This window comes from Moschus berezovskii, chromosome 1 (assembly GCF_049115385.1).
Source record: "Moschus berezovskii isolate FMDL1 chromosome 1, NW_MosBer_1.0, whole genome shotgun sequence".
NCBI lineage: Eukaryota > Metazoa > Chordata > Mammalia > Artiodactyla > Moschidae > Moschus > Moschus berezovskii.
The window spans coordinates 45,871,584-46,015,762 of NC_142460.1; the positions used below are offsets into that span (position 1 = coordinate 45,871,584).

The window sequence follows — 144,179 nt, forward strand, 5'->3', positions numbered from 1 at the left end:
GGAGTCCTATTGCAAGATATAAATAATTTTCAAAATGCTATATACACATATATGTGTGTTTGTATATACATGTGTCTGCCAAGTTGCTTCAGTTGTGTCCAACTCTTCGCAATCCTACAGACTGTAGCCCACCAGGCTCCTTTGTCTATGGCATTCTCCAGGCAAGAATACTGGAGTGGGTTGCTATGTCCTCCTCCAAGGGATCGAACTCTCTTTTCTTATGTCTCATGCATTGGCAGGTAGGTTTTTTTCACCACTATTGCCATCTGGGAAGCCATATATATACACATAGCTAAAGAATAAACATTACTAAACTCATTTTAAGACGAAAGGCAAAACTCCCAAGTAGATTGATAAAGGACACACACTAAGTTAAATAGCAGATCAGTGATTACGGCTGACTCCATTGACATGAGTAAACTAGAAATGTGTTAAAGTAGACCTTTCAAGTATGAGTTTGATCGATAGTTCTTTTCTGAATTTTAACAGTTTTAACAGCCTTTTTTAAACTTATATGGAAATGAATATTAACTCTAATATTCTAATGAATTTAAATTTATTTCTAAGTTATGAACAGAAGTGAATATTAAATTCTAAATTATGTTTTAAAATTTGTGTCTTTAAAAATGTCTGCATCATGAATGTACAATTATATTAACATCTGCTGATTGTTACTAGAGGACATATTTTACATTTGATATAGTGCAAACAACAGATTAAGCCGATTTTCCACGAAAGCTTGACAAATTTGTACAGGGCTGCTGAGGCTGCTGAAGTAACTGCTTCCTATACAGCTTTATATGCAGACTGCAGGGTCTCCACTAGAGGGAGATGATTAGGAAATGCAGTGACATTTTCCTATACACCAGTGAAAAACAGAATTAGAAATCTCCTTTTCATAGAATCAGGCTTTCCCTCACTCCTTACTAATATAAGTTCGTAAGCGGAAAGAAGCAATTTTTGATTTTTCTGCTCACGTATCTCAAAACATATTTAATTTAAGAATAAGTTCTTAGGTAACTTCTTCTTGAAATATTTCTCTACTTTTCACAGGAACGTTTTTGGGAAGTAGTGTTCAAATACACTTCCTATAGATTTTAAAAAGGCATGTGTTGATTAATTCACTAAAATTATTGAACATTTTCATGTCTACCTTTAATAATCTCTGTAGCTGCTAGTAACATTATTAAGAAATGATAAAATAATCATATTTAGATACTGTGTATGAGCATTCATGAAAAGTATAGTTAACCATCTTAAGGGCCGGAAGAGTTGAACTATATAAAGGTATATATTGAATTCCACACATTTTTCTGTGTCAGAAATCAATCAGAAATACAATTCTTTTTTAAAAAATTAAAAAATGAATAGTCAGTTAAAAAAAGGCAGTAGAAATATTTCTTTTAATTTTAAGCATATCTTTCATTTTAGAAATTATGTTTCAATGTAAACCTAACATTCATTGGTTTAATATAAATAGCAGTGTTTCTAGGTACTTTAAAAGTGTTAATTTTTAATTACCAGATGTGGGTTTCTAAATGCTTAATGATGTGTTATTAAAATATAATGAGTCTAACCAATTCCTTTATTTTCTCTTAAGTGACAAGAAGTCCTTGAACATGCTCCTTCTTCCTTTTCCTCCCTCCCTTCCTTTCTTTATCCTTCCACACTCCTTTCTTTTCTTTCATTGTTTCATTTCTCTAATAATCTAGCAGAAATGGGCCTTAAGGTAAAAATCTTGACTTTCCAAATTTGAATGACTAATGACAAAAACAGGGTAAAGTAAGGGAAAATTTTATAGAAACATGTATCTTTATTTGATTAAAAAAAAAGAGAGTAATAAAGAGATTTTGAGTAACCCGAGTCATTTTAATCTACCTCAGACAGTGAAGATAACTATGTTTATCAAGAGTTAAAATACTGCTTTAAACATGTCTTTTTAAAGACTTGTTAATTAAGTGGACATTTTTGTGATTTCTGGATACCAAGGGAACCCCCATTTACATATGTTTAAAACATATTTGATGTGATTGTTGGTGGGAGTTCAACGATTTTGGAAAGGAAAAAGGTTCTTTCTGTCGCCTTCTGTCATGGTGAACAATAGCATTACAATACTAAACTCAACTAGTGTTCATGACTGTTGTGTTCAATTTCACACTAAATTTGGTTCCTTTCTCATGGGGGTAAGACTTTAATTCTGCTGGTTATTTGATATGGGAAAGCAGTCTGTCACAATAATATCTGCTATGTGATCAATGGATAACAGAATGACTTTAACATTGATTTAGAATTATTCATTATAAACATCCACTATCTTGTTAAATGGGATTAATTTTTCTCATAGAAATTATTCAGAACTTAAACTACTGTCTTAAAGGCCGTAACAGACTGTAAATTTGGTCAGAGAAAATATTAGAATGTAGAATGACTTTAAGAAATGTTATTTTATATAATAAGCCATGGTGTGTATTGATAGTTCTTTGTGTTCACATTTTTTAATATACATAAATTTTTAGAAATGTGAGAATAATACAAATTGAAGTTGTGTACTCTGGTTTGCGGGCTTTAATTACTTTTTAAGTGAATAAAGTGAGCACATTATAGAGGAAAAAGTAAGGAGGAAAAGTAAGACGCATGCCTTTAACTCCAATTAATTTGATTTACTTATGCAAGAGGATTTTTCTTTTGCCATTAGCAAAACACTCAATATTTTGAGAACAGTTAGTAATATTTTTAGTGCTTGTAAAATTTATCTTCATTCCTTTGCGGATAAAAATGATTTGGGTTATAATAACAACAACCAATTGTTGCTGAAAACTAGTCATACTGCGGGCTTCCTTTTTGGGTGAATGCTTGTGATTGAAAAATAACATTTTGATTCCTTTGGATTAATGTGTGTGTACTTGTAATGATTTACACACTTGCTAAACTTTAAGCAGAAGAAAATCAAGAATTCAGTTTGGTAAGTTTATCAGGAAAAAATTGCAGAGAAATAATTTATTGTACAACTGAATGTAAACTATAGTATGACTTATTTATTTTCCAAAATAAAACTCTAGGAAAATTCTAAAATAACATTTTTCTAGGGAAATCATTTTATTTTTTAATATATTTAGTTTCTTTTATAAAAGGGAAACTCTATTAATTATCAGTTAGCAAAAGAGAAATGAAGAACTAATGAAGAAATCTAAACCGCATCTAAATTCTCTTTTAAATTTTTCTACAAAATGTTACTTAAATCATGCATCAGAGGTTATCTATACAGAAATTCAATCAATACAAAAATTATAATACATAAATAAAGCTGTCACTGAAAATTTCTAATTCCAATGATCAATACTAATAGTTTTAGGTGAACAACTACTTATCTTACTTTTATTCTCTCTAAAAAATGACAGAAGCAGAATATATTAAGAAGAGGTGGCAAGAATACACAGAAGAACTATACAAAAAATATCATCATAACCCAGATAACCACGATGGTGTGATCACTCACCTAGAGCCAGACATCCTGGAATACGAAGTCAAGTGGGCCTTAGGAAGCATCACTACGAACAAAGCTAGTGGAGCTGATGGAATTCCAGTTGAGTTATTTCAAATCCTAAAAGATGATGCTGTGAAAGTGCTGCACTCAATATGCCAGCAAATTGGGAAAACTCAGCAGTGGCCACAGGACTGGAAAAGGTCAGTTTTCATTCCAATCCCAAAGAAAAGCAATGCCAAAGAATGCTCAAACTACCACACAACTGGACTCATCTCACACACTAGCAACTAATGCTCAAAATTCTCCAAGCCAGGCTTCAACAGTATGTGAACCGTGAACTTCCAGATGTTCAAACTGGATTTAGAAAAGGCAGAGGAACCAGAGATCAAATTGCCAACATCCGTTGGATCATGGATAAAACAAGAGAGTTCCAGAAAAACATGTACTTCTGCCTATTGACTATGCCAAAACCTTTGTGTGGATCGCAACAAACTGTGGAAAATTCTTCAACAGATGGGAACACCAGACCAACTGATCTGCCTCCTGAGAAATCTGTATGCAGGTCAAGAAGCAGCAGTTAGAACTAGACATGGAACAATAGACTGGTTCATAATTGGGAAAGGAGTACGTCAAGGCTGTATATTGTTACCCTGCTTATTTAACTTATATGCAGAGTACATCATGAAAAATGCTGGGCTAGATGAAGCACAAGCTGGAATCAAGATTTCTGGGAGAAATATCAATAACCTCAGATATGCAGCTGACACCACCCTTATGGCAGAAAGTGAAGAAGAACTAAAGAGCCTCTTGTTGAAAGTGAAAGAGAATGGTGAAAAAGTTGGCTAAAAGTTCAACATTCAGAAAACTAATATCATGGCATCCAGTCCCATCACTTCATGGCAAATAGATGGGGAAACAATGGAAACAGTGACAGACTTTATTTTTTGGGGCTCCAAAATCACTGAAGGCAGTGACTGCAGCCATAAAATTAAAAGATGCTTGCTCCTTGGAAGAAAAGTTATGACCAAACTGCTGCTGCTGCTGCTAAGTCACTTCAGTCGTGTCCAACTCTGTGCGACCCCATAGACGGCAGCCCACCAGGCTCCCCCGTCCCTGGGATTCTCCAGGCAAGAACACTGGAGTGGGTTGCCATTTCCTTTTCCAATGTGAGAAAGTGAAAAGTGAAAGTTAAGTTGCTCAGTCGTGTCTGACCCTTAGCGACCCCACGGACTGCAGCCTACCAGGCTCCTCCATCCATGGGATTCTCCAGGCAAGAACACTGGAGTGGCTTGCCATTGCCTTCTCCATATGACCAAACTAGACAGCGTATTAAAAAGCAAAGACATTACTTTGCCAACAAAGTTCTGTCTGGCCAAAGCTATGGTTTTTCCAGCAGTCATGTATGGATGTGAGAGTTGGACCGTAAAGAAGGCTGAGCACAAAGAATTGATGCTTTTGAACTGTGGTGTTGGAGAAGGCTCTTGAGAGTCCCTTGGACTGCAGGGAGATCCAACCAGTCCATCCTAAATGAAATCAGTTCTGAATATGCATTGGAAGGACTGATGCTGAAGCCGAAAATCCAATACTTTGGCCACCTGTTGCGAAGAACTGACTCATCATAAAAATCCTGATACTGGGAATGATTGAAGGCAGGAGGAGAAGGGGACGACAGAGGTTGAGATGGTTGGATGGCATCACCGCCTCGATGACATCAGTTTGAGTAAGCTCTGTGAGTTAGTGATGGACTGGGAAGCTTGGTGTGCTGCTGTTGATGGGGCTTCAAAGAGTTGGACACGACTGAGCAACTGAACAGAACTAAAAAAATGACACTTTCTATGTCAGTAAATAAAAATGTATACCAGTCTTTTCAATAGCCAACTAATCTATTTAACTGATATACCATTATTTATATTAAGAAGGGGCTTCAATTGTGACTCAGATGGCAAAGAATTTGCCTTCAATGTGGGAGACCCGGGTTCCATCCCTGGGTTAGGAAGATATCCTGGAGACAGGAATGGCAACCTACTTCAGTATTCTTGCCTGGAGAATCCTATGGGCAGAGAACCCTGGTGCACTACAGTCAATAGGGTCGCAAAGAATCAGAAGTGATTGAGTGACAGAGCATGCACTTAATCATGGAAATTTAGTTTGTTTGTATTTTTAAATTATAAATGATATTCCAAAGAGCAATGTTGTATACATTTTTTGCACTGAACTATAATTTTGTTGAGATTGGGCTTCCCTGATAGCTCAGTTGGTAAAGAATTTGCCTGCAGTGCAGGAGACCCCAGTTCAATTCCTGGGTCCAGGAGATCCGCTGGTGAATGGATAGGCTACCCCTTCCAGTATTCTTGGGTTTCCCTTGTTGATCAGCTGGTCAAGGATTCGCCTGCAATGAAGAAGACCTGAGTTGAATCCCTGGGTTGGGAAGATCCCCTGGAGAAGAGAAAGGCTACCCACTCTAGTATTCTGCCCTGGAGAATTCCATGGACTGTATAGTCCATGGGGTTGCAAAGAGTCGGACAGGACTGAGAGACTTGCACTTTCACTTTTCATTTGAGATTAGACTCTAGAAATGAAATTTGTTGAATCAAAGGAAACACACAATCAACAACTTGGTAATTATTACCAGTCTGTTTATTTAAGAAAAGACTCTAATTCGTATTCTAACAGTTTTCACATTCTCAACACGACTCATGCTTTAAATCATCATGGTATTTGCCAACATAGAAAATAAATGTATTGATTATTTTTTCATATTTATTGATTGCAAATAAAGATGAGTGTATTAGTATATTTATTTTATTTTTTTTTAACTTTTAATTTTATATTGGCATATAACCAGTTAACAATTTTGTGATAGTTTCAGGTGGACAGCAAAAGGACTCAGTCATGAATATACAGGTATCCATTCTCCCTCAAACTCCCCTTCCATCCAGGCTGCCACATTACATTGAGCAGAGTTCCCTGTCCTATACAATAGGACCTTGTTGGTTTTCCATTTTAAATATATAATAGCAGTGTCTACACGTGGATCCCAAACTCCTTAACTATCTCTTCCTATTAGACAAAGTTGTTTTTTCTTTTGTGAATTTTGTGTTCAAGCCTATTTATCTATTGGTGTTTTGCATCCTTTTACTAATCAATTTATAAGACTTTGTTGCATATTTGGGGAACTAAAGTTTTTCTAGATACCTTTCTGTGTTTTTTTAAAAAAAAAGTCTTTGGGGATATCTCAAGTCAGTTCATCTTTCTCTTTATTGATTTTTGGATAACATATCATAATTAGAAACATTTTTAGATTCTAATTTTTTTAAGGGCAGTATCTAAATATTTTTCCAGTACTTTCTTTGATTTGGATATTAACTTCTTTGGGGGATGCCTAAGAAATGAGGACAATATTCCAGAAGTATAAATGTACTTCCCAAATGATCAGAGAGGCTTTGGATTCTGACATGTCTTTTCAAATCTTGTTTATTCCACTCATTGTGGCTGTGATTTTGGGATTGATCTCTTTGTACCTCTACTATCTCAGTTATTATACATAGTTCACTTGCTTGTTGAGATGGTAGAATGAAGCACAGTGATGGACCTATTGTAACCACTTAATAAATGATGGTTTCAGTTATGGGAAGCAATAGTGTTGACAGACAATGCCATTTTTCTAACAGAAATGCTCTTCCCTATTGAGTCACAATGTTAGCTTTAAAATATATATAAAATGTTGATTTATAATTGATTTTATTTCTGGGTTCTCATATATTTTATCTCTGTCTTTGTCTATTACAAAAAGAATAACACATGGTTTTAATAAGTATAATTTATGCCAAATTTAGATTTCTGAAAGATGGAGCACCTCTTTTAGTTTTCTATTTAAGAAATAATCTGTAACTTATCTTATATTAATTTTAGGTAAAATAATAGTGCTATATCTTCACTGAATTCATACTTATAACCACTAAATATAGGTATATGCATACTTACTATACCAGACAATAATCAAGGTCTGGGCAGTGAGCAAGTAAACAGAACCGAAAATAATTCTAACTTTATGAATCTCTAATTTTAGTAGAGGAGACAAAAATAAAGAAATAAAACTATACACAGTGATAAGGAACATAGAAACAATAAAATAGGAAGGTAGTTTAATTAGAACTCAGCCAAGACCTGACAACCCGAGGCAACAATCCATGTGAACCTGAGGGAAGAACATTCTGGACAAAGGAATTTGCAATCTGAGGTTCTCAGGAGGGTGTATTTCTGAGTGATTTAAATACATTAGAAATTTCACTGTGACTCAACCTGAGTGAATGAGGGAAAGAATAATATTAGAAGAGGTCAGAAAGATAGAGCAGAACAGGTCAGTACTTATGTAAACCCAGGGCGAATTCATGTCAATGTATGGCAAAACCAACCAATATAATATTGTAAAATAATTTGCCTCCAATAAAAAATAAATTAATTCCCCCCCCAAAAAAAAAATAAATAAATAGGAAAAAAAAAAAAACATCCTGTCAATCCCATAGGGTGGGTAAGCTGAGAAGCCATTGCAGAACTTTGGGCGAAGAAGTGACCTAACCTGACTTAACCTGAAAGAAGTCAGCTTGTTTGGTGGGTTGAGAATAAATTGTAAGGAAGCAAATATGAATAAAAGGAAAACAGTCATGAGCTAACTGCAACGACCTACCTGAGAGATGATGATGACTTGAATTAATGTGACAGAGATGGGAAAAGTATTGAAATTCTTAATATACAAATTTGAAGAATTTATTTTTTGATTGGATGTTGGGAATAAGGATGAGATTGGAGTCAAAGATGATGCCAGAGATATCATCCTGAGCACCAGAAAGGACTTCCCAGATAGCACCGTTGGTAAGGAATCTGTCTGCCAATTCAGAAGATGCAAGAGAGGTGGTTTTGGTCGCTGGGTGGGGAAGATCCCATGAAGTAGGAAATGGCAACCCACTCCAGTATTCCTGCCTGGGAAATTCCATGGACAGAGGAGTCTGATGGGCTATTGTCCATGGGGTCACAAAGGGTCAGACACGACAGAGCACACGTGCACACACCAGAAAGGATGAGTTACTATTTATGGAGATGCAGGAATACCTTTAGAAGAGCAGGTTTGTTGGGGACTGGAAGTTCAAAAATGTTTTTGTTTGTTTGTTTTTTTTTTTTTTTACTAGACATTTGTTTATTTTTGACTGAAAAATACTGTTTTAATTTAGGGGAGGATGTAGGAGGAGCAGAGGTGGGAGAAGTCCCTTTTTTTAAATATAATTTTTCTTTTATACCTGAGGATTATTGCTTCAAAATACTGTGGCAGTTTCAGTTGTACAACAAAGTGATTCAGTTACACAGATGTTGTTTGTTGTTTAGTCGCTAAGTTGTGTCTGAGTCTTTTTGCAACTCCATGGACTGTATGTAACCTGCCAGTCTCCTCTGTCCATGGACAAGCATACTGGAATGGGTTGTTATTTCCTTCTCCAGGGGATCTTCTAGACCCAGGGATCGAATCTGCCTCTCCTGCATTGGCAGGCAGATTCTTTACCACTGAGCCACCAGAGAAGCCCACATATACATATATTGAACATTTAATTTTGAGAATCCCTTCAGACATTCAGGTGGAGATGCTTACTTAACAGGGGGATATATTGGGCTGGAGAGGTCTGGAACAGAGATATAAAACTGGGCGTTGCAAGATATAGATGCTAGGTAAGGAACTTCGGCATTGTTTATTATTCAAATACATAAAATTTCTCTGAAGCACAACAGGGTTTTGCAATTATCTTACACCAGGAGTTTTAATCCAACCCCATTTAAAATATCTTCCTATTATAAATTCCTTCTGTTTAAAAGCCCTTAATAATAATAGTGTCCCACAATTGCATAGCACTTGTTTTATGCTAGGGACAGAGAAGTTGAGAAAATAACATAAATAAAAATTAAGAAAATTAAGATGGTTTGGATGAGGGAGGTAGTTGTGCAGAGGCAGAAATCAATGATCAGTGCCTATTCAGCATAACTGAAATCCAGGGTGGATCACTTTTTAATACCATACTCCACAATGTGACAAAATTATGTTGGCATAATTATGATAATCAGTAGTTATTATTATTTTCCAGGTTTATTCTTTAGCTGTTAAACAAAACTTAATTATTAAAAAGGATTAATTTCAACATTAAGAAGTGAATCAAATTCAGTGAAATATTTCTTATGTAAACTAAAATTTACTCTTACCAATTACATTACACTTTAATCTCCTTTTCTGTTTTAAAATTTAAGCACATACACACACATATTCAAATTCAAGTGGATCACAAAAAATGGAAATAGAAGTAGCTCAAGCTCTGTTTCTTTGTTTTCAATATCAGTATACTCCTAATGATTATTCTAAATTTATACTTAAGTTCAAGAATATATGATACCACAGGGTTTGGAGATATAAAAAGAAAGCTCTTCCTAAAAGAGAGTTTAAATGATTCTGAACCTTAAGAATTTTCTCTGGAAATGCACATGTGTGACTGAATCCACATGTGCCAACAGTGGATGGAATACCTTGGAAGTTCTTGATTAATTTTCATATAAAACAAACTGTTCAGTAAAATATAGGTAATACATACATGTTGATTTTATTAAAACTGGATATTAAGCACGATTATTTAGAGTTTGTACTAACAAAAATTTAGAGGAAAAATATTACTGACATTGTTTAGAATTGACAATAATGGAAATAAAATTGATTTAAAATCAGTTTCATCATTGTTTAAACATTGTCGACAATGTATCCCTTAATTTTTTTCCCACAGGACAGACCGTTTTACTATTATGACCTTTGAAAACCACTCTCAAGGATGACATATATGGTTCTATTTTCAGGTCATTGTCTTTGTAACATTGCCTTCAAAAAAAATAAATACAGAAACTGAAATGGTTAATGGAATGTACATGTTCAAATGTTTCCCAGATGAATCCTATGCACAATAAAGGTTTGAAACCTACTAGAGCTAAGAATGGAAAAGAGAAAGCCAAGAAGGAAGGTTCAGAGGGATATCAGGAGAACTAGAAGAATCCCGGGAAAATATCATACACCCTACCCCATCAAAATTCTGCTTGACTGTCTGATTTGCTTTGGCTGATAGACGTAAATACAAGTGACATGGGTTACTTTGGGGCAGTAGGTTTAAAAGTAGGATATATGTCATCAAATTCTGTTTTCCTCCATCATAGTGACTGGTAACACAATACGGGTTGTTCCATCAGCCTGGTTTCTGAATTGTGATGATGTAGAGAGAAGGCAATGGCAAGCCACTCCAGGACTGTTGCTAGAAAATCCCATGGACAGAGGAGCCTGGTTGCGCTACAGTCCATGGGGTCGCTACTAGTCAGACAAGACTGAGCGACTTAACTTTCACTTTCACACATTGGAGAAGGAAATGGCAACCCACTCCAGTGTTCTTGCCTGGAGACTCCCAGGGATGGCAGAGCCTGGTGGGCTGCCATCTATGGGGTCGCACAGAGTCGGACACGACTGTAGCGACCTAGCAGCAGAGAGGAACCTGCTTTTGTATGTGATGACCAAATAACCCTATTACGTGAAGTGGGGGTTGTTCATTACTGCAGCATAAACCAACACTTTTTGATTGATATAAATTATTTTAAGAAGAATAGAGTAAGAAAAAAATTTCACTTGTAGAATAAAGTTCAAATAAGGTAAAAAAGATGGAAGACTGTCTAATGAATTTGTCGGTGAGAAGGTCAATGGTGTGTTAGCAAGAACAGTTTCAGTAGAGTGATGGGAGGACAAGTCAGGAAGATTAATTGTCCTGCAAATCATCAGTGCCCCGTGGACATTCTTTGACATGCAAACAGAAAAGCACATCCAGGTCTCATCTTGCTCATTTCACATGGCAGTTCAAATTAGAAGTATATGAATTTGAATTACAAAGCTACATCTTCCAGAGAAAATTAAAAGATAATGATATTGCTAAAAACATTGTTAAGTGCTCAAACACCATCAGTTTTTATTTTTATCAACTTTATGAAAAAAAACTTAGCTTTACATAATAATGTCCTTTAAATAAATGTTTACCTCAGAATTTTTTAAACTGTGAATCTGATGCTGGGGAGGGAGAGGAGAGGGATTTCAGACTTAGCAAATATGAAGAAACAGATGACTAAATGAATTGGCAAAGTATTCCTGAGATGGCAAAATTTACTGAAGTCATCGTGTGACTGCTCCTTTCCTCTTGCTATTCAGTATCTAACTATTCAATTTAATACTCATTGCATTCTGATTTCTGTCATCTCTCTGGAATTATTCTTGGTTATTCCTTGTGAATAAACTTAACTAACCACAAGATTCACGACAGATACTGTTTCTTAGAGAATAGCCCAAATCTCAAAAATTATCAGCCTTATTTTGAGCCTGATACAATTTCAGCTATCAAGCTTGCCCATAATCATGGTGCTAGGACACAACAAACACCTTTAGCAGAAAAGATATTTTATCAAGAGCTGGGAAAACAGTTGAGAAGTTATTCCAGTAATCGAAGAGAGACATGATGGTGGCTTAGATCAGGGAGTAGTGGAAATAGTAAGTGGTTGACTTATGCATTTATTCTGAAGATAAAACCACATTTGTTAATGCATTGGATGAGGAAGGGAGAGAGACAGAGAAATACACACATGCACACAAACACACACACAGAGTCAAAAATAAATTCAAAATTTTGGTTATCATTTTCATTTTTGGTTTGTTCATTTTGCTTTACATTTTGTTCTTTTGAGTCATTGGAAGACAGACATTGATGTTTAACAAGTTGAGGAAGATTTTCTATAATCTCACAGTCTATGAATTCATCTGTATGTACATGATTGTGTTCTATTTTTTACACTAATTGTATCATGAAAAAACCATATTCTGGATCATACTTTTTTTTCTAAGTGTATCTTGGAATCTCCCCCGAATTATTGTGTATAGTTATTACACTCATTTTACTGGTTGTACAGACTTAGTCATAAGCTATTGATATAATTTATGTATTCATCATGCTTTATCCTAGAGTTTTAACTATTTTCCTTAATTGCACTTTTTGGATTTCTTTCTTTCTTTTTTTTTAACTAATATAAAAAGTGCTAAGGTGACATTCATGTACAGATATCTTGACATACATGGAGAAAGCATCTGTAGGATAAACCCTTAGCATCAGAAATTCTAGGTCGAAGTTCTGTTAATTTAAAATTTGGATAAGTATTGCACTTTGAGTTTGTTAATTTACACCCCAAGAAGCAATGTGAAAGATTCTTTCTCATGCCTTTCTCAAGATGCCATCACTTCCCTTTAAATATATACTGTGTGTCTCATTCTGATTTGCGCAGACATATAATCTCAGATTGAGTAGATGATCTAAGAAAGATCTCTAGTTCATATCTCCTAATTTCTGAAGAAGAATAAAAGACTACAGAAAATATAAATTTGGGACACAGTAAAAGAATAGAAATAACAAGTGAGAAATAGATATGCAGGACTGACAGCTATTGTGCACAGTCTGAAAAACATATATGAATATGCATTTCAATTGTGCATCCTGTCATCATTTATGGGTAGCACTAGTGGCAAAGAACCCACTTGCCAATGCAGGAGATGCAAGAGACCTGGGTTTGATCCCTGGGTCAGGAAGATCCCCTGGAGGAAATGCCACTCCAATCCAGTATTATTGCCTGGAAAATTCCATGTACAGAGGAGCCTGGTGGGCTAGTCCATGGGGTCACGAAGAGTCGGACATGACAGAGCACCAGCATCTCTTATCATCACCACTTATCTAAATATGTGATCAAATAGAATAATTCAGCATGTAAACTTCGTATTTTTCAATATTTTATATTGGTGTATAGTTGATTAACACTGCTGTGTTAGTTTCAGGTGTACAGGAAAGTGATTCAGTTATGCATATATTTATGTATCTCTTCTTTTTCACATTCTTTTCCCATTTAGATCGTTACATAATATTGAGTAGAATTCCCTGTGCTAAACAGTAGGTCCTTGTTGGTTATTCATTTTAAATACAGCAGTGTGTACATGTCAATCCCAAACTCTCCAACTGTTGTACTCTTGCAAAAGAATTATCACTTTCATTTCAGGCCCCCAGAGAAATGCATTTTGAGTATTTTCCTTCTAAAGGCTCCACAAACTCCCTACCTTCAGAGTATGATATATAGCTAAAATTTAACATACTTGAGACGAATTTAGAGACATTTGTACATTTTTGGCAGTTGGAAGAATTCATTCAAAATAGTCTGTCTATTCTGGCTTGATTCATTCTTACTGAGGTGGCTTATTTCACTTCTTGGAATGAGAGGCAGCTAAATTAGACAAGAAGGAGTTTTCTTATGAATGTAAATCTAGTGCTTTATACTTTTAGGAGTGCAATACAGCCTAAAACCAAAACCATATTAAATATTCCCATCTGTATTATAGATCACATATTAACTATAGAAATAAATTAATAAAATGTGTTAACTGTTATAAAGCGATTATGAAATGTCTTATAAGGTGATAGGTGAAAAATGTTCTCACTTCCCTTTCACCTAATTTCAAGATGTCTTATTGATCTCAGTTTACACTTGAACTCTTAAGATATTTATAAAACATTTAAATCTATGATATATTTATTAAATAGAAATTGTTAAAACGCAGGTCTCCTGCATTACAGGCAGATTCTTTACTAGCTGAGCCACAGGGGAATGCCAAGAATACTGGAATGGGTAGCCTATCCCTTCTTCAGTAGATCTCCCCGACCCAGGAATCGAACCGGGGTCTCCTGCATTGCAGATGGATTCTTTACCAACTGAGCTATCAGGGAAGCCCTAAATCTAGGTTATATTTATTAAATAGAAATTGTTAAAGGCATTTGAAAATAGCTATTCTCACTAAGAGAAATAGAAAATTTATTTTTCTCTTGATGACTGAATACCTAGAATCTAATAAAATGTATTTTCAATCTTAGATCATCATCAAAAGGAAAGCTGATGCTATTTAGGCTAGTTATACATGTAGACATTATTAGTAATCTACAAATTTAAAATATCACACTTGGTGCTTTATGTAAGTAGGACAGAGGAGTAATGAAATACTGCCTTGGTCTCAAAGATCTTACATTTATTTTGGAGAAGTAAAGATTAACATTAAGAAGAGCGTGTGTGTATGCTCAGTTGTATCTACCCCTTTGTGACCCTGTGGACTGTAGCCCACCAGGCTCCTCTGTCCATGGGTCTCTCCAGGCAAGAATAATGCAATGGGTTGCCAATTCCTACTCCAGGGTTTCTCCCCAACCCAGGGTCACGCCTACCTCTCTTGCATCTCCTGCATTGCCAGGCAGATTCTTTACCAACTGCACCACTTGAGAAGTCCAGAGATGGAATTCATTGCTTTACTCTGTAGCATAGGCGCATCAATGGATTGGAATTCATGAATCCTTTTCAGAAGCCTTACCCAGTAGATCTCTGAGCTAGCTGTTACCAATGTATTCCTGTTTTCATGCCATTCTCAGGTTTGGCAGTGGACTGTAGCCCACTAGGGCATTCTCAGGTTTGGTCTAGACTCTCCATGGAAAAGGAGAGATTGTCTTCAAAGACACTGATTTATCCCCTGCTCCTGCCTACAACTTCTTAGCAGGGTTTACACTCTAGTTAATTTTAAGGCTTTGGGGAAGGTGAACATGGACTTTCCCTAAAAGAAAACTGGACAATCTTAATATAAAAGTATGCTTGAATCCAGACAGTCTGAAAAACACTGGGGGCCAGAACGGAAAAGAAACACTTGTCCAGGAAAAAAAAGACAAGGTTTGACTCTCACACTGTAGAATGGGAAAGGACTTATAGCAGAAGGCATGTGATTCAGATTGTTTTGTTCCCTTGTGTGTGTGTGTGTGTGTGTGTGTATAAGTCTCTTCAGTCATGTTTGACTCTTTGCAACCCTATGAACAGTTGCCCACTAGGCTCTCCTGTTCATGGAATTCTTCAGGTAAGATACTGAAGTGGATTGCCATGCCCTCCTCCAGGAGATCTTTCCTATCCAGGGACTAAATCTGTATCTCTTATGTCTCCTACATTGGCAGGCAGGTTCTTTACCCCCAGTGCCACCTGGGCAACCTGATTTGCTCCCTTATTTCTTTTCAAAATACAACTTAGATATAGACATATTTTATTTTGGTTTGAAAGATCAAGGTTAATTTTCCAGAATTAGCCTTTGAAAACTGATCTCAATTTAACAAATCTTACTTTAAAGAGCTGAAATATGGATGTAATAGACATTAATAAAAAGATAGGCACATTCAATAATGAAAGCATGGCATAAGTAGAAATCTGTGGTCAAAGCCTACGGAAAGGCATATTTATAAACTCCAATACTTTGGCCACGTGATGTGAAATTTCTAAATTGCTTATTTAATTTTAGAGAGAGACATTTCATTTACACAGTATGAGCATCATCTAAATAGAAAATCTGGATTCTTCATGGATTTGAATTTCAAAAACAATTTCTGATTTGAAAAATGGGACTAGTACTAGATTTTCCATTGAGAGGTGAAAGTGGGCTTTGTTTTAAGTAACACAATTCATGTGTTCATTAAAAACAAAACAAAACACGAGTGCTGAACACAAACCTTTGACATAATTGTGTGGCATGTGGGTTCTGTTTATGGAAAACTAACCCATTTCCACTTGCAGTTTTAGTACTGTATAATTAGATTAATCATTTGCCAAGTCAGTTTAAAACTACATCTTAAAGACCAATGTGTTGATTCACTAAGCTATATATCATTTAATACTAACCATGATGTCAGTGAATGTTTTCATTGTTGGCTATAAAAGCATTGCTTAAAACTTACAAGCAAAAAGACTATTAAACAAGAATGTACCTGTAAATCTATTCCTAACTCATTTTTAGATATTTTCTTTCTCACATCCATCTAAATCCTTACATTCTGTTACACATGTCATTATATAGCCATCAGTTTTAGAAAAAGATAAACTATTTATATTAAGATTTTTCTTTATCCTGATCAGTCTGTGGGAAAAAGAATAGTTTTAATTTACATGAAACTATCATAATAAAATATTTTTGCTGTTTTCACATAGGAGTTAGTGATAAAGCATGGCAAATTAATTTGCACACTATCCAGACAGCAGAGGCCAGTTGTCTTCCTCTCAATATACTAGAGGAGTTACTCACTAAAAAGAGAAGATAATAAATTGGGAAGAAAATGTTTTGATGACCAAGAACTAAAAAGGATGTCTGTTCATTCTCATATTCTTTTGTGACAACATAGATGAGATTTATAGGCTGACGAATGACCCATGTGTCAGCTTACTTTCCAATCTTACAGGCTTCTACAATTGTGGACAGGTCAATATGTAAATTCCTTACTTTTTGTTGTCCTTCTGTTGAACTGGGTTGCCTGATATGGCTTTATTAGAGACAATAATCCTTGTATGGAATTTTAATAGATAGAGAATATTGTCAAATTCTAAGAAATTTTAGGAGCAATACTTTCAACACTGGGTTCTTATTGCCATTGTCTTTCTGTGACCACACTGATGACATGATATATTAGGCATGCTGAAAAAGAACCATGATATTGACATATGGGAGGAATATTCTCAGGGGCTGTCTGTCTCAGTGTAGATTATTTACCCTTAAAGCAAAACACACATGGTCCTGGCCTATGCCTGTTAAGCATTTACTGAATCTAGACGACAAAGGTTACACCCAGTGGGAATAAATTTCTAAACTATGTAGCATGACTATATATAAGAAACAGATGAAATATTTTATGTGGTCTTGGAACAGATTACACAGTGTTCTATATAGTTGTTAATATATTGTAAAGTAGAAATATAGTACATTAGAAAGAATAACTTTGTTTTTAGGAAGCATGCTGCAGAAGAGTCCTTGGCTTCCTTTTGAATTAACTAATTAATCATTCCATATTTATTTCTCCATGTTTCATACTTTTTTTCATATCGCCACTGTCCAAAATGGCAGCTAAAGATGAACAAAGGTAAAATAAAATGTCTTACAATTTTTGCCTCCATGCTGCTGCTGCTGCTAAGTCACTTCAGTCGTGTCCGACTCTGTGTGACCCCATAGACGGAAGCCCACCAGGCTCCCCTGTCCCTGGGATTCTCCAGGCAAGAACACTGGAGTGGGTTGCCATTTCCTTCTCCATAAATGTTCCTTAAAAGTCACTATGAAATTTTTCCACAGTGATGGACAGTCTACTACATTTTCTCCACATAGATGATTATTCATAAGAAAACAATTAAGAAATTTCCTTATATGTGGCTAATTCTTCTTTTATATGACAGAAAGAAAACATAAACGCTTGACAATTCTTGCTTTTGCTTTCAAGCACTAATCTTTCTCTTAACTTTAAAAAAGTTTACTTGACATTTTCATTAAAAATGCTCTCGTGCTACAAATACTAAAGAAACATACTTTTTCTCTCTCTAAATAGTTTCATTCTTTTCAAGGCATACTTGCATTTTTAAAATTTGTTGTTTATTCAATTTAATAATTGAAACACTCAGTACCAAACACTGCTTTATGTGTTGGACAGACCAAAAAAATGAATAAGACCAAGCTTTATCCCAGAGGTGCAACAATTTAGGGAGTGGAAAATAGACAGGTAAATTAACAATTATGTGATCTGTATTATAAACGAGAAGTACCTAAATTCCTTGTATGAGGCAACTCAAGATTTGTTGGAGCAAGTCAGGTAATCTCTCAGATTAGGTGACATTGAGATAGATTTGAAATGAAAGGCTATTTTCAATCAGAAACCAGAGGAGAGAAGGAACAGAAGTTTGAAAATGTATATTGAGTATCTGCCTTGGTTTTTGGAGAAGGAAATGGCAACCCACTCCAGTATTCTTGCCTGGGAAATCCCATGGACAGAGAAGCTTGGGGGACTATAGTTCATGGGGTCACAAGAGTCAGACATAACGACTAAACCACTACTACCACTACATTATAAACACTTTTGAAGACTGTGGTATGTTTCATTATTTAAACATGAGAACTCGTAATTTTTATCATCAGATGTTATGCACATATTTCATACAGTGAAATATAATTTATGGAGATAATATTAGGGTAGGTGTTGGCAGACTGAATATAAACATTTGTGTATGAGTGTGTGTGTGTGTATATATATATATATATCAATTGGCTATTCATGATCCTAAAACTCAATTATTTTGTGTGATACTATGATTTACAAAAAGTATATATATTTGTTTATTCTGATAGCCAGATTTTTATATCTATATATCTCACATGTATTCATATATATTTGATATTTTATCCATAGTTCCTTGCTCACAGCTCCCAAAATCCTTGAAATTTCCTAAGTATGGAGAGTGGTAAGGGTGTTTTATTCTGTTAATGAGGTGAATTTTGGAAAGCACCTAAGGATAGTTGGTGGTTGTTAGGAAAATAAACTTTGTGATTAGAAGGCTGGAATGTTCAGTCCTACCACCTAATTTCTGGTGAAGAGAGAAGGGCTTGAGTTAAATCAATTCCCATTGGTCAAAGATTTAGTCAGTCATGACTATGCAATGAAACCTGTATAAAAAAATGGAAAAGAGCAGCTTATTGGACCCTTCTTGGAGTGCTTCCTCTTCAGGCAACCAGAACGCTTGGGAGCAGACTTCCTGAGGACAGAAGTTCCTTTCTTCAGGACCTTGCCCTATATACCTCTTCATCTGGCTGTTGATTCATATCATGTAACATTCTTTTATAATTAAGCAGCAATCTAGTGAGTAAATGCCCTGAATTCTGTGAGCCATTCTAGTAATTAATCAAACTCCAGAAGTGAGTCAGGCAGATGCACAGGTAACAGCCAAGCTTGCAACTGGCATCTGGAGTTCAGGGTTTTCTTGAGGGGCTGAGCACATTACCTGTGGCATCTGAATCTATTTCCAGGTAAATAGTGTCAGAATTGAGTTGAATTCTTGGATACCCTGGTGGCATCCTAGAACTGCTTATTCGTATGGAAAAGCTTATACACACACACACACACACACTTTTACACACATGTTTGAATTGGATCCAGGTACCCTTTGGACTACTCTAACTCCAAAAAGATTTCTTGAATATTTTTCCAAACGGGCATCATATTCTGGAGGTGGAGAGGGGAAATAACTCAGTTGCATGCATTTTTAAATCTCTCCCAGCAGAAGATGGGAATGAATTAGAAAGAGATAAGTAAATTCGATGGCAGGTGTAGTAAGCCTAAGATTTACTGAATGCCTATTAACTGTCAGGCACTGTACTAGATACTTTATGATTTCAGTTAATGTTCACAATTTTTGAGACATTTTTCCCTTTCATAGAGAAGTTAAGTGATTTTCCCAGAGTCACTCACTGACAGTATAATCCATTTAAACAGAAGTCTGTTTCATCCAAATTTTATTCTTTCCTAAACCACATTTCTACTTTTTTTCTGCATAGTTTTCAACAGGACAGAAAGAAGAGTGAACAGCTTAAAAAACTGAATTTAGCTGGCCCCAAAGCACAAGAATCAATAACAAAAGTGCAAACAATGAACAAATCTCCTTCAGAGGAATAATAGTATGAATTTTCACATGATCCTATCTAAATTAAGTCTAACTTTTGCATCGTAGCTGAAATAACTGATATTAAGTGACAATATGTGTACACTAATTCTTCAAACATCCATCTGAAATCATGTTATAGGGATTTGGGGCTTTTGTGGTCATCTGATCCTTATGCATTCTGGGAAGGTCTGTAATAAAGATACTTCCTTGATTTAAGCAGAAGGGCCATCTGAAGGGAAGACTTGGAGATAAGACGACTGTTTGAACTCTTAATTAACAGATGGGTCCTTTTGAAAAGAAGCTCTGGGCACCACTGTTTTGTTCTTAAACAGAAGAAGGATTTCTTCTAGAATAATCCACAATTTACAAGATTTTGAGAGCTGTTTGGATAAATGGAAGGCTATTAGCACCTTTGGCAAAGAAGCAGGGGGTGGGGGCGGGGGGGTCCTCTTTTTGTAATCAGGCACCATGCCAGTCTAGCAGATGGTTAGAGGTATATATAGAAGATGCTTGTGTATTAGGCCGATTGAGTGGCTTCCAGGCGCAATGGAATAAACAGCCTCACCGTGATTGGAAATCAGAACTCATTTTTAAAATGCAGATATAGCTACTCTGGCACCTGAGAACACTGGAGAATTGAGATCAATACAGCACATAAGAAAGAGGCCTAATGACATTCATGAGTTAAAAGACAAATTTGTTGGCTAAGCCATGTTTGGGAACAAATGTAGCAGCAAATGGGTTCTGCCAAATCCCTTGAGTAGACAGTGCAAACTCTGTTAGCAATTCATGACTCAGGACCCATGTTTTCATGGGAGTCATTGTAAATAAAATTTTACATTTGTAAAGATGATGTTCTATAATGATAATTTGAGGAAGTTACTGCACAATTAGATTTAACTGAATTAATAATGAATCTGCCACCTGCCTAGAGGTTGCCTCTCCTCCCAGAGTCTCTGAGTTCCTCCCTGTTTTGTTTTGTTTTTTCTGCCCAGGAGCTCCATGTTACTCTGCTTGCTTCTGCTTAAGGCCCTGATCCTCACAGTTCTTTAGGGTTTTACTCTTGGCAAAGCCCTGCTAATCTGAGAATCACAAGACTCTGAAAGAAGAGAAAAAGCTTCAGTGTGTGTATATTTTAAAGTTGGAGATCTACAAATGGTGTAAGATCAAGAATGGTAAGCAGTCCCATAATGTCTAGGCTGTACTGACACCAAAAATACTTAGGGAATTCAGTTTAGCAAGATTTCTGAGTAATGTTTATTTGCTTGAATCTAAACATTTTAGAGGAGTGCAGATAGTCATGTCAGGATGATTGGATGAAATGTCAATAAATGAGAATGAGTTTTGTAAAACAAGTTTCATGTGAACCAATATATTGCTCGGCTCACAGAGTCTGCATTTAATTGAGGTTGATCTCATTATACTCTAGGGGATGTAGTCAGAGCTTTGACCTACTAACTTCAATATAATTATTGAATCTTTTTTCAGTACTAAAGTTGATCTGTGTGTGCGTGTGTGTATGCATATGTATACATGTTTATATTCTAATTGTCTACAAAAGAAATAAATATACAATAGATAATATTTTAACATTTACTTCTCAGAAATTAGTACTTTTCATATGACAGTGTATAATGTCAATTAAAAAAAATAGATACCATTTCAGATGCAATGCATGGAAGATTTTGTAATATAGGTAACTTTCTTGTCTTTTAATTATTTCCAAAGTTACCAATTTTCAGCTTAGAGAATGTATTTTACCTGTTGTGACTTAAAACAGTGTCAGGCTTATGTGATACATCCACAGCTCAAATTATCAGCAGGAAGCTCCAAAAGTCAAAGATTTTCAACATAAGAGTGTAATAAAGCTGATTAAATATCCTAAATTGCAGCCATAAAACACATAGACAAGGAAAATATATTATTTAGTACTACGAGACGCAATCACTAGATTTCCCAAATACTCTGCTTGCCAATTTTTATGAATCACTTTCATTTGTAACTCTTATAAGAATAAAAAATATTGAAATTACAGTTACAAATCAGTGGCAATGGTTGGTTGACAAAATTAAATTTCAAACAAGGAGTTGGCAGGCCCTTAGCAAATTTTTTTTTTTTTTTTGCCTCACTTTGATAAAACTACTATCCTTAGGACTTATTACTGAAAAAAATGTCACTAACACGATATGTGTATGCAAAGAGACAAGCCTATTAAAGTTACTGGTACTGTTTTGCTTTTATAAATTGTTAGAGAGTTTTCATTATTTATGTTTTATTTTCTGGTTTTCTTTCAAGGAGCTTTTTATAATTCTTCTAATTAATAATGGTTAACTATATCTATGTATAAAATTAGTAGCTGTAAATTCCTAGTGACATGCGATGCATTTGATGATAAATCAAGAAGAAATGAGAAAGTAAATTATCAAAGAGTTTGAAGAGGTTATCCTAACATTAATTCAAAACCAGAAGATAGTGAGAGATTCAGCCAAATTATTTGATATGTAATGAAAAAAATGCACATGTTTGAGTGAATTTAACTAAAATCAAACAAATCTAATTAAATCTAATTATATTGGTGCATCAGTTCAGTTCAGTTCAGTCACTCAGTCTAGTCGGACTTTAGCGATCTCATGGACTGCAGCAGGCCAGGCCTCCCTGTCCATCACCAACACATGAAGCTTACTCAAACTCATGTCCATTGATTCAGTGATGACATCCAATCATTTTGTCCTGTGTCATCCCCTTTTCTTCTTGCCTTCAATCTTTCCCAACATCAGGGTCTTTCGAATGAGTCACGTTTTCACATCAGGTGGCCAAAGTATTGGAGATTCAGCTTCAGCATCAGTCTTTCCAATGAATATTCAGGACTGATTTACTTTAGGATGAACTGGTTGGATCTCCTTGCAGTCTAAGGGACTTTCAAGAGTCTTCTCCAACACCACAGTTCAAAAGCATCAGTTCTTCAGCGTTATTTATGGTCCAACTCTCACATCCATACATGACTGCTGGAAAAACCATAGCTTTGACTAGATGGACCTTTGTTAGCAAAGTAATGTCTCTGCTTTTTAGTATGCTGTCTAGACTGGTCATAGCTTTTCTTCCAAGGAACAAGCGTCTTTTAATTTCACTGCTGCAGTCACCATCTACAATGATTTTGGAGCCCCCCAAAATAAAGTATGTCACTGTTTCCGTTGTTCCCCATCTATTTGCCATGAAGTGATGGGACTGGGTGCCATGATCTTTGTTTTTTGAATGTTGAGCTTTAAGCTAATGTTTTCACTCTCTTCTCTCACCTTCATCAAGAGGCTCTTTAGTTCTTCTTTGCTTTCTACCATAAGGGTGGTGCCATCTGCATATATGAGCTTATCGATTTTTCTCCCAGCAATCTTGATTCCAGCTTGTGCTTCATCCAGCCTGGCATTTTACATGATGTACTCTGCATGTAAGTTAAATAAGCAGCATGACAATATACAGCCTTGATGTACTCCTTTCCCGATTTGGGACCGGTCTGTTGCTCCATGTTCAGTTCTAACTGTTGCTTCTTGACCTGGATGCAGATTCCTCAGGAAAAACTGACCACACAGGTCAATTTACCTGATATTCCCATCTCTTGAAGAATTTTCTACAGTCTGTTGTGATCCACACAGTCAAAGGCTTTGGTATAGTCAATAAAGCAGAAGTAGATATTTTTCTGGAACTCTTGCTTCTTTGATGATCCAATGGATATTGGCAATTTGATCTCTGGTTCCTCTGCCTTTTCTAAATCCAGCTTGAACATCTGGAATTTCACGGTTCACATACTGTTGAAACCTGGCTTGGAAGATTTTGAGCATTACTTTGATAGCGTGTGAGATGAGTGCAATTGTGCAGTAGTTTGAGCATTCTTTGGCGTTGCCTTTTTTTGAGATTGGAATGAAAACTGAACTTTTCCAGTTCAGTGGCCACTGCTGAGTTTTCCCAATTTGCTGGCATACTGAGTGCAGCACTTTCACAGCATCATCTTTTAGGATTTGAAATAGCTCAACTGGAATTCCATCACCTCCACTAGCTTTGTTTGTAGTGATGCTTCCTAAGGCCCACTTGACTTCACACTCCAGGATGTCTGGCTCTAGGTAAGTGATCACACCATCATCATAGTTATCTTGCCACCTCTTCTTAATATCTTCTGCTTCTTTTAGGTCCATACTCTTTGCCCTTCATTGTGCCCATCTTGGCATGAAATTTTCACTTGGTATCTCTAATTTTCTTGAAGAGATCTCTAGTATTTCCCATTCTATTGTTTTCCTCTTTTTCTTTGCATTGTTTACTGTGGAATGCTTTCTTATCTCTCGGTGCTATTCTTAAGAACTCTGCATTCAAATGACTATATCTTTCTTTTTCTCCTTTGCCTTTAGCTTCTCTTCTTTTTACAGCTATTTGTAAGACCTCCTCCGGAGAAGGCAATGGCAAGCCACTCCAGTACTATTGCCTAGAAAATCCCATGGATGGAGGAGCCTGGTAGGCTGCAGTCCGTGGGGTCGCTAAGGGTCGGACACGACTGAGCGACTTCACTTTCACTTTTCACTTTCCACTTTCACACATTGGAGAAGGAAATGGCAACCCACTCCGGTGTTCTTGCCTGGAGAATCCCAGGGACGGGGGAGCCTGGTGGGCTTCCGTCTATGGGGTCACACAGAGTTGGACACGACTGAAGTGACTTAGCAGCAGCAGCAGTAAGACCTCCTCAGACAACCATTCTGTCTTTTTGCATTTCTTTTTCTTGGGGATGGTCTTGATCCCTGTCTCCTGTACAATGTCACGAACCTCTGTCCATAGCTCTTCTGGCACTATGTCTTAGATCTAATCCCTTGAATCTATTTGTCATTTCCATTGTATAATCATAATGGATTTAATCTAATTATATTTGTGCATGGTTTGCATATACTAGTAGCAGTTTATTAGACTTAACAATGTTAAGCTTTCATATTTGAGTATAAACAAAATTGAACATCAGAAGATAAAGAAAGGTGACACAGCTAAAAAAATAAATATGGACTAATGAGCAAACATGAATGAACTACTAGTATTAATATGTTCATAGGTAGAAATTAGACCTGGTCTTAGGTCCATTTTGCACTATTGTCTGAGGATTGGTGATTTCTAGGAGTTCCCACATATGCTGGAAATTATCTCCAGTTGAAAGGCAGTAATTACTGTAATAAACAAAGGCTGACCTTAGTTTAAACAAATGAATGCTTTTTGTTGAGTAAGCAGTTTACAAGTACAAATAGCCCTACGAATTTGCTAATGGTCTTCCATCTTTATATATTTTCCTTGACAGCCACCAAACAACAACAAATAGTAAGCTGAGAATAGAAATTCATTATTTTTCCTAATAATATGAAATATCTAGAATCATTAAATGTAAATTCTACTACCTTTACCACATCTGAAGTCTCTTACTAAAAATGTCATCCAAGAATATATATATATACACACACATACATACACACACAAATGCAAAATATATAATTAAAAATGGCACATAGGAAATGTGAGAATCAAGATTCATCTGACTTTTAATTGAAGCAAATTATTTATTCATTATTAACTAAGGTATTTTGCCTTATTGAAAGACAATAAAGGACATGAATAAATCAAATTGTACTTGAACAAATATGACATTCGGTTAGTGATTCACAATGGTTGCAAGCCTAAGACATTGACCTGAGAAGGAGGGAGACTGCACCAGCAGTGCTATGAAATCGGTGGCTTTCTACTCTGCTGGCACATGAGAATCATCCAGTGGAGATTTTCAACAGGAATAATCAGTGTTTCCTCTGCACTCCCGGGGGTTCTGATTTATCATCCTGGAACAGGTTCTAGATATAGAAGTTTGGGCAAAAAATTACTCACTTGAAGAGTTTGGGCAAAAAATTACTCACTTGAAGAGTGAAACTAGGGGGAATTCTGGATTACTCTTTCATTGTCCTATTATTTGAAAGATACGATAGGCAATTTAAAGCATGTATTTTAATCTAGTGTTGGTTAAGTTTAACATGGAATTAGTAGGAAATTTTAACATGGATAATGATGGAATAAATATTGAAGAATGATATAATAGCATGAAAATGTATTCTTTCAGATTATTCTTTGTTGACAAATCCAATGTTTTTACTGGATATTATTAAAATAAAATAGACATGTAATTGTAATGTTATATAGATTTTTTCTAAAAAGAGCAGAAATCTTGTTTAGTACCTTTGAATCATTTACTTTTCTATTATTACATTTTTAATATTAACATTTGTTGAATACACATGATGCATAGGTCACTTATTCAGTGATAGGCCTGCAGAGTCATCTTTTAATTCTCATCAATCATATGTATAAGTTACCATTAACATCATCCTGATCCTTAGAGAGGTCACTTAGTTTAAGGTCACATTACTAGATTATCTTCAGTAATATAGACACAATCCATGGTCTTGGATGGGATGACTTACAGAGACCATCAAGACCTTGTCTATCTTATTTGAAGGACAACTGCAAAATCATATCAATGAAGTCACTATAATAGTACAGTGGAAGAACAGAAGCATAGATTAATGTCACAGAACAGAGAGCTTAGAGGCAGACCCAGGTGGTGCCAATGCAGGAGAAATAAGAGATGCAGGTTTGATCCCTGGTTCAGGAAATTTCCCTGGAGGAGGGCATGGCAACCCCCTCCAGTATTCTTGCCTGAAGAAATCCATGGATGGACGGATTCTGTAGACTGGCGGGCTACAATCCACGGGGTCACAAAGAGTCGGGGACAACTGAAGCGACTTAGCACACAAACACTCATACATATGTGGGAATTTGCTCAATGAAAAATTGCTACCAATAGAAAAAGAATAGATGGCTTAGGTCGATAGTATGGCGAAAACTGAATTATTATGAAAGGAAAAACATCTCACCATGTAAAAAGTGGCCTTCACATGCATTAAAATCCAAAATATGAGAGGCAATCCTTGTTCACTGAGAAAATGCAAGCTGCTGCTGCTGCTGCTAAGTCGCTTCAGTCGTGTCCGACTCTGTGCGACCCCATAGACGGAAGCCCACCAGGCTCCCCCGTCCCTGGGATTCTCCAGGCAAGAACACGGGAGTGGGTTGCCATTTCCTTCTCCAATGCATGAAAGCGAAAAGTGAAAGTGAAGTCGCTCATTCGAGTCCAGCTCTTAGCAATCCCATGGACTGCAGCCTACCAGGCTCCTCCGGCCATGGGATTTTCCAGGCAAGAGTACTGGAGTGGGGTGCCATTGTCTTCTCCGGAGAAAATGCAAGAGACTGACTAATTCAAAAGCAAAACCGTAAGACATATGACATATGAAAATGAAGGATTTTTGTTAAAGAAAGAAAATAGACAAATAACAAAAAGGAAAAGATATTTAAAATACATAAAACCAGTAAAGAACTCCTGAAAATCAACAGGGAAAAAAGCAATGACTGTAAGAGAAAAATGGGTAAGCTTATATTGGGCAGTTTACAGAGGATGAATCCCCAAAGACTATCATATAACAAGTGATGTTTGAACTCATTAATGTACAGAGAAATGTAAATTAAGTCATGTAATATGGTTGTTCACCTGGTAGATTGGCAGTCTCATCAACTGCAGGTGCACCTGTGGAGTGGTGTAGCTATTTTGGAGAGAATCTGGCAAGTTCAGCTTACTTTCGGTGAAAAACAGTAAGTATTCTTGATTCAGTTTGGACTTTGCATAACTAATTTTATCTAATAAATTCCATGCCAACTGTGAGTAGTAGAGAAAGAAAGCACACTGTGTACATTTATGTTAATATTGGTATTGTTCAAATATTTATATGTGTGCATTGTTTTCTCCAACTGGAAAACAAGAATTGCAGAAGAAAGATGAAAGCAAATTGAAAAAAGTCTGAGTTAGCATGTATGTGGTAGAAATAGCACACCCTGAAGTTACATACAATTAGCCTGAAAGATGCCAATGAATCTCAGTAAAGTTAGTTATGGCCATCAGTTGGTATTTATGGAGCTCCTGCTGTGTATATGCCTCTGGAAAACATTTGTTTGTGTAGAAAGGATTGCCTGTTTCTGAGGGTCTCTAGAGATTTCAGTTTGGATTCTAATTCTTACTTGTTTTTTTTTTTGTTAAATCTGAAGTAAGGTAATGTATAATGGAAAGTCCTTGGTTATCCTGGAAAAATCCCATAAATTTAGCTCTAGTAACAGACTTACCATTCACATAGCTAGATACCTTGCTTAAAATTAAAGCAATTTAACAAGCTGAAAAAAATATGGTTCTAACAATTATTTCTTTTTTAAAAAGCAAATATTCTAGTTTAAAAATAAAAAGAACTTGCCATATGAAGGAAAAGATATTATCTTTGTTTTGCTAGTTAAGAGGTTTCTAAAAGCCTATAAATCAGAGATTTACCATACTTACCAGTTATGAGTTCCCTCTGGGAAACATAAAACTGTATATTTTTTATTAGAATCTACTAGTAGAGCTCATTTTTATTATTGTGATGTCACATTCTTAGAGTTTCATTAAATTAGCAACATTTGTAATGAACCTTAATTGCTTCAAATAGTTTTTGTTTCAGTGCACTAACATTGCCTGAGCAAATAAGACAAATCTATTTTGCTAATCTGGAACAGACTGAACTATGGAAAGAAGCGGATTTTTATTAGCATTTTACTCATGTATTTTATGAAATTGAATCAACAAATGACTGTGTTTAGTGCATTCATTATCTTAAAAATGAATTATTTTTGTTGAGACCTAACGTCTTTCCGTTCCTTTCCGTTGCTCAGTCGTGTCTGACTCTTTGAGACCCCGTGGACTGTAGCCTACCAGGCTTCTCTGTCCATGGGATTCTCCAGGCAAGAATACACTGGAGTGGGTTACCGTTTCCTTCTCCAGGGGATCTTCCCGACCCAGGGATCGAACCCGGGTCTCCTGCATTGGAAGCAGACGCTTTAACCTCTGAGCCACCAGGGAAGCCCCCTAATATCTTTAGCAAGTGCTGAATCCTGAACACGCATTCAATTTTAATTAGACCACATGCAGAGTACATCATGAGGAACGCTGGGCTGGAAGAAGCACAAGCTGGAATCAAGATTGCCAGGAGAAATATCAATAACCTCAGACATGCAGATGACACTACCCTTATGGCAGAAAGTGAAGAGGAACTCAAAGGCCTCTTGATGAAAGTGAAAGAGGAGAGTGAAAAGGTTGGCTTGAAGCTCAACATTCAGAAAACAAAGATCATGGCATCTGATCCCATCACTTCATGGGAAATAGATGGAAAAACAGTGGAAACAGTGTCAGACTTTATATTTTTGGGCTCCAAAATCACTGCGGATGCTGATTGCAGCCATGAAATTAAAAGACGCTTGCTCCTTGGTAGGAAAGTTATGACCAACCTTGATAGTATATTAAAAAGCAGAGACATTACTTTGCCAACCAAGGTCCGTCTAGTCAAGGCAATGGTTTTTCCCGTGGTCATGTATGGATGTGAGAGTTGGACTGTGAAGAAAGCTGATCGCCGAAACATCGATGCTTTTGAACTGTGGTGTTGGAGAAGACTCTTGAGAGTCCCTTATACTGCAAGGAGATCCAACCAGTCCATTCTAAAGGAGATCAATCCTGGCTGTTCATTGGAGGGACTGATGCTAAGGCTGAAACTGCAATACTTTGGCCACCTCATGCGACGAGTTGACTCACTGGAAAAGACTGTGATGCTGGGAAAGGTTGGGGGCGGGAGGAGAAGGGGACGACGGAGAATGAGATGGCTGGATGGCATCACCGACTCTGTGGACATGAGTTTGAGTGTACTCCGGGAGTTGGTGATGGACAGGGAGGCCTGGCGTGCTGTGATTCATGGGGTCGCGGAGAGTCGGACACGACTGAGCGACTGAACTGAACTGAACTGAACTTCTAAGTAAGAACTCATGGAATGACCTAATACATTATTAAAACTTTCATGATATTTAAGGTAGAAAAATTAGATAACAAACAGCATGCATGGATTTTTAAAAGGCACAATATAAATTAAAATATAAAATGTGAACACCAAACTACAAGAAAGATAAATAGCAAGTACTAACTATCCTCAAGTCATCTGAGTACCCAAAGCATTGAGGTTTCATAGAAAAGTGAGTTTTGTTATAACAGAAAATATCCATTAGCAAATTCATCTATTGTAACTATATTCCTCTTAAACACTGGTTTCCACTTGTGTCTACAACCTATCTCCACTCTTTAAGTCAGTCTTCGTAGATCAGTCTCAGCTAATCTAATAATCTGAAGTAAACACAATATATATCACTTGTAAAGTAAAATTGCAAATCTTACCACAGATATAGGATCTCACAAAAGAAGAGATTTCCATGAAAGCGTTGTTGGAGAACTGCTTGTATTACACAAAAAAATATTGACAGATGAGATTTTTCAGAGTAAGACAGAGTAAGTAAGATGGTTTAGACTGAGAAAATCTGTTAAGTATGACAAAATGGTTGCTTCATAAAGAATAAGACAATTCTGATAATAACAAACATGAAGTGATGGATTTCAGATCTTTCTACCACAAAGTATTTATCAGAGAAATTGTGTAAGATTAGGTGCTTGATTCATTATCCAGGACAGAGTTGCAAACATAGAACATATTTAACTGAGCATGACATAAATTACTTTTCTAAGTAGTGGTTTGTTTTTTAAAATTCCTAATTACTTTTTCAATTTTAGTGAAATGTACTCTTGCCTTTTGTGTCTATTCCTGTGTGTATGGATTCTCTTTAAGTGAACTTTGTTCGACTACAGATGAATAATTAAGACTGCTTGCATATGAAAATTTGGGGTTTTGATAATATTATTTTCACTTTTTGCTTTTCTTTATTTACTAAATTAAACGTATTGGTAGCTATGTAATCATTAAAACATTCAATATGTCATTTTTATAAATTGGGGGATACTTGTGGATTTCTTAATTAAATGAAGACTATTAATTGACACACTTGTAAATATTTTTAAATATTATCTTTCTAAAATTACCATTTGGCTGACATGAAGTGTTAAAGCATTTTTACATTCAAAGAAATAAATTTTCCTTTGACAAAAACCAAATTGAATTATAGAGAATACAGGTATCTATGTAAAAGGCACTGTAATGTAATCTTGACAAAACAATCAAATAAATTTTTACTCTATGTCAGAATGTTCATTAAATACCAAAAATGCATCATATGTATTTTATTTCATGTTCTAAGTCCTCCCTAAAACTTTGATTTTAGTTGAACTGGTTGATTCTTATAGTTGCTTGCAAAGCAAATTTAAGTGAACTTAGTATGAATTACAAAAACAATTATTTATCAACAATACTTTTTCTTTGATGCATAGAAAATAATATGATACATCTATGCAAATGTCTAATTTATGTAAGGCAGCAGAAGTAGTAGTAGTTACTGTTACTTGAGTGAAAACTGTACTTCTGTCATTGAAAGTGGCCTTATTTTAACTTTTTCCACTTTCACTTGTTCACCTACATAGTTACTAATAAACACCAAGAACAAAATCCTACTGTCCATTCAACTACATTTACAAGTTAATACAGTCATTTTAATACTCATTTTGACAAGTTCTAGAGAAATCTATTGGTTTACAATAAAATGGATATAACAGAATTTGTTTTCACAATCTTCTCTTTAATTTTTACTTTAAAAATAGGGCAATCATCAATTGTTGAGTACAATTCTGAATTTTTCTCCTTCTACAACTTTTCTCCTTGTAGAACTACTGTTGTTAATGGAAACAATATAGAAATACATAGAGAAAGGTAGGTTAAGACTTCGGGCTTCCCTGGTGGTCCAGTGGCTAAGACTCAGTGCTTCTAAAGAAGGGAGCCTAAGTGCAACCCTTGATCAGGGAAGTAGATCCCACCTGCCACAACTAAAGATCCCGTGTGCCACAAGGAAGACTTGACGTAGCCAAGTAAATATAGGCTTCCCTGGTGGCTTAGTCGGTAAAGAATCTGCTTGCAATGCGGGAGACCTGGGTTTGATCCCCTGGAGGAGGGCATGGCAACCCATTCCAGTATTCTTGCCTAGGAACCCCCATGAACAGAGGAGCCTGGTGGGTTACCAGTCCACAAGGTCACAAAGAGTTGGACATGACTGAACTATTAAGCAAAGATTAAGACTGAATTACAAGGATATTAAAGGCTGTGGTGAATATGGGTGTCCTGTTTCTGAGTAAGGTCTTGGTTAAATTATGGAGTGAATAGTCTGATTCCCTTTTGAACATTTTCACTAATGAGGATTTCTGTGGCTAACCCTCTTCTAGAAATGGTAATTTAATTTTGTACTACTCTCTGTGAAAGTAATTTGTATGTCTCCACTGGTTAAATTTTAAAATTGAAAACACCTAAACTGCATTTGAAAAAAGATAATGAACATACATAGTTACTCATAATTACAAGGTGCATATATTTTAAAGCAAACAATAAATGACGTATTATTTGGTGTAGCTCTTCTTATTCTTGATGTTAAGCTACATCAGGGTTTCTCTTTAATTTTCTTAAGACAGAAAAATCCATTTCAGGCATTTGTTTCTGGATTAGATCTTTATAAACTGAGGTCATGTCTGACCTGAATGAACATTAAAACTCAACACATCAAAAACATACTTTATAAGATTTAAATCTTGGGTAAAGTTCATTTCTTCTTTCTTTTGGCTTTATTTTACAATAGCTGTGTAAATTTAAGATACTTTTCCAAAGTTCTATTATATATCATCTTCAAAATGCAGGTGCTAAAAAAAAAAAAAATGCAGGTGCTAAGGCAATGGCAAGCCACTCCAGTACTCTTGCCTAGAAAATCCCATGGATGGAGGAGCCTGGTAGGCTGCAGTCCGTGGGGTCGCTAAGGGTCGGACACGATTGAACGACTTCACTTTCACTTTTCGCTTTCACACATTGGAGAAGGAAATGGCAACTCACTCCGGTGTTCTTGCCTGGAGAATCCCAGGGAAGGGGGAGCCTGGTGGGCTTCCGTCTATGGGGTCACACAGAGTCAGACATGACTGAAGTGACTTAGCAGCAGCAGCAGCAAAAAACATATGATAAGCAAAGTATGTCATATTATATGGAGGAATCTGATAGGACCTTGATAATTCTTAAAAATCAATGTCCCTTTCATAAAACGCTTTTATCTCAAATTATGAAATACTTCATATATGCAGAAAACCACACAAATATAATAAGTACTCATTTACAGTTCGCATAAACCATCATTAAATTTTCGCCCTATCTGGATTAAATTCTTTTTTAAATTGGAGACGGTTAGAAACTAAAATTTACAGATTCTGCTATAGCTGTATCCTTTTCTCTTTCTACTCCTTACTTCCCCAGAGATAACTAGCATCTTGAAGCTGATGTAAATCATTCCCCGCATGTTTTTATACTTTTACTAGACATGTGTGGTTCTCTTATTTCATCTGTAAAATTAAAGTGTTATACTTAATAAATTGATATATCATTATTATTAGTTTTTAAAATTTTATTAGAACCAACTGAATAGCACTAAAATTAAAATTGGCTAGGCTCCTGCCAAGACTTCAATCTTTAAAATTGACTTTGGGGGAATAAAAAACCCTTTATGTAACAGTTATTATGAAGTGTTCCATTTTTTTTCATGACCTTTGTTTCCCACTTGTATAATTATTTATACTGAAATTCATTAGGCTGCTCCTGAAGAGAAGCACTACAGGCTATATAAGTAACCAGGGGTTAATTGGATAACTGTGGTAATTTGAAAGCTTATACATGCTGACTTGCAGTTATTAATAATACATGAAGCTTACTACCGATAGCCATTACCTTGATGTGGGAAGTGAATGAGAATAGAAACTAGATTCCCTGTATGCGATAGGTGGCAATTCAGGAAAACTGCTTTAATCTGTTTCTGACTCAGTTTCCTCATCTATGAAGTAACGATAATAAAATCCACTCTGCCAAGCTGCTGGGAATATTATATGTGTGTGTGTGTTAAGTCGCTTTAGCTGTGTCTGACTCTTTGTGACCTTATGGACTGTAGCTCACCAGGCTCCTCTGTCCAGGCAAGGGGATCTTCCCCACCCAGGGACTGAACCCATGTCTCTTATGTCTCCTGCATTGACAAGCAGATTCTTTACCACTAGCACCATCTGGGAAGTCCAGGATTATATAAGAAAATGCCAAACAAGCAGAGTTAAGTGCCTACTAGATTTAAGTTATCACAGGGAATGACAATTGTGTATATTTTGCACTTTCAGAAATAAGTTCATTTACAGACTTGGAAGACTTAAATATAAAGAATTTTCATTTCTATGTTGCCTCTTGATATCTCATTTCTTAAGTAAGACATAGCTTCTTTGGTATACTTCTTAAGCTGATGTACCCTGAGATAATTTATTATTGGGTAAGATTGCCGGCAGAAATATCAATAACCTCAGATATGCAGCTGGCACCACCATTATGGCAGAAAGCAAAGAGGAACTAAAGAGCCTCTTGATGAAAGTGAAAGAAGAGAGTGAAAAAGTTGTCTTAAAACAACATTCAAAAAACAAAGATCATGTCATCTGGTCCCATCACTTCATGGCAAATAGATGGGGAAACAATGGAAACAGTGAGAGGCATCACATGTTTTGGGCTCCAAAATTGCTGCAGATAGTGACTGCAGCCATGAAATTAAAAGAAGCTTGTTCCTTGGAAGAAAAGCTATGTCAAACCTAGACAGCATATTAAAAATCAGAGATATTACTTTGTTGACAAAGGTCCGTCTAGTCAAAGCTATGATTTTTCCAGTGGTCATGTGTGGATGTGAGAGTTGAACCATAAAGAAGACTGAGCACCAAAGAATTAATGCTTTTGAACTGTGGTGTTGGAGAAGACTCTTGAGAGTCTTGACTGCAAAGAAGTCAAACCAGTCCATCCTAAAGGAAATCAGTCCTGAATATTCATTGGAAAGACTGATGCTGAAGCTGAAGTTCCAATAATTTGGCTACCTGATGTGAAGAGCCAACTCACTGGAAAAGACTCTGATACTGGGAAAGATTGAAGCCAGGAGGAGAAGGACGACAGAGGGTAAGATAGGTGGATGGCATCACAGACTCAGTAGACATGAGCTTCAGTAGGCTGCAAAAGATGGTGAAGGACAGGGAAGCCTGGTGTGCTGCAGTCCATGGGATTGCAAAGCGTCAGACATGACTGAGTGGCTGAACAGCAACAAATGTTTTCAGAAGTCTAGCTTCTCTTTTTTTCCAAGACTTTTGAAAGTACCTAATTGCCTGTATTAAAGTCCTTTCTTATTAAAATATCTAGAGAAATTTCTTGTTCCTTTAACCCTACCAACTCCTTCCACAATCCTCAATAGTTTTTGAAAACAGAGACCCACCATGCAATCACTAGCTGTTACCCCCAGGACCTCCAGGATGAGAATCTGGCATTTGTTAACTCACTTGCTTGATTAGAAGTGAGTACAGTCTGAATGCAATTAGAAAATGAGCCTCTAGGGTAGATTTTAAAGATCTCATCACAAGAAAAAATAATTGTGACTTATGGTGATGGATGTTAACTAGACTTATTGTGGTGATCATTTTGCAAACTATACAAATATTGAATCATTTTGTTGTACATTTTGAAGCTAATATAATGTTATCCATCAATTAGATCTCAGTTAAAAAATTAGACTAGAAAAAGAAAATGAGAACCTAGCTATTTGTATTCTCAAGTGACAAAACAGTACCATGATATAACCCCTATGGTCACCTGTAATGAAATGCCAACTGAGAAAGGCTTTGATGGGCTTTTCAGTTTTTGTAGTAGACTATTATGATATTAGGGATAGAGCCTCAGACATAGAGAACAGACTTGTGGACACTGGGATCAGGGGAAGGAGAGGGTGGGATGAAATGAGAAAGTGCCATTGACATATATACACTCTGTGTGTGTGTTAGTTGCCCAGTCACGTTTGACTCTTTGTGACCCCATGGGCTGCAGCCCGCCAGGCTCCTCTGCCCATGGAATTCTCTAGGTAAGAATTACTGGAGCGGGTAGCCAGTATCTCCACTTCTCTGGAGATCCCCAGGCGAATCTCCCATGGATCTTCCTGATCCAGAGATTGAACCTGGGTCTCCTGCATGGCAGGTGGTCTCCTGCATTGCAGGTAGATTCTTCACTATCTGAGCCACCAGATATATACTAACCCCACATATATACATTAACACATGTAAAATAGAAAGCTAGTGGGAAGCTGCCACATAGCATAGGGAGTTCACTTCTGTGATGACCTATATGGGTGAGATGGAGTTGGAGTATGATAGAGGATCAAGAGGGAGGGGAATATATGTAGACCTACAGCTGATTCACCTTGTTGTGAATACAGAAATTAATACAATATTGTAAAGCAATATACTCCAATTGTAAATAAATAAAAATCACTCAGGGGCTATATGGGTGGCCTTACTTCTTCTGAATGCACTGAATAATTGAGAGAAGTGACATACCCAACTTTTAAATTCTTGACTGAAGGCCCAACGGGGGCACAGATAATATCTTGTGGCTTATAGCCTCAGTGCCCTTGTGGCTGAAATTCTGACTCAGCATTGCTGGATTGGGGTCTCTTGTGTGAAAATTTAGAGCATTGACTGGGAAAGTGCAGGACCTGAAAACTGGAATAGAGTTATGTGGATGGGTTCAGATAAACTTGAGCCCTCCTCTTGACAGCTGCTGCTGCTGCTAAGTCACTTCAGTTGTGTCCGACTCTGTGTGACCTCATAGACGGAAGCCCACCAGGCTCCCCCGTCCCTGGGATTCTCCAGGCAAGAACACGGGAGTGGGTTGCCATTTCCTTCTCCAATGTGTGAAAGTGAAGTTGCTCAGTCATGTCCGACCCTTAGCGACCCCATGGACTGCAGCCTACCAGGCTCCTCCATCCATGGGATTTTCTAGGCAATAGTACTGGAGTGGCTTGCCATTGCCTCTTGACAGCAGGAAGGGTCTTTTCTTTCCAGGGATGAAGCTGGAGTTGCCTTACTTGGATTCCTTCAGATAGTTACCACATTAAAGGATATCCACTCACCTCGCACCCTGCCCTACTGCTCCTAATTACCTCCAGAGTAAAGATCAGATTCAATTTCCAACAAGTCACAACTATAACATCTAATTCAGGAAAAGAAGGCTTACTAGATTTTGCTAATTTATACCAACAGACTCCTGAGAAATATCTATGGAATATGATTCTAAATATGATAGACCAGGAACTAAGAAAAGTAATTGTAAGGTGGCTGCATTTATTAATATGATTGCATTTAACAGAAATTCTGAAATCAAGGGCTAGTTTGAGCTTCTGCAGGTGGTTCTAGCTGTCTCTTGGTATTGACTGAAACTTAGCCTCAAGTGATGTAGTTAGTAAATAAAGTTCAGATCAGTTCAGTTCAGTCGCTCAGTCGTGTCCAACTCTTTGCGACCCCATGAACCGCAGCACATCAGGCCTCCCTGTCCATCACCAACTCCTGGAGTCCACCCGAACCCATGTCCATCGAGTCGGTGATGCCATCCAACCATCTCCTTCTCTGTCGTCCCCTTCTCCTCCCACCTTCAGTCTTTCCAGCATCAGGGCCTTTTCAAATGAGTCAGCTCTTTCCATCAGGTGGCCAAAGTATTGGAGTTTCAGCTTCAACATCAGTCCTTCCAATGAACACCCAGGACCGATCTCCTTCAGCAGGGACTGGTTGGATCTCCTTGCAGTCCAAGGGACTCTCAAGAATCTTCTCCAACACCACAGTTCAAAAGCATCAATTCTTCGGTGATCAGCTTTCTTCACAGTCCAACTCTCACATCCATACATGACCACTGGAAAAACCACAGCCTTGACTAGACAGACCTTTGTTGGCAAAGTAATGTCTCTGCTTTTTAATATGCTGTCTATGTTGGTGATAACTTTCCTTCCAAGGAGTAAGCATCTTTTAATTTCATGGCTGCAATCACCATCAGCACTGATCTTGGAGCCCCCAAAAATAAAGTCATCCACTGTTTCCCCATCTATTTGCCATGAAATGATGGGACGGGTGCCATGATCTTAGTTTTCTGAATGTTGAGTTTTAAGCCAACTTTTTCATTCCCCTCTTTCACTTTTATCAAGAGGCTCTTTAGTTCTTCTTCACTTTCTGCCATAATGGTGGTGTCATCTGCATATCTGAGGTTATTGATATTTCTCCCAGCAATCTTGATTCCAGCTTGTGCTTCCTCCAGCCCAGCATTTCTCATGATGTATTCTGTGTATAAGTTAAATAATCAGGGTGACAATATACAGCATTGACATATTCCTTTTCCTATTTGGAACCAGTCTGTTGTTCCACGTCCAGTTCTAACTGTTGCTTCCTGACATGCATACAGGTTTCTCAAGAGGCAGGTCAGGTGGTCTGGTATGCCCATCTGTTTCAGAATTTTCCACAGTTTATTGTGATCCACAGAGTCAAAGGCTTTGGCATAGTCAATAAAGCAGAAATAGATGTTTTTCTGGAATTCTCTTGCTTTTTCCATGATCCAGAGGATGTTGGCAATTTGATCTCTGGTTCCTCTGCCTTTTCTAAAACCAGCTTGAACATCTGGAAAATTCCTGAAATTCTTTGGCATAATGGGGAGGGAGGAATCCATATGACTATCAAGCATTTGAGATGTGGCTGATCTAAATCAAGATCTCCTTAAAGAATAAAATAGTTCTATCTCAATTATAATTTTAATATGGATTACATATTGAAATAATAATATCTTGTCTATATTAGGTTAAGCAAAATATAATTTAAAAAACAATTTCAGTTATTTCTTTTTATTGTGTTTTAAAATATGGCTTTTAGAAAATGTGTAAGTATACATGTGGTTTGCATCTGTGGCATGCATTTATAATTTTATTGGGCAGTGCTGATACAGAGGGAGTCAAAAGTGTGAGTGGATTTATCATTTGTGACATATGTACCCTTTCTCCAATTTTGTTTCCTGCAAGGGCCCATTAGACAATCCCATCAACAAGGCATTTTGTACTGTGCTCCAGAGAGGAGCCCCTGCATCCTTGAAAAGCATTGTAGGCTTTACTCTTTGAAGGCTGGGGATAAAATTAGAAAGCACTGTCATTGTAATGAGCGCCCTGATTTCAATGTGGATGATAGGGTCATGGGGTGAAAAGTGAAAGTCACTCAGTCATGACCGAATCTGCAACTCCATGGACGATACAGTCCATGAAATTCTCCAGGCCAGAATACTGGAGTGTGTAGCTGTTCCCTTCTCTAGGGGATCTTTCTAACCCAGGGATCAAACCCAGGTCTCCCACATTGCAGGCAGATTCTTTACCAGATGAGTCACTGGGGAAGCCTAAGGTTACTGGAGTTGGTAGCCTATCCCTTCTCCAGTGGATCCTCCCATCTCAGGAATTGAATAAGGGTCTCCTGCATTGCAGGAGGATTCCTTACCAGGGTCGTGGGGTGGCCAAGACCAAATGGTCATAATTAACTATCAGAGACAAAGTGAGCATGGTCTTCTCAATAGTCACCCAACTCCCATGGATTTTTGTTGTGGTTTACACATCATGACTTCCTAAAATTAAAATAGTTGTGAAGTAACCAAAGTATAATTAAGTTTTAAATAAATAAAGAACTCTAGGTTTGGTGAAAAAAGACCTGACTTGAGTCCACTACCCAATTACCAGACCATGAGTGGTCACCTAGTGAGTGGGTTTGAACCCCCAAAACTGAAGGAGAGGCCTGGTAGTTATGAAAAAGGGTCATGCAATACCCTTTACATAAATCAAATTTATGTACTATAACTTTATTTCTGGATTTCCCTAAAGGAAGCCCATTTATCAAGATGTCTGATTTGACGAAAGGGAGATGCAGACTGTGTGATATTAATATCTACAGATCTGGAACACAAGTACATTTCATCAGTCAAATGATAGAGCTTTGTCTTAACACATCTGCCAGTGTGCCTGAAAAATCCATCTTGTGACAATCTTTTCAGTTTTTGAAAACATAGTTGAATCAACAATTGGCAAAATAACAGCTGTCCCCTTGACACATTGAATGAAGGCTTTTAAAATTGATTTAAAAAACCTTTTTTTTTGGCTGTGCCATGGGATTTGTGGGATCTTAGTTCCCCAACCAGGGATTAAACATAGGCCAGGGCAGTGAGAGCCCTGAGTCCTAACCATTGGACCACTAGGGAATTCCTGGGGACCATTTTTTTTAATAGTAAGAAGTCTTTAGAATTGCTGCTCTATGTAAAACTAACAAATCAAATGAGATACCCTATCTCTGTGATTATATTGCCAACAAAGGCCCACCTCCTAAAAGCTATGGTTTTCCATTAGTCATGTACGGATGTAGGAGTTGGACCATAATGAAAGCTGAGTTCCAAAGAATTGATGCTTTTGAACTGTGGAATCAGAGAAGATTCTTGAGTCCCTTGGACTGTAAGGATATCTAACGAGTCCATCCTAAAGGAAATCAATCCTGAATATTCATTGGAAGGACGGAAGCTGAAGCTGAAACTCCAATAATTTGGCCACCTGGTGCAAAGAACTGATTCCTTGGAAAAGATCCTGATGCTGGGAAAGATTGAAGGCAGGAAGTTGGAGATGGTTGTATCGCATCACTGACTCGATGGACATAAGTTTGAGCAAACTCTGGGAGTTGGTGAAAAACAGGGAAGCCTGGCATTCTGCAGTCCATGGGGTCGCAAAGGTGGACACAACTGAGCAACTGAACTGATCTCTGTGAAAACATGAGCCATTTCCTGCCAATTTCAAGGACCATTTCATTGTACAATGGGTATTTGACCTTATCTTTTAGTGGAGGTGATGGAATTCCAATTGAGCTATTTCAAATCCTGAAAGGTGATGCTGTGAAAGTGCTGCACTCAATATGCCAGCAAATTTGGAAAACTCAGCAATGGCCACAAGACTGGAAAAGGTCAGTCTTCATTCCAATCCCAAAGAAAGGGAATGCCAAAGAATGCTCAAACTACCACACAATTGCACTCATCTCACACGCTAGTAAAGTCATGCTCAAAATTCTCCAAGCTAGGCTTCAGCAATATGTGAATCGTGAACTTCCAGATGTTCAAGCAGGTTTTAGAAAAGGCAGAGGCACCAGAGATCAAATTGCCAACATCCGCTGGATCATGGAGAAAGCAAGAGAGTTCCAGAAAAACATCTATTTCTGCTTCATTGACTATGCCAAAGTCTTTGACTCTGTGGATCACAATAAACTGTGGAACGTTCTGAAAGAGATGGGAATACAAGACCACCTGACCTGTCTCTTGAGAAACCTGTATGCAGGTCAGGAAGCAACATTTAGAACTGGACATGGAACAACAGACTGGTTCCAAATAGGAAAAGGAGTACATCAAGGTTGTATATTGTCACCCTGCTTATTTAACTTATATGCAGAGTACATCATGAGGAACGCTGGGCTGGAAGAAGCACAAGCTGGAATCAAGATTGCTGGGAGAAATATCAATAACCTCAGATATGCAGATGACACCACCCTTATGACAGAAAGTGAAGAGGAACTCAAAGGCCTTTTGATGAAAGTGAAAGAGGAGAGTGAAAAGGTTGGCTTGAAGCTCAACATTCAGAAAACGAAGATCATGGCATCTGGTCCCATCACTTCATGGGAAATAGATGGGGAAACAGTGGAAACAGTGTCAGACTTTACTTTTTTGGGCTCCAAAATCACTTCGGATGCTGATTGCAGCCATGAAATTAAAAGACGCTTGCTCCTTGGAAGGAAAGTTATGACCAGCCTAGATAGCATATTAAAAAGCAGAGACATTACTTTGCCAACCAAGGTCCGTCTAGTCAAGGCTATGGTTTTTCCTGTGGTCATGTATGGATGTGAGAGTTGGACTGTGAAGAGGGCTGAGCGCCGAAGAATTGATGCTTTTGAACTGTGGTGCTGGAGAAGACTCTTGAGAGTCCCTTGGACTGCAAGGAAATCCAACCAGTCCATTCTAAAAGAGATCAATCCTGGGTGTTCATTGGAAGGACTGATGCTAAAGCTGAAACTCCAGTACTTTGGCCACCTCATGCGATGAGCTGACTCACTGGAAAAGAGTCTGAGCTAGGAGGGATTGGGGGTAGGAGGAGATGGGGACGGCAGAGAATGAGATGGCTGGATGGCATCACCGACTCGATGGACATGAGTTTGAGTGAACTCCGGGAGTTGATGATGGACAGGGAGGCCTGGCGTGCATGGGGTCGCAAAGAGTCGGACACGACTAAGCAACTGAACTGAACTGAACTTTCTCAATTAAACTAAGTCCTGGGATAACAGAGATAGAGTTTGGAGAAATGACAAGATTACTGTACTTAAATCAGGAGATTTAAGTGTTAAAGAATCTTGCAGATATTTTCTTTTTAACCAGAGAAAATGAACAGACACTGGCACATAAAATGCAGCTACTATTCTGGCAAATTCATTCTTTTCCAGTAAAGAAATCATACCAGAATAATTTTCCTTTCACTTGGTAGGCATGGTGCTACATATTTATCTAAGGGTACATCAACCCTCTGTCTTTATTCCTCTGAGATCTTGATCATCTCACTATCCCCAAGTCAACATCCTGGTCCTCTAGATTGCTGAAATCATGCTCATAAATCTTGGTGGCAGTAAGCAGCATTTACTCTAAGACTTTGTAAGAACTAAGCATTCCAAAGGATGTGAGATAAAAATCCCATTAAAAAAAAACAAAAAACCAAACCGGTCCTGCCTACTATTTCTGTGAAGTTTAATGGCATGTTCCTGTCAAGATATTTTTGCCAAAGTGACCCACATTTTTTAGTGATATGTCTGCTTGTAGGGTATCTTTGGATAATGGCGGAAATATATAACACATTTGGGTGAGCTTTTTCTTCCTATTAATCAACCGCCCTCAATGCTATCCCTTTTGAGTGTGACACAGAGCAAGAGAAGGCTGCCATATTGATGCAGCTTGCCATGCAAATCAGCTTTCTTGTCTGGGCCACAGGACTGAGAAAATCCATCGTGCAGTGATGGGACATGAGTGAGTGAATGAAAGTTGCTCAGTCATGTTCAGCTTTTGTGACCCCATGAACTGTAGCCCACCAGGCTCTTCTGTCCATGAAATTCTTCATGCAAGAATACTGGAATGGGTTGGCATGCCCTCCTCCAGTAAAGCTTACAGACCCAGGGATCAAACCCTGGTCTTCTGCATTGTAGGCAGATTCTTTACTATCTGAGCCTCCAGTGAAGCCCAATGGGACTTGGTATGATGGCAAATTCTGGCAGTAGAATCACAGCATTCAGCACCTTGGCCTTTAGGGGAAAGCAATGATCCCATGGTCGTAGTACTAACCTTTAGCCGATTCAATAGTTTCTTGCAGCAATGTAAAGTAATAATAATAAAATAATTTAATAGCAAATGCTATGTACTGATTACACGACCCTCCAAATATTAACTCTTTGGTAACTGAAGTCTATGAATTGTGGGGAAAAAATCTATTGAAATGATTGTAAGGAGAAAAAAAAGATCATTTCCTATAAATCTCTCTAAAAATTAGAGATCAGGAAAGATCAGCCAACTCTGTTTAAAGTTTCAAAATATTAGTGAGTGACAAATATTATTTCCTTTTTATGAACTGTAAAAGCTAAAACAGAAAAGTTGGAGCATGGTTTCCATAGGACTTTAAGCAGGGTTTTGAAAAAGTGCAGGCATGAGACTCTACTCATGACTGTAAGCTGACAGTTCATGGCTGGAAGCTAAGCATCATGCTGCTGGCACGTACTGCTTAGTGGGCTTCCCGGTGGCTAAGTGATAAAAAAAAATCTGCCTGCCAATGCAGGAGACATGGGTTTTGATCCCTGGGTTAGGAAGATCCTCTGGAGAAGGAAATGGCAACCCACTCCCATATTCTTGCCTGGAGAATTCCATAGAAAAAGGAGCCTGACAGGTTACAGTTCATGGGGTCACAGAGTCGGACAAGGCTTAGTGACTAAACAAACAACAACGAAAATTGCTTGGAAGGCTTTGAACTTGGGATGTGTCTTACTAGGTTATGAGGTAGTCATTTCCAAAGTCTTGCCTCTGTAGTCAAAGTAGAGAATAGTTAAGCTAAAATATTAATTACTTTGCATAAATTGTTGTATAAATGAAGATCTTACTGAATTCTTGAGATAATTAGGTAGTCCATTTTACTGTGGCTGATACAACACAAGAATTATTTATTTCTTCAAAATGCGTTAAACTTCTCTAAAATTTCTTACTCTGAAACCCTCATATGCATAGGAGCTCTGTCTTCAGGATGTCATTCACACTTAAAAAGGGCCTAATACTTTATTTTGGGGGGCTCTAAAATCACTGCAGATGGTGACTGGAGCCATGAAATTAAAAGATGCTTGCTCCTTGGAAGAAAAGCTGTGACAAACCTAGACAGCATATTAAAAAGCAGAGACATTACTTTGCCCACAAAATTCTGTCTAGTCAAAGCTATGGTTTTTCCAGGAGTCATGTGTGGCTGTGAGACTTGGACCATAAAGAAAGCTGAGTGCTGAAGAATTGATGCTTTTGAACTGTGGGGTTGGAGAAGACTTCCTAAAGTTTAAGGGACGTGGAACTTGGAAGCTTCAGGTGGATTTGAGAATTGAAAATTAAGTTGAACCATAACAACTTCAATCTTGCCCAGCATCAGGGTCTTTTCAAATGAGTCAGTTCTTCGCATCAGGTGGCCAAAGTATTGGGGTTTCAGCTTTAGCATCAGTCCTTCCAATGAATATTCAGGATTGATTTCCTTTAGGATGGACTGGTTGGATTTCCTTCCTGTCCAAGAGATTCTCAGGAGTCATGTATGGATGTGAGAGTTGGTTCAACTTAATTTTCAATTCTCAAATCCACCTGAAGCTTCCATGTTCCACGTCCCTTAAACTTTAGGAAGGGAAAGTTAGGCATGTCTACTCCCTATGTCAGTTATCACAAAAATAAAGCTGATTTTTCCTTTTGCTTTAATTCAAAAAGAAAGAATTTTGGAGTGGTATACATAAGTGTAACCCAGTATCCCAATCTTCTTTCTCATTTGCTTCCTTTTCATATTTTCAGAGAACAAGAAGAACTGCCTGAAAATTTGAGGTCATTAAAAAAAAAAAAAAAACCCACACATTTTACAGCTTTATAAATCTGGAAAAAATGTGTCTCTTTCCCTTTATTTTGAAAGACTAAACCAATTGGTTAAATTGATATGATGCTATGATTTTCTTCCCAATATGGGTTAATAGAAAGTACAGATGGTTTCAGTTCAGTTCAGTTCAGTCGCTCAGTCGTGTCCGACTCTTTGTGACCCCATGAATCACAGCACACCACCTCCCTGTCCATCACCAACTCCCGGAGTTCACTCAAACTCATGTCCATTGAGTCGGTGATGCCATCCAGCCATCTCATTCTCTGTTATCCCCTTCTTTTCCTGCCCCCAATCCTTCCCAGCATCAGAGTCTTTTCCAGTGAGTCAACTCGTCGCATGAGGTGGCCAATCATTTTAGTGAACGTTTATTAATTTCCTATGATGTGCAAATGTGTGATGCACAAGTTGCAAAGAACAAGTTAATGAGGGATTCATCAGATATAATGACCCAAAGAAGAGTCATGCATGGTACTGATTTTAATAGAATTTAAATCTTAAATCCCCCATGTCCCCAGTACAATGCCCTCTCCAGGGTAGGTACTTAATATGAATAAAATTGAATTATTAACTCCAGAAAAAACTGGTTTTGTTTACGTAAATGAATAAATGATCACAGAAATATTTCATAAAGAGTAGCATAGGTATTTTACATGAATTTGTATATCAGTATGTTATTTTCTAGAGTCAAACAGAAAGGGCTTAAAAACATATTAATATGTAACCACTTAAGTGTAGCATTAATTTTAATGTGTTCAGTAGTTTATTTTCTCACACTTCCTCATTTCCAATTGACTCTATGTCATACTCTAATTTAAAAAATGCACTAAAAGTCAGATTTGAGAGACATGGTTCTAGTTAAGTTTTCACTGCTAAATATCTGTACTATCATGGTTAAATCATAATAACTTTAAGAGTCTCAGTTTTCTCAGCTATAAACTGATTATGAAGAGACTTCTAATAATTTACGCATATATTGGAAGACTCAGAAAGGAAAAGTGAAAGTCGCTGTGTCCTGTCCGACTCTTTGCAACCCCATGGACTGTAGCCTGTCAGGCTTCTCTGTCCATGGAATTCTCCAGGCAAGAATACTGGAGTGGGTAGCCATTCCCTTCTCCAGGGGATCTTCCAAACCCAGGGATGGAACTCAGGTCTCCTGCATTGAAGGCAGATTCTTTACCAACTGAGCCACCAGGGAAACCTGAAGACTCAGAGGTTTAGCATAAAAAGCAATTGCCAGTAAAATTAGTTTGAAATCTTGATTTATGGAAGTTCTTTAGACATCAAAGGATAAAAAAAAAACTCTCAGAAATTTATCATAATAAAGACATAAAATATTTTGCTAAAAGCATTGGTAGACAATAAATATCAAGGATGTTTCCCAGAAAGTAGGAGATAAAACAACAAAGAATTAGAAATTAGGAAAGATAGGACAAGAGACTTAATGAATCAATGTAAGGGGTTCACAGTCTGATTAACAGCAAGTTCAGAACAGGGAATGTAGAGATGGGAATTATCAAAAAATAATTTAAGAAAAATTCCCTTTGAGTGACTGCATTGAATGACTGATCCAGTCATTTGAACAAATAAGCAAGCAAACATGGATAAGCCACAATAAAGTTAATTATAGCAAAAGTTCTTTGTTCTTGATGTTTTAAAAGTTTTATTATGATATATGTTGTGAAGACTGGGCTTCTGTTAAAGAGAAGACAAACCAGGAAAGTGGAAGAACTGGCTGCTGGGAAATAGAACTAAGATAAGATGAAACTAAAATATAAGAAATAGAACTAAGATAATGATGAAAGAAGATCCGAAAGTCCCAGGTCTGGAGAGAAATCAGTTTGGGACAAAAATGGAAGCTTTTATGGGAAAGATATCTGAAATAAACCTCCGATCAATGGAATATTGGACATAACTAAGCACTTAGGAAGTTAAAATTCAGTGATTAGTTCCAGAAAATGAACAGTCTTGTACAAATATGGCAATGCAATTTTAGTATTTTACTTGTTTCTATGGTAGACTCACAAAGGGACAACTTGCTTAAGCCTTACCAATGGAAACTCTGTCAATTTAACAAAGAATGTGACAGTGGAAGAAGTGGGGAAAAGATTATGAGATAAAGCATAAAACTGACAAGTCAAGAAGTACTTGCAGATTCAATTTATTTGAAAATATAAAGGAAATTATCAGAAGAAATATATAAAAGAGTAAGAAGATAGATTAAAGGGAGGTAGGTTCAAGAACAAGGAGGGAGAGTAGGGACCTACTTATTCTTGTTTAAAGCTTTAGTCTTATTTGATTTAAACAACATGTGCATTCATTATTGTGATAAAAATGAACCTAGGATGAACTCAGCAGAGACTTAAAATACTGGTTACTAGCACTGGTGTTGTTGTGTAGAAGGAACATGGCTAATCTATTTAACTTCTAACTGTGTGCTGAAATACAGCTTATAATTACAACAACCCCTTGCAACCTTTATGATGCTGGAAAATGTCATTAATTTCTCTTCTGGAATACTGAAGCAGACATTAGGTACATCACTATTAATAACAGCATCTTTCTGAGAGGGTTGTTATGAGGATTAATTAAGTCATGTAAAGTGCTTAGAAAACTTCATCGCACCCATTAAGTAATAATAAATGCTACTTATCAGTATTAATACATAAGATTTTAAAAGGTGCACACACTACAATGAAGCTTCTGTTTGATTTTAGTCAGGAAGCTGTAGCATTAAGAATGTAGAATGACAGAAGAATCAATGTCACCATAAATGAACAGTTACCTGTTGAGATTCCAAAATGTAAGGCAACAAGGTTTGGGGGATGTTATTTGTGTGCATATGAGAAAACATGCTGTTGCTTCCCTGGTGGCTCAGATGATAAAGAATCTGCCTGCAATGTAGGAGACATGGGTTCGATCTCTGGGTCGGGAAGATCCCCTGGAGAAAGAATGGCTATCCACTCCAAGATTTTTTTTTCAATAGAGCATATATTTTGTCTCTCACCAAACAATTATAACTAAACTTTATTTGGAGGTAGCGTTGATTTATAGAAGACTCCATTATTCCCATTTGAAATTATTCTGCAATTCTGACATTCCACGGCTAGATTTTTACTTAAATTGGTACTGAACATAATTCTGATAACTGTTCAGTTTTAGGATTTTCAAATTTACATTCAGCTTTTCTCCCAATATGCTATTGTAAATATAGGAAACTAATCCTCAAACAGACCTAGGTTGAGGGGGGACATTACTTATCCTTAGTATGTAGAAATGGGAAAAAGGACATATTTTAGATATTACTCATCAAATTTACAGACTTTTTTCTGGTACTTAAGAAACATATAAAGTTCATTTGTTTTCTAATTAATAATCACAACTTTATGGAATGATTAACCATGCTACCAGGATGTCATTCAGTTCAGTTCAGTTCAGTTGCTCAGTCGTGTCCGACTCTCTGCGACCCCATGAATCACAGCACGCCAGGCCTCCCTGTCCATCACCAACTCCCGGAGTTCACTCAAACTCATGTCCACAGAGTCAGTGATGCCATCCAGCCATCTCATTCTCTGTCGTCCCCTTCTCCTCCCACCCTCAACCTTTCCCAGCATCAGAGTCTTTTCCAGGGAGTCAACTCGTCGCATGAGGTGGCCAAAGTATTGCAGTTTCAGCTTTAGCATCAGTCCAATTCCCTAAATTTTTATATATTGATAAATTTCTGTCTAAATGTTGTGTCATTGACTAAAGCTGTATGTGATTTCTGTATATATTTCAGACATTTAAATATTCTTGGATGTGTTACTTAGGTTTTTTCATATTTGTAAAACACCATATGATTTCTAGAAGTCAATGGACAATGTACTCTTTGTAGAAGCTTCTTTAAAAAAATAATTGATCATTACATATATGACTTCTTTGGGATGTCTGTCTGACCCCACAAAGTGCTGATTTGAAATCCCACCTCACTTGTTCTTGCAACAAACTCTATACACTTTGACTGTAAAATAATCCACAATATTTATGGCACAATTAGTTAAACAGGAAATGGGCTACTTCTCTTTAAAAAAATGTACAAGTTCACTCTAATAACACACTGTCATGCTACCTTAGAAACTATTCTGTATTCATTGATTAGTAGAAGAAAGACTAAAATACTTTCAAACCTTACATAACTTTATAGTATTGTATCTGAAGATGCCAAGGAGAAAAAGGGTCAACTTATTTCTTCCTTAAACTTCATATTACTATATTTTCCTGGGCCTCTCAATTAAATCTGTTATGTAATTTAGATAAGGACAGTATATGGTTTAATAGGAAGTACTATTAATAAAAGATTATCATTTGTGGACTACATCATTGATAAAAATTTCATGTGTATGATGAGTCCTTGGGTTCTAGTTTGATGGGTCAGTTTGATCGTGATGATCCCCAGTGATTTGAGCAACAGAGCAGATGTTGAAGTGACAAATTAGCTCGTAGTGGAAATTGTGCTCTTTGCAATGGTAGAAAAAGAGATTTGGAGATGTGTGGATGTTAATATTAGTGAACTGGTGATTTTCTTCTTTGGGATTGTTTCATGTTGCCGCAAAGATGTTTTCCAGAATTGCATGACTCCTTCCGAGAAGCTTTAGTTCTTTAAATTTATGAATGTTAGGAGAAGGAAGGAAAGTCCTACATGTCAGCTCAATAAAATGAAGCAACATGTACTGAAAAATAAATACCTAGTCTACCAGTATATACAACTTGTATAGTCATTTTGAGAAATTGTACAAAAAATGTAGACACCTGAAACAACACTTGATGCATTTACTTATTAACATTTTTAGAAGTTTATCTTGCAACTAACTCATGTCAGTGATTTATTTGACAACTGTTTCGTATTGTCTGTGTTGTTTAATATTTATATGTTATTTCTGACAATGCTTTTTCTGTCATATCCGGAGTTACTAAACTCTAGATGTACTAAACTACAGTCAAATTATGTTAAATATGTAAAAATGTTCCTGAACAGATAGGTCATCTTACTTCCCTCTGAACTGAAGTACCTCCTATATAAGAAAAGGTTCTAACAATTCAGTTATACACAGTCACAGTAAAAGGAATTCACACACACAGACACACAGACAACACAAACTGACACACATACAAAAAGAAATCTGTAGGTAGTTTCATTTAATACTTTGTGTGATTATGTCAACTTCAGAGGCAATTAAAATCTTTATAATTGTTATCAAGCAGACAAAACACATTTTTTTTCCTATTGAATTTTTATCACTTCCAATGGAGGTTTTAATGAGCAAAGAAAAGGTCGGTATGCAAATAAAAGAGACACAAACAGCATGTCTAATTCATATAGTAGAAAAGAAGTTCCTGAATAATTAACTCCACTGAAGTAAAATATATGAAACAAACTTACTTTGGTGTAAGAGTAGTACAAACTGTTACAGTCTCAGGAACAAGATCATTCAGAAGATTGTTTTTCCAGGCACTTCACATTAAATGGTGCTGCTTTAATTAGTTCCCATGTAGAATCTAAAGTGATTTTTTAAGTTATCTACCTCCTCCTGTTAACTAATCTAATGATATGTTTCATAGCATCAATGTGATTACTGAAAAACCCAATGAAGAAAAATAAATAAGAATGAAAAATTCTCCAAATGCCTCATTTAGGCTTAAATGCATTTTTATTTAGATTCTCTTAATTCAACACTCCAACGTGATTTATGCATTGGTTATATATAATTTTCAGAAAATCCATAAAAGACAAAGAGCAAACCCTATTAGTGTATCTAAACAATGCAGTTGTTTAGACTGGGTGAGCACAAGGGAATTGAACTAAGATATGTTGGCAAATGAGGATACCCCTGAGAAAGAACACTAAGCTGAATTCCTCCTTTCATAAATATGAACTTTCTCAATATTTATGATATTAAGAAATGACATTTACAGCTCTTATTCTATCTAAGTTTCTGAAAAAGTATCATAAAAATTCCCTCACCATCTCACTACCAATGGGCTTTGACTGGGTGGTACTTTAATTTCAGTTATTATGTTGGGAGATAGGGGAGAAATGAGAATGAGTTATCTACGACTAAAAGTATTAAAGCTGCTTATAAAGGTGCTATTAATTTTCATAGCATTTCACATGTTTCAAACCCCAAGTTTTGTGGATGAGGGATAGTATTGGAGATAATTATTACTATGAACATAGTGAAGATGCTTCCAAAGTACCAGTTTATTATTTTATACCAAGGTGAAATGTATCTGTTGGTTTATTCTCTTTTGAACACAACCATCTGTAAGATTGTAATTATACACATCTCCATTATCTCTAACCCCAGCTACTTTACCACACACCCACTCCCCCTGCCCTGACACACACCCCTAGTTACAGCCCACAAGCTGTCAAAATCTATGAAACTGTACTAACAAGAACTTATGAAAAGAACATAATAAATAGCTGCTATTACCACAGGACCACTGTTTTCTGATCCAATGGGTTAAGAGTGTTATATTTCATTCTTTGCTTTTATCTAAAGGTTTAATCAAATTTTCTCAGATGTATCACTTATGCAGCTATGTTTATAACTATGCTTACAAATTCTGCCTGAAACATTTCAGTATTTCCAGCGTAATCATTCTTAGACATTTGTAGTATGAATTATTTCTAATAAATTCAATCAGTTAAATTGTTACTTTTATGCTGACATACACATGCATCTATTTAAGAACTGGTGTGTAGATCAGGTAACAAGAAGTCATGCAAACACAATCCTGAGATATAAGTTGGTAATTCTGATTTATAACACTCTTGTTAAGAGTTTGCTTTCTGTTGTTGGTAAGACTACAGGCTTATCAACAACAACAAAAAGTACAGATAATTTTGATCCTCGATTACTTAAAAGTAATCTTTTATCTCTTTTGATAGCAATTTAGTTAGATATTAAAACTCTAAGAATGTATGATGCTTCTAAACATATTAGCGAAACCAATATTTCATGCTGATAAGCATCCTTTAATATTAAAAGTAATAGACAACAGGAATGCAAGCAGTTTTCATGTTACATTTCTCTTCCCCAGAGTGTTTACTCTAGCAATATGGTCTCCCAGCTGAAGAATGAATCAAATCTGGAAAATGAGGACAAGAAGTTGTTGGGGTTGTTAGCAGGAAGCAGGGATGGTTAGAAAGATAATTTTACACAGGTGGTTGATGACTGATGGAGGTGGATGCATTTTAGGAGAAATGGAAGGTTAGTATTTGGGAAAGAAACACTCTACCTGTATAGCTCAGCGAATTGTCATCATTATCAGAGGTGGGGATGGGCGTCCCGTTGTCTTTTCCCCTCTCTACGTCTTCAGGGTCTGTCGAAAACAACACCAGAGCTGCTGATGGGGTCACAGTAGTAACAGTAGTTGCCATTTCGATCACAGCATGTCCAGACACAAGTAAATCCACATGTGACAGAAAAACACACAGGGACAACACACAGCACACTTCCTCCTCGCCCCTCCTGCGGCACACTAAGCCCTGCGAAGGTCTCAGCATCATGGCTTACACTTTCTACTTCTGCTCCTTAATTTCCCTAATTCTCTGCTCTGCCTGCACCTTTGCTGCACTTCAAAGCTGGCGAAAGGGCTCTGACTGCCCTCTGTGAGGCCGCCAGCGCGGACTGAGAGAGCATATGGAGGAGGGAGAGGGCAGGGTGACTGAATGCTAGCATTGCTAATTTTCTACCTTATTGTTAATCAAAGCTATTGACTGTGATCACTCCCCATCATCGCTTCATCTCCTGCCAATTACAGACTCCAGGGACTGTACCTCATATGGGTGGTGGGGGGGGGGGAGGGTGTGGGGAGAAAGAGGGTCTTGTCAAAGAAGAGGGCAGATGATAAAAACGTCATACTTTTCTGAGCAGCAGTGAAGAAAGCCCTGCAGTATCCCATCTCTCAAAAGGCAACAATTTGTCATCTTAAAGGACTGAGATAGATTCACTAAAATGAATGCATGTGTAAAAGGAGACCTAATTTTGCACATTTGGGTTTGCATATTTGAAAACATTCCAAATTGCTTTTGATTCTAGATTACAGTCATCCACACAGGTACTTTCATTCATTCCTTCTCACTCTTCTTGAATAAAATAAATGGTTGTGTATGTTTTTCAAACTGCACGTCAATTTTCCTATGTCACATTTTAGGCTAAGCATGATGGCATTCAAGTCCTAATATTCAAAAGCTGAGCTGCCGTATAAATAGATATACACACCCAGTGACACCACTAATTTCTGTGTGTCATATCTCTGTGTGTGAGATAAATATGGGCATAGTCTCTAAGCTCTGTTGTTGATAAGCAGACAGACACAATAAAACCCAAGTGCCTACCTCCTAGATCGAATACCAGAGAGTCCTAGGTCATTCAAGTTGTGCTGTTCTGTAGGCTTTTTAACCACCTTAAACAGCAGCTACAGAGGGTTTCTTAGTCTGAGCAGTGAAGAAGCACAGCTGTTCACTCGAGGAAGGAAAGTCTGTCACTTATGGATGAGGCAGCCAGGACACGCAGGTAATGCCCCTTTAGAAACAGCACAGGGGTCATTAATTTTGTGTCCCTGCTAGTTTTTTTTAGCTAGGCTGACACATTTTGTCTTAGACACCGTTATTCAAGGAGGCTGTAGAACATTTTAAAAGAGGATAAAAAGTCCCACGTGAGTCTGCTTTGTGGCTTTTTGCATGTAGTATGTTTAACGACCCTGTTCCTATCTTCCCCCCTCCCCAGTCGACGTGTCATTTAATTACCCTGGTGAGGTTAAAATGAAGGGGGGAAAAAATAAAAAGGTTCAGATCTCTGCAGACTAAAGGGGAGAAAAAGAGGGCTCATTATCACTCTATTCATCCTTGCCTTCCCAGCCATGGCTCTTGTCATGTTTGTCCTTAAAACCAACTCTGGGAGTGGTAGGGCAGGGAACCAGTCCACCAGCTACCCCTCCAGTCTGTTAACTTATTTATATGAACAGATTGCTTTGGTCAGAGATGTAAGTCACAGCAGTAAGACAGAATGGGAACCAGGCATTTTTGTGTATTTTGAAGCAGTGTTAGGACAATGTTCTGCCTCAAACTAAGTAACCTTGCTCAGATAGACTAACCAAATAAAAGGGTTTCATGTAGGAAGATAAATGGAAGGTGCTTGCTCAAATGTATTAAAAGGCTTTTAAGGGACCACCCCTGTTTACAATCGAGTTTTAAAGATACAGTGTGTTTAGGGTCAACTTTAATTTTACAGACTACTTATTTATAGGAGCAGATGCCCTCTTTCAAAGGAAATGCTACTTTCAATTTATGATGAGATAGTTTATTTAATGTGAAAGCACATATTTCTCACCACTCTGTTAAAAATACAGTAAAAATCTATCCAAATCTAAGTCAATTTGTCTGTAATGGTATTATAAGACTTTGGGGATAAGGCCTGTGAATGCTTTTTTATTAAAGCTTCTCTGATGAAAATGAGGACATTATTACAAAAACAGCAGAGACAAGGAAAGGAAGTTCACCATCACTTGAAACAAGATACCTAAGTCTGCTAAAAGTAGATTTTTCACCTATGTGTAACTTATCCTAAATGGTGTCTGAATTTGCTTTCCTGTTTCCACTCATCAACATTCTGGCTCCTTCCTAGGCTCAGGAAATAACAGACTTTGCATCAGTGAATCTTACCTTACTTTTGCAGTATATTGTCTGCCTAGTATTGTCTTTAATCACTAATATGCATCCCTAGTGGTTTACATGGTAAAGAATATGCCTGGAACATGGGAAACCCAGATTTGATCCCTTGATCCAGAAGATTCCCTGGAGAAGGGAATGGCAACCCAGTCCAATATTCTTGCCTGGACAATTCCATGGACAGAGAAGCCTGGTGGGCTACAGTCCATGGGGCTGCACAGAGTCAGACACAACTGAGTGACTCACACTTTCACTTTTCATGCTAGACCTTTAGGTCTAGGAAACAAAAGATGCCAGTTTTACTAACTTTACTCTTTTGTCTTCTTCCTTTCTGTCAAAAGGTAATTATGACAGGAAACAACCATTCCACTAACAGCATGTGAGCTGTAGGAGATGGTCCAAAAGATATGTATTTAAAGTTTTTGTTAACTAGTATTGACTATGTGAGCTGTAGAATAGAACATAAATGAGGCAAGAGATTATTTAGTTCTTATTTAGAGCCATCCAGGCCTGAATTGAAGTAGGTATGGCTACAGTTGATAAAAGCCATCAGGACACTGAAAAATGCACTGGCTCTAGGGGTGCTGGCTTCCGTGCGTCTGTTACCCCACCTGAAGATCAGGTAATCTGTTTCACATTGGTAACCTGAAATCTGACGAGTGGATCTGCAACACTGAACAGACTTGAGAAGTTTTTTCTTTTTCCTTTAAGTGATTCATGAATTAATGAAAGGTGATAACCAAGAATGTGAATCTCACTCAAGTGATAGGCTTTCAGTCTGAAACAATTTGAAAATACAAAACCTGTAATTTCTGTACCAGTATCATACTCAGGGCTTCCCTGATAGCTCAGTTGGTAAAGAATCTGTTTGAAATGCAGGAGACCCCAGTTCAATTCCTGGGTCGGAAAGATCCACTGGAGAAGGGATAGGCTACCCACTCCAGTATTCTTGGGCTTCCCTTGTGGCTCAGTTGGTAAAGAATCCACCTGCAATGTGGGAGACCTGGGTCTGATCCCTGGGTTGGGAAGATCCCCTGGAGAAGGGAAAGGCTACCCACTCCAGTATTATGACCTGGAGAATTCCATGGACTACAGTCCATGGGGTTGCAAAGAGTCGGACAGGACTGAGCGACTTTCATCATACTTAGAAAAAAAAAAACCCAACTTGATATAAATTAGATGCTATTGTACTCTCTTTATCCCTAGTACTTGGAAAAGTTGTTTATAAAACAACTCTTTCAATAGAAAAAGAATTCTTGAGTCATAAAAGTATAGACACTCAGAGTTAGAAATATGTTAGATGGATCCCACAACAATCTTTCATCAGATTTGCAAATTCATCTAAATTTAGTGGCCACATGATCTTCACTGCTTTTCAAAGTAACCTGTTACAATTTTATAGTTACGTCCTCTCTTTTATGTTAGGGCTCTTTTTTTCAAAATGTTGTTTTCTAGATCTAAACTTTAATTCTAATCAATGCAGTCATACAGATCTAATGACTCATCTGTGAAATTCCACTTCTCTCCCAATGCTCTTTAAATACTTGTCTTTCACAGGACTCCAGACCTCATCCATTTCTTGTTCAACATGCTCTCTGTAGCTCTCTTCATTCAGGCTCATGGATTCAGCTATTTTTTTAGAAGATGATGAAACTTTTTTCAATTCTTAGTTAGATTCTCTACCAATGACCAAATCTAATCTCCACTGCTTATTTCCAAGAAACCTCACACTTTCTCCCACAAAATACTGAGCTTATCATCCTTTCCTTTGACCTACTTATTTCCTATGTTCCCTGTCTATGTTAAGAGAGTTATCACTGTGTTATATTTTTAATATTTTGCAATTCAGTGAAAGGTTAATATCTGTGGTTAAAACTAGACTCTGGCTTATGGGGTTATTTTTTCTAGTATATTTTGCTAAATAGTTTTATTTCTATTTTTTTTTTTGAGTGGGTTGTATGCCAAACATAAACCTATACTGTATAAACAAAATATATATGCACATGTATAAAATGCATATGGTTATATGTGGTTATATGTGTACACATATACATAATCATATAATACATGCATTATTTGTATAAGCTATATAATATATGAATGGGCCTTCTTGTAACAGTCTTATATAAATTTGATAAGAGCAACAACAATGATAAATGGGAATGAAGACCTATAGTTTTCTGTTTTTCAGAAAACTTTCTCCTTAAATATAATAATGTATTAAAGGTGATACAACTGAGCGACTGAACTGAACTGAAGGGTAAATTTTAGATTTGTTATTTTATGTAATAATGTCTTTACTGAAATTTCCCCAAGAGCAATGCCAAACAATAATGGAAACTTTGAATTAGAAAAAAGTCATTATATAGCAACCTCTAACAAAATAATTCATTCAGACAAGCATTATCAAAATTCACTTGATAAAAAGTGGTAGGAAACAAAATATACAGGGAAAATGTATTACCCCAGATTACTTACTAACTGCATAAGGAAAAATTCACTTTTACAATGGATAGACCGACCTGGCAGTCAGCACTTGCACTCAGTTAGCAAATTTCATGTCACCAATAGCTGGTAAGTAAAAGTGGGAAGACAACTGATGATAAAACATGCAATCACAACTAGGAAGTGTCTGGGCTAACAATGCTCACCCTGAATTCAATCAACACTAAGATCCAACTTAAAATCCACAGAAAACAAAATATATTCCTAGGACACATATGCCGAATAAGTAAAGGATGAATTATCTTTAAGTTACTTTCAGATGGTTCAGAAAGTGAATTAAAAGCACTAAAGCAAATATGGCATAACGTTAACAATTACTCAATCTATTATGAAAAACATTCCCAAAAGTTTAAAGGATGGCAGAGGAAGACAGAGCGGTCTAAAATTTTCTCTATAATATGCAGCAGAAAATGATGCAATGAAGTTTCTCTTTCCCAGAGATTTGAGTAAAATAGCTAATATTTTTGTAGTACAAAGACTTATATTTGTATGTTTGTACTACCATTCAACCCATATTTCTCTAAACTGTTCATTATATTATGGCAGTCAGTGTTACTTTGTGGAAATGTAGAGGCATGTGTTGTTTAAATTTTTTCATTTATTTATTTTTACTTTTTTAATTGAGTGTGAAATTCATAGCTTGGATCATTAGCTTTTTCATCTTTATCCTTCATTTCTGTCATATTCAGTTATGAAAATATGTGCTAAAAATAATATCTTCTTCCTTTGGCCCTACTGTAAAGTGTCAAGCCAGTTTTTTTTATAGATCTGCATTATCACTGTGAGGTCTTTGGCATTAATTGACATTTTGAAGATGACCATTAATAAAAGATTAGGGGAAAGCAAATGAATATAAACTACTATCAATATGAGAATTGTGTTCTACAAATTGGATCAATTCTCATTGATTCTTTCCTACTAATCAAGAGGAATGCGGGGAATTGGTACTTTAAATGAAGTACTGAGAACATTTAATTAGAAACCCAGGCAATGAATTACAAAATTAAGTACAAAAACTATGTCTGTGAAGCTTTAAATTTGTGTCACAATTCTACAAGATCAAATTAAAATTAAACTCAAACTTCTGCTTTAATCAAGTATGGTTAAAATAATTATGGAAAGGATGTTATCATTTTCTCCATTGTTTTGTACTAGGGATAAGATGAGAAATAAGAGTTACATTTATAGAGGTGGAAAGAAAAAAAAGTAGGTACTTTTAGGAATATCTACTTTAAAAAATTAGAGAATGAAGCAAGTAAAAAACAATCATTCACAGTGAAGACTGAATGACTTTTCCAGAAGTCTATACATTATAGAATATTAACTATAATATATGTCAGGTTCCAAAATTGTGCTACAAAGTATTGCATGAAACCTAACTTTTTAAGCAGCAATATAGTAACAAAGAAAAAACAACATTTTATAGCTGCTTTTAATTTTCCTATTGGAAGGAAAGTCAATGTTGCTGTGTTATCAAAGATAAAAGAATCAGGAATATAATGATCCATATGGACAATGATTTAATGATTGTTAGAAAATATGTTGAGATAAAATGAATTTAAATGATAAAATTGATGTAAAATATGTATTCAAATAAAGTGCTTAGTGAATGGGTGTGCTTAGTGCTTAGTTGCATTAAGCAACTCTTTGAGACCCCATGGACTGCAACGCACCAGGCTCCTCTGTCCATGAGGATTCTTCAGGCAAGAATACTGGAATGGATTGCCATGTACTTCTCAAGGGGATCTTCCAAACCCAGGGATTGAACCCAGATCTCCCACACTGCAGGCGGATTCTTAACTGTCTGAGCCATCAGGGAAGCAGAATAACACTGGAGTGGGTAGCCTCTCCCTTCTCCAACGGAACTTCCTGGCACAGGAATCAAACCAGGTTCTCTAGTATTGCAGATGGATTCTTTACCAGCTGAGCTACCAGGAAAGCCCAGATGGTTCTTCCTAAATTGGAAGATTTTATCATCCATTACCACTGAGAGAAAGAAAAAAAATTCAGAGCGGTTTGGTATTTGACTAAAATAATCTTCATGATAAACTACGTTATTGTAACCGTGACCTACGATTATGGGATTGTATTAAATGAAAAAGATTTCATACAATGACTTCAAATTAAATGTTAGTGCTTATTCTCATTTTCTAGTTTAGTTGATTAGAATGCATCGTAAGTGAGAAAACAGAAGTAAAAATTGTTCTGATTATAGTCACAAATAATATTCAAACAGTGGCTGACTTTATTTTTCTGGGCTCCAAAATCACTGCAGATGCTGATTGCAGCCATGAAATTAAAAGACGCTTACTCCTTGGAAGGAAAGTTATGACCAACCTAGATAGCATATCAAAAAGCAGAGATATCACTTTGTCAACAAAGGTCCATCTAGTCAAGGCTATGGTTTTTTCAGTGGTCATGTATGGATGTGGGAGTTGGACTATAAAGAAAGCTGAGCACCAAAGAATTGATGCTTTTGAACTGTGGTCTTGGAGAAGACTCTTGAGAGTCCCATGGACTGCAAGGAGATCCAACCAGTCCATTCTAAAGGAGATCAGTCCTGGGTGTTCATTGGAAGGACTGATGCTAAAACTGAAACTCCAGTACTTTGGCCACCTCATGTGAAGAGTTGACTCATTGGAAAAGACCCTGATGCTGGGCAAGAATGAGGGCAGGAGGAGAAGGGGACGACAGAGGATGAGATGGTTGGATGGCATCACCGACTCAATGGACATGGGTTTGGGTGAACTCCGGGAGTTGGTGATGGACAGGGAGGCCTGGAGTGCTGCGGTTCATAGGGGCCCAAAGAGTCAGACACGACTGAGCAACTGAACTGAACTGAATGCTTTAGTTTACTTAATATTTAGTAAGTCACTTTATGTATATTTTCTCATGTCATTTTTACAGCTCTATCAAGATCATAGTCATCATCATGATCATAGTCCACATTACAATGTTTCCATTTTAAAGATGGTGAAACTAGTGCTCAGAGAATTCCTTTGGTCTCTGTAATGCAATCAGTAAGCAGGGAATTTGGAATTTGATTTCAAATTTCTGACTCCAAAGCATCCACATGTTTTCATGGTACTCTATTTTACTATACTGTCTTTACTCATCAATCTAATTCTAGGGACTGGATGGAATTCTGTAGTATATAGGCAATGGAACACCAGGTTAGTGATTATTTTCCAGCCGCTGAACAATAAGATTACGTAATTTCACAAATCTATTTCTGAGCTCCATTACGCATCTCACAAGGTTTCTTCACTGTCTTCTTTTATAGACCATACAAAATACATAAGGAAACTGGTTGTGTATAAGCTGGAAATACACAGCAAAATATTATAAAAATAGTATTTATCATTAAAATAAAGTTTTACCAACATATTTTTAAATGTAAATTTGGAGATTGAACTATTGACTACAAAAATTCAAGGTAAATGCAGAGTCCTTTTTTTTTGACAACAGTTCTTTTCGTTACTCTTCAGGGACAAAGATTTACATTTTGGTATAAGCTTAAGAGCACTTAAAGCAGGGTCATGACTTAGTATGCCTGGTCCTAGCACAGTACTTAGAGCAGAGTGGACAATCAATACATTTTTGCTGAATGATTGGATGAAAAACTGACTCAGTTTTGCTAGAGTCAAGAGTTTAATACAGAGGTAACTTTTCTCAATGAATGAATATCAATTATTCCTTTATTTAGGATTCTCTTATATACTTATGTAGTTAAACTTACTATAAATCTAATTCAGAATGGCATTATGGTAAATTACTATTGCTGATAGAATAATAACTTTCTCCCTTTCCCACTTTCCATGCAAATATATATTCTAGGAAATAGAAAATTGTTAAGCTTAAGTCATTTAAATGTTTTACTGGTGAAAGTTGACCTTCTTGCATATTAAAAAGGGGTGATTTACAAATATCCATCTATGACAAACCATATATAAAGGACAATGTAATAAACAATGATAATTCTCAAAGCCAAAAGAAGTTGTAATTTAAAGAAAGCTATTAAATATTGCTAGGTAGGTGAACTCTACTTTTGCTTCTAAGAGCACTCTTTGAGTAATTTCAGATATGGATATATAGATAAAAGTACAGATATATCCTGATTTGAGCAAATGTAATGCATTCTTCAGAGAGGCTATTCTTGAAACTGAAGTAATATAATACAAATTTGGAATTAATATTTGGTTTGCCAATATCACATTCTGTTTCTGAATTTGTAAAAATATTACAGTTCTGGAAAAACAATAGAGAAATAGCTACATGAAAATTCTCAAATATAATTTTGTTTGAGCTAATTTGGGATATATCCCAAGTGGTGAAATCTGAACAAGTAATAGAGATTAACCTATATTAAAACAAAAACAGCAAAAAAAGAGAGAGATGTATATCTCTTTATATATCTATGTCTATCTGTAAAATCCTATTAACATAAAATATACTACTGAAAGTTAGGAAGACAAATACATTAATGAATAAGCTTGCAACTCAGAATACAAATATCACCAGAAGATGTTTTTAACTCATTTAAATTCAACTTAATTTGACAAAGCAAGATAAAGTGCCTTCTGCATGGGAATCATTCTACTGATGGAGAAATGCTCATAATTTTAAAACCATTTGTTTCCAGATCTCTTCTAGTGGGAACACTGACAAATTAGAGCTCTTAAAATATTAGGGAAAATTATGCTTTATCATGACAACATTTCTTTTTCTATAATGCCTAGATTTTTTTATCTGAAAGTCATGGAGGTTTTCATGGAAACAATAAGTAATGACTATCCCTTTATATAATGAAAAACTAAGCCAATTGTCCAATTGAATTCTGCATATATTCAAAAGGCTCAAATAAAATCCTCAGTTACCTCCGATGTGACAGATACCTTGGTGGGATGGGATTTAATCTGCAGAGACTTGCTCCCTTGAACTTTATCCGTGAGAGTTAATTTCCGGTCGATTTTATTAATATTTCTGGCTCTGTCTGTCTGTTGACGTTTTTGTTATTCTCTCCACCCACTTTGCCCTGGTATTCAAGGTCTTTTCTTTTATTGTGCTTAGCATCTGCTACTGTTCCACTCCTTTCCAGTCAAAGCATAGGGTAACTTTAGCACGGGCTAATTAAATGGTGTTTGAAGTTAGTTAACAGGTGGTGGCCCCAGCTGCATCGGCTGTATGAACAGACACATCTTGCATGTTAAGAGCAGAAGTGGCACAATAGTAATACCTGCATTAATGGAATACTCCTTCCGTAGCATTAAAATGATGTTCAGGACCAAGAAGAAATAGATCACTCCTTTCTTTTTATAGAGGGATGAATCTGGTTTTGAGGTATGGTGATCACATTTGAGGTTCTGAATAAAAACTCAGACCTCTTTCTCTGTTTAGCAAATATTCTTTTCTCATCATAGAATGGGCAGATTTACTACCAATTCCTTCAAGTGTATGAATAAAACAATGTTTCCAATCACTGCTGCTAGTTAACATGTTGGATGATATTCAAGTAAGATCCACATGGTTTGTTAAATTTAGTCAAAATATCAAATAATTTGCTTAGCATTTTGGAATAACTGCGCAAAGAGTCGGACACAACCGAGCGACTGAACTGAAGTGAAGTATGTATGATTGTTTCTTTAGATATTCAATACAGTGTGATATTTAGGAAGCACCAGTTAAATTTGTGACTTTGGACAAGTCATTTTTCTTTTCATTTTTTGGCCTCAGTCTCTTCATCTATAAATTGTGAAATAATAGGATTGATTTCATAGAAGTTTTATGAGGACTAAATAAGCAAATATTTTTGAAGATCTTACTATAGTCCCAAACACCTAATAAGAAGTCAGCAAATGTTAGCTATTATTACAATTCATCTAAATTTAAAATCAATGTTAAAAGGATCATTTAATGTTCTTAGTGGGGATAAAAACCCTACATACTTGCTTTTTGAAATGAGAAAAGACACATTCTATTTCTGTTTTAATGTGCCAAGTTTGAGTTTATTTGGATAAAAGATGAATAAAGTGAAAGTCGCTCAGCCGTGTCTGACTCTTTGCCACCCCACAGAGCCTTCCAGTCTCTACTGTCCATGGAATTCTCCAGGCAAGACTACTGGAGTGGGTTGCCATTCCCTTCTCCAGGGGATCCTCCTGATCCAGGGATCAAACCTAGGTCTCTCTCATTGCAGGCAGATTCTTTACCATCTGAGCTACCAGGGAAGCCCACTCACACAGAATTCCCCGCTAAATCATTCAGGATGTACTTCCACATAGATAGCATTTCATAAAAATGGCAGACCTCTTGAACTATAGGCTTTATTTTTAGTTTGCCTAATTGCCTGGTTGCTTTGTGGTGACAAGGAGGAATTCACTCAATTTTATTTCTTAAGGAAAAAATATAACATGATATTGAAATTACCCTGCTGAATTCCTCACTCTTAGGGCAACTTTCTTTCTTTTTTTTTCCTTGCCCACTGCTGTTTCAACTCCTGCCCTTCTTTTGCTGTCTCCTAAAGACACATACACTGGGCTGGAAGAAGCACAAGCTGGAATCAAGATTGCTGGGAGAAATATCAATAACCTCAGATATGCAGATGACACCACCCTTATGACAGAAAGTGAAGAGGAACTAAAAAGCCTCTTGATGAAAGTGAAAGAGGAGAGTGGAAAAGTTGGCTTGAATCTCAACATTCAGAAAACTAAGATCATGGCATCTAGTCCCATCACTTCACGGGAAATAGATGGGGAACCAGTGGAAACAGTGTCAGACTTTATTTTTTTGGCCTCCAAATTCACTTCGGATGCTGATTGCAGCCATGAAATTAAAAGATGCTTACTCCTTGGAAGGAAAGTTATGGCCAAACTAGACAGCATATTAAAAAGCAGAGACATTACTTTGCCAACCAAGGTCTGTCTAGTCAAGGCTATGATTTTTCCAGTGGTCATGTATGGATGTGAGAGTTGGACTGTGAAGAAAGCTGATTGCTGAAGAATTGATGCTTTTGAACTGTGGTGCTGGAGAAGACTCTTGAGAGTCCCTTGGACTGCAAGGAGATCCAACCAGTCCATTCTAAAGGAGATCAATCCTGGTGTTCATTGGAAGGACTGATGCTAAAGCTGAAACTCCAATACTCTGGCCACCTCATGCGGCGAGTTGACTCACTGGAAAAGACCCTGATGCTGGGAGGGATTGGGGGCAGGAAGAGAAGGGGACAACAGAGGATGAGGTGGTTGGCTGGCATCACCGAGTCAATGGACATGAGTTTGAGTGAACTCCAGGAGCTGGTGATGGACAGGGAGGCCTGGCTGCTGCAATTCATGGGGTCACAAAGAGTCGGACACGACCTGAACTGAACTGAACTGAAAGACACATAGAAACTGGTTGTAAATTGGAAGTGGGAGGGGAAAGTCTGAAACCTCTGCAAGTTGGGCCCGAGGTCACGTGATAAATTCCAGCTCTTCCCCAGCCCACCCTCTCCCAACTATCCTGCCAGTGGTGGCCGCTGTCTATCTGCAACCATTATGGGAATCTCTGAGGCAGCATTCACTCACCTCCTAAAGGGGCAAATTTCCTCCATACTCTCTTCATTGTCTGCATTTTCTAACCATAGTCACGGTTTTGTGCTCTTCATTTTAATGGTGCTTTTGATGATTGGGGTCATTTTATGCTTTCAGCTTCCCCAAAGGTCACGGGGATTAAGTTATGTCCAATTGAGGATGAGAGCGAGCCATGGCGGCTTTCTCCCATTCATCCCCCTCCATTGATTTTCTGCAATGTAAGAGTGGCAACAGTGGTAAATTTTTGTCTGGTTTTCACTCTTGCTATTTTCCTTACGGCCCTCCCCTACTTCTCCTTGGAGAAGGATTGTTTGTTGCCATCACTGTGTCACAAGAGGTTTCACTGAAGCAAATCCCCACTGAAAGCAGGGAGGGTACCTTGGCCACTGCTGATCCAATCAGCTTGCACTTGATTCTTCTGTCATTGTTTCAGTTTGTTTGGCTCACAGCCTTTCAACATTTACAGTTGATCAAATCAAGCTTCTTTGGAAACAGCATTCCCTTTCTTTGTTATGTGTTGCTGAGTATAATCAGCTACACACTTATACTAGTCTATTGATTATAATTATGAATGCTATAATAGCATATCCACTGTGTTTTTTTCCCCTCTGTTTTACATTGTTGATTCTTTTTTTAAAAATGCACTTCCATTATGTTGTTCAGAACATTCTAGCTTGCATTAGTGTTTTTTTTTTAAATGGGAAACTCTGCCAGCCTTTGTTCTCACAAGTACCAATAGTGAGATGATATGTTTCACTTACTAATGCTGTTCCAAAAGAGACATTCTTATTGTAAATTAATGGAAATTCTTGAAACCTAAGACAATACAAGTAACCATTTTTAAGGAATGTGTATATGTGTATGCATGCAGTGGGAGTGAGGGTCCTGAACAATAAATACCCCAAATAACCCCAAATACCTTAAAAGACATTAAGCTATTTATGCCACTAGTCATATTCAAGTGATAGTGGGGACAGTTTACGTAAAAATATTTTCTGGGCACCAATATTCTTGGCTCATGAAGAAGTCCATTCATTAACAATGGTCAACAGTTTAAAACACGGTAGGAGGCAATCCTCAGTAGATTTTCCTTCTTAATAGGAGTCAAATGACTAATAACTTTCTAGTTAGTGAGATTATCTCTCTGGCTCAGAAGAAACTATGCTGCACTTTCATGTTCAAATTTGAAAATATTGCATTAATTAATTTCCATCTTCTGCAGTTCCTATCTTATAATTCATAACACATTTATTTATGTATGTGGAAATAATGCTCATTTATAGATTCAGTGGCCTCTGCTATACTGCTTCATTTAACTTTTTCAAGCTTCATTCTTAATATATGTGTGCATGTGTACACTCAATCATGTCTGACTCTTTTGACCTCATCTACCAGGCTCTTCTGTCCATAAAATTTTCCAGGCAAGAATACTGGAGTCGGCTGCCATTTCCTCCTCAAGGGGATCTTCCTGACTCAGGGATCAAACCCACATCTCTTGTGTCTCCTGCATTGGCAGGTGGATTCTTTATCAACTGTGCCAACTTTCCATAAATATGTAGAGTGGAGACAGCCTAAGGGAGTAGCAAATATAAGATTGCTTTCAATGATGCTGCTCTATATGGATCCTTTTGGTCAGCACATATATAGGAAATGGATGGAAAGCTTAATATAGTAAGTAATACTTTTTTCCACTGGGATTTTGTGAACAGTTTTTAATAGAAGTGAGAATTTTTAAAGAAAAACACTTTCCTGCAAAATGAGAAAGGGGAATGGAATGCACAGATATGGAATAAAAATCTATTGAGTTTTACATATTGCCAGAATTATGGTAACTATGCATGAATACCTTAGTGACATAGTGTAGAAATTATAAATACTGTAACTCTTGCTGGTAGAGAAAAAGAAAAAAACTAGAGGAAATTCTCTGTAATGTTTAATCTGCAACATTTGGCAGTTGAATGTCCTAAGTCTTTAACATAAACCTTAAAACCATAATATAGAGCATCAAAAATGACCCTAATATTAGCAAATTATATTTAACAAATTAATGGCCAGTTTGCATTAGTAGTAAATTAATGTATGTAAGTCAAATATCTAAGAATATATACCTTTACTCTTAAATTTCTGGGGGTAGGATAAGACTAAACTGTTTGTTAACATTAATGTTTAAATTTTATTTTTGGAATGTGCATTTTACGCTTAAATATGATTATAAAAAAATACCTGACAACATAATACGTGGTAACCAAACTTGCCAGTAAATATAACTCTTCTATTGGTTATAAATTGCTTCAGTTCAGTTTAGTTCAGTAGCTCAGTCGTGTCCAACTCTTTGCGACCCCATGAATCAATTGCAGCACACCAGGCCTCCCTGTCCATCACCAACTCCCAGAGTTCACTCAAACTCATGTCCATTGAGTCAGTGATGCCATCCAGCCATCTCATCCTCTATCGTCCCCTTCTCCTCCTGCCCCCAATCCCTCACAGCATCAGAGTTGCTTGCTTATTTATAATTCTGTAACTCCCGGGAGAAAAACATGTCTTTTAATTGTACATAATTCTGCCAAAGATAAATAGATATAAAGCATAATAGTGAATGAGAAAACACAGACAGTGGAAAATGTGTCCAGGTACTTACAAAATGAAGGTAAGTGACTGATCATTATAAAAATGATAACAGCATACTGTATGCTATGATTAGAGGATAAAAATATTAATGTCAACATTTGCATCAATCACATGTGTACTTGATTTCAGTTCATTTCAGTTCAGTCGCTCAGCCGTGTCCGACTCTTTGCGACCCCATGAACCACAGCATGCCAGACCTCCCCGTCCATCACCAACTGCCGGAGTTCACTCAAACTCATGTCCATCGAGTCGGTGATGCCATTCAGCCATCTCATTCTCTGTCATCCCCTTCTCTCCTACCCCCAATCCCTCCTATCATCAGAGTCTTTTCCAGTGAGTCAACTCATCGCATGAGGTGGCCAAAGTATTGGAGTTTCAGCTTTAGCATCAGTCCTTCCAATGAACACCCTGGATTGATCTCCTTTAGAATGGACTGGTTGGATCTCCTTGCAGTCCAAGGGACTCTCAAGAGTGTTCTCCAGCACCACAGTTCAAAAGCATCAATTCTTCGGCAATCAGCTTTCTTCACATTCCAACTCTCACATCCATACATGACCACAGGAAAAACCATTGCCTTGACTAGACGGACCTTTGTTGGCAAAGTAATGTCTGCACTTTTTAATATACTATCTAGGCTGGTCATAACTTTCCTTCCAAGGAGTAAATGTCTTTTAATTTCATGGCTGCAATCAGCATCTGCAGTGATTTTGGAGCCCAAAAAAATAAAGTCTGACACTGTTTCCACTGTTTCCCCATCTATTTCCCATGAAGTGATGGGACCAGATGCCATGATCTTCGTTTTCTGAATGTTGAGTTTCAAGCCAACCTTTTCACTCTCCTCTTTCACTTTCATCAAGAGGCCTTTGAGTTCCTCTTCACTTTCTGCCATAAGGGTGGTGTCATCTGCATATCTGAGGTTATTGATATTTCTCCCGGCAATCTTGATTCCAGCTTGTGCTTCTTCCAGCCCAGCGTTCCTCATGATGTACTCTGCATATAAGTTAAATAAGCAGGGTGACAATATACAACCTTGATGTACTCCTTTTCCTATTTGGAACCAGTCTGTTGTTCCATGTCCAGTTCTAACTGTTGCTTCCTGACCTGCATACAGGTTTCTCAAGAGGCAGGTCAGGTGGTCTGGTATTCCCATCTCTTTCAGAATTTTCCACAGTGTGTTGTGATCCACACAGTCAAAGGCTTTGGCATAGTCACTAAAGTAGAAATAGATGTTTTTCTGGAACTCTCTTGCTTTCTCCATGATCCAGCGGATGTTGGCAATTTGATCTCTGGTGCCTCTGCCTTTTCTAAAACCTGCTTGAACATCTGGGAGTTCACGATTCACATATTGCTGAAGCCTAGCTTGGAGAATTTTGAGCATGACTTTACTAGCGTGTGAGATGAGTGCAATTGTGCGGTAGTTTGAGCATTCTTTGGTGTACTTGATTTACCAGGCCATTAATAGTTACATTTGGAGACACAAATGGCAACCCATTCCAGTATTCTTGCCTGGGAAACCCCAGGGACAGAGAATCCTGGTGGCCTACGGTCCATGGAGTCACAAAGAGTCAGATATGACTTAGAGACTAAACAACAGCTATAGTTACATTGTATATTCTTCTTGAAAAAATATTGTATTCAGAAGGCTACCAAATCATAATGAAAGACATCCTGAATCCCACTATAAGAACTTCAAGTTGTACTGCCTTTGCTGGTAAAGTCTGAGAAGCTTGGAAGCTCTAATTTTACATTAAATAGATATATTTTTAAAATTTTATTTTTAATTGGAAGGTAATTACTTTTCAATATCGTGATGGTTTCTGCCATGCATCAACATAAATCAGCCATAGGTATACATATGTCTTCCCCCTCTTGAACCTCCTACTCATCTCTCACCCCATCCCACCCCTCTAGGTTGTCACAGAGCAATGGATTTAGGTTCCCCGAGTCATACAGCAAATTCCACTGGCTATCTTTCAGTAGATATTTTTATAATCAATCATTTACTTTGAGATAGCTGTATGTTCAGATTCAGTTGAGAAACAATGTACGCATATCTCTTATAAACTTTACCTAGTCTACCCTAGTGGTAACATCTTGCAAATACCCCAAACAGGTTGTTAACAATGATTTGAAGAAAGATAAAAGGCATTTCTATCATGGCAAGGGTCCGTCATGGTGCCTTTTCATAGCCACATCCACTGTCTTCCCACCCACTCCTTCCTTTTCCTCTGGCAATCACTAGGTTGTTCTTCTAGTGGTAAAGAACCCGCCTGACAATACAGGAGACTTGAGAGACACGGGTTTGATCTCTGGGTCAGGAAGCTGCCCTGGTGGAGGAAATAGCAACCCACTCCAGTATTTTTGCCAGGAGAATCTCATAGATAGAGGAGCCTGGCAGGCTACAGTCCAGTAGGTTGCAAAGAGTTGGACGTGACTGAAGTGACTTAGCACACACATCTAAAATGTTATCATTTTAGATATTCTATAAGTGAAACCAGAGAGTATGTGACTTTTTGAGAATAATTTTTTCTCAATCAGCATAATTCTCTTAAGATTCAATCCAAGTTGATGCTTCTATTTAGTCCGTTCCTTTTAAATGTCATTTAGTATTCCACAACGTGACTATATAATAATTTGCTTAACCATTGACTGATTGAGCTCTATACTGGTTGTTTCCAGTATTTGCCTATTATGAATAAAGCTATTATAAACATTTGTGTATAGGTTTTAATGTAAACATAAATCTTCATTTCTCTGGGGTAAATGCCCAGGAGTGCAAGATCTGGGGCATAGAGTAATAGGTTTTTAGAAAAGTGAAAGGAAAGTGGAAGTGAAGTCGCTGTCGTGTCCGACTCTGCAACCCGGTGGACTGTAGCCTACTAGGCTTCTCCATCCATGAGATTCTCCAGGCAAGAGTATTGGAGTGGGTTACCTTTCCCTTCTCCAGGGTATCTTCCCCACTCATGGATCAAATCCCAGGTCTCCTGCATTACAGGCAGACGCTTTACCCTCTGAGCCACCAGAGAAACCAGAAAATGCAAACTGCTTTTCAGAGTAGCTATACAATGAGTCAGTCAGCTTTAAAAAGCATACATGTATTCACATGGAAAAAATGTCTCTGTGGCATTAGGATGAGGTTCAAGTCAAACCTTTGAGAACTCTCTTCTTCCCTCCTTCTCCTTTCCCACCTCCCTTTCACTTTCTGTCTTCCTTTTCCCTTCGCTCCCTTCTAGTTTTTTCCTTCCTTCCTTTCTCCCTCCTGCCTCCCCACATCCCCTCCTTTCTTCCCTCCTTTTTCTCCTTTCTTCCTTATGTGTGAATGGAATTGTGATAGAAGGAATGCCTTTGTGAACCTAATCTGAGAACAAGAAAGAAAGTATTACAGCTTTGTAGGTTCTTTAAAAGCACTGAAACTTAGTTTTATTAATTTTCAGTTCAGTTCAGTTCAGTTCAGTTGCTCAGTCATGTCCGACTCTCCGCGACCCCATGAATTACAGCACGCCAGGCCTTCCTGTCACAGGCTTTAAATACATAATTCATATCAAGGACCTAGAAAATGCAGAATAATCTTTTAGGTAAATTTTTTCCTAGTGATTGTGACAAGCTAAATGCCAAAAATAATAGTCACTTAAGCATTAAAAAAAATCACAAGACAGAAAGTTCTGTTGTCACTGTGAATAGCAGTCTACTTTCTAAAAGAAAAAAGTAATATCTTAGGTTATTATGTAGTTATGGCTTCCCTGGTGGCTCGGATGGTAAAGAGTCTGCCTACAATGCGGGGGACCCAGGTTCGATCCCTGGGTTGGAAAGCTCCCCTTTACAAGGGAATGGCTACCCACTGTGGTATTCTTGCCTGGAGAATTCCATGGAAGGAGCAGCCTGATGCACTACAGTTCATAGTGTTGCAAAGATTGACTTTCACTTCACTTCATTATGTAGTTGAGAGCAAAGCATATTTGGTATCATTGCATTCAACCAAAAGATTTGAATTCTAGGTTACTGTATAACTATAGGAAAAAGTCTGAACAAAACAAGTACATAAAATTATGTTCTACAGAAAGCTTGTAGCTTTTGTACATACTAGACATTTTTGCATACTATAAAAATGATTTTAGTATATAACTTACTAAAAATGATTAAGTTGGCTTAGTTGTTGTGGAACTTGGTTGTTGATATTTGAAAAATCAATTGTTAAAAGACAAAGGAAAAGTTACATTGACCAGGAGAGTAATAATAATCTCATGTAATTCACTATAAAAGCAAATATAATTGCAATGGATAACAGATAAAAATAGATTAAAAATCATTTAGAATCTCAAATTTTTACATTTGTAGAATCATAGAGTTGAAGGAAGATTTACGATTCCAGAAATGTATTCCAGAAATACGTGTGTGTGTGTGTGTGTGTGTGCGCGCACACGTGTGCTTTGTTGCTCAGTCGTGTCTGACTATTTGCAACACCACGAACTGTAGCCCGCTAGACTCCTCTGTCCAAGGGATGCTTCAGGCAAGAATACCCAGGTCGGGTACCATGCCCTCCTCCAGGGGATCTGCCAGACCCAGAGATCAAACCCATGTGTCTACATCTCCTGCATTGGCAGGCAGGTTCTTACCACTAGCACCACCTGGGAAACCTATATATATATTGACCCCATAAAACTGTATAGTCTTAGATTTTCAATATGAAAACTAAGGAATGTAGAATTACTTATCATACTAAAGCTAGTCCTTTGAAATGACTATATCTACCATACTCGAAAAATCTTGTTATAAGATTTTATAACAAACCTATGTCGGTTAATAAATGGATTGTCAAGCTCCTACCATAAAAGATGATGTAAGAAAAAAATGTTGCCCAACTGACCTGATCAATTTCTGTGAAAGAGATCGAAAGAATATTGATGTGGGTCAGACAGTGGATTGTCCTGAATTTAAACTACACCATTTTATTAGATAAACTCTGACAGCTTGGGAGATAAAGTTCAGGTCACACTGGCATTATTGTCTTAACAGTGAGATAAAGCAGAGTAAGATGAAATGTAATAAAATGAAATAAAATAAAATGAAATGATCACCCTTATGGTGTTCTTTGAATGAAGTGAACAATGACTTAGATAAAGATATGTGAATAATTCTATTGTAGATGATGGAATTAAAGATCATTTTATGGGTAAGAAATCATATTTGGTGTGTTTTTCTCAACTTCTTAAACCTTCCAGACTTCAAATGGACAAGTTCATAATAAAGTAATAAGAAAAAAGCTAGTTAAATAAGTTGCCTCAGAAATCCTCATAGAATATTTCTATATATGGAATAGTTAAAATGTATTACTAGTACAATACCAATAGAAAAGGAATATTTCCACAGAGATTGAAACTGTCCCTACCCTGACTTCTAAGGCCCACTTGCCATCAGTCAGTCACCTTTAAAGAGTGGCCTGTAAAAGGATGTTTAGGGTATCAGGATAGATCCCAGAAGGTTAAAGATGAAGAATAAACCACTGAAATCTTAAGAAAAGGAAATGGTCCATTAAAAAATTCCATTAATACTATGAACTATATTGATTTCTTGTCATTTTTATAAGCATAAGTGCAGAAAGATGCTTATTATTATGTATTTGTAGAGCTAAATATAGCATGTCAGATATAGGGCCACAATATATGCATTTATATCCTGAGGTATGCAGATATCTTATTAGAAGAAAACATGATCATAAGATTCACTTTTTCTTTGCTCTTCAGAATTATACAAAAGCAAATGTATTCTACTTTATAGAATTACAGTAAAAGTTGGAAACATAGGAAAATACATATAGCGCACTGGAAGAAATAAAGAAGGATTTTAGAAGAAATAGATATAAATGCCTGCCCAATTTCAAGTGTCTAAAAAAGTTGCCTTGTATCTTAGTGCATTTTGACTATTTAAGGGGAGACAAAGGAATGAGAAGTCCTAGAATTCAGTAAAAAGACTGACATCTCTAAGCAGAAGAAAATAGTATATATTTTTCAATTGCTTTAGTTACACATTGACATAATTGATATTTCTAAAATGTAGGAACTGGTTTTAGAAATACAAACAAATGTTTATGTATCCATACAAAACAGCAGAAGAGAATCCTTCAGTTCAGTTCAGTTCAGTCGCTCAGTCGTGTCCGACTCTTTGTGACCCCATGAATCACAGCACGCCAGGCCTCCCTGTCCATCACCAACTCCCGGAGTTCACTCAAACTCACGTCCACAGAGTAGGTGATGCCATCCAGCCATCTCATTCTCTGCTGTCCCCTTCTCCTCCCGCCCCAAATCCTTCCAGCATCAGAGTCTTTTCCAGTGAGTCAACTCGTCTCATGAGGTGGCCAAAGTATTGGAGCTTCAGCTTTAGCATCAGTCCTTCCAATGAACACCCTGGATTGATCTCCTTTAGAATGGACTGGTTGGATCTCCTTGCAGTCCAAGGGACTCTCAAGAGTCTTCTCCAGAACCACAGTTCAAAAGCATCAATTCTTTGGCAATCAGCCTTCTTCACAGTCCAACTCTCACATCCATACAGGACCACTGGGAAAGCCATAACCTTGACTAGACGGACATTTGTTGGCAAAGTAATGTCTCTGCTTTTTAATATGCTATCTAAGTTGGTCATAACTTTCCTTCCAAGGAGTAAGCGTCTTTTAATTTCATGGCTGCAATCAGCATCCACAGAGAATCCTTGGTTAAAACTAAATAGCTGCACAGTAGAACTATTCTGAATTTACTTTTCAAATAGTAAGTCAACTAATGTGTATCTGAGCTTAAATTCTAATTTCTTCATTTTTAGTGACAGTATCTCTACACTACCTATCATATGCTAACATAAATTGAACACAGTTGACAGATAAAAGCTGATATTATTCTATCTTGAATTTTGTATTTTGCCAGTCAAAATTCAGAAGATTCTTTCTGCTTGGAAAGTCCAAGATGTGTTGCCTATGAAATCGTTCATGTTTGTGTTATGTAAACTGAGCAGGTAGGTTTTCTTTTCATAAAACGAATCCTTTTCCAGAGATGAAAGAGGCTGAAGATAATGTATCCCATAATATATTTAGGTGATGTTAAGGAGGCAGCTATATTCCACCCACAGCTGTTGTCCCACACTGAAATTAGTTGCTTCAGATTTTTGTTAAATAATTCCATACTTGAGAAGACTTTAGGAAATTGGATGTTAGAGGGACCAGCCAGCATCGTTCAGTTAAGTGGTCCTTGAACAGAAAAGTGCTTTCCTTTGAATGTGGGGGAAAAAGAGTTTGATCACATTTAAGCTAATCTATCATTTATCATATCCAGTGGGTAAGATAGTTAATGACTATATTGATTTTTTTTGTGTGTGCTTAGTTTTAAACACAACATTTAACCTATGTGAAACTGAATATGGGTTTTTTTTTCTATTTGCTATTGATGCTTTTAATTATTTTTATCTCTGTATGCATTGATTTCAAAAGTGAATTTTAAAAGGGCTTTAGGTAGTGTCATGTTCTTAAACTGTATTTTAATTTTCTGATTAAAAAAAAACTTTAGATATTTTTCATATCTGTAGTTATTTTCAGAGCTCCCTTTGCTTTCACTAGGAAGAAAAAAAGCATTTAACTTTGACAACAATGTTGATCACAGACCTTTCAGAAAGAGCTTTTTTTCCTGGTTTCTCTTGCTCTTGAACATCTGCCTCTGTCACATCCCCAGTGTCCATTTATGCAGGTCGTCATAATTATTCTTTAATTCCTACATTTTCTTTGAGAGTCATATGAGTCATTTCTAGAAAGCTGTCTTTACAAAAAGACAAGGAAAGGAACAGAAACATAATAGAGATACAGAAACTCTGAATGTGGTTAAATAGCATCACAAAGGGATGGGAATTCACTGTTAAAACAAATAGCTTTAAAACACACACACACAAAAAAGCAGCATCTAGATATAAGCAGGGCAAGGTCTAAAATAGCATGACATGAGAAGAAGAAAACAAAATAAAATGACTTAGGCATTATATGAGAGGTACACAAAGCTGTTCTTCCCTCCCATGGCTTATATCATTGCCTTATATTCATTTCATTGGCTTATATTCATTTCACTTACATATAAGCATATATAAGCAATATGTATATATGTATATATATATATACACGAATACACAGTCTAATACATTGATACTATTATCTTTTTGAATAGACTATCATGTTTGATCTATTAATAATAAGAAAAATACAGTTTTTTATTTTTACTTATTCCTTCTTTTGTGCTCTCACTTTCTTTGTATAGACCAGAGTTTCTGATCTATATAATTTTCCTTCTCTCTGAACAACTTCTTTTAATATTTCTTGCAAGGCAGATCTATTGGCATTATATGTCTTCAACTTTTATTTGTCTGAGAAAGTTTTTATTATTTCTCTTTCACTTTTGAAAAATAATTTTTAGGGTATAGGAATCTAGATTGTTGCATTTTCCTCTCAGCACTTTAAATATTTCATTCTACTGTCTTCTTCCCTTTGTGGTTTCCAAGAGAAATCAGGTATAATTCTTATCTTTGCCCTTCTTTAGTAAGGTAATCTCTTTTTCCCTTTTTCTTCTTTCAATAATTATTTTTTTTGTTTCTCTTTAAATTTCTATAGTTTGAATATAATATGCCTAGGTGTAGTTTTTTGGCATTTATCCTGTTTGGTGTTCTCTGAGCCCCCTGGATTTGTGTTACGATTCTGACATTAATTTGGAGAAATTCTTAGTCATTATTGTTTCAAATATTGTTTTTGTTCCTTTATCTTTTTATCTTTGTGGTATTCCCATTATGCATATGTTACACCTTTGGTAATTGTCCCAGATTTCTTGGCTAGTTTGTTATTTTTTAAGTAATTTTCTCTTTATTTTCAGTTTTACACTATCATACACTCAAGCCTAGAGATTTATTCCTCAGTCATAGCCAGTTCACTGATGAGCATTCTTCATTCTGTTAACAGTGTATTGGGTCTCTAGCATTTCTTTCTGATTCTTAGAATTTGCATCTCTCTGATTACATTACCCATCTGTTCTTGAAAGCTGTCTATTTCATCCATTAGAACCCTAGCATATTAATTGTAGTTGTTTTAAATTCCCAATCTGACAATTCCAACATCCCTGCCATATCTGATTCTGGTTTTGATGCTCATTCAGTCTCTTCAGACAGTATTTTTTTTTAAATCATTTCATGTGCCTGGTAAATTGTTGCTAAAACCAGATATGATATACTAAGTGAAAGGAACTCAAGTGATTAGATGTTCAGTAATGTGGTGGTGAGGTGTGGGGGAGGGGAAGCATTATGCAGTCCTATGATTGATTAGTCTTAGTCTTTTGGTAAGCTGTCCCCTACCATGAACTTTGCCAGCACTTCTCAGTTTTTCTCCCTGCTTGGGTGGGACAGGAAGGCTGGAAAGGGCTGGGGTTGGGTGTTTCCCTTCTCCCAGGTCTGTTAGGCTCTGATGAAATTTCAGCAGGTTAGTCATTAGAGAAATAATCTACTTTGACTGCAGGCCATGTTAAAAAGAACAGTGTGCTCCAGCTTCTTTCAAAATGGTCTTTTCCTCCTGTTCCTGCTGGAAACTTGAAAGGACTTTTATATGATCTTTACTGTAGGAACCTGTTCAAGCTCCTCGTGGCAAATCTCATAATACTGTGGAGTACCCCCTATGACTGGGTCTCCCTGGAGATTTTAACTCTCAGACTTGTCCACATTGAGTCAGCATCAGTTCATCAGTTACAGTTCAAGTTTCCTTCTCTGACACTGGTTTTTGAAGAGGAACCAGTGGGTTGTGCTGGTGGGTTTCTGCTCTGTTGTGATGGTCTGTACCTGCCTACTTGTCTCCCCAATTTGGGGGGAGGGGGCAGAGGTTTACCTTGTGACCTCAATTTTCTGATAGAGCAAAGAAAAGTTGTTGACTTTTCAACATCATACACAGTGAATATGAAGCAACACTTGATCTACACATGCAGTTTGAGTTTTGCAGGCAAGCTTATATGTTGGATTGCTTTCAGTTCCCAGGTGGTGCAGTGGTAAAGAATCCACCAGCAATGCAGGAGAGGCAAGAGATGCAGGTTTGACCCCTGGGGTAAGAAGATCCCCTGGAAGAGGAAATGCGAGCCGCTCGAGTATTCTTGCCTAGGCATTCTCATAGACAGACAAGCCTGGTGGGCTACAGTCTATTCAGTCACAAAGAGTCAGACATGACTGAGCATCTGAGCACAAACACATAAATGCCAGTAGTAATATTTCAAAGCCAATATTATGGTAGGAAAAATTTATTGGAGTATTCTGACATTCAACATTCAAGAAGTAGTGACTGTAAGTTATAAAATTTAATATTTATCTTTAGTTACAAAGGGTATTCTTAGATAATTCAAAGATACAAACACAAGTTAAAATCTAAAAAAATTCTAAGACGAAAAGAACTTAAAGAGCAGCTGCTGCTGCTGCTAAGTCGCTTCAGTCGTGTCCTACTCTGTGCGACCCCATAGACAGCAGCCCACCAGGCTCTTGCGTCCCTGGGATTCTCCAGGCAAGAATACTGGAGTGGGTTGCCATTTCCTTCTCCAACGCATGCATGCATGCTAAGTCGCTTTAGTCGTGGCTGACTCTATGCGACCCTATGGACAGCAGCCCACCAGGCTCCTCTGTCCACAGGATTCTCTAGGCGAGAATCTATAAACAATTCACTTATATTTCAAAGAGAACTACAGATTCACATATAAATATCTGCTCTATGTACTTTGATACTTAATTGATCTCTCAAGTTTACCATATCCAAAAAAATTCTTGATTTCCATGCCTATCATCAATACATGTACATGGGAAATCTCCCTAAGGAATAACATCTATCTCATTTTGCAAGCCAAAAACTTAAAGTCATTCTTGTGTCCCCAATCACCCCCCCGATTTCTGCATTCACATATCCATCTATTTGGTAAGTATGTTGGTTAAATCACCAAATGCATCTCTCCTTCTCTTCGTGCCTACTGCCACTACACTCCCCAAGTTCCTGCATCTCTCACCTGAACCAGTGTAATAGCCTCGCAACTACTCACCCTGCTCCTTGCTGGTCTTCCTTCATAATCTAGTCTCCAAAGAGCCACCAGAGTCATTGGTTAAAAATAAAATCAGACTTTGATTTCCACTTAGAACTTTGAATGACTTTCTATTCTATTTAGAATAAAGCAAAACTCCTTTAACACAGCTTGTACCACTCTTAACATCTTTGTCTTAAGCCACAATTTGCACATGCATTTCCTTTGCTCACGTTGACCTTTCTTTTTTTTTCACGTTTATAATATTTGTTTTTTTTTGCAGTCACATTTATTTTTTATTTTATTTTTTACTTTACATTATTGTATTGGTTTTGCCATACGTTGACATGAATCTGCACTGTTTATAATAGCCAGGACATGGAAGCAACCTAGATGTCCATCTGCAGAAGAATGGATAAGAAAGCTGTGGTACATATACACAATGGAGTATTACTCAGCAATTAAAAAGAATACATTTGAATCAGTTCTAATGAGGTGGATGAAACTGGAGCCTATTATACAGAGTGAAGTAAGCCATAAAGAAAAACACCAATACAGTAAACTAACGCATATATAGAGTCGGACATGACTGACGTGACTTAGCAGCAGCAGCAACGCATATATATAGAATTTAGAAAGATGATAATGATAACTCTGTATACGAGACAGCAAAAGAGACACAGATGTATAGAACAGTCTTTTGGACTCTGTAGGAGAGGGCAAGGGTGGGATGATTTGGGAGAAGAGCATTGAAACATGTATATTATCACGTTGACCTTTCTTTTCAAACAATAGGTCAAGTTCATTCTTGCTTCTACACATAGCAGTTTTCTATGTCTGGAAATTCAGTATTCTGCTGCTCTGGTCCCAGCTTATCTTAGGTCTCAGTTCAAATGCAGTGCCACAAAATGCTCTTCTCTGATACCTTTTTTTAGCCCTAATTAATGACAATAGCTTTGGCTGGCCCTAATGCAACTTTACCCATATCTTTCTGTTTTTTTTTTTTTTAAGTATTTCCATAACCTGAATTTGTCTTGTATATTTATTTGAATACATATTAAGGATTTTTTCACTCCATTGGGTCATAAACTTCATGAGAACATGGACTGTATATCTCATCTGAAAAACAAAAAAATTCTATCACCTAGAGCAGTGTTTAAAGTATGTTCAATAGATGCTCAGTAAGTGACATATTACTATATTACTTGTGAAATGAAGAAATAAATAGCACGGACAAATCTTGAAATGGAAACACTGTGGAAAATTATGTCCAAGGTGAATTTTCATATAATAAAGATTCCACCTTCCAGTATACATAGGAATGAATTAATAGCTGCTGCTGCTGCTAAGTCGTGTCAGTCCTGTCCGACACTATACGACCCAATAGATGGCAGCCCACCAGGCTCCACCATCCCTGGGATTCTCCAGGCAAGAATATTGGAGTGGGTTGCCATTTCCTTCTCCAATGCATGAAAGTGAAAACTGAAGTCGCTCAGTCATGTCCGACTCTTCGCGACCCCGTGGACTACAGGCTACCAGGCCCTCTGTCCATGGAATTTTCCAGGCAAGAGTACTGGAGTGGGTGGCCATTGCCTTCTCCAATGAATTAATAGGAAGGACTCCAAAGAGAAGCTACAAAGAAAATTTTTAATGGGACTAGCAGTGTATATATGCAAAATTCCTAAAACTTCTTATATCTCAGAAAATAAATCTCATTCCAAGGACAAATTTGAAGCCTACTTGAGAGTGATAGGGAAAGTAAAAGAAATAGATTTCCACTTTCTTCAACACGATTTTCCTCAGTTTTCAAACCAACAGTTTAGCATGGTCAAACATGATTAGTGTTTTTGACTATCAATTCTTAAATTTACAAACAATTTTTTATTTTCTTTAGACTCCTTGGTTTAATGAATGGTTTTGGGTACTCTTAGTTTTCTTTTTTTAAAATCCTAATTTTGTCACTTAATAGCTGTGCTATTTTAGTCAAATAACCTCTCTGGGCCTCAGTTTCCTCTGTAAAATGGGAATAATATTGACACCTAATTCACAGAAAGTTTGTGCAGATTAAGCTAGTATGTATTAGTGCAAAGAAAATGGTATAAAGGTCATATAGGTGTTTGTTTTTGTTTAGTTCATTGTTTATATCTCTTTCTGTTTGAGCAATAAGATTCTTATTATTCCATGATACCTCTAGGAACTCATGCATAAAGAAGCTTTATTAGATTTAGTGAGAAGGGAAGAAGAAAAGAAAAACAACAATTTTTAGGATGCAGTAGAGGTGGCTGTGTTCCAAATAACTTTCTCTGGAATCCAGAGGTCAATTTGCTGAGGCAAGCTGCAGATGGATAGATAAACTGTGATTTCCGCATCTTTCTCCAAGTGGTAATTGTGAGCCTTACAGCCAAGGGCCTCTTTTAATGAATAAAAGGGAATGAAAAGATCACCATTTTTCTTACATGGTAATTTTGGAGCATTGCTTTTTGAAAATGTCAGGACCCTAAACAAGTTGAAGAAACCTCTAGGATGCAGATCTTAAAATCAGGCAGTGATTTAAATGGAGCCTCCACCATCATTCAGGACACTGTCGCCATGACTAGCCTGGGGCCTCGGGGAACAGAAGCTAAGAGCTGCTGGGCAGTGCACAGCGGTCCTCCAACCTCTGGGGAGGATACCGCTGTTCTCCGGGGTTAGCACAAAGATGTGCCTGTTTCTCTAAAGAATATATTTTAAAGAGGAAGAAAGTAGCTCAAACAGAAAGAAAGAAAAAAAAAAACAAACAAACCAACAACCGCACATCCTTCCCTAAAACACTCTAAAGAAAAACAAGGAGTCCTTTGATTCTTGTATAATTATCTAAAAAAAGATAAAGGGGGAAAATATATGTGTTGTTAGATAATTTGAAGTATAGATGCTTTGGGGAGGTCATACTGATTTTTTTCTTTAACATTTCAACTTTTTTCTCTACTATTCCCACTTTCCAATTCCTTTTACATGTCCCTTTTTGTCTACTATTAATATACGGAAATGATACAACTGAAATCAACTTGGAAGATCACTCCCAGAGGTTTTCTTAACCTGAAATCTCAGTTTTTAAAAAAATTTCCTTCAGCATACATCTTGGTCTAGCATATCTCTTTTTGATGTAAATATTTTGACTGGTTTATTTTCATTACTATCCTTGATGCCTTCTAACTAAAATGAAATACAAAATTTATAAGATATATTAGTCACTGTGCTAAGCAATATAGTAAATAAGACTTGAATAAAATGGGGTCCCAAATATTTAGGAACTCACAACCTCATAATTTTCTTTAAAGTTTCAAATAGTCTATAATGGCAAAACACAATGTAAACAAAGTCAGAGCTTCCAAAAATAAAGAATTCAATCTCAAACTTTTTTTTTTCTATTATAGGAGGAAATAGGTGAATGAGAAGGAAACTGAGAAAAGCAAAAATGAAGAAAAAAGGTGGAGAACAACGGGAACAAAGGCGAAAAATCATGTTTATAATACCTGCATTGTGTAGTAGCTATTCATTCATTTAAGATATTTAGACAATCATGTAATAAAGGCTGCATTTATTGTAGGGAAGATGTAGTGAGGAAACAGATGTTTTCTGAATGTATTTAATCTGAGATCTGAAGAATGAGAGATGACTATCTGAATATTTCAACAGAAGACACAGTATGTACAAAGGTCCTGAGGTGGAAAAGCCTTAGATGTTTTCAAGGATATAATTTTTTTTTTTTTTTAAAGCAGCACGTTTTAAAAAGTAAGTAAAGGTCAAGTCTGGCAAGGGCCAGGCAATGTAGCTTCATGTAGACTTCTGTAAAAGCTTGTCATCTAAGTGCACCAGAGGGTGTTTGGGAGAATATATTCCAATTTATGTTTTAAAAATACTAGCCTGTCATGTGGAGGATAAATGTATGTGTTTTGGGAGTGGGTGGATGGTGGCAGTGATGACATTTTGCAACCCATATCTTACAGATTTGGAAACCAAAGTTCAGGAAAAAGAATAATTCAAGTCCAAGATTTCTTCACTGTAGAATCACATGGCATCAAGTATTAAGAGTAATGCTCCATCCCTTTTCCCTAACTATATGAGGGAGCAGGTGGCTGGATCTTCATCACTAAAATTTCAACAACAGCAACCATAAGAATAGCAAATAAAATTATTTGCTATTTCAGTAAGTTTTAAGTTCTTAAAATATTATAGTTAAAGGAATCTTCCCATAATTGCTGGAGAAAAGTTAACACCCAAGAATGCACAGATAATAATAACTGGTCAAGCTTTGATTTCAACTTCTGTTCTTAGAATCCCCATCTTACATTCTTAACCAAGATTAAGGAAGGGAGACCCCTATGTGATTTAATGTGTTGGTCTAAAGGCTTATTACAGGAAATGGTAAAAAGAATAACAATTTGACAAATAAAAAAAAATTGAGTTCCTCCTCTAGAAATCTGCTTGTCTGCTTTATAGAATTATGTATTTTTCCTACAGCTCTTTGCATGTTCATTTATTTGAATGAATATATATTATATATTATTTATATGGGCTATAAATAATTTATAAATATACTGAACTAAGTTTTAACTTATTTATATAACATATGTTGTCCTTAAAGATATTCTATGTGGTATGCATGGCAATTGCTTCTTTGTCCACTTTACTTCTTAACGAAATAGTCTCATTGAGCTAGGTGACACATTCATGGACATAATCAAACACTTGCTCCTGAGTGAGGCTGGATCTAAAAACCCACCTGAAGTCACATCCATGAGTCATTATTTTAGCACCTGCACAGCACTATCATCACTTAAAAAATTATCTTGATTTTAATAGCTCCTTTTTCTGTTTCCTTCATTAAGATTTAAGGTCAATGAAATGCAAGACTAATTATTTCGTTCCTCAGCACCTCAAATTTGTTGGACACATAAAAGGCTTAGAGTAAACATGTATTAATAAAAAAGAAAAAGAAAAAAAAGGGTAAACCTTCATTGGACTGAAACTCTTTAGAATCGTTAATGCTCATTCTATCACATTGTACCATCATCTCAGATCATGATCATTTGAGATCCTCTAAGGTCACTGATAAATGAAATGGCACTTTGCATTTCAAAAGCAATTTCAGATAGACACATTTTTTATTTCAAATTGACCACAGTTACACATCGTGGCAACAGAAGTTTTGTGTTTGTTTTTTTTTTCCTTTGTTTTTCCAAGTTGCGTTTCACATGAGGGAGATGAGATCAGTCAACAAAGTCACTTGAGACTGATCAAAGCATAAAGTATTGCATAAAACAACTCACATTTAACCTTTGCAAATGAATAAGTAAAGGGAAATTCATGAATTCTTAAAATATTGTCCCTTGATGCAGATATCAGCCTCTTTCTGGTTTAGCATTAATTCACATGAGCATCTTTTCCATAGGCAGTTTTTTTTTCCTGAGCAACTGATATTGCCATTGAATTTTGTGGGAAAAAAAGGACAATTTTAAAATAACATGCTGTTTATGAATCCTGTAACTAGGAGGAATATTTGGAAAATAAATTCTATTTTAGTTTTTCAAAAGTAAGCTTTTAAAATTCAATGCCTTGAACATGTATGTTCAGGCTGAAAACTGTTTGAACTATCACAAGTTATGTTTGCCATTAGTTTATTTAGCACAAAAGTATGGAAGAAGAATAAACTAGTACTCATCTCCCATTTTTTAAATACTGTTCTGCATTTTCTGTTGTTGAATTCTGGGACAGCTGCTCCAAAGGCAAGGGTGAAAATAGACTTAAGTACATCTTTGCTTGGGTATACACATGAGTGCCTCTCAAAGGACACATTGACTTCCAGTGCCAATGATACATGTGGTTCACAAACAAGGACAGGACTCCAACCACATCTTAAACCCTGAGGAGCAGTAGGTCAAAGTGCACAAAGCACAAGGCAGATTTAGAAAGACCATATTTTTTTCCAATTTGCTTTCTTGCAAGTCACATTCTATGAAGAAATGAAAATAGGACATCTGTTGTAGAAAGAAGGATAAGCAACCTGTATAAAAGTTAATACAGGTATGTGGGGAATAAGTAATCACTTCTGTATTAAATTACATTTATTTCTTTGAATGAAAACAAATCAAATACTAAAATATTTAAAGTCAAGTATATTAGTATTTGCAAAGGAGAATTTTTTCCATGGATAAAAAAGAAAGTTTTTGCCTAAAATTACTTAGTAGATCAAATATCTTCTTCACATATGACAAGAATATATCTGGAACTGAAATTTTGTCTTTCCCAAGTATTAGCAAAGTTAGGAAAGGCCAATCTCTGTTCTCTTCCATGGTTGAGTATGTTGCACTCTGTGCCAGGAGCTACGACTAGCATTTTCCATGCTATTGTTTTCAGTTCAGTTCAGTTCAGTCGCTCAGTCGTGTCCGACTCTCCGCGACCCCATGAATCACAGCACGCCAGGCCTCCCTGTCCATCACCAACTCCCGGAGTACACTCAAACTCATGTCCACAGAGTCGGTGATGCCATCCAGCCATCTCATTCTCGGTCGTCCCCTTCTCCTCCCGCCCCCAAACTTTCCCAGCATCAGAGTCTTTTCCAGTGAGTCAACTCGTCTCATGAGGTGGCCAAAGTATTGGAGTTTCAGCTTTAGCATCAGTCCCTCCAATGAACATCCAGGATTGATCTCCTTTAGAATGGACTGGTTGGATCTCCTTGCAGTATAAGGGACTCTCAAGAGTCTTCTCCAACACCACAGTTCAAAAGCATCGATTCTTCGGCGATCAGCTTTCTTCACAGTCCAACTCTCACATCCATACATGACCACGGGAAAAACCATTGCCTTGACTAGACGGACCTTGGTCGGCAAAGTAATGTCTCTGCTTTTTAATATACTATCAAGGTTGGTCATAACTTTCCTTCCAAGGAGCAAGCGTCTTTTAATTTCATGGCTGCAATCAGCATCTGCAGTGATTTTGGAGCCCAAGAAAACAAAGTCTGACACTGTTTCCACTGTTTTTCCATCTATTTCCCATGAAGTGATGGGACCAGATGCCATGATCTTATTTACTTCTAAAAAGTAGATATGGATGTTACTCTCAATTTATAAGTGAAGAATCAGAGGCTTCAGGAAGTTGAAAAACTGTCAAGTTTGCACAGCTAGAGAGCGGCAGAGACAGAATTTGAGCTGGAGTCCCAGGTTGTAGACAAACTGCCTCCTGTCAATGCCTGTGAGTCAAGCCTTCACCGTTTCCAAACTTGACTCATACCACAACCTACCACTCACCATGCTTCTAGAATTAACAAGTGCACACAGAATAATTCAATGCCTAATTTACAATCCTCCACGTCCTCAGAACGAATTTTCAGTTTCTCAGCCAGGTAGGAGCCTGGTGGGCTACAGTCCATGGGGTCGCATAGAGCTGACATGACTGAAGTGACAGCCTGTACACGTGCATGAAAGGCCACAGGCAGCTTTTCTAGATGGTCATGCATGCTAAGTCACTTCAGTCATGTCTGACTTTTTGAGACCTGTGGATTGTAGCCCTCCAGGCAACTCTGTCCATGGAGCTTTCTGGCAAGTGGAGTGGATTGCCATTTCCTTCTCCAGGGGTTCTTTCCAATCCAAGGATCAAATCCAAGTCTCTACGTCTACTGGGTTTGGAAGGCAAGTTCTTTACCACTAGGGCTACCTAGTCACTAACTCCTAAACACCCTTCATTCAGGCATAACTACTCATCATTCTTCAGTAAACCACAGACACCCTTACCCCTTTGCCCCTGTGGTTCATACTCCACATAACATGCCTTTCAGTCTATGTTTTGGATGGTAATATGTTCAACCTGCCTATCTCTGCTTTACTACTTCCATTTCTAACCCCCTCATAGAATGATTTGTTCTTTTTTATTGTCAATTCAAAACAGGCTACCTCTACAGCTATTCTAAAAATAATGCACTGGATAATAAGCTCTAGGTAATGTACATATCCATTGACTATGAAGTAAACTTTTCAAGTATAGAAAGCCTTTTATTCTGATACTTCTGAACACTGGGAGTTGGTGATGGACAGGGAGGCCTGGCATGCTGTGATTCATGGGGTCGCGGAGAGTCGGACACGACTGAGCGACTGAACTGAACTGAACTGAACCTAATAAATGACAAATAAGCATTTATTGATTATATGAAATAAAAGTAAATTCTGAGTATATAATAATAAAGAAAAATACTCATTTTTGGCACACTTTTCAAATTGTGTAGTTTAGTTCCTTATGTGGCAGTTATTCAGTTTGGTTATGGGGTAAACAATTCATCTATCAAATCAGAACATATTTTCTAGTTGCCTCTTGAGCAATACTTTATGTGGGATGGTCTGGACAAAGATATGATTGAAAAACATAAGGAAAGGATGGAAATCAAGAAGAAATAATATTAAAAATTGCAGTTTAAAAATTTCATAATTGCATAAATGATTTCCATATTTAAGTTGTAAAATATAGTCAAGTGCGTAATTACATGACTTTCTTGATTAAACAAGGAAACTAAACAATTTGGATTGCTGAGAACTATGTTGATTAGGATACCCACAGATTCCCTTACTTTCTAAGCTTCTTATAATTATAAAGTTCTAAGAGCACCATAATATCTGCTGAGAGCCAGAAAGTATTAACTGGTTATGGACATGTTCAAAGGGCATGCTTCAGTCTTCATTTTAGGCTGGGGATTCAGTCTCTTGGGGAAATGCAGCAAACTGCATGCCTAGCCCCAAATACTCATTTTCATTATCACCTTTTAAAACTGTGTGCATATTTTTATGTTCATACGTAGGTCTGCTGTTTTCCTCTCTCTTTGTTTATTTTGTTGCTGCTTTTAAGTTAGGAATAGCCCTTTGGGGAAAATTCTTTTTTCAGCCTCATCCCTGGATTTTCCCTGCTATGATTTGGTGAACACATATAATTTTTTATGGTCTACCATCATTGACAGGCTGGCCCCAAGGCACGGGGTTCTGTGTAGCGCATCATGGTTTATTGATGAGCACTGGGAACTGAAGCAGAGTGGTGGAAGCTGGCACACCAGTTACAGATCCTTGTTTAGAAACCAACTGGGCATTCAGTAATGAGACCGTGTGGTCTTGTTTACAGAGCTCAGCTCAGGCCAGAGATCCGTCGAAGCATGAGTTAGAAGGAAAACAAATTAAACAACCATATAGTTCAAGTAGTTTGTGCCATTGGAGGTTTAAACCTAGCATCATTTCCTATCACACCTATAAAATTATTTAAAGGAAAGTTTAACTAGGATAGTACTAAGAGTAAACTGGGTTCTTGGGAAAGAGTTATGAAGCATAATAAAAGGAATATGAGTTTATTTTTGGCCAGAATTATTTATTTTAAAAGGTAGTTCTACTTCTTTGAAAAAGCCAAATATATATATAGTAAAATTTTTAAAAAATGATGAATGAATAATCTGGGTAACCACAGATAAAGTAACTTTTGCTTCAGTTCCTTTCAGAAACACTCCATGTTCATTTACTTTTTAAAGCCAATAAGAGCACATAAATACATTTTCTAAATTTCATGTGTTTTCCCTATAACAATACATTTTGGATGATGTCTCAAGCAACACACATTAATTTACTTATTTTCATAGTTGTCCATTATATGAATGGACTGGACAACTATGAAAATAAACTAATCCTTGTTTCAGTTAATAGAAAATGCTAGAATGAATATATTTGTACATAAGTAATTTTGCAATTATGTGAACATATTTGTGGTGTCATTTCAAAAAAGTAAAGGCTAAGTCAAAGAGTATTTGTCTTTTACATTTGTACCGAGATTTATGAAAGCATATTATTCCATACTCTTGAAAACAACACCAAAATTTTAGTTACATTTAGACTGAAAATTAGAATCTCATTGATAGTTTTGTTGCTTATGAATAAAACTGAGTGCTTTTCTATCTTTTCCTATAATCTAGCTGAATATATAGTTTGCAAAATGTTCTGTTGAATTTTTGTTTTTTTGTTATTTATTTATATATTAATAACAAAATATATAATATATTGTTACAATATTTACACATAATAGTTTGTGACATGTATATTACTAGTCCCTGTACTATATGCTACAGATATTTTTATGATTTGTCTTTTGTGTTTTCCCAATACTATCTTTATGTAGATATGTTTGTTTTTATGTTGTAACATTTTAGCAATTTAATACTTGGGTTTTCTGTCTTTCTCAGAAATAGAATCCCTACTCTAAATTATTAACCATTCTTTTATGTTTCTTCTAGACAGTTCACTCTTTTCACTGCTATTGTTTAAGTTTTGGTCCACTTGAAAATGTGTTTTGTAATAATGAGTGATGTAAGGGTCATCTTTATTTTTTTCAAGATATTGAATTCCTTGCCACCACACTATTTAATGTGTAATCCATCTTTTTTGCATGTTTCAATATTATCTCTCCACTTTATTGCATCATTCCATGTATTCATAAATGAACTCCATTCTATCTTATACTGTGTTTAATATGTGATTCTACTGCCTACATGTATTTACAAATATTAATTTCTTCTGGTATTCTACCATGTGAGGCTGTTGTTTAGAAGATTGTACTAGAAGTAGTCTTCACAGTTAAAAAGTTTTTCATCCGTCTCTGTATTCAAACATAGTTTACAAATATAGATCATGTGTCATTCACTGCTTTGGAATGAAGATAAGACATCAATGCACAACTAGGTTACTAGCAAATAAAATAAAATCTTCTTGGTCTACCTCATGGAATTGTTGTCAGGACTGTATGTAGTAATGTGAATTTAATTTCCTAAGGATAAATTACCACTGGAATAGTTTCAGTTGTTCTTAGAATCTTTCTAAGTTGTGTGACCTATCCAATCAATAGGTGTTTTATCTGAGAATTTTTATCCAACTATTATTACCCAGGTCTAACTGTGCTCTAGAGAAGTTTAGGCATCAGGGCCACTTTTGCCAGTTGTCTAAAATAATATAGGTGTCCACTAGATATGTTGGTGTCATTAGAAATGTTTAAGTTCAGATCCAATATTTGAAATGGGCTACATTTGGTGACTGGAACTGAAAGGGTACAGTTTTATTAATATAAGTGGCCAGGTTTACTAACTAACTTTGTAACACTAATTGTCAATGCGCATATCAATATTCCTTATATTTAACCTATGCCAAGCCCTTCAATCAACATGCGAAGATGCCTCCCTACCTAACATTTGTACTATTCATGCCTTCTAATTACTGTAACATTTCTCATGTTCCTGAGTTCAGTGATGGCTCTTGATCGGGTCTGGCAATCAGCTTTACTTTTCCTGACCACAGTGAGTGGTTCACAGATGGGTATGCCACCAATCAGAGCCAATGAAGTATGATGAGGTTTTTACTGAATTTTCTGGAAATTACTTCCTATTGTACTTGAATCTGGGTGGATGCAAAAGCTAAGTGTACTCTGGCGACTTTATAGTGTCTGAGAAAAAGAGGTAGGGAGTAACCACTTGAAGACATTTTTAGTCCAGGATCTAGCTATTTGTGATGTAAACTATTCTCTTTTCAGCTGAAATCAGTTTGAATGAATTCCTATTTACAGAATCCTATAAAGAATGTAAGGTTGCTTAGCAAAATTGTAAGTCATAGCATGATAATTAGTTACTCAAGTTTCACATTCACACTATTATTCCATGTATTTTTCTGTTGCAAATTACAGATCATATATATATAGGTTGTAGCATGAATATCAAATAAACATTAAAAATTTTCCCAATAAGGTCCCTTAATGAAGACATAATTTTTCAATGTCAATTTTAATTAAGTTATGTAAGGCTTTAGAAATATTTTTAAAGAAAAGATTTCCATGTTTTCAAAGATTCTCACAGGAAGTCAGTTGACTATTAGCTTATAATTTCTCATTAGTATATGCCAGCATTTTTATATACAGCAGTCAGAAACTCAGTGTTAACAAAGGGCATATTGTAGATTCTATAAACATTTCACAAACATTGTCAGGAGCAGCTTGTAAAGGGAACTACTGACTAACTCTAATTGTGAATGTAAGTGAGATAGAAACTTGTAAAATTTAAAGTTGACACTCCAGCATCTTGCTAATTTTCACATGATTTTATATCATGCAACTAGCTGTCCAGATGAACTATTGTGACTTTCAGAAACCTAATGGGATCACACAATGATCACAGTGTGGATCAACGGGATGACTGGTGAGAAACATTAAAAGACTGCATAATACATACTTCTGACAAAGGGAAAATTAAGCGTATTTGATAACATCAAGCTTTCTAAACGCTTCATGCTTTTAAGTAAAAGCTGTTTACTGACTGTAAGTACCTCTCTCTCTCCCTCTCCCTCCCTCCATCTCTCTCCCTCTCTTGTTTCTCTCCATCTCACACACACACACACACACACGTGCACACACACACACACACACACACACTCACACCCCAAATAGGTAACATCTAATGTTACTCTAAGCCATTTTTACTGTTTATATCAGAGAAATTAAATAAAAATATCCATCAAATATATTTCACTCATGAGATCATTTTTCAAAATCAGTAACTATGTATCATTCTGAGAGATATGCTTTCCTTTTAACCTCCTCATTAGAATGACAAAAAGTCAAAGTCCTTTTTGGTAATCAAAATGGGAGAGTGGCATGAAACCATAATAAGGGAAAGCCAGCTGAGGAGCCTACTACAAGACAATACCATGTATAATTGGTCCTTAATTATGCAAATTTAACAAATGGCAGAAGGATGGTTGTGTTTCTTGACCAAGGCTTCCTGCCAAGTCAACAAGCTGGCATCAGTGTAGGAAGAAACTCCCTCTATGATCCTGACTGCAGCATTTCCTTCCACATTGCCAAAATTTGTTTCTGTGGGACAAAGAAATTTGTTGATTTGCTAAGACAAGTTAAATTTATATATTTGCTGTGAGTGGAATCCCCAATAGCATCATTAACAAAGTTTTCTTAAACACAGACTTAATTAAAAAAAAAAAAAAGCTTAAAAACCCCAGAAAAAACCCAAGTAATAATTAGCATATATATTTGTATGTAGGATAACTTTGTTGCATCGTTCTTTGTGAAAATAATCTCTATACACATGGAGGCTCTTGTAAGAAAAAAGCTATTGAAAAAGAAAATATGAATTATCTTTTAATATATTAGCTTAAAAAGACATACAGGGAATTAATTATTGCTCTGTTTTATTTTTGACCATGATTTTATACACATCTTAAAATATATTAAAACTTATTTACTAAATGTAACAAATAAGTATTTCAAAATTCATCTATTCATATGCTTGCATTGGGACTCTATAAGACAGAAATAGCCTTTAAAAACACTGCTCTCTTATTGGCCTCTGATAAACAATGGTCTGAAGTCCCCTGTGCTCTCAAACCTCCTCTTCTTAACCCAGCACCCATAGGCACCTGCTGCTCTGAGATAATGGGGAATATTCTGCAGGGTCTAAGGCTCCCACAACTTCAGAATGGTAGATTTGGCCTTTGGAGAAACTCACTGAACATACTCTCTAATACATCCAAGACAGAGGTAAATTTAATGAAGAAAATAAATTACTTGAATAATTCCTTTCCTTTTCACAGATTTATTTTACTGCAGTTTTTTTTGTTCTACTTAATTGAAGTACAGTTAATTTATGACATTAGTTTCAAGTGTACAGCACAGTAATTCAGTATTTTTACAGGTTACAATCTTTTAAAAGTTATCACAATCTAACAGCTATAGTTCCCCATGCTATACGATATTTCCTTGTTGCTTATGGGTTCTATACATAGTAGTTTGTATCTCTTAATCACATGCCCCTAACGTGCCCCTCCCCCATTTCCCCACCCGCTTTGGTAACCACTAGCTTGCTTTCTCATGCGACGAGTTGACTCACTGGAAAAGACTGATGCTGGGAGGGATTGGGGGCGGGAGGAGAAGGGGACGACAGAGAATAAGATGGCTGGATGGCATCACCGACTCGATGGACATGAGTTTGAGTGAACTCCGGGAGTTGGTGATGGACAGGGAGGCCTGGCGTGCTGTGATTCATGGGGTCGCAAAGAGTCGGACACGACTGAGCGACTGAACTGAACTGAACTGAGCTTGCTTTCTCGGAGAAGGCAATGGCACCCCACTCCAGTACTCTTGCCTGGAAAATCCCATGGACGGAGGAGCCTGGTAGGCTGCAGTCCATGGGATCACTAAGAGTCGGACACGACTGAGCGACTTCACTTTCACTTTTTACTTTCACACATTGGAGAAGGAAATGGCAACCCACTCCAGTGTTCTTGCCTGGAGAATCCCAGGAACGGCGAAGCCTATGGGCTGCTGTCTATGGGGTCGCACAGAGTCGGACACGACTGAAGTGACTTAGCAGCAGCAGCAGCAGCAGCTTGCTTTCTATATCTGTGCATTTGTTTTACTACTGTTTTGAATGAGGAGGAGAAGTGGCATGTTTTAACATCTTCCCAGTAAAATTTACCTCTCAATGTATTCTAGTTTGTAATAGCCACTAGAATCATTTCCTGCTTCTTCAGCAGCAAAATCTGAAAAGCAGAGCTGTCATTCAGGTTTTGATGAGAATATATTTCAAAAGATCAGGGAAAATTACTGAATAGGTTGGAAGAAATAACATATACAAAGCTGTTGTCAAGTATTGAAGAGGAGAACAGAATATGTGGCAGTAGTGATTGAGAGTAAGAGTGAAAGCTAAAGTAGCGTGGAATCAGTAGTAGGAAGTGGGTGTAGAAGGATGCCCTTCACTGACATATTTACCTTAATTTTGCATGTTCATAAAACATGTCTCAGCAGTAAAGAATTTGCCTGCAATGCAGGAGCCACAGGAGACACAGGTTCGATTTCTGGGTCAGGAGGATCCCCAGGAGAAGGGCATGGCAGTCCACTCTGGTATTCTTGCCTGGAGAATCCCATGGGCAGAGGAGCCTGGCAGGCTACAGTCCATAGGGTCGCAAAGGTAGGACATGACTGAAGTGACTTAGTACTCACTCACTTGAAATAGCTTTATCGCAGGTGAAATGAAAGAAAAACTTATACAGCATTTTTCTTTTAGGAGGGGTGATATTATGCATCAGATGACAATCAATTATCCTATTTATCAATCCTAAATCCTGCAATTCACAGAAATAGCATCAGAATTTTATAAAATTCTGCACTAAAATACTTTATTCATTCACAATGGGATTAGCCCAGAATAGTCTTAGTATCTGTGAAACACTGTCTTACTGAAAAACCTATTCATATTTCATTTATTTAAATATGACCAGAGGTATATTCTTAGAAGCAGGCATGCTACTCTGGAAAATAAAGTAAAATGAAGAGAATGTTGGGGACTGCAAGGCATGCTTATCTTGCATCACTGATAGAAAACTGAATATGACCTAGAACAAATATATAAACAATATGTTTAAATAGAAGATTTATGTAAGTTATTTTGCTTTTTAAGACTCATATTTTGAGAGGTTTTCTTTCACTCAGTCTTAAAACAAAGGAAAGAATCCTACATAGAGAAGTTCAGTACTCACTTGTCTGTGTAGTTCAGAGAGAGAAAAAAATGCCATTATAAGTCTCCTTCCTCTGCATCCTCTGACTCTAAATCTTAAAGGAATACTGAAAGTACAATTTTCAGAGAGTCATGTTTTATGAATGGCATTAGCCTGGTAATGTTATGGCTGATTATATTGTAAAAGTATATCCACCACTAAGGTCTAGCCTTACAATTCAAAAAGTTCTTAGAAAATGGTATTGTATTGTTTCACAGTGAGCGAAAGAAGGTCAGCTGTGTCTGACTCTTTTGTGACGCCGTGGACCATATCCCACCAGGTTCCTCTGTCCATGCGGTTTTCTAGGCAAGAATACTCAAGTGGATTGCCATTCCCTTCTACAGGGTATCTTCCCAATCCAGGGATCAAATTCATGTCTCCTGCATTACAGGCAGATTTTTTACCACTGAGCCACCAGGGAAGCCTCTTATTGTTTCAAAAGAGGAGATCATGATGAAATTCTTCAGTGGTACCATTTTATTATACCATATTTGGTATTTATAATGGCCCAAGGGGGTGGAAAATAAAACGCAGAACCAGTGAGTCTTCAACACTACACAGTAAAGATTGTTGAAGAAGCAGCTGCTAATAGAAATGAGGTCCCAAACCTTTTAAGGATTTCCCTGGTGGCTCAGAGGGTAAAGAATCTGCTCGTAATACAGGAGACCTGGGTTCAGCCCCTGGGTTGGGAAACTCCTTGGGCAAAGGGGATGACAACCCATCCCGGTATTTTGCCTGGAGAATTTCCTGGACAGAGGAGCCTGGTGGGCTACAGTCCATGGGGATCACAGAGTCAGACATGACTGAGCAACCAACACTCAAAATCCTTTAACAAATTCAGTAAAACTGTTTCTGTGTGGTCTCTAATACCAACATCAGGCAGCAAAAACTTGTAGTACTGATGTGTGGTTTTGAAAGAACATAGCACAGTCTCTTCAGAAGTAAGTCCATCAGATGAATGCATATTTGAAAGACATTTAGAGCAGAGGCTCATGGCATCTGACATCGGGTAACCAGTCTCATGATCACACGATGACAACACAAAGCCACATTGCCACCATCTCTATAATGTAACCGGGATGCAAGTGCCTTACCCCTCCTCCACCATCACCATCTTCCTGGTCCACCCCGCCACTATCACTTGCCTGTGTTACTGCAATAGCTTCAACTGTTTCCCCACTTACACTCTCGCTCCTTTGCAGTTCTCTTTCAGAACAACACCTTCAATGATTCAACTACTATATGAGTTAGATCATGCTTCTGTTCTGCTCAGAGCTATCCAATGGTTCCTCTTTTATTTCTGAATTAAATACAGAGCTCTCGTAGTGGCCTACAAGGGCATTCACAACCTGGCCCCTTCCCTGGTCTCCGTCCCACCTCTCTCCCCTTGCTCCTTCTGAGACTGCTTACTAGTCTTTGTAACTATTTCTCAAACACACTTTAAGTTCCTTCTGTTAGAACATTCTCCCTTGGAAAGCCATAAAGCTTACTTCCTGAATCCCTCCTTTTTACTCTACTATCACAGGGAGATCTTCCCTTGTAGCTCAGTCGGTAAAGAATCTGCCTGAAAGGCAGGAGACCCAGGTTTGATTCCTGGGTTGGGAAGATCCCCTTGAGAAGGAAATGGCAACCCACTCCAGTATTCTTGCCTGGAGAATCCGATGGATAGAGGAGCCTGGCAGGCTACATTCCATGGGGTCGCAAGAGTTGGACACGACTTGGCAACTAAACCGCCACTGCTGCCATCACAAGGGAGCTGTGGCTGCATGGTGCTGGAGAGAGGAGATGCCCCACATCCAAGGGCAGAGAAGCCCCAGCAAGGTGGTAGGAGGCAAGAATTCGCATTTAGACTCAAACCCCATATATGCCAGAGATGCTCAGAGGGCTCAAACAAACATTGTGCACACAAGGACCCAAAGATCCCACAGAGACTAAGCCAGAACTCTGAGTGTCTCCTAAGAAGGTATGGGTCAGCAGTGGACTGCCCCACCAGGGTATGGCATAAGCCCTCTTGGAGGAGGTCGCCATTAACCCCACCATAGAGCTCCCAGAACTTACACAGGACTGGGGACAGACTCTTGGAGGGCACAAACAAAACCTTATATGCAACAGGGCCCAGAGGAAATGAGTAGTGCCCCCAAAAGAGACTGACCCAGACTTGCCTGTGAGTGTCCAGTAGTCTCTAGCAGAGGCATGGGTCTGCAGTGGCCAGCTGCAGGGTTGGAAGCACTGAGTGCAGCGGTGCCTGCAAGGACCTTTGAAGGAAGTCACAATTATCTTCATTGCCTCCACCATAGTTTGGCCTCAGGTCAAATAACAGGGAGCACATGCCCCGTGCATCAACAGAAAATTGGATTAAAGGTTTCTGAGCAGGGCCCTTTTCATACTGTTCATATATTTGTACTCTTCATTGATTGCTCTAAGAAAGGCAATAAAAAAGAATACTCAAACTACTGCACAATTGTACTCATCTTGCACACTAGCAAAGTGATGCTCAAAATTCTCCAAGCCAGGCTTCAACAATACGTGAACCATGAAATTTCAGATGTTCAAGCTGGTTTTAGAAAAGGCAGAGGAACCAGAGATCAAATTGCCAACATCCGCTGGATCATCGAAAAAACAAGAGAGTTCAGAAAAACATCTATTTCTGCTTTATTGACTATGCCAAAGCCTTTGACTATATGGATCAATACAAACTGTGGAAAATTCTGAAAGAGATGCGAATACCAGACCACCTGACCTGCCGCTTGAGAAACATGTATGCAGGTCAGGAAGCAACAGTTAGAACTGGATATGGAACAACAGACGGGTTCCAAACCAGGAAAGGAGTGCGTCAAGGCTGTATATTGTCACCCTGCTTTTTTAACTTATATGCAGAGTACATCATGAGGAATGCTGGACTGGAGGAAGCACAAGCTGGAATCAAGATTGCTGGGAGAAATACCAATAACCTCAGATATGCAGATGACACCACACTTATGGCAGAAAGGGAAGAAGAGCTAAAGAGCCTGTTGATGAAAGTAGAAAGTGAAAAAGTCTGCTTAAAACTCAACATTCAGAAAACTAAGATCATGGCATGTGGTCCCATCACTTCATGGCAAATAGATGGGCAAACAATGCAAACAGTGTCAGATGCTGGGAGCCAGCATGCGAGATCCCACCCATGACAAGGTCATGGGGAGAAGACCTGACAGCAAGGCAGATCAGGACTTCAGGGACTTCAAAAAGCTGCCCCGGCGCTCACCTTAAAGATGATATCTGTCTTTCTGATGCTTGTCTTTCTGACCTCTGTCTTTCTGACTGCTCCTTAATTCCTGCGACACAGGCAGAAGGCCTTCCCCAATCTCTTTCTTTATGCTCTTGGCACTAATGCACATGATTGCTCACAACACCTTAATCATAAATAGCATAAAGAACCTGATCACACAAGTCCTAATAGGCGCAGAGCCTACTGAATCAACGTTTGCCTGCTGTGTTTTTGCTCTTGATGTAGAAACTACTGTTGATATAGTTAGAATTTAGAAAAATAACAGTTTAGCCCTAGTGTAGAAACAATAAGACAATCGTTAATATTCAAACAGGAGTGCTAGGCAGAGGCTGCCTCACCGGAGCCGCAGAGTCTGTGTGTAGTAACTAGAAAGAACTGACCATTGTGTTAAATTTATACTATGCTGCAACCTGCTGAACCTTGACCTTATGAGACTGCAACTTTTCTGTTTTCTGTTTAGCTCAAGGCAAGTGGAAAAATAAGAATAGCTTACAAAAACCGGCTTTGCATTCACCTAGCTTGTAAGATAAGGTCATAAGATGTTAATAGGCCCCAAGGCCAGAAGATAATGTACTAAAATCTACTATAGAAAAGACTCTCGTAAACAAAAGAAGTATGCAGGTAACATTCTGGTTTTGTAAAGGGCAAACTGACATAATGATGAGCTGACTTTGTTCACTCCCCTTTAGAATTGTACTAGTTTAGGGTATATAGACACTGATGCAGAAAAAGTAAATTAGTCTTGATTCTGCACTCAATCAAGACTCGACTTGCTTTCTTTTCCTCACTTTCATTTCTTCGCTGATGCCGCTCATCCTGAGGGTATCCCTGGATTCTGCCGAGGCTGGACCTCGGTAATCAGACTTTATTTTTTGGGGCCCCAAAATCACTGCAGATGGTGACTGCAGCCATGAAATTAAAAGACGCTTGCTCCTTGGAAGAAAAGTTATGACCAACCTAGACAACATATTATAAAGCAGAGACATTGCTTTGCCAACAAAGTCCGTCTAGTCAAAACTATAGTTTTTCCAATTGCCATGTATGGATGTGGGAGTTGGACTATAAAGAAAGCTGAGCACTGAAGAATTGATGCTTTTGAACTGTGGTGTTGGAAAAGATTCTTAAGAGTTCCTTGGACTGCAAGGAGATCCAACCAGTCCATCCTAAAGGAATTCAGTACTGAATATTTATTGAAAGTACTGATTCAGAAGCTGAAACTCCAATACTTTGGTCACCTGATGCGAAGAAGTGACTCTTGAAAAGATCCTGATGCTGGGAGAGATTTAGGGCGGGAGCAGAAGGGGATGACAGAGGATGAGATGGTTGGATGGCATCATTGACTCAAGGTATATGAGTTTGAGTAAGCCCTGGGGGTTGGTGATAGACAGGGAGGCATGGTATGCTGCCGTCCATGGGGTTGCAAAGAGTTGGACATGACTGAGTGACTGAACTGAACTGAATTACTTTCACAAATCTGATGCCTCATTTAAAATTGCAACACACTGTTATACCCCATCTCTTTTATCCTGATCATATTACATTTCCATGATACATCAGATTTACTTTGCTTTAAAAGCTACTTTGTGTAGGAATTGTTTATTTTATATCACTCCCTCTTCATATTAATAGATTGTAAGCTCCATAAAAATAAGAATCTTGACTCATCTTTTAAATTATTCCTCTTCCAGAGCCTAGAATAGTGGTTGGCATGTAAGAAGATGCTAAACATGTACTTACCATTCATGTAACATCTTAATTCATGTAACAATGAAATTCAGTTACTTTATATAGTTATTATGTTTTGGCCAGAAGTCGTTACTCTGTTTTATTGTTTGTTGCTTTCTGTACATTTAGCTACTAATTGTGGCGTTATCAAAATCAGTTGAGGCACCTCAATAGTATTTTCTTATGTGGAATTTTGCAAAGTGACTTCTTTCTCAATTAGAATGATTCATTCATTTGAGGTTACAGAGAATGTTGTGAATGAACTTTGAATACACTCAGAGAATTTTTCATTTCTTATCATGAGGGGATGGTCTACAGAACCTTTTGTAAAGGATCTAGTTAAAAAAACTAGGAATCGGTGTCAAAACACTTTTACTGTTTTCAAATAATAGGTATATATTAGCTATATGTTATTAAAGGCGTAACACAAACTTCAAAGCCTGGAAAATCATCAATCCCTCAGGATTAGTCAGTTACAAAAATTCAGATATTACCCAAAGGGAATTGTCTGCTGAATCTGGGTATTTACAATTGAGCAATGTGCATCAAACCAGTTACACACATCATATAACCCACTGTGATAGTCATTATGATGTGTCATCTTGCTAGGCTACCATCCCATTATTCAATCAAACACAAATTTATGGTTTGTGTTTGTATTTTTGTAGATGTGATTAAAGTCCATAATCAGTTCAATCAAATCCCTTATGATTATGCAGTGGAAGTGAGAAATAGATTTAAGGGACTAGATCTGATTGATAGAGTGCCTGATGAACTCTGGACGGAGGTTCGTGACATTGTACAGGAGACAGGGACCAAGACCATCCCCATGGAAAAGAAATGCAAAAGAGCGAAATGGCTGTCTGAGGAGGCCTTACAAATAGCTGTAAAAAGAAGAGAGGCGAAAAGCAAAGGAGAAAAGGAAAGATATAAGCATCTGAATGCAGAGTTCCAAAGAATAGCAAGGAGAGATAAGAAAGCCTTCCTCAGTGATCAATGCAAAGAAATAGAGGAAAACAACAGAATAGGAAAAACAAGAGACCTCTTCAAGAAAATTAGAGATTCCAAGGGAACTTTTCATGCAAAGATGGGCTCGATAAAGGACAGAAATGGTATGGACCTAACAGAAGCAGAAGATATTAAGAAGAGGTGGCAGGAATACACAGAAGAACTGTACAAAAAAGATCTTCACGACCAAGATAGTCACGATAATGTGATCACTGACCTAGAGCCAGACATCTTGGAATGTGAAGTCAAGTGGGCCTTAGAAAGCATCACTACGAACAAAGCTAGTGGTGGTGATGGAATTCCAGTGGAGCTATTTCAAGTCTTGAAAGATGATGCTGTGAAAGTGCTGCACTCAATATGCCAGCAGATTTGGAAAACTCAGCAGTGGCCACAGGACTGGAAGAGGTCAGTCTTCATTCCAATCCCAAAGAAAGGCAATGCCAAAGAATGCTCAAACTACCACACAATTGCACTCATCTCACACGCTAGTAAAGTCATGCTCAAAATTCTCCAAGCCAGGCTTCAGCAGTATGTAAACCGTGAACTCCCAGATGTTCAAGCAGGTTTTAGAAAAGGCAGAGGCACCAGAGATCAAATTGCCAACATCCGCTGGATCATGGAGAAAGCAAGAGAGTTTCAGAAAAACATCTATTTCTGCTTCATTGACTATGCCAAAGCCTTTGACTGTGTGGATCACAATAAACTGTGGAACATTCTGAAAGAGATGGGAATCCCAGACCACCTGACCTGCCTCTTGAGAAACCTGTATGCAGGTCAGGAAGCAACAGTTAGAACCGGTCATGGAACAACAGACTGGTTCCAAATAGGAAAAGGAGTGCGTCAAGGTTGTATATTGTCACCTTGCTTATTTAACTTATATGCAGAGTACATCATGAGGAACGCTGGACTGGAAGAAGCACAAGCTGGAATCAAGATTGCTGGGAGAAATATCAATAACCTCAGATATGCAGATGACACTACCCTTATGGCAGAAAGTGAAGAGGAACTCAAAAGCCTCTTGATGAAAGTGAAAGAGGAGAGTGAAAAGGTTGGCTTGAAGCTCAACATTCAGAAAACAAAGATCATGGCATCTGGTCCCATCACTTCATGGGAAATAGATGGAAAAACAGTGGAAACAGTGTCAGACTTTGTTTTTTTGGGCTCCAAAATCACTGCAGATGCTGATTGCAGCCATGAAATTAAAAGACGCTTGCTCCTTGGAAGGAAAGTTATGACCAACCTTGATAGTATATTAAAAAGCAGAGACATTACTTTACCAACCAAGGTCCGTCTAGTCAAGGCAATGGTTTTTCCTGTGGTCATGTATGGATGTGAGAGTTGGACTGTGAAGAAAGCTGATCGCCGAAGAATCGATGCTTTTGAACTGTGGTGTTGGAGAAGACTCTTGAGAGTCCCTTATACTGCAAGGAGATCCAACCAGTCCATTCTAAAGGAGATCAATCCTGGATGTTCATTGGAGGGACTGATGCTAAAGCTGAAACTCCAATACTTTGGCCACCTCATGAGACGAGTTGACTCACTGGAAAAGACTGTGATGCTGGGAAAGGTTGGGGGCGGGAGGAGAAGGGGACGACGGAGAATGAGATGGCTGGATGGCATCACCGACTCTGTGGACATGAGTTTGAGTGTACTCCGGGAGTTGGTGATGGACAGGGAGGCCTGGCGTGCTGTGATTCATGGGGTCGCGGAGAGTCGGACACGACTGAGCGACTGAACTGAACTGAACTGAACTGAACTGAATGGGCCTGATTCAATCATTTGAAAGGCTTTAAAAACAGATCTGGGTCTTCTTTGTGGACAGCACCTTAGTTCACAGGAAGGCGCTCCATTCAGCTTTTCTCCTGGTCTGTCTTACAGATTTCAGGCTTGCCACAATCAGGCAAACCAAAACCTTGCAACAAATGCCTAATGCACATTCCCTACTGATTCTGCTTGTTTGATTGCACCCTGACCGATACAGCTACTGATGCTTCAAGGTAATGTAAGACTTGATGGAGATAATAAGGGCACAGCAAGCTGCCAATCCACCTCTGTTAGAAATAAGCAAAAATTGGAGAATCTTTTCAAACTTGCCCTTGAGTACATTTTTGTTGATTATTTATGATGGCATTGCAGAAACTGAATATTCATTACTCAAAAAGTACCTTTAATAGGAATTTTTATTCTCCTATAATTATCTCCTACATTCAGAAAACCCTCTTTTCTAAAAATAATTTTAAGCCTAGAAAATCACATATATATGATTTATATATATATAAATATTTATAGATTTATATATATACAAATCAGGAGATAGACAACTTCCATGCAATCTCCTACTAGGATATGTTACATGATGGAGGGCAGGTCATTAATGTTTGTGTCTGTATACACAATTTACCTGTGTTTTTTTTCTGTTCAGACTCTTTCTCCAATTTTCTAAGCATCCATTGTGCTTTTTAATTTTTTTAACTTTTTCTATCTGCCCTTTAGGACAAAATAACCTAGTATTTTACTAGGTGCTCTTTGAATATTCTCATTCTATTGTATCATCAGTTCAGTTCAGTTCAGTCACTCAGTCGTGTCCGACTCTTTGAGACCCCATGAATCACAGCACACAAGGCCTCCCTGTCCATCACCAACTCCCGGAGTTCACTCAAACTCATGTCCTTCGAGTCAGTGATGCCATCCAGCCATCTCATTCTCTGTCGTCCCCTTCTCCTCCCACCCCCAATCCTTTCCAGCATCAGAGTCTTTTCCAGTGAGTCAACTCACCGCATGAGGTGGCCAAAGTATTGGAGTTTCAGCTTTAGCATCAGTCCTTCCAATGAACACCCAGGATTGATCTCCTTTAGAATGGACTGGTTGGATCTCCTTGCAGTCCAAGGAACTCTCAAGAGTCTTCTCCAATACCACAGTTCAAAAGCATCAATTCTTCGGCAATCAGCTTTCTTCACAGTCCAACTCTCACATCCATACATGACCACTGGATAAACCATAACCTTGACTAGACGGACCTTGGTTGGCAAAGTAATGTCTCTGCTTTATAATATACTATCAAGGTTGGTCATAACTTTCCTTCCAAGGAGTAAGCGTCTTTTAATTTCATGGCTGCAATCAGCATCCACAGTGATTTTGGAGCCCCCAAAAATAAAGTCTTTTGTATCATATGTCTTTGTATCATATCATTGTATCATATGTTTTATTAATAATGAACTCAACTTTCAGTAAACAAACAAACTAAAAATCTACAGAAAAACTTACTTTCGGAGTCTATTCTTTTTGTTTCTCTATCCATCTCAAGTCCTGTGTGTATGTGTGGGTGTGCATGTGTGTGTGCAAGTGTATACAAGTGTATGTATATATGTGTGATATTATGTATAACAGATATTATTTTTAAAAAGATAAAAATGGAAACCTCAGGAAAAAAAATGTATTCACTAATGCACCCTGAGTGACTAGATCAGTAGGGAATCAATATTTGTTGAGTGAACGAGTAGTTTATAATCTTACAGAAAAACACAATACATCCAGGGACATCTTTGGCTTCTGAAGTAATTTCAGTGGCAGTCACACGGATAACAGGCACAGTCTATGAGTCTCCAGTGTTGAGAACAATGATTATCAACATTCTGGTTACTCAGTCTCTAGTCGTCTTCTAGTCATATTTCCTAACAGAGGCAACCTGGGCCAGACCATGTCATTTTCTCCTAGTCAGTATTGTTAGTCGCTCTGTCATGTCCAACTCTTTGCAACCCCATGGACTGTAGCCCACTGGGCTGTTCTGTCCATGGGGTTCTTTAGGCAAGAATATAGGAGTGGGTGGTATTGGTGGTGGTTTAGTTGCTAAGTTGTGTCCGACTCTCGCGACCCCATGGACTATAGCCTGCCAGGCTCCTTTGTCCATGGGAATTCTCCAGGAAAGAATACTGGAGTGGGTTGCCATTCCCATCTCCAGGGGATCTTCTTGACCCAGAGATCAAATGCAGGTCTTCTTCAGTATAGGCAGATTCTCTACTGTCTGAGCCATGGTCAAGGTATTGTTAATTTAACACCAAATAATGGTGTTCTAAGTACTAGAATCGTTAACACCACAGTATTCCCTAATCCATCTAGAGCATGGATGTTGGTAATTTTTTGAAGTTAAAAAATTTTTGTTCTGCTCTGTGTATTCTTAGCTACTTTCGGTTGCTCATGTCAGTACAATTCCAGGAAGTACAAAGCAGAAATGTATTTTTTGGCAAGAGAAATAAATAGAATTTAGCCCACTGTCTGCCCCATTATACTGCTTTATATACATGCACACAGTGTATCTTTGTCGAGAAATCAAGGCATTACTCTGCTCTTCTAAATTCCTAAGATTTATAGCTTCATAACATCTGTTATGATTATTATCATTTTGAGGAAAACCATTTCACATCAACTGTGAAAGTCTACAATAGTCTCTGATACCACACTTTGCTTCTCATCTGTCCTGACTAGTAACTTCCCTTCTCAGTATGCCTTTATCAAGTTTTTTCTTAAAAACCCAAACCCCAAACATTTATCAACTCACATCACTGGATCTTTCAATGCCTCTTAATTTTCTACTAATACAATCGCAAAATTCTGCTCTGACACTCTAAAGACGTTTTTAAAAACAGGGATTCACAAATCAGAATGCATGTGCTTGAATGTTTATTTCTCTGTTTATTAGCTGTATGGCTTAGTCAAGTTACTTAAATAAATTGTATCTTCTTCATCTGTAAAACAAAGATAGGAATGGTATACATTTCAGGGAGTAGTTAAGATTTAATGAATTAATGCATGAGAAGAATTTAGAATGGTGGCTGTCAAATGGTGATTGCTGAATAAATTTTAGCTATCATCATCATCAGTATTACAGTAATTATTTATAACTTGTACCACATGTTGGTTAAGTAGAACCTACAATTTGAGGGACTGTGTGCTTTAATACAGATAGAGGCAATTTGCTCAGCTACAAACTTAGAGAAACCAGACATGGGAACATCCCTCTAGCTTTGCGGGCACAACCATGCAAGCCTGTGTGTTACTTGGTTAACAGTACATCCAGAGAAAAGCCAACAGACATAGCTTACACCATCAGAGAAAACATTCAGTTTTAATCATTACCCTGCTAAAAGAAATACTTTGCTGCTGAGTCATGATCTTTTTGTCTCATATAATAAATTCTGTTTTTTTCTAGGCTGATTCTAGTCTCATAAGTCCTTAAGAGAGTTAAAAAGAGAGAGATGTGAATATTCTGAATCTAAAACTAAATTTGGCAGGAACTCCTTTGCTTTCTGAAAACAGATTTCATCTCAAAACAGTAAAGTACATACCTGTTTTATCTCTCTTTCATTAATCCTCAAAACACTGCTCTGGCCAGTTCATACTACTATCACCCGAACTCTGAGTTTAATTTCTGCCACTACTATTTTATTTGTTACCCTTCCTTTGCAGAAACCTCTTTTTGCAGTGCTTGGAGGTGGAGTTCAAGTTCTGTGTCCAAAACTCTTCAGTATCTCTGCTGCTACTGCAGCTGCTAAGTCGCTTCAGTCGAGTCCGACTCTGTGCGACCCGGTAGACGGCAGCCCACCAGTCTCCCCCGCCCCTGGGATTCTCCAGGCAAGAACACTGGAGTGGGTTGCCATTTCCTTCTCCAATGTGTGAAAGTGAAAAGTGAAAGTGAAGTCGCTCAGTCGTGTCCGACCCTCAGCGACCCCACTAGCCACTATCAAATTCTCTATTCATGACCACTTGCTTATTTATTTATTTATCCAGTATTGACTCAGTGTCCTCTATGTTTCAGACAGTCTGCTACAAGCAAAGGATATGGGAGTCGAAAGATAACAAAGGTTCCAGTTCGAGGGGAGCTTGCTTTAAGAAAAAATGTATTGTCAATATTCATACAAATAAAAGATTATAGTTGTTATGGAATGTGTGCTAGGTGAGCATTTAAGGAGAGTGTTGTTTAAAGAAGCCTGGTTGTAGAACATTTAAAGCTGAGACTCAAAGAACAAAGATGAGTCCGTTAAGCAAAGCCCTAGGGATAAAGGGGAAAGCAGACATTTGCAGCACTGAAAACAATGATTTAGGGAGAGGCAATAAGTCTTGGAGATCACAAAATGACAAGAATGGAGCTGTTGAAGAATTGAAAGATCACTGTAGCTGCAGCCTAGATTACCAGCAGGACAACAATATTATGAGTATTGAACTACTAATGCCCTGGGCCACCTAGTGTATTTAGGGCTTCCCTGATGACTCAGCAGGTAAAGAATCTGTCTGCAATGTGCAAGATGCAGGAGACGCAGGCTTGATCCCTGGGGAAGGAAGATCCCCTGGAGAAGCGCATGGCAAGTCACTCCAGTATTCTTGCCTGGAAAATCCCAAGGATAGAGGAGCCTGGCAGGCTACTGTCCTCAGGGTGGCAAAAAGTCTGTCATGACTGAAGTGACTGAGCACACACACATAAAGAATACTTATGGATGACAAGCATTTGGATTCTGGATAATGCTCTATAATAGTGATAAATATTATGTCCTTATTTTATTAGAATACATTTGTTTTATAGTTTTCCCTACAGCCCATATAAAGATTCCATTCAAGACAAGATTAGAAATGTAGAGATCTTGTCATTTATTTCTTTTGTTTGCTTCATATGCATATTGTAGCAATAGGTTCTTGTTAAGATTACTCTGTGGGATCCCATTTAATCCTATTCAATCTTACTTTTTTTGTTTATAGAAATGGACACACACACATACATACACATATACATACATACACATATACACACAAAGGTTTTAAATATTCTATGAATAGAAAAGTTTTCAAATGAAACCCAATAGCAGTATAATTAATTGGACTACTTGATTTTAATCAATGCAAAAGATAACCCTCTTCAAGACTAAAGAATCTCAGTAATTAAAACCTGGAATAAAATCCTCCTATGTAGGCATTATTTAATCACATCCCTTAGGGTAGGTAAACTTTGTAAGTACAATAAATCTGTCTTTTCCATTTTAGGAACAGATCAAATGTTAGGAAGGAGTGGTGAGAAATAAACAAGCTAAGTTCATTTTGTTACCTTAATTTAAATTCACAAGTTTTAGAAGTCTTTATGAAAGCAATAATTAGCAAAGGGAGTGTCCTAGATTTATTGAGTGTAAAAAGATAAGGATAATATCTAAAAAACTCTGCATTTTTAGTTTAGGGTGAAATTATATAAATATTTGAACATTGATACTCTTTATAATTTTAACTTATAAAAATGTAAATAAAAGGTTTTAAAACTAAAATGTAAATGTTCGATGAAAGAGAGAGTGCTTTACTAACAAAGAAAACAATACTTGCAAGTGTTATCTGCATATCCTCCAGCACAGCTCTTTCATAAAATATTCTCACTAGATTAGAGTTCAGGGCCATTGTGCCAATCAAGAGTAAGGAGGCAAATGAACCCTTCAAGCTTTCATCCTATGGCCTCATTTACTTACTAATTACTGATGAGATCATTACAGGCCTCCATCAGTTAACACACCACTCATTTCTGTTAACACATGAATGCTGTCAGAGGCCATGGTGTGCTCTTTAGGTTGCTATTTATCAGAAAATTTAAATGTGTTTCCAGTTCAGCTAGCAATCAAAGGTCACAATTCTCTACTTAAAATAACCTAAGTAAAGTAAACATATCAGCATCAATCCATATAAACTACTAATATGGCCCATTATCTAGGTATCTAAGAAGTCTATCTTTAAAAATTTCTCATTTTAACTAGGAAAAGACCTGAAACGTGCAGATAGCTTTGTCCCTAAACTGAAAATTACTATATTCTTTGTATAGCAACTTAAATTTAATTCCCTTTCTATGTCAAAACTAAACTAATGAAAAATTTGGTTAGTTTTGCTACGGGTCTATCTTAGAGGAGAAACGTTGCTTCACATGGAATTTTAGACACAGTTCTCATCATTACCTGTGAATTTAACACGTTGTCTTTTCTCTCTCAGGAATTTAAATGCATATTTAAAAAGACTTCCAGTAAATAGTCAAAGAAGGCTAAGGAAGAAATAAGTCAGGAAATATTTACACTTGACTTTTCATCAATTTTATTTTTATGCTGTTCACTTGCATCTGTTGAAATAATTTATTGTTTATACTTGTGGTCATTACTTTTTAACAGAGTAATTTGTTTTATATACAATGCTCCTTCATTTAGAGAGATTTTATGTGGTTTATATCATGTAGTTGTATGCTGGATCCAGATGTATTTATTTATAAGAGCTGGTGGATACATTTTTCAGGGATTTAATGAGCCAGTTAACAAAATCCATGATTTAACAAACGATTATCAAAATTAAATTATATAAATTGATAATTAAATATGCTAAAAAACAAAGCTGATAGATACGGAAAACTTAACTAGTTTTTAAAATCATTTCCTAGTTATTTCACTACAGCTTTACTATTATCAGGCCCTTAATGTTGTTTAAATGTATTTATCTGATGGAAGAAATACTGCATAACAGTGTGCTACTGAGCACCACTTCTCAACTTTTCATTAGGTGATGTCACATTATTGACTCAAAGTACATGGTGCAAGTATACATGCCATGGAAATCGGAAAAAAATATATATCACTACATATTAGGGTTTAACTTACTGTTTTGTTGGCTATCTAGACATGAAAATCATGAAGAAAATGTTAATAAAGAAGTTTGGACTTAAAAATGTATCATGTCAGGAATCATTACATCGTGAATAACACATACACAGAAGATAAATTATTATTCCATTATTCAAAAATTACTAATCATTTTAGCAAAGAAGTCATTCATATTATTGACTGAGCGACTTTCACTTTCATCACTGCTTATATGAATATATACAATAAAACAAGGCAATATATAAAAGTATGTGCTAAAGTAAAATGAAAGAAGAAGCATGAAAAAGGAGCCAGAAGGGAGACTTGTAACAGCAACAAGAACAATCACAATAGCAAGAAAAATCGCATAGGTTATTAAAGCTTACTATGATTCTACGTGTATGTATTAGCTGCTCAGTTGTGTCTGACTCTGCGATCCCATGGACTTTATCCTGCCAGGCTTCTCTGTCCATGGGCTTCTCCAGGCAAGAATGCTGAGTGGGTTACCATGTCCTTCTTCAGGGGATCTTTCTGACCTAGGGATCGGACCCAGGTCTCCTGCATTAGCAGGCAGATTCTTTTCCATTGGATCCACCAAAGAAGCTTCTTTGGGTATCCCAAATACTCTTTAAACTTCCTAGTAGATGGTGTGGGAAATAAGACTCAATGGATTACTAATTCATAATGTTTATTAAATGAAACCATACTGATTATTTAGAATAAACTATTTTCAATCTTACATTTAGTTGTTAAGGGCTTGGTCCAAATTCTGATCTTCAGTTTATAATGAATGATTAAAAAGTCTCCAGCCAAACAAAGTAAATAATCACCTTTAATCTTCTAAAATTCAAACACCTTTATTCTTTTAATTAAATTTCTTTATTTTATTAACTGAAACACCTTTATTCTATTAACTAAAATGTTCTGTGTGTGCGTGCTATATCACTTTAGTTGTGTCCAACTCTTTGTGACCCTATGGACTGCAGCCCACTAGGCTCCTCTGTCCATGGGATTCTCCAGGCAAGAATACCGGAGTGGATTGCCATGTCCTTCTCCAGGGGATCTTCCCAATCCAGGGATCTAACCCACATCTCTATTGTCTCCTGCAATGGCAGGTGGCTTCTTTACCATTAGCAACACCCGGGAAGCCCACTAAAATGTCCTAGTATTCTGCATTTAATGATCTCAGGAGACAGCACCCCTGGAAAAATCTTCTCCCTAGGTCTACCTTGTAAGGAATGGCCAAGTTTAATCAGAGAGTTGATTTCTAAGTTCCCTGAAGGATTATCTCACAGACTGTCATCATTTTTGTTAGTTTGGAGCACTCCCAGACTTGACATATAGTTGTCCTGCGGGAGAGTGCAAAACTGCATTGCTCCCAGTTATAAATGTGTATGCCATTATTTTCACCTTTTAAATCTTATATCTTTCTAGCTATTCCACCCACTATATCATCCTTGTGAATTGTGTGACTGATTATCCTGATATATCATTTTGAGGCTATGTCACACACTTAAAGGCATTTTCTCCTACTTATGACATTTACTCAGTATTTCAGTCTGAAATACTCTCCTAGGCTTATCTAGAATCAAAGAATTTCTGTTTGCTGTTCAAGACCCAGGCCTACATGTTAATTCCTGCTCCTCCTAAGAAGAGTTAGCAGCTTTTCTCTTTATGTTCCTAAAGCATATTTTTTAAGTATCTATTTTTAAGGATTTTGTTAAACTCAGTAATTCAGCTGTATTCATACTTACCACTGAAACTGAAGGCTCTTTGAGGTGAAGTTTGTGTCTCTGTGATGAACACTGAGTGGAAGTGCTTATATAGATCAGGTACTCATAAATAGATGAGAATTGCACATCGATGTGTAATGATAGGTGAGGCCAATCACTACCTTTATAATCATTATTAGACTTTTATTTCATACCATAATGGCATAGACAAGTAGCAACACTTGGGTTCATGTTCCTCAAAATGATAACAATTAGTGAATATACTTGCTAATAACCAGATTTCAAGAAAGCTTACTTCCCAATAGGACCAAACTGATTTTTGTATAGAATTTTTAAATTGCTAGTTTTTAAAGACTATAGTATATTATCAAGTAAAACTACATCTTAATAGTCAGATGATTAAAACCAGGGAAGAAAGGGACTAATTTTCATGCATTAAAAAATAAATAAATAAAAAAGTGCCATTTAGGTTTTTTCATTTAACTTTGTAGTGTTTGTCGTTAATTAGCAATATTAATTTTTTAAGGGAAAGCATATTTGAGGTAACACTAATTTGCCATTAGCTATGTACTTTATTTTAGGCTTCTCTTTCATCTTCAATGGAAACACCAATGGGTTTGGGAATCCTTATTTTTAAAATACAAAGTAAAACCAGTACAGCACTTGTTAGCAGTTTTTATTTATATCCATCTTTTTTTTACCTTAATCAATCTAACATCTAGTTCTAGTAGTCCTAAATCAGTTACCGAACTACGCAAGTCATATTTATGTAATATGCTTGAATCAAATTCCTAATCATCCCTATACAATTGTTCTTCCTTTTCAAATAATGGAAAACTTCTCTCATGTTTGTCTAGGCCACATTGCCCACAAAAAGACTGTCTAAAATGCTTCATTATTATAATTATTAATGGACTACACAGAAAAAAAAAAAATAAATCATCCTACAGTAAAGACAATAAAAATTGTGTTTATGACTTTCTTCTAAGTGATTTGTAGATATTCTTCCAGAACATATTCTTCAAGTCTAACCACAAGACAAGAATCCTTTTCAGCTGCCAGGATTAATGAAGATAATCACTACTTTATATATGCTATTGGCATATGACTCTCATTCTGCTATTTGTCTCTCAAAACTATAGATGAAATGTCACAATGCTAAATACATGTTTTACGAATTGTATCACTGCATTTAAAAAATGAAAATTATGATTTTAAAAGATAATAAACAAAGGGAGGTCTGGTAATGTTCTGGTTATCTTCTTTCCCCTTCCTCCTGTTTCATACTCAACCCCTTGAAGACTAGGCTAATCCCCTGGCTACCCTGGGACTGGGGTCATTCTGGTTTATATCTAAAAAACAGTGAAAAAATGAAATTGAGCCAGATTTCCAAGCCTAAGGGACCTCTAGCTGCCTGCAGTCTTGTAGCTTATGGGGCTGTCAAGTTCCTGAAGTTTGAGGGTGTGTTCAAATGACACACTTTTACAAAGCACACATATCTTTTGCCTGAATAGTCTCCAATGAATGTATATATATCACTCCTTATGTCCAAAGATAAAGCTACAGAAGTCTAATCTCTGGTTAAGGTTATGACTGAAAAATTATACATCTTGCTAAACTTTCTAAATAATATTAAAAAATAGCTAGTATGTAATGTTTTGGCAAAAAAAAAACCTACACTAGTGATTTTCTTCAATTATTTATTAAAAATAATTTGTAGATTTAAGCATATTTGAAGGCTATTATTTTAATTAGTATTTTCTTCTTCATTATTCACAAAATTTCTCAGGATTTACCTCAAAATTATCTTTTATTTTCCATGAGTATAATTTAAAATCCTGTCATTAGTAAATGTAAGCCCCAAATTTTGCAAAATAATACTAGCTAACTATTTTATAATGCAGTTTAACATATTCAGTCAGTTTATACACAACTGTCTCTGGGCTTCACAGATTTGGGGCAATATTTTCTGTATTCAGGGAAAACATAGGGTTTATTATATTATTATATGGGAAAATATTATAGTAAATGTTTATTTATTATTAATATTGGCTTCCCTGGTGGCTCAGTGGTAAACAATCTGCCTGCCAATGCAAGAGATGTACATTTGATCCCTGAGTCAGGAAGATTCCCTGGAAAAATAAATGGCAACTCATCCTAGTATTCTTGCCTGGGGAATCCCACGTGACAGAGGAGCCTGATGGGGCTTCTACAGTCAACAGGGTTGCAAAGAGTCGAATATAACTTAGCAAGTAAACAATGACAAAAAGTTTTATAATGCATATTTATTTATTATAAATATAATAACATATTATTCATTTTATCATATTGTAGGAGAACTTTGGAAAAATTTTAATTAGATATTTTATAAGCTTTTAGTTAAAAAATACTTGGTTCTACAAAATGTCAGTTTTTCTATAAAATTTTCAATTTCCCTATTGCTTCCCTAGTCACTCCTACCATCTTTAAGCAGAGCACTGAACTGAAAGGGAAGCTTAGATTCTCTTTTTCAAATCATCAGAAAATTAACCGAGTTCTCAATGACAGTAAAAATACAAGGTTGTGTCCATTGAATTTTATACTTTTCTAAAGCCAGATAAATATTTGACTCTTTCTGAAATATTTAGGCCTACACTATTGACCTTTATTAGCTGTTCACATTTTGGACCCAGAATTCTTAGTGCTTTGCTGAGAAGTATTTGCCTCAGATAGAAAGTTTTTCCAGAAGACTTGTTGCTGTTGTTTAGTCACTACGTCGTGCCCAACTCTCTGCAACCACACGGACTGTAGCCTGCTCCCATCAGGATCCTCTGTCTATGGGATTTTCCAGGCAAGAATACTGGAATGGATTGTCCTCTGCTTCTCCAGTGGATCTTCCTGACCCAGGAATTTAACCCACATTTCTAGTCTCCTTCATTGGCAAGGGATTCTTTACTGCTGAGCCACCAAGGAAGCCACTATCCTTAACTTTATATCTTGAGCACTTCCCTGTGTTATTGAAAATCTTCAAAGACAAAGGATAGGCTAGCACTGAAAATAAGGGTTTCCTTGAAAAGCGACCTACTGACTGAGGACCCTAAACTAGTGTCCACCCTTTTCCCTCAGTGGAATTTGGCCTTCCGTTGGGCGGGAAATTCAAGAACTCTTTTCTAGAAAACAATTTTATTTCTAGACACACACACACATACACACACAAAGCGCTTTACCACTGCCAGGGAGCTTTGGCATTTTCACTACACACAGCTCTTTCCTTACTCCTCCCCCTCCACACCAGCCCCATACCCCTGACATCTAGAGGTTTCAATCCAATCCAGCAGACTAGTCCCCTTTTAATAACCTTCCCCTCCCTTCAAGGTCAAGGAGCGTGAGTGTATAGGATGGGCAGACCCTCCTACCTCAAACTTTCCACTGCCACCCGCCACTGCTGTCACTCAGTGAGTCCATTCCACACCGTCCCCACTGTAGAAGGCTACAGAGAATGATTTCCTCACACTGATTAGAGGACTAAAGGACAACATTTCAGAGTTATCTTACATTCAAAGAAACCTAACGAGTTTCAGGAAGTACGAATGGCTTTGATTACTGAAGTTATTTCTTCATCATGAATTGAACATGGCTTCCAGAGATTGCTCCCTTTTGCCCTCCTTGGTTTTCTCAGTCCTCACCTTTGCCCTTCTTGGTTTTCTACAAAGAATTACCAACTTCTGCTGCCTGAGGTTCTCTCTGAATTATTTTAAAATAGTCTTTACAGTGTGCTGTTTATTCTTTAAGGTTATATTTAAACACAACTACTCCATTTTATTTTAGTTTTGGTCTCACTTATAATTTAAGAAATTATATCTGATTTTTTTTTTTTTCAGAAATCAGATTCTTTTTGAAAAATTGTAAAGAAAATACATTTGTCTTTCTGTGTACAAAGTCATGTGGCTAATTAGAAGTCTCTAACCTACAAGGGCAGGGGATGTTTTAGAGTAGAAAAATAAATCACTAGTAAAAACTGGAATGGAAGCATCAGTTCTTACCTCAGTTTGACTTTTGTTATCTATTTCCATTTATAAAATTGTACATTTAAAGAAACATTGGCTGGTAAAAGATGCTTACTCAAACTACACACATTCTATTCATTCTCTCTTCAAGAATCCCAATTTATTTAGAATATGAAATCTAATGAATGAAGTTAATTTTTAAGAGAATGATATATTTCAGAGATTCTGGTATATGTTTGAAAAAATAGCAAAAAATGAAGAAATTATTGGTGATTTAAGAATGTATTTTGAAGAAGCATTGTCAATAAATTAATTGTATACATTTCTACAAATTCCCTCAATGTGCATAAACATCCACATAATGAAAAAGAAATTAGTACCCTGGGCTCTTTTTCCTCATTTGATTAACATGCCATTTTAGAAAAAAACACTGGTGAAAGATACGGCTTTTGAAAGAAAAAGAGGGGAGAAAAAAGCCCTATAGTGTCACAGATGGCTGTCAGAATAAAATGAAGCCTGGGTCTGTCGAGGAAATCAAACATGAGTGTGAAATCCGAACAGAAAGGCACAGAGCAGAAGGCAACATTTCAAAAGGCATTTGGCACCAAGTGGCATTGTGAGGGTTAATTTACTGCCAGGAGCTTCTGGGTTTTTCATTCTCCACAGACACACAATAGACAGATCCCCAAAGTGCCCATCATAATCACAGATGCTGGGGGATTAATGCTAAGATGAAAGCTTCATGAATATTAAAAATATCAAAACTGCTAATGATGGAGCAGAGTTTGAAATAACATTCAATCTCAAAATCTAAGACTATGGCACGCAGGCATAGTAAGACACTGTCTTTTAAAGACTGATTAAAACCTACTCAATTTGTAGCAGAAAGAGGCTTATGCATATTAGGACCTGAATTGGCTGCCAAACTTTACAAATTGCACAGACTAATTACCATAATTAAGCCTTGGATTGAAGAAGAAAATTCCATTTATCTCAGGCTGACTCAGTGGAACTTCAACAAAGAAAGTCCTGACATCAGATGGGCTTTCCCCTCAAATGATATTTCAAAGCCCACTAAAAATAAACAAACAAAACAGGCCCCATCCTTTTAGAAGCAGAAATAGTAACTATTCAGTGTAAAACAGAGTTGAAGGAAAAGAATTGTTCGATATCATAAAAGCTTGTTTAGGCAAATTTAAAGTTTACAACGCATGATAAGCTCCATTAAAAAAAAAAGTGGGATTCATTAGTTTAAAAAATTTGAATTATAAAATATGTATAGAACTAATAACTTTTAAAATTTAATTAGTATTTGAGATATAATCTATATATATCAGTTTCAGTTATAAAACAATGATTCAATATATGTATACTTTGGCAAAGGGTTACCACAGTAAATCTGGTAAACATCCATTACTATATAGAGCTACTATTTCTGATGAGACCTTTTAAGAGCTACTCTCCTTGCAACTTTAAAATATACAATAGTGTATTATTAACTATAGTCACTATTCTGTACAGTACAATTACAGGACTTATTTATAACTGTAACTTTCTATCTTTTGACCATCTTCATCCATAAAATTGATAAAAAATTGAGTGCCTTCTAACTTACTTTGTTGGTTTAACCATAGTTTGTATGATTCATAGTTTAGTAAGCTTGATTTCTGATAATGATATATTTATCCTTTGGAAAAGACCCTGATGCTGGGAAAGATTGAGGGCAGGAGGAGAAGGGGATGACAGAGGATGAGATGGTTGGATGGCATCACTGACTCAATGGACATGAATTTGAACAGACTCCAGAAGATGGTAAGGGGCAGGAAAGTCTGGCATTCTGCAGTTCATGGGGTCATGAAGAGTCAGGACATGACTTGCTAATACGAACATCAGTATTAATATAAGTAAATCAAATTAAACCATATCAGCGTTTATATATTCTCTAGCTTTCTTAATTTTAAAAAAGCCATGTGAGCAGGTATAAGGTTTGTTTCCCTGAGTTGTCTAGCCTAAATTCATTTAGTTTACTAGTGATACAGAGAACTTTTTCAGAAACCATGTAGTCATCAAAGCTGACATTCTGTATGGGTAGTAAATTTGCTATATCTGTGCCTATTTTTTGAAACTCACTTCTGACACTGAATAAAGGATTCAAAAAAGTTACATCTGATTGTGGAAAACTATGAACAAATTGCTTTTTAATCAGTGTTGAACATTTGGCTTATATTTTGGAATGGATTGAGCTTGAACCAGACTAAAGCATTTACACTTCGAGTTTACAACAGTTGCTTGTAGAGCTTGGAAAACTGGCCATACTTTAATTTTATTGGTGCACATGTGGAAATGCTTTTTGGTGTGCTTTATCCTGTATTTCAAAGATTAAAAAAAAAATGTTGGGAAGCAAAGTTTTAACTTGCCTTTTTTTCATTTTTCAAGCAATATCCTTTAATTTTTCTATTGCCTCCAGTCTTACTACCATTATCCTATTATTCCCAGTGATTTAGGACACAAATATGATAAGTTGTATAACTTCCTTCCCTCCCCCACACCAGTGACTGGCTTTTGAAATGAAACCCAAATTCCTAGCACAGCATCCAAGACCATTATAACTGCCCACATCTACTTCTCTATCTTTATTTCTTGTTAACCCTTTCTCCCCCTCTCTTTTTCTTTCTTTGCCTCCTCCCTCCCTTCCTTCCAGCCTTCCTTCTTTCTTTCTCTCCTTTCCTTTTCATATGTTTTTTTCATTATTTTTTTATTCTTATGTTTTAGGCACAGAAATAAGCCACTGGAAATAAACACCTAACAAAAGAAATATGACTGCTGGCTCAAAGGAGATGGCAGTTTAGTGGACAAGAACTAAATTTTAAAACCTTTATTTTTATTTACTCTTTTTCTCCTCTCAAACCACCACCATCCCACATATGTACATACATGTATGTAGTTTTTCACTTTCCAACTGCAAGCAGAGAAGAGGTATAGTGTAATGGCTGAGAACATAGATTCTGGACTTGTGTTCAAATCCTGACTTCATCACTTGTGTACTTAGTCGCTCAGTCATGTTCAACTTTTTGCAAGCCCGTGGACTGTAGCCTGCCAGGCTCCTCTGTCCATGGGGATTTTCCAGGCAAGAATACTGGACTGGGTTGTCATGCCCTTCTCCAGGGGATCTTCCCAGGGATCGAACTCAGGTTTTCCACATTGCAGGCAGATTCTTTACCATCTGAGCCACTCACCATTTAGTAACAGTGTGAATCGTATACACCATACCCATAAACCCTTTCTCAAAGGCTTGTTGTGAAGATTAAATAAATAAATACAATCTGGCACATAATACTTGTATTTATTATTATTAGTGTAGCCAGTGCTACAAAAGAAGGGAATCAATGTTCTGATGGCCTGTGACTGAGTGAGGGATACAATTTAGTCTGAGGGTGAACAGAGGCTTATCTGATGAAGAGCTGAGTTGATTTCTGGAGGGCGCACAATTGAAGGAAATGATGAGCCTGTGTTTCCATTCAGAAAGAGCTTTCCTGCAAAAACCCCGGAGTAGTCCAAAGTGTCCTGTGGCTCAAGAGAAAGTGACACTGTAGCACATAAAAATGTATGGTGAGCCTGCACTTTAATTTGTTCCTGTGGAGGGGCTGTATTTTCTATTATTTATACATTTCTTAGACTTTCGTATCCCCTGTCCCCCTGTAGGTCACAATCTTTTCTGAAATCTGTCTACCTGTTCTTCAGAACACATATATGGCATTTCCTTCTGGAAGCCCCCTTCTGAAGTTCACCCTTCAGCGCCACTTCTTTCTCTGTTGGATCGAGTGATTCTACTCTGTGTGAAGAATATTCACTGTTCTGAATTCTACTTGTGGGAACAGAGACCTACCTGATCACAAGGCTTTTCCCTTATTTATATTTGAACTGATACTGTCATGACACCTAGAAAGGTCTCATAAACAGTATGTGCCAAGGTGTAAAGGTTTGCAATTGAATAAATGAATTAAATATATACCCTAATAGCATACCCTAAATGTTAAGATGGCACAGTCTAAATAGCAAATTGAGAATAGATAGCCAACAATGCAGGGGGATGGATCAAGAGCTACTTATCCCGTGAAAGCAAGGAGTTCCTAGTGTAAATTAACTCTCACTATAAACACATGCTAAGTCTTTTATTTTGAAGTGCAAGACAGTTGAGATTCCTATTATGGATTATTTTAAATAAGGGGTAAAATGAATATAAGATAAATTTAAGACATCTTCATCATAAACAAGATGGGAAGACAAATTTTGTCTCTGTAAGCACTCATCTACTCAGAAAAACAGTGTGGATTTAACCAAAAAAATTAGGAGAACCGATAATATTCATTTTTTAACATATACATTCACTGAAAACAAAAGTTAATTATATATTTTCTTCCTATGTGCAAAGATATACTACATTTCTCTTTGAGTTTATCTTTACTTTCTCTTTCCTTCTAGTCTTGAAATTACTAATCTACAGTTGATATTTATTAATAATATCATGCAATGTTAAAAGCAAATGAAGCAATCCTTACTGACTGAAATTAAGGGGTAACATTGCTTTTGGCTTTTATAGCACTGCCATTCCCTCTACTTCCACATTTTTTTTCTGTTGAGGGCCATATGACTTTTTTTTTTATAAGATAAATATTTTATTTTTTAATTGGAAGAAAATTGCTTTATAATGTTGTGTTGGTTTATGCCATACAACAGTTTGAATCAGTTATGATTACATATATATCCCCCTCCTGTTGAGCCTCCCTTTCCTCTTCCACCCCAGCCCTCTAGGTCATCACAGAGTACCAGGCTGAGTTCCCTGTGTTATATAGCAACTTCCCACTAGTTATCTGTTTTACACATGGTAGTGCCTATATGCGGAGAAGGCAATGGCAAGCCACTCCGGTGTTCTTGCCTGGAGAATCCCAGGGACGGGGGAGCCTGGTGGGCTTCCGTCTATGGGGTCACACAGAGTCGGACACGACTGAAGTGACTTAGCAGCAGCAGCAGCAGCAGCAGCAGTGCCTATATGTCAATGCTGCCTTCTTAATGTGTCCCACCCTCTCCTTTCCCACTGTGTCTCTAAGTCTATTCTCTACAAGTCTGCATCTCCATTCCTTCCCTGAAAATAGGTTCATTAGTACCATTTTTCTAGATTCCATATATAATGAATACTGAATCAGTTGTAATGAGATGGATGAACCTAGAGCCTGTTATACAGAGTGAATTGAATCACAAAGATAAAAACAAATCTCATATATTAAGGCCACATGCCTTTTGCATGGCTGGAGACTGCCTAGCTGATTACTATTGACTGATGGCCAAGCTCCAGACATTGGAAATGCCCTTTCTCTTCGTAACATCTGTGTTGTGAGCCTAAGTACTGAGGACTGTGGCAAAAAACCAATCTTGTCATAATTTTAGTCTATAAATACCAACTGAACATTTACAGTCCCCTAAAGAATGACTCACGATATTGTGAAAAAGGTTGGTCTATGACACATCATTACACAGATCTGCTGTTACTGTGCTGGGACACAGTAATATGCATATGTGTGTCTGGGAGTGTGTGTACATGCATTTGTAAGAGAACCTAAAGGAGATAAGGCTGGAAAGATAAATTAGATCAGAGTTGTAAAGAGGGCAAATTTTAAAATAGATAAAGGAGAAGCAGCCATTCTCAACAGGGATTAAGTAAGAAATATAAGCCCCAAAAATTGAAGTGACTATTATTTTCATTTTCCCAAGGATGGGACATAATGAGTATCAATTTAGATACAAAGGAGAGAAGTTAATTCTTTACCTACAATAGCTGCCTTCCAGCTTTAGGACTTAGTAAACTTCGATTGACAAACCCTGGACAGTGATAAGGAAACTGCAGCTAAGGATCCCTCACTTGCCTAGAGCCCTGCCAAAGTTAGGGTAGGGGCCCTAACAATACCAGCATATGGTCACGTGCTTTGCACATTTGCCAAAGTATGATTTTTAACTTTAATCCATTAAAACTCATTTTACTATTTTTATTTCTTTAAGTTCTTTTCAGTCCATGAACCTCATGTTCAACAAAAACTAGATCCATCCTAAAAGTGGGATAAAATAGAATATTTTAGACTTAGAGGGTCCAGTGCTTCCTTTGAAACACGTGAAGGAAGGCACTCTGGCAGTCGATGTGTGAACATGGAGGTGCAGAAGCTACAGCGTGAGGGCAAGGTCATCTGTGAAAAGCAAGACTGGTAGGAGTGGTTTGGTAGACCCAAGAAACTCTCCAGATTTGGAATATATAGCTGCCTAGGAACATATGTGCTTAGTCACTCAGTTGTGTCTGACTCTTTGTGATCCCATGGATTGCAGCCTCCCAGGCTCCTCTGTCCATGAGATTTTCCAGGCAAGAATATTGGAGTGGGTTGCTATTTTCTTCTCCGTAGGAACATATCATCAGGTGAATAAATTCTGGTAAGAGATGGAATAGGAAGGGAAAGCAGAAATAGGTGAGCCTCCCTATTAATTTTTTTTTTTTTTTGGTAAATGTATTCATCAAACACATTTCTTTCTTAAGTATTTAGAAACACTTTGTATCCTATTCTTTTGCATCTAGGTAGGGCCACAAAGGATTGGGGACAGATGAATGGCCCACATCTTAGAGATTTGAGGGATCAAATCTGGATCAGGTATGGAGATTTGATCCCGCAAATCTCCAGGGAATTCTCCCCTCTCTGTCTTTGTTCTCATGCTTGTCTTCTTCATATGCATGTCTTGAAGGAAAGGGCTTCAGGATTGATGGAGTCATGTGATAGAAAAATCCTAGTTCCCTAATCATTCCTAAGAATGGAACCTAGTCATTTCTAAGAGCAGAGTTGTTGAACCTTCTTATTGACAAACTTTCTCCATCTACAGTGTACAGAGGTAGAAGAGCAAAGGAGAAGAGCTGAATGGATGTGTGGTTTAGAGGACTGCTATGTTAAGAGGCTGGAATGGGAAGGGACTTGTTTAAGAAAATATAGCTGGCAAGCGGCAGAGCCAGCACTGGGTCCTATATCACTCCTGGAGGAATCCAGCCACTGAAAGGACACACTTAGCTAAGTTGATGATGAGGGTTACTTATGGATGTGATATTATTTTAGCTATTAAAGATATAACATTAGAAAATATCTTGAATATCTGTGTGAGACAAAAACAATAAGAATCATCCCTGAGGGATTAAGTCATGACTTAAGAACCACAACGAAATTCAAGTTTTCCTTAGGTTTTATCATTTCTAACAGGGCAGTAGTTCTATTCTTTTTTGTTTTCCATCCATGTTAGTAAGACTGTCCTCTTTGCTAAAGAAAAAAAAAATCTGTAAAATCTCCAGGTAACTATGGTGAATAAATAATGGGTACATAAATGTCAATAGATGGAGAAGCTCTATACAGTGAGCAAAAACAAGACCAGGAGCTGACTGTGGCTCAGATCATGAACTCCTTATTGCCAAATTCAGACTTAAATTGAAGAAAGTAGGGAAAACCACTGGACCATTCAGATATGACCTAAATCAAATCCCTTATGATTATACAGTGGAAGTGAGAAATAGATTTAAGGGACTAGATCTGACAGATAGAGTACCTAATGAACTATCGACGGAGGTTTGTGATATTGTACAGGAGACAGGGAACAAGACCATCCCCATGGAAAAGAAATGCAAAAAAGCAAAATGGCTTTCTGAGGAGGGCTTACAAATAGCTGTGAAAAGAAGAGAAGCAAAAAGCAAAGGAGAAAAGGAAAGATATAAGCATCTGAATGCAGAGTTCCAAAGAAGAGCAAGGAGAGATAAGAAAGACTTCCTCAGCAATCCATGCAAAGAAATAGAGGAAAACGACAGAATGGGGAAGACTAGAGATCTCTTCAAGAAAATTAGAGATTCCAAGGGAACATTTCATGCAAAGATGGGCTCGATAAAGGACAGAAATGGTGTGGACCTAACAGAAGCAGAAGATATTAAGAAGAGGTGGCAAGAATACACAGAAGAACTGTACAAAAAAGATCTTCACGACCAAGATAATCACAATGGTGTGATCACTGACCTAGAGCCAGACATCTTGGAATGTGAAGTCAAGTGGGCCTTAGAAAGTATCACTACGAACAAAGCTAGTAGAGGTGATGGAATTCCAGTTGAGCTATTTCAAATCCTGAAAGATGATGCTGTGAAAGTGCTGCACTCAATATGCCAGCAAATTTGGAAAACTCAGCAGTGGCCACAGGAATGGAAAAGGTTAGTTTTCATTCCCATCCCAAAGAAAGGGAATGCCAAAGAATGCTCAAACTACCACACAATTGCACTCATCTCACACGCTAGTAAAGTCATGCTCAAAATTCTCCAAGCCAGGCTTCAGTAATATGTGAACCGTGAAATTCCAGATGTTCAAGCTGGTTTTAGAAAAGGCAGATGAACCAGAGATCAAGTTGCCAACATCCGCTGGATCGTGGAAAAAGCGAGAGTTCCAGAAAGCATCTATTTCTGCTTCATTGACTATGCCAAAGCCTTTGACTGTGTGGATCACAATAAACTGTGGAAAATTCTGAAAGAGATGGGAATACCAGACCACCTGACCTGCCTCTTGAGAAACCTTTTTGCAGGTCAGGAAGCAACAGTTAGAACTGGACATGGAACAACAGATTAGTTCCAAATAGGAAAAGGATTACGTCAAGGCTGTATATTGTCACCCTGCTTATTTAACTTATATGCAGAGTACATCATGAGGAACGCTGGGCTGGAAGAAGCACAGGTGGAATCAAGATTGCCGGGAGAAATATCAATAACCTCAGATATGCAAATGACACCACCCTTATGGCAGAGAGTGAAGAGAAACTAAAAAGCCTCTTGATGAAAGTGAAGGAGGAGAGTGAAAAAGTTGGTTTAAAGCTCAACATTCAGAAAACTAATATCATGGCATCTGGTCCCATCACTTCATGGGAAATAGATGGGGAAACAGTGTCATTATTTATTTTTCTGGGCTCCAAAATCACTGCGGATGGTGGTTGCAGCCATGAAATTAAAAGATGCTTACTCCTTGGAAGGAAAGTTATGACCAACCTAGATAGAATTTTAAAAAGCAGAGACATTACTTTGCCAACCAAGGTCCGTCTAGTCAAGGCTATGGTTTTTCCAGTGGTCATGTATGGATGTGAGAGTTGGACTGTGAAGAAAGCTGATCACCGAAGAATTTATGCTTTTGAACTGTGGTGCTGGAGAAGCCTCTTGAGAGTCCCTTGGACTGCAAGGAGATCCAACGAGTCCATTCTTAAGGAGATCAGTCCTGGGTGTTCATTGGAAGGACTGATGCTAAAGCTGAAACTGCAATACTTTGGCCACCTCATGCGAAGAGTTGACTCACTGGAAAAGACTCTGATGCTGGGAGGGATTGGGGGCAGGAGGAGAAGGAGAAGACAGAGGATGAGATGGCTGGATGGAATCACCGGCTCGTTGGACATGAGTTTGAGTGAACTCCGGGAGTTGGTGATGGACAAGGAGGCCTGGCGTGCTGCAATTCATGGGGTCGCAAAGAGTTGGACACAAGTGAATGACTGAATTGAACTGAACTGAACTGTCAATACCTGAGAAGACTGACTTTTAGTAAATGAAATCCATGGCTTCAAATTATATTGCCAATTTACGTTACTATTCTTTCATTGATATAGCAGGTAGGTGGGTAACATATTAATTCAGCTCAGCAAAACAAATGGTTATCCATACTGGTAAAGTGTGTTAGAATATCAGTGATGCCCAGATGTTTGCTGAAAGCTTGTGAAAAATCCCATTAACATTTGAGTGCGTTAACTTCAATGTTCAACCATATCCTTTAAAAATTTCAAGCATTGTTATTGTATAAAAAATATTGCTGATCATTCTTTTTTAATTGGCAAAGACAGAAGCGATGTTTATTCTCCTAGTATACCCTGCCTCCCATCAGGAATGAATACAAGGTCACAAAGAGAGAGCACAATATCTTATCATTTTGCGTGTGTGTGTCTGTGTTGTGGGGGTGGTGTACATAAAGGAAAATATTGACAATTATTTTTTTTTGACACAAGGAAGTAGAGAATCTAGTATAATTTAATTTCCTCTCTAAGATTTTATTGGAAAGCTTGCATTTTCTTTATACGCACAAATAAGTAAGAAAATCCTGCTGGAAGAGAACAAGGGTTCTGCCTTCAGTCATGTTTGATAACAACTCTAGGGAGAAAAGCCAGGGACCAACTTATGATAATTTTGTATCACAAAGCCTACTCCACAAATACTTGAAAATACTTGTAGCTGGTACAAATGAAACAGAACAGATAGCTCCATCAAAGAAGAAATTTCAGCATACTGAAACTTTTTGTAATACTGGTTGCAAGAGTAATCATCATTGTGCCAGGAGTAAGCTCATCATTTTCAATGAGGGTCTTCTTTTAAGTACAATGGAACATTACATCTTTTTTCACAGAATAGACCATGATTATAAGAAAAAAAACTTCAAGTGTTAAAAATACCTCTATCTATAGAAAGTAGCTTAGCCTAGATTTACAGAAAATAATAACTGAGAATAACTCTGGTAGTTGGCCCTAGAGGATGTGTTTTCTATTCTGTTTATGGTACACATGCTTTATTTGGGCAATGCTTCAAAAATATTTTTTAAAGGTGAATATTTTTGCCACATACATCCGAAATTAATAAGAGCAAACTCCCAAACTCTATCCTAGAAAATGGGTTCTATGGCTATTTCAAGTGTGTGTGTGTATATATATATATATATAAATATATAAGTATTTAAGTGAAATATATAAGTATTTATATATAAGTATTTATAGTGAAAATTAGCAGAATTCATTTTTTTCTTCACTTTTGGCTTTCTGTTCATTGCATGGTAAAATATTTCTGAAAGACTGCTAGTTAGTTGTCATCCTGCTTTGTTCCTGACTACGATATAATCAGATTTGTAGGAAAAACATATAAGAACCTAAGGCAGTTCCTATAGCAGTTAACTTGATGGGATATTAAAACATCTGCTGTCAATAACTACAAGCATTTTTGGTACTCCAGCCAATACAAACTTGTTATTCAATTATTAATAATATGACAGTTAATGCTTTACTCTGTTTCAAGTTATATAAAATGCATTGTTTAAATTCTGTAACCTTTTTTTTTTTGAGTTTGGCTCTTTAACTGCTGGTTTTATCCAATCCCCAGTCAAGTCAAGGGGAAAAAAAAATAAGTGTATTGGCAGGATGCAAGGAACAGAATAACATATGACTTTTAAATGCCCCCAAAGAGAAAAGATTAGGCTGTTCATTATTGAAAGGATATTTTACAGATCGTTAATGCCCTGCTGTTTGCTCACATTAGTTTCTATAATCAGGACTCTTTTCCAAAGACAATAATCCTATCAACAGAAACTTGAAATGTAAGTCTTTCTGAGCTTTGGAAAATGAGCTCTGCTCTCACTTAAGACGATATATAGATTTCCATTGCAGTAGACACCAATGAGCTGCTATGTGAACTGTTACAGGACTTTCTGAGAACTTTATAGAGAGTTGTCACACAACGTAGAGTTGCTTATGCTTTAGAGAAAAGCAGGAAGGTATCGCTCAGAGAGAGGGAGAGAGGTTACTTCTGGGTGAAGAGGCTCCTATTTCTCTTCGCCAGTGTGGACCATGGGGTAAGGTCAGGGCCAGGACTTCTGGTAGGTGAGTCAGCTTGGGTCGTTCGTCGCAGACTGGAGCAGGGCTGAGTTAATGGGAAAGGGGTTTTATGTAAAGCTGTTGTTTTTAGGAAAAGTTTTCTTCAGGTCTTGTAAAAGTTCCCAGACAGAGTGGGAACATGGGAAATGACTCCTGAAAGGTGGAGGAATTGTTGGAGCTTTTAGTGTCTAAGCTCCTTCTAAATATTTCCTTCTACAGTTTCCTTCAGTGTAGGGATTCAAGCTCCGTAAGCCAGATCGATTATCAATACAACCCACAGCATCTCCCAATTTACCTAGAGCAAAAGTCAGGATTTCTTTCCCTCTGTCCTGTGATAATGGACAGAGCACAGATTTGAGATTCATCTACACTGTGTACTTGATTTCAACAAATTTCAGTGTCTTTCTTTGTAGTAGAGTGTTGTTAATGATGACTTCTACTTCATCGTGTTGTGAAAAGCCACAGTACCTGCCAGGCCAGACAGGCAAAACAAGGAAGTTGTAAAACATTTCTAAGTAGTTCATTAAATTTGTAAAAGTAACCTAACCAAACCTAGGCAATGCTTTGAGGAGGGAAGAGCTCTGGGGATCCTCTGTTCTTGTCTCTGGACTTCCCTGGTGGCTCAGACAGTAAAGAATCTGTCTGAAATGTAGGAGACCCTGGTTCCATCCCTGAGTTGGGAAGATCCCCTGGAGAAGAGAATGGCTACCTCTCCTGTATTCCTGCTATAGCAAAGGGTCGGACACGACGGAGCAGCTAACACCTTTTTGTTGTTGTTATTGCCTCTATTTCTTCATGTGTCTTGGGGTTTTATGCTGATGTCAATAATTTATTTGTTAGACCATGTACCTTTATAAAGAGATGATTATAGAGCCTTACGTTAAGCCAAAATAATTATTCTAATTATGAAACCCAGGTGGTAGTCAGCAGACAGAACAAAGATTCTATTCTACTTGTTTACTCCCACGTGTCTCGCTATTGCACTGATAAGTAGAGATATTTCAATTGTCAGATAATTTTTACCACATTTGATCTTTAATGACATTTCCTCATCAGAATCTTTACCTATCATTCTGAACATTTTGTATGCATGTGTCCTAGGTATGGGCTTCCCTGGTGGTTCAGTGGCGAAGAACCCACCTGCTAATGCAGGAGACAAGGAGACACCAGTTCCATCCTTGAGTTGGGAAGATCCCCTGGAGGAGGGCACGGCAACCCACTCCAGTATTCTTGCCTGGAGAATCCCATGGACAGAGAAGCCTGGTGGGCTATCGGTCCATAGGGCCATAAAGAGTCGGATGTGACTGAAGTGACTTAGCATGCATGCACGCATGCTCCTCCTAGGTGTAATAACTGAGTGAAACAGTCAAGAAGATTAGAAATAGTCACGTGGAGGTTTCTCTCTTCAAAGTACTTAAATACCATGAGGTCAATGAGGGCAGGAGTCAATATGGACCTATAATGGCAAATTTGAAACTTTCATTGCCACAGTGTCCAGTTCTATTTGGTACTTTTGGTTGGTTTTCTTGGAGACACCACACATTAAATATTTCATCTTGTGATCTGAGGAGTGTTGTCATTCTGTTTCTCATATGTGTCTTCTCAAAATGAATTTCAGATTTTAGAATTCATAATAAGACACATATATACCTTATTATGACTTATTCCATTATTAATATAACATCAATTCAGACATTTTGTATTTATATAAATTATATATAATATGTATCTGAATACTTTATATCTAACACATATATTTAAAATTATATATGCATAAAATATTTGAATTTTATGCCAATATTGTAAATACTTTTCACTTGAGCCTCAAATTTCATTAAAAATTACTTAAAGAATAAACTTCAGATAGAAAATCTTGAAAGACTTAGTTGGAAAGAATACTAGAATTTAATTGCCCCAAACTGTTTATTTTAATGATAAAGAAGACAAGGGCTAAAGAGACTGAATGAACTATATTCAAGGTGATCTAGATATTTAATAAGAAATTTTATAGCATTATTCTGCAGCTCTAGTCCTATATTCTGACCTAATACAAATTTTGAGCTAGATAATGCTACCTAGGATAAATTTATTGGCGCTTCCACATAGATGGGCATATGTGTTTCTCAGGACACATATTTGATGCTCAACTGTTCTCTCCTGAAGGAATCTGGTTCTTCTTTCTCTGATTTATCCTGTGCCTCCTGTAACATACATATTTGTCTAAGCTTCCTCTTCATAGTCTTACCAATATGTCCTTCATTTCTGCTGTAAAAACCTGCTAATTAGGTTACAAGTCTCTCATCCGAGCCCCTATGGCTATATCCTCATGCCCACCTTGGTCTTCACATATTCTGCTGGTTACCTTATGGACACATGGTATGGTTGTACTATTTCACCCTTCTTTAAGGACAATATGGACAATAGACATGCATTCAATGAAACATGAGTGAAGGATGTAAAAGGAAACACTTGATTCATCATGTCCCTTCTCATTTTGCAATAGTCATAAATACATGTTGAGATAAGGTCTCCCTCCTTTGGTTTCTGAGTGACAACAATGAGCACAGCCTGTTTCTAACTCTAAGCAGGGTAAGTGTGAAATAAACTATCTTATGTTCCCTCTTATCTTGACATAATGTTGAATGATAGTGAAAATGATAATAAAAAATAATATTAATAAATGGAAAGATACTTCTCTGCCAAGTGTATGAGAGAGTAAGAGAGAGCTACGGTTTCTCAAGAAAAGCTTCATTGTAGAAGGGTATTACAATCAAGGCTGTGACATATGTATAAAATGAGGCAAATATAAATCATAGAGCCATCTGATATGAGTGGAGAGTTGGAGATTACCCTTAGCATCCGGCAACCTTGAGAACAACAAATTCCCTTCAGCTTTGAGAAGCTCCAAAAGTGCTGAATCATTCTTTAAATACACGTATAAGTTTCAGCTCTATCAAACACCAGTGCTCACAGAAAAAGACATGATGCTATGTTTCAGACAGATCAGAAAATGTGATACATCAAAGAACTTACTGCCCAGCAGAGCTATACCCAGATGGACCTGGGTCTTTTCTAAAAGGCCAGATCACCATCTGGAAGAGATACAGAAGACTTTCTAGACAGTCTCTAAATCTCCTTCAAATGCCAAGATTCTGACATCTCTCTCTACCCTAATTTGTCTAGGTTTTCTCTGGAGCTGTATAGATCACAGTCACATGAGAATTTCTTAAATACCATTTGATACTGAGCATCACCCTCTAAAACACAACCATCTCTAATTGAATATTTTTTCTCAATTACTATAAAATTGTAAGCCTGGTGATGAAAATAATTTTTGTCCAACACTGAATAATTCATTTATTTGAAGAGGAGCCATTGAAATGCAAAATGCTGGCAGAACTCATTTCGGAAAAAGTTCCCCAAGTGATCCAGAAAACAGATGGCCCTGGGATTAGCTCATGCTGCCAAGATTTCTGGGACACATTTTTAATCTGGTAGTATATAATCTGACTTGTAAAATAAAAATCTGGTTTCAGGCCCAGATATAGCTAAATTCCACGAAAATAATTAAAGCCCATTCTAGTATCCCTGTAGAAACAAACTTGTATTTATTTTATACTGTTCTCACATACAATATTCAATTCAATTTAGTTCATGTTACTCAAATGATGGAATAAAAAGAAAGATGAGAAATAAAGGAGCCCAGTTTATAATCATGGTTCTGCCTATAATCCCTGTGTGATCTCAGGGATATCACTGATCCTCTCTGAGCTCATCATCTTACAAATGTTAACTTTCACTGAATATAGTACTTCTTTGATTGAAAAATAATGTATTTTTTTCCCCTCCATTTTAATATTGAGTGCAGAATGCGTACAGATTGCAATAGACATCAGTCAGTCCTAAATTGCTACTGCTCTGAACCAGGTGGAGAAAGGGGAATATGTTTGAATTCTTTTTTTTTTAATTTATTTATTTTAATTGGAGACTAATTACTTTACATTATTGTATTGGTTTTTCCATACGTTGACATGAATCTGCCTCAGATGTACATGTGTTCCCCATCTTGAACCACCCTCCTACCTCCCTCCCCATCCCATCCCTCTGGTTCATCCTAGTACACCAGCTCCGAGCATCCTGTATCATGCATCGAACCTGGACTGGCGATTTGTTTCACATATGAATTCTTAATGTAGACAGAAAAAGCAGTTGCTTCTTTAATTTACTGCATAAACACTAAAATTAGCATCAAGTTAAATTGAAGATCGGTGGTGGTGGGCACAGGATGCCTTTTATTTTGCTACTATAATAGTAATATATCATTATCAGAGAAGAATAAGATACAACAGAAAATAAAATATTTTGTTGACATCTTTGTATATATTTATCTGGAATCTTTAAGACACATATTTTGTGTACACATAGACACTTGCATACATTTTCTATTTGTAAACACTGAATTTTTTTTTCATTCATTTTTAAGTTTGCCTTTGCTTTTTACATATGCTTTTTTATTGAACCAATAATTTTCATACACAGCATAATTTTGCTTACATTTTCAAGTCATATGCTCTGAGAGAGCTTATCTATTTTTCTCCATTATATTCCTTTAACCCAGCAGAATTTATAGTCGTTTATTCACTAAATATTTGCTGAATATATAAATGAAAGTAAGGAATTCGAAAAATGCACTATAAACCCAGACATTGTTAAAGTTAGGAACACAGGTATAGAGAGAAGATTTAAGGTCACTTAAACATCTAAATTGGTATTTGATTCCTCCTGACCCAGGGATCAAACATGAGTCTCCTGCACTGCAGGCAGCTTCTTTACTCTCTGAGCCACCAGGGAATCCCTATGTGATTGATTAGACTCATTAAATGTATTGAACTCATAAAATAATTAAGAATAGCAATGCAAACACATGCCAGCCTGGGATGACAACTTCCTTTGAATTTAAAAAATGTAAATATGAAAAAGAAATCAATATAAGCAGGAGAGAAAAATAAGAGAAGTAGGACTAGGGCCATTTTACGTAAGCTTATGCTTTTGCTCCTAAGAAAAAAGTGATCATCTATGTATACATATATATGCATGTGCGTGTGCATGTCGTTGTTTCTTCATAATTATAAACCCAAATATTGAAAGCAAAGGCCTGAATCTTCAATTTGAGAAGTATTTATCCATGTTTCCAAAAGGAAAGCAAGGATTTTAGGCCAATATACCTGTATCTTTAGTGTGAAAACATTACAGCATGAAATGTCAAAATAAAGGGGCAGTTTGATATATTAAGCAGCATACCATATTGCTTGAGAAGGATGATAAGAAAAGTAATACAGTGCATTTTTAACTTATTTGAATTTGAAATCTGAGTTTAAAGCTTAATTGAGATTTTAATTTAAGATGAATAATTTTAAAGAAAAATTTTAAAAGAAATTTAAAAATACAGCAATTTTTTTCTGGTTCTATGAAGACCTACAAGATCTTTTAGAAATAGCATCCAAAAAAGATGTCCTTTTCTTTATAGGAGATAGGAATGCAAAAGTAGGAAGTCAAGAAACACCTGGAGTAACAAGCAAATTTGGCCTTGGAGCACGAAATGAAGCAGGGCAAAGGCTTACAGAGATTTGCCAAGAGAACACACTGGTCATAGCAAACACCCTCTTCCAACAACACAAGAGAAAACTCTACACATGAGTATCACCAGATGGTCAACACCAAAATCAGATTGATTATATTCTTTGCAGCCAAAGGTGGAGAAGCTCTATACAGTCAGCAAAAACAAGACCAGGAGCTGACTGTGGCTCAGATCATGAACTCCTTATTGGCAAATTCAGGCTTAAATTGAAGAAAGTAGGGAAAACCACTAGACCATTCAGGTATGACCTAAATCAAATCCCTTATGATTACACAGTGGAAGAGAGAAATAGACTTAAGGGACTAGATCTGATAGAGTGCCTGATGAACTCTGGACGGAGGTTCATGACATTGTACAGGAGACAGGGATCAAGACAATACCCATGGAAAATAAATGCAAAAAATCAAAAAGGCTGTCTGATGAGGTCTTACAATTATCTGTGTAAAGAAGAGAAGCGAGAAGCAAAAGAGAAAAGGAAACATATAAGCATCTGAATGCAGAGTTCCAAAGAAGAGCAAGGAGAGATAAAAAAGCCTTCCTCAGCGATCAATACAAAGAAATAGAGGAAAACGACAGAATGGGGAAGACTAGAGATCTCTTCAAGAAAATTAGACATACCAAGGGAACATTTCATGCAAAGATGGGTTCGATAAAGGACAGAAATGATATGGACCTAACAGAAGAAGGTCCATATCGACCTAACAGAAGCAGCGGAGAAGGCAATGGCAAGCCACTCCAGTACTATTGCCTAGAAAATCCCATGGATGGAGGAGCCTGGTAGGCTGCAGTCTGTGGGGTCACTAAGGGTCGGACATGACTGAGCAACTTCACTTTCACACATTGGAGAAGGAAATGGCAACCCACTCCAGTGTTCTTGCCTGGAGAATCCCAGGGACGGGCGAGCCTGGTGGGCTACCGTCTGTGGGGTCACACAGAGTCGGACACGACTGAAGTGACTTAGCAGCAGCAACAGAAGCAGAAGATATTAAGAGGTGGCAAGAATACACAGAAGAACTAAACAAAAAAGATCATCATAATCCAGATAATCATGATGGTGGGATCACACACCTAGAGCCAGACATCCTGGAATGTGAAATCAAGTGGGCCTTAGAAAGCATCACTATGAACAAAGCTAGTGGAGGTGATGGAATTCCAGTTGAGCTATTTCAAATCCTGAAAGATGATGCTGTGAAAGTGCTGCACACAATATGCCAGCAAATTGGGAAAACTCATCAGTGGCCACAGGACTGGAAAAGGTCAGTTTTCATTCCAATCCCAAAGAAAGGCAATGCCAAAGAATGCTCAGACTACAGCACAATTGCACTCATCTCACACGCTAGTAAAGTCATGCTCAAAATTCTCCAAGCCAGGCTTCAGCAATACGTGAATCGTGAACTTCCAGATGTTCAACCTGGCTTTACGAAAGGCAGAGGCACCAGAGATCAAATTGCCAACATTTGCTGGATCATCAAAAAAGCAAGAGAGTTCCAGAAAAACATGTATTTCTGCTTGATTGACTATGCCAAAGACTTTGACTGTGTGGATCACAATAAACTGTGGAAAATTCTGAAAGAGATGGGAATCCCAGACCACCTGACCTGCCTCCTGAGAAACCTGTATGCAGGTCAGGAAGCAACAGTCAGAACTGGACATGGAACAACAGACTGGTTCCAAATAGAAAAAGGAGTACATCAAGGCTGTACATTGTACCTTGCTTATTTAATTTATATGCAGAGTACATCATGAGGAACGCTGGGCTGGAAGAAGCACAAGCTGGAATCAAGATTGCCAGGAGAAATATCACTAAACTCAGATATGCAGATAACACCACCCTTATGGCAGAAAGTGAAGAGGACCTCAAAAGCCTCTTGATGAAAGTGAAAGAGGAGAGTGAAAATGTTGGCTTGAAGCTCAACATTCAGAAAACTAATATCATGGCATCTGGTCCCATCACTTCATGGGAAATAGATGGAAAAACAGTGGAAACAGTGTCAGTCTTTATTTTTCTGGGCTCCAAAATCACTGTGGATGCTGATTGCAGCCAGGAAATTAAAAAGCTCTTACTCCTTGGAAGGAAAGTTATGACCAACCTAGATAGCATATTAAAAAGCAGAGACATTACTTCGCCAACAAAAGTCCATCTAGTCAAGGCTATCATTTTTCCCGTGGTCATGTATGGATGTGAGAGTTGGGCTGTGAAGAAAGCTGATCGCCGAACAATTGGTGCTTTTGAACTGTGGTGTTGGAGAAGATTCTTGAGAGTCACTTGGACTGCAAGGAGATCCAACCAGTCCATCCTAAAGAAGATCAGTCCTGGGTGTTCATTGGAAGGACTGAATCTGAAACTCCAAATCTTTGGCCACATGATGTGAAGAGCTGACTCATTTGAAAAGACCCTGATGCTGGGAAAGATTGAGGGCAGGAGGAAACTGGGACAACAGAAGATAAGATGGCTGGTTGGCATCACCAACTCGATGGACATGTGTTTGGGTGGACTCCGGAAGTTGGTGATGGACAGGGAGGCCTGGCATGCTGAGGTTCATGGGGTCACAAAGAGTTGGACACAAGTGAGCGACTGAACTGAAGTGAACTGAATTAATAAACTTGATACACCACATTAACAAAATAAAGAATAAATATGATTTGAGATATGACTATCTAAATGCAGAAAATGCAATTAAAAAAAGAACATCCACTTATGATAAAGACTCGCAACAAAGTAGTTAGAGTTAACACATCTCAACATAATAATAGTCAGGTAAGACAAAGCCACAGCCAACATCATATTTGATGGTGAAATGCTCAAATTATTTCTTCCATTTGAGAAATAAGACACTTGACACTTTTATTCAACATTATACTGGAAGTTGTAGCTATAGCAGTCAGGTAAACAAGAAAAAAGCATACAGATTTGAAAAGAAAATGTAAAACAGTCACAATTTGCAAATGACATACTGCTACATACAGTATACATATTAGAAAAATGTTAAAGACTTCACCAAAATTATTAGAACTCATAAATAAATTTAGTGAAGTTGCAAGATACAAAATCAATATATACAAATCTGTCACATTTCTATACTCTAATAACAAGCTATCAGAAAATTATATTGAGAAAACAATCTTATTTGCAAATGGTAACCTGAACCCTGTATAAGAGACTGCAAAAGAGACATAGGTATATAGAACAGTCTTTGGGACTCTGTGGGAGAGGGTGAAGGTGGAATGATTGGAGAGAATGGAATTGTAGCATGTATATTATCATAAGTGACCAGTCCAGGTTCGACGCATAAATTTTCCTCTGTTCAAAAAAAAAAAAAAAATACTTAGAAATAAATTTAACCAATAAGGTAAAAGTTCTAAACACTGAAAACTATAAGACACTGATTAAAGAAATCAAAGACAAAAAGAAATGAATCAAAAAACATAACTCTGCTCATGAACTGAAATAATTAATATTAAAATGTCTACACGACTCAAAGCAATCTATACATTCAATGCAACCCTATTAAAGTATCAGTGACATTTTTCACAAACTGAAACAAATAATCCTAAAATTTCTTTGAAACCAAAAAGACCCGGAATAGCAAAAGCAATATCAAGAAACAAGAGCAAAGCTGGAGGTCTGATGCTCTGTGATTTCAAATTATTCTGCAAAGTAATAGTAGTCAAACTTCTATGGTACTGGAACAGAAACAGACACAGAGATCAGTGGAATAGAATAGATACTTCAAATAAATCCACACTTATATGGCCAATAACTTATAACAAAACGTCAAGAATATACAGTGGGTAAAAGACAGTCTCTTCAATCAGTAGTGTTGGGAAAATTGGATAGAAGAAACAAACTAGACCACTTTCTTACAACATATGAGGGGAAAAGAAAACAACTTAAAAGTAGATTAAAGACTTAAATACCTGAAATCATAAAATACCTGAAACCATAAAATGCCTAGCAGAAAACATGCAAAATGCTTCCTAACATTCTTCTTAGCAGTATTTTTTAAAATCCATCTCCTTAGGCAAGGGTAACAAGAGCAAAAATAAACAGATTATATCAAACTGAAAAGCTTTTTCGATGCAAGGGACACCATCAACAAAATGCAAAGATAACCTACTAAATGGCAGAAGATATTTGCAAATGATATATCTGACAAGGGGTTAATATTCAAAATACGCAAAGAGCTCATAAAATTCAACACTGAAAAACCAAACAATTCAACTAAGCAATACATATTGATGGCCAACAGACACATGAAAAGATGCTCAACATCACTAATCATTGCTGCTGCTGCTGCTAAGTCGCTTCAGTCGTGTCCAACTCTGTGTGATCCCATAGACGGAAGCCTACCAGGCTCCCCCGTCCCTGGGATTCTCCAGGCAAGAACACTGGAATGGGTTGCCATTTCCTTCTCCAATGCATGAAAGTGAAAAGTGAAAGTGAAGGCGCTCAGTTGTGTCCGCCTCTTCGCGACCCCATGGGCTTCAGCCTACCAGGCTCCTCCGGCCATGGGATTTTCCAGGCAAGAGTACTGGAGTGGGCTGCCATTGCCTTCTCCGTCACTAATCATTAGGGAAATGCAAATCAAAACCACATGAGATATCTGCTCAAGTCCAACAGAAAAGCTATTATCAAAAAGAAAAAAAAAAGTGTTGGTGTAGATAAAGAGAAAAAGGAAAGCTCATGCCCTGTTGGTGGAAATATAAATTGGTGCAGCCACTATGAAAAACATTATGAAGTTTTCTCAAAAAATTGAGAATAGAACTACCATACAATCCAGGAATTCCATTCTGGGTATTTATCCAAACAAAACAAACCACAAATTCAAAAAGATATATGTGCCCATTTGTTCACTGCGGCGTTATTTATAATAGCCAAGACATGGAAGCAACTTAAGTGTCTATCAATAGATGGCTGGGTAAAGAAGATGTGGTATATATACAATGGAATATTACTCAGCCATAAAAAGAATGAAATCCTTTCTTTTGCAGCAACATGGATGGATCTAGATGGTATTATGTTAAGTGAAATAAGTCAGATAGAGAAAGACAAATGCCATTCTGTATGGTTTCATTTATGTGTGGAATCTAAAAACCAAAAGAAACAAAACAAGATAGAAACAGACAATACATAGAGGGAACAAGCTGATATTCATTGGAAGGGAGAAGGATTAGGAGTTGGGAGAAATAAAGGGGATTAAGAAGTACAAACTTACAATTATAAAATAGTTGTCATGGGGATATACGGGACATTATCAAAAATATTGTAATAACTTTGGACAGTGACAGACAGTTATCAGATTTATTGTGGTAATCAACTTGAAAAGTATATAAATGCCGTGTGTGTGTGTATTAGTCAGTCATGTCCTACTCTTTGAAACCCCATGGATTGTCCATGGAATTCTCCAGGCAAGAATACTAAAGTGGGTAGTCGTTCCCTTCTCCAGGGTATCTTCTCAACTCAGGGATTGAACCCAGGTCTCCTGCATTGCAGGCAGGTTCTTTATCACTGAGCCAGCTGAAAGGCCTCCGCATATGGATATATGCACAGGAAAGAAGACACAGAGAAAGACACCTAAACTTTAGCAAAGATATAGGAAATATTAAATATATTAAATGTTGGTTAATTCTTTTTGTGTACAAAGACTATCTGAACAAATCATCTTGTTTTACCTATCTGGGTAAGACTATTGATGTTTTTCTGAAAAATTTGCTTGCCTTGTCATGTTTTTTTTTCTACTTTTATATTAATTATTCTGAAATGTAATAGACTTTGTTGGATTGATCCGTATATATACATAGCATCTGATTGAGTAATATTAATTACCTGGGGTAAGAAAGACATGATCCTTACTACTTCACTATCAGATGCACTAAGACATCAGTTGGAGTACACAAGAATGGGTTCTTATGGAGGAAATGTGTTCACTCATTACAAGATAGTTTGCAAGCTTCTAACCCTTTTTATATTATTTAGATTATATTTCACTTAGGAGAACAGGTTTGTGGTAGTTAATTAACCATGTGAGGACCACATTAAGGATTCAGATAATAAAATATTAACTCAAAATATAAATTATTAATAAACTACACATATTGTGTGAGCAAATTCTGAGCACAAGGATATATATTTTCTGATTTCCTTGGGAAATTAATGTGCAAAAGAACAACCCCACTCTAATTTTTCTTCATATTGACCTACCTCCTGGGAGGAATTTGATTAATGACAGCAGTTATGAAAGGTATTATGTATTGATAAATGTACTTTATGTACATTGATGTATTGATCAATGTACTTTAATTTTTCTCAAAAAATCAAAGGGGATCTTTTTTTGCACATTCAGCAATAAAATAATTATATTCTCTAAAATGTCTCATTCTCTTACTTTTGACATTTCTTGATGCAAAAATTTCTCTGAAAATAACCTGGCAGAAGAATTTACACTTGACTAATTTTGAACTGTGGTGCTGGAGAAGACTCTTGAGAGTCCCTTGGACTGCAAGGAGATCCAACCAGTCCATTCTAGAGGAGATCAATCCTGGGTGTTCATTGGAAGGACTGATGCTAAAGCTGAAACTTCAATACTTTGGCCACCTCATGCGACGAGTTGACTCACTGGAAAAGAGTCTGATGCTAGGAAGGATTGGGGTTGTGAGGAGACGGGGACGACAGAGAATGAGATGGCTGGATGGCATCACCAACTCGATGGACATGAGTTTGAGAGTGAACTCCGGAAGTAGGTGATGGACAGGGAGGCCTGGCGTGCTGTGATTCATGGGGTCGCAAAGAGTGGGACACGACTGAGTGACTGAACTGAACTGAACTGAACTGAATGCAGAGTCAGGCATGACTGAGAGACTCACTTTCAAGGCTAAAATCCATGGGTCACAATAGACTTGGGCACGACTTAGAGACTAAACAACAACAACAAAGCTTCACTAATTGATATCTACTTTATTTTTAAAAAGGTCTCAATAATATATTTTATTCTGCAGAATGATTCCTTTATTCAGTTCAGTTCAGTTCAGTTCAGTCACTCAGTTGTGACCGACTCTTTGCGACCCCATGAATCACAGCAAAGAATAGTTTCAATATCTATAGCAGAAGAACATGTGATTGTTTAATACTTGTTCTCTTTCCCCATTTTATGTTAACAGGTTGGCTTTGCACTCTTTCTAGAGTTGATTTTACTGTTGAAAAATTATCTTTTCAAAAGTTAAACTTACAAACATCTCCTTGTGATTGGCCAAAATCAACTATTTCATTTCTATGACTAATCTTTATCTTGCGATATGGCTTTGGATTGCATTTTTTATCAGAACATTTAAAAACGTAATTAGTCAATCACTAATCGTGCTCATTTATTTAACATACATTAACTGAGTCCATACTATGTGCCAGAATATATAAGTGCTGGTGAATAATGTGGTTCCTGCTGTCACTGAAATTATATTCTAGAGGAAGTGACTGATATTAAATCAATACACAGGTAATATAAAATGTATAGTTGTAATAAGTAATAAGAGTAAAGGAAAGATGGTGCAATTTCGGTTGATTAAGGGTTTATCAGGGAAGGGTGTTCTAAGAAAACGATGTATGAGCTGAGATATAAGGAATTAGTAGGTGCCATTCATAGGATATATGATGGAGGGCAAGGGTGACGTGTGTTAGACAGGGGATGTGAAAGAACAGCTGAGGGAATGGAAAGTCTAAAAGCCCTTTATGAAAGACAAATCTTCTCATGTTGATGGAACTTTCAGAGGCCAGTGGCTGGAATAAAATGAATGACAAGATGAGCTGAAGGAGGAACATCGATGATCACGTTAGCCATGGTAAACAATTTTATCTTTGACTTTAGAGTGAGAGAATGCCACCTAAGAGCTGTAAGCAGAGTTGTCAATGTATTTTTTTTTTTAATGCCCATTCCATTCATTGGGGAATGGATTATAGGTAGGCAATAATTCACCTAGAGTTCAGAATATTACTTTAGGACAGTTCAGTTCAGTCGCTCGGTTGGGTCCGACTCTTTGCAACCCCATGAACCGCAGCACACCAGGCCTCCCTGTCCATCACTAACTCCTGTAGTTTACCCAAACTCATGTCCATTGAGTTGGTAATACCATCCAACCATCTCATCCTCTGTCTTCCCCTTCTCCTCCTGACCCCAATCTTTCCCAGCATCAGGGTCCCTTCCAGTGAGTCAGCTCTTCACATCGGTGGCCAAAGTATTGGAGTTTCAGCTTGAACATCAGTCCTTCCAATGAACACCCAGGACTGATCTCCTTTAGGGTGGACTGGTTGGATCTCCTTGCAGTCCAAGGGACTCTCAAGAGTCTTCTCCAACACCACAGTTCCAAAACATCAATTCTTTGGTGCTCAGCTTTCTTTATAGTCCAACTCTCACATCCATACATGACTACTGGAAAAACCACAGGTGAGAGGCAATATTGTTTGATCTAACCCGGTGGCCATGTGCTCGGTCACTTCAGTCGTGTCTGACTCTTTGCAACTCTAGGAACTGTAGCCTGTCAGGCTCCTCTGTCCATAGGATTCTCCGGGCAAGAATACTGGCATGGGTTTCAAGGTCTTCCTCTAGGGGGATCTTCCTGACCCAGGGATCAAAGTTGTGTCACCTGTGTCTCCTGCACTGTGGGCAGATTCTTTTACTGCTGAACCACAGAGATGGAAAAAATAGATGGATTCAAGATACACATAGTTTTATTTGAGAGATGAGGACAAAAATGTTTTAAGAATGATTACCAGTGCTTTGGCTTGAGGTGGTTGAATGTGACATTATAGAAATAGAGAAAACTAATGAGCCGACCAAGGTCCGTCTAGTCAAGGCAATGGTTTTTCCCGTGGTCATGTATGGATGTGAGAGTTGGACTGTGAAGAAAGCTGATCGCCGAAGAATCGATGCTTTTGAACTGTGGTGTTGGAGAAGACTCTTGAGAGTCCCTTATACTGCAAGGAGATCCAACCAGTCCATTCTAAAGGAGATCAATCCTGGATGTTCATTGGAGGGACTGATGCTAAAGCTGAAACTCCAATACTTTGGCCACCTCATGAGACGAGTTGACTCACTGGAAAAGACTCTGATGCTGGGAAAGGTTGGGGGCAGGAGGAGAAGGGGACGACGGAGAATGAGATGGCTGGATGGCATCACCGACTCTGTGGACATGAGTTTGAGTGTACTCCGGGAGTTGGTGATGGACAGGGAGGCCTGGCGTGCTGTGATTCATGGGGTCGCGGAGAGTCGGACACGACTGAGCGACTGAACTGAACTGAACTGAACTGAATGAGCTTCAGGCTTATGGAAATAGGTTAGAGCTGAATAGATATGGCAAAAGTTTGGGGCATACTAATTTTGAGTTATTTGTGAAATACAAAATAGAACTCTTGAGTAGACAGCTACAAAAGAAATGTAAAGTTCAAGTGTGACTCTGGGTTGGATACAAAAACTTGTGAATCTTTGAATATGGATGGTGATGATGATGCAAGCATACACAAAACACACTTTTTTCCAATTACCATTTGAAGAACTTCCTATATATTATCTCATTTAATGATCAAAATGACTTTATGAAATATTTACTATTATCTTCATTTTAAAAGTTGGAAAAACTGAGGCTCAGAAATCACCAGCTCATCAGTGTAGCACCAGCATTAGAACCATGGCACTCTGAATCCAGATTCCATGCTCCCATTTAATACCCTTTGTTGTTCTTAAAAGAAACCGAGATATATTCACCTGTCCTTTATAGCATGTAGCTTTGATTTTCTATCAGAGAAAGATTGTGTTCATAAAATGATAAGAAGTAGAAATTGTTCCCTACAGTCTTCTGATTTAAGGATATGAGTTTAATTGCAATCCTCAGGCTCACACGTGATGAAAATCAATATGGAATTGATCCAAATAAAGTTCAGAGTGAGAAAAAAAGACACCCTGGAACTGGTTTTTGAGGAATTCCAAGCTAGTTTGCTAGAGAGAAGTTGGCCATGAGATTGAAAAGTTAACCACAGACATAAGAAAACCAGGAGAATATGGAATTTTATAAGCCAAGAACCAAGGGAAAAGATAATTTCAAAGGAATGGAAGACATCAACCATATCCACAGCTGCTAAGATATCTAAATGCTGCTAAGTCACTTCAGTCGTGTCCGACTCTGTGCGACCCCATGGACGGCAGCCCACCAGGCTCCGCCATCCCTGGGATTCTCCAGGCAAGAACACTGGAGTGGGTTGCCATTTCCTTCTCCAACGTGTGAAAGTGAAAAGTGAAAGTGAAGTTGCTCAGTCTTGTCCGACTAGTAGCGACCCCATGGACTGTAGCCCACCAGGCTCCTCTGTCCATGGGATTTTCTAGGCAAGAGTACTGGAGTGGCTTGCCATTGCCTTCTAAATAGGTTTATTATAAAATACAAGTTCCTCATAAATCAATATTAATTTGAAGGAAAATATGCTGGAATACAGTTAAGATCTCATTCTGACCCTAACCCTGACTTTACTTAGATGAGATCATGGGGCAAGTCCCCTAATCTCTTTAGATTTCAGGTTCCTAACCTATAAAATAAATGTGGAAGGATAATTTCCAGTCCTTCCTTTCCCCAAATGTTGTTTTATTATTTATGGTTTATGAATGTTTCACGATAATAATTTTTTGTTGTCGTTGTTAAAATGCTTCTTTCTGAGCAAAAATTACTTGCTGTTCACATTCATAAAATGATTTGCAATGGATAACACATTCCCAGTGAGGGAAGTCAGCTTACACACAGATGTCATACAAAAAGTCTTTTTTTATTAGTGGTGGAATTTACGTAAAGATTAAATCATAATAGGATAGTTTCAAATTTCTGCATAGAGCATCACTTTTACCCTAATATATAGTCTCCACTTTCAACATAAAATATATTTGTACCCAAGGGATCTTAGAAGGTCCTCAAATGTCTGGCTTTCATCCTTCAAAATTTCAGTTTGGCAAGTTCCTCATGTACTTGTGTGCTGGACATTGGCATGTGTGTAGACATGTAAATGCTGCATTTGCTGAACAATGTGCTGCTGCTGCTAAGTCACTTCAGTCGTGTCCGACTCTGTGTGACCCCATAGACGGAAGCCCACCAGGCTCCCCCTTCCCTGGGATTCTCCAGGCAAGAACACTGGAATGGGTTGCCATTTCCTTCTCCGATGTGTGAAAGTGAAAAGTGAAAGTGAAGTCGCTCAGTCGTGTCCGACCCTTAGCTTCCCCACAGACTGCAGCCTACCAGGCTCCTCCATCCATGGGATTTTCTAGGCAAGAGTAATGGAGTGGATTGCCATTGCCTTCTCCGGAACAATGTGCACTTATCTGCAATTCCAAATGGCAACCACATTTAATTGTATCCTTCTGTCTTTATAAAATTGCACTTAATCTTTTATTAATTTACTGTAATGATGAAAAGAACATATTATTCTTTACAGGTATGTGGGGGGTTGGTTACCATCTGAGTATAGGAGGACAACTTATGTAACACAATAAAATTGGAAGGGTACCTTCTTCTTCTAGTGCAGACAGCTGTACTGCCTGAATAATAAGTGAATTCAATGTTTTGAGTTATGAGAGGTGAGTGAATTTGATACATTTGGTTATGAAGACTCTAACTTGGAGGGGATGGCAGCGCTTTGGTAGAGGACTAGCTGGATACAGTGATAAAGGTAACCATCAGAGTCTCTGCTAACACATCCAATCAATTGTGCTAATTTCACGTGCAGATATAGAAAATGAATGTTGGGATTATGAGTCACATGGATTCAGGCTTGGCTTACTGGATCTACCAAATATGATCCTTGGCAGATCATATTGGGCTTCTCAGATTATCAGTGATGTCATCATTAAAAGGGGAATCACATTAATATCCACCCATAGACCCACTGAGTGAACTCAACAGGGCATTGCACTTAAAATTCTAGATATACAGTACATACTAAGTAGCCTGTTACTGATATTTGTTTTCATTATAATTTAACTATTACCATTGCTATAGTTGTTCCAACATTATAGAGTGATATGGTGAGGAATGAACTACTAGAATATGG

At 37.3% G+C, this 144,179-nt stretch overlaps 1 long non-coding RNA gene across 2 annotated transcripts; it reads left to right on the forward strand.

Moving 5' to 3' along the window:
• Nucleotides 1–21,083: 21,083 nt before the first annotated feature.
• On the forward strand, nucleotides 21,084–83,128 carry LOC129546150 (uncharacterized). 2 transcript variants are annotated; one of them, XR_008683874.1, is made up of 4 exons: nucleotides 21,084–21,282; nucleotides 74,644–74,731; nucleotides 82,197–82,307; nucleotides 82,770–83,128. It is a non-coding gene; the product is annotated as an uncharacterized LOC129546150 (long non-coding RNA). The 2 variants fall into 2 exon arrangements; XR_016037405.1 differs by having other exon boundaries at nucleotides 82,197–83,128.
• The last annotated feature ends 61,051 nt before the right edge of the window (nucleotides 83,129–144,179 follow it).